Source organism: Anabrus simplex, chromosome 14 (genome assembly GCF_040414725.1).
Source record: "Anabrus simplex isolate iqAnaSimp1 chromosome 14, ASM4041472v1, whole genome shotgun sequence".
NCBI classification, from domain to species: Eukaryota; Metazoa; Arthropoda; class Insecta; order Orthoptera; family Tettigoniidae; genus Anabrus; species Anabrus simplex.
The window spans coordinates 23468603-23600175 of NC_090278.1; the positions used below are offsets into that span (position 1 = coordinate 23468603).

General features: G+C 40.5%; 1 protein-coding gene across 2 annotated transcripts; it reads right to left on the reverse strand.

Annotated features, from left to right (window-relative positions):
• Positions 1–16086: 16086 nt before the first annotated feature.
• LOC136885427 (zinc finger protein 652) lies at positions 16087–106948 on the reverse strand. 2 transcript variants are annotated; one of them, XM_067157956.2, is made up of 5 exons: positions 106653–106948; positions 103527–103617; positions 79491–79604; positions 55516–55574; positions 16087–16806 (listed from the first exon to the last, which is right to left on the reverse strand). In XM_067157956.2, the coding sequence occupies exons 2-5, from the start codon at positions 103596–103598 to the stop codon at positions 16719–16721; spliced, it is 333 nt and encodes a 110-aa protein (XP_067014057.1). In that variant the 5' UTR covers positions 103599–103617; positions 106653–106948; the 3' UTR covers positions 16087–16718. The 2 variants fall into 2 exon arrangements, with proteins under 2 accessions (XP_067014057.1, XP_067014056.2); XM_067157955.2 differs by lacking the exon at positions 16087–16806 and adding an exon at positions 34440–35469.
• Positions 106949–131573: the final 24625 nt, after the last annotated feature.

Genomic DNA, 131573 nt, shown 5'->3' on the forward strand with positions numbered 1-131573 from the left:
GCCAGGCTGCTTACTACTTTTTTTCCTAAATGAATCCCTCTCTGCCACTTAATACCTTTCAGCAGATGATCTGTGTAAACTATGAACAACAAAGGTGAAAGATTACAGCTTTGTCTAATCCCTGAAAGTATCTTGAACCAAGAACTCATTCTACCATCAATTCTCACTGCAGCCCAATTGTCAATATAAATGCCTTTTATTAATTATAATAATCTACCCTTAGTCCCGTAGTCAAGTTTTTAAAATTATTTGTAAATTTTTTAATAAGAAACTGGTGAGTTATGAATATTAGACCTTGTCTGCTTTTCAGCAGGAAGTTTCTGTGGTGGGTATTCTACTACACCATCAAAAGAACTGATTATACACTCTCTCTCTTTCCCTGTAGGATTTCAAAGTAACATACGGTGCTCAACTGAGAAGCAAGCGGTCTTTATCAACATCTGATTCATACAAACACAAAATTTCATCACTATGGTTATCACCACCAAGAAGAACCTGCTATATTTTCTGCAAGAATTTTGTGCATTTTTATTCAAACATGATGTCAGAAGGGTGACATACATTAAATTGCAATAAAGTTTGCCACAAACATCTGAAAATTGACACATGGCAGGGTCTCTACATTCATCATACCTTCAGAGCACTTTTCTTTTCTGCAGTAGTTTTGGAGACTCAATGTCCATTTTGCTAGTCTTCTACATGGTCTCATTCCAGATTTCTTCAAATTTTCTCTTAGGTATTAAATCCTTGTTGACAGCATAGCAATCATTTTATTGGCTATTAAGAAACGAAGGGTCTTTCCTTGCAGGGCAGCATTTACAGTGTCAATTTGTCCAAACAGCTTAACCAAAACTTTCAATATGAAAAAGAAATGTAATGATTGCATCTGCATTATGAAACCATTTGCTTTAGAACCTGCATCAGATTTATCATCCTTACAAACTGTATGAAAAAATCCTGTAGTTCAGTAGGCCTACAGTTGGATAAAATGGAAGGCAACACAAGGTACACAGGTACAAGGTGCACAGTATTTAAAATACAATTTACCGTTGGTTTTTATAGCTATTGTTGAGAGTGAAGGAGAATTTCCTGTTGTGTATGTTTATCAGGAACTCAAGGGAGACTTCATTAGTTAGTCGGAACATAGAAAAAATGATGAACTCTTCTCAGAAGAACTCTTAAGGTTTCACTTTACTTTTTCCTGCCTGCTGGCTCATCAGAAATGTGTGCGCGTGCGTTTTGTATTCAGGAATCATTCAAGGCGAATATTTTCGCACTGCAAGATGTGTGGTTAAGGTTATTTTTAATATGTATAACTTTTGCTTTCTCAACGATTCATTTGTTTTCTATATTCGTCCCTGTTTTTATCTCCTCGTAAGATGTGTATTGTTTAATGTAACGCCTTGTGTAATATAAATGTCTACATGCTAGCCTATTTCCCACATTTTGGCTGAAGATGACGCCAAACAGCGTCGAAACTAGTTCCAAGTGTAAATATATGTTGTAAATAAACTATAACATTTATTGTATTGAAAAGGTGGACCCTTTTAAGTTTCCTATCTTCCATTCTCAGTTCAATACGGACAAAAATGAAATTCTTAGATTTAAATTAAAAAAAAAAAAAAGGTACGTTACTGTCCATCTAGCAGGACGTTTGCAGTATCTTCAGGTGTGATGGGCAATACTCTCGCTCGAAGCTCTCGAGACACTCGTGACCGATTTCCTCTACTGCGATCTGTGCAACATCCCAGTAACTACGAGTGTAAGCATGACATCAGCAGTTATCGCGTGAAATAACATTCCCATGTGGAAGCACGTGTGCCGATAAGTGTTATCAAAAGCCTGGAAAAGTAGTGCATGTTCAACTATGAGCCCCTTAATGCCAGAATGTCAGCATCACGAGTTATTGCAGGTGGACATCTTAGCTGAATAACCCTGTTAATAACTGTAGATAGGATGTACACCTACCTGGATACATCGCAATTGTTGTCAACAGGATAGCTTCTTGTGATGCAGACTGGACCGGAAGTGATTTCTGTGATAATTCCTCTTCAGTGATACTGTATGTGTTTTTAAGTATCGGATCATCCCAGAAGTATTTCTGCAGACATATTTCACTTCTTTGGAGCAAAAAACACAGTGGGCTGTGTTATGTAGCATCTCTTCAAAACAATCCCACATTCATGACTTACAATGCGTTTTGGCCATTGACTTAGAGTTGTCCCGTACGATTAGGCACAATTACACATTGCACCATCATATACCAAAGTACCTAATTATGACGTGAACACTCTATAACATTGAAAGGAATTATTTCCTTCATCACTTTAATGTCGGTAAACACAAGCACTAGTCATGTGGATACTGAATGTGAATTATGAGTGATAATGATGTACATGATGTAGTCAAACAGTTTCTGTACTTAGCCTACACATTCGTGTACTTACCGCTGCCTTAGTGCCAGAATGTGTTTCCATTATAATTATGTTATACTGCGTCAAAATAGACCTTGGTAGAAATGAAAAAAAGGAACGCCCTAGTCACTTATTGACATGTATTTACAGAATGGAGACGGTTAGTGGTTTGCTATTCGCATACTATAAAAAATGTTTATAGGGAAATAAAGAACACTGAAGATTGTTCAGAATTACAAAGCGACCTTGAAAGTATCCAACAATGGGTTGAAGAAAATAATATGAAGGTTAATGGAGGCAAATCAACTGTTACAACTTTTACAAACAGGAGCTTTAAAACTGAATTTGAATATACTTTGGATGAGGTAGTTATCCCAAAAGATGGCAAGTGCAAATACTTAGGTGTGAGATTTGAAAGTAATTTGCACTAGAAGGGTCATGTTGATGACATTGTTGGGAAAGCAAACAGATCGTTACATGTCATAATGAGGCTACTTAAAGGATGCAACAAAGAATTAAAAGAAAAAAGTTACTTGAGTATGGTTCGTCCATTATTGGAATATGCAAACAGTGTTTGGGATCCTCACCAAGAATACCTAATAAAAGAAATAGATAGTGTGCAGAGGAAAGCAGCAAGATTTGTAACAGGGGATTTCAGGAGAAAGAGTAGTGTATCAGAAATGTTAAAGGAACTTGGGTGGGAAACTTTAAGTAAGAGAAGGGAGAAAACTAGACTTACAGGATTATATAGAGCCAATACAGGAGAAGAAGCAAGGGGAGATATCCCTGAGAGGCTTCAGTCGGAAAATAATTATATCGGCAGGACTGACCACAAATATAAAATTAGAAGGAATTTTAGCAGAAGTGATTGGGGTAAATTTTCATTCATTGGGAAGGGTGTGAAGGAGTGGAACAGTTTACCAGGGGTAGTGTTTGATCCTTTTCCAAAATCTGTACGGATATTCAAGAAGAGAATAAACAGCAACAGAGAAAATAAATGAAGTGTTAGAGGGCATTCGACCAGTGCAGGTTATTGTAAATTAAAAAAATGTGTGTGAATAAATTAATTCCATCCCCTGGTCTAAGGAGTTTGGACAGCCAAAGTAGGGGACTGCCTGTAGAGGCGAAGTACAGTGGGGACTTCGAGGGCCCTGGGACCGCTACGGTAGCTGTGAAGGCCCTTCAGGAACTCTGAAAAGTGGTGGCAAAAGGGGCTCTGGTTAAGACGCAGCAGGTCGTTATGCTACTTAGGTTCCAGAACGGATTAAAAAAAAAAGTAATTAAGTAGATAAATGCAATGTAAATATTAATCTTATACAAGTTGTACAGTATCATTTGAAGTAATTCCACATACTGTATATCAGTTGACTATATTTGTAAGTAGTACAGGAGATATTATAAGTAGAATTTTGTAAACAATATAAATTTATTAAATTTATTAAGGATGAGCTGTGTGTTTAATAGAAAACATTGTTAGCGTAAATTGTATAATATTGTATTATAGGAAAATTTTCTTCTCTTGTTAATTTAATATTTAGTGCTTGACAATAACGTATTTTAGTGTACCATTTGCCACTGAAGTAGACACCTCATTTGCAAATAAAGAGATTTTTATTTGATTTGACAACATTCTCAAGATCTCTTGAAATTTTTCGTCTCAAATCCACGATACATAGGATAGTAGTTCAGCCAGTTGCGCTGAATGGAGCCGAATGTCAACCATCTGACGACATTTGAGAAAACCAACTACCTGTCATGGAAATGCTATTTGTTTTACGTCGCACTGACACAGATAGGTCTTATGGTGACGATGGGATAGGAAAGGCCTAGGAAGTGGAAGGAAGCGGCCGTGGGCTTAATAAGTTACAGTCCCGGCATTTGCCTGGTGTGAAAATAGGAAACCACAGAAAACTATCCTCAGGGGCTTGAACCCACTATCTCCCGATTACTGGATACTGGCCGCACTTAATCAACTGCAGCTATCAAGCTCGATCCCATGGAAATGAGAATGATCCATTGGACCTATGGGCAACTCCCTTATTAACCATGTTGAAACAGCACAATTCGAGAGCAAATGGGTGTCGTTCCAACAGTGGATAAAATGAGAAAAAAATGGCTCCAATGGTATGGCTATACTCTAAGTTCAGCGCTTGGCACTGTCCTCCATTTTGATGTTGATAGTCTATGCCCCAGAGGATGACTGAAGCAGCTTGGTAAGGATAAATGGTGACTGAAAAAAATCATTGGCCTACAACCTGCCGACGCATGAAACCGGAGAAAATTGTGTTTAATGACCAAGCAAGCGGACTCTGTACCAGCGGGACAATGCTAGGAAGAAGAAACAGTGCTTGCACTAGTCTCTCAGACTGTTTATCACTATCTTCAGGTTTTAAATTAGTGAAGAGGGACACCCTATTGGGAGATTCCTTGACAAGGTAGATTAAATCTTTCACTACTCCTATTACACTCCAAAATTTCAGTATTCCTTTTAGGGTATACTGTAATACAAGATTTAGAGAATGTGTCGAGTAGTGCACAAACATAGCCTTATTTTAAGTGCTATTAATTTAGCCTGCACTTCCATTGTAGACACCAGCTATGCCAGCTTCCCCATCATAACTCTGTCCTCAACAGTCAGATGTGGGTAAGTCAAAGTGCCTTAAGATCTCAACAATGTTACGAAGTGTTCTCTGTACAGTAAATTCTCAAGAAATATTTGTTTATTTGTAAAAAGTCCAGAACAAATCTAAACAAATACTGAATTGTTTTTGCATTAACACCTCCATAGTTTCGTCCTCTATTGTAGAAGTATATTTTGCAGCTTTAATGTCTGTGACCAGTTTTCAAAGTAAGGAGTAATGCAAAATGGACAGCAATTCATTTTGTAAGGTGAGATATCCATTTATAGGAATCATGTTGCAACCATTTTTCAAATTTGTGACGATCCTTACACCTAAGTTGTAATCATCTGTGTGTTCACACACTGAAATACCTTGTATTGTAAGTAACATAATGTAGAGATTACTTTGAGGAGGCAAGTGCGATTTTCTTTAATTTGCTTGAGTTTTTCATTTGGAAGCTGAGAACTAATGTTTATGTTTTCTGTTAAAGCACTAAATTTTCCTACAGCTTCCCTGTGACAGTCCTAATTTTCATGTATTTTCAGCTTTCCAACTCCTTTTTTTTTTTTTTGACAATTGTGAAAACGTGACTCGATGAATGTTTTTTTCATTTTATGAGAAAATTTAAGATGCTGCTCCGTATACATTTGTTTACATATTTTACAGAAACTGACATCTTTAAATTTTTCATAGATTACCTATGGAATTACAAAGTCCAAGATTGGTAAAAACTACATTCCTTATACTTATTTTGCTGGCTTTCTGCTAGCTTTTGTAATGCTTTAATGCCTATTATTTACATTTTTGCTACTGCACATCGGTGTTCACCCTTCTGATCCCTTGCACGATCTTTATTTTCAACACTTTTCTTTATTAAGGGGACAGTCTGAAGATAACCAAGTATTTTTACCTAATGCATGGATTCTCATAATACTTTCTGGGAATGTCACCTAAATAAAAGTAGGGATATTATGACAATTTATTTTATATACTTGATTTTTGATTCTTTATTTTTCCTCCAGATCTACATTATATGATCCATTAATGGAGAAAAAATAACAAGTCTGACTTAAAACAGCTCACAAAAGAAAAGGAAAAGAATACCAACAGATAGGCAGACATATGACCAAAACCAGAAATAATAATAATAATAATAATAATAATAATAATAATAATAATAATAATAATAATAATAATAACAACAACAACAACAACAATAATAAAATGGCAATGCGGCAAAATAAACACTGTCGTATGGCCCAGGATCAACCCTTATTGGTGGTCTTTTGGCCATGGCAGAAGGCAGTATGATAATAAGAAACTAAAATAATAACATATTTACTGTGTAGAATACAATAATATTGGCAGACAGCATCTGTGGTTTAAACAAACTGCATATCACTTCCGGATGGGCTCGCAACTCAGCACAATCCATCCTGAATGCTGACCTCTTGCTGCTCTACTTAAGTTGCAAACCTAGCTTTTACGCTACATCCATTGTCGTGCCAGTGTGCCATTATTCCCCTTACGTTTCATTACTAGTGTCCACTGTTAAACTCCATTATTTAGCTACAACTCCAAGTATTTTGATTTACCAACCAAACATAACCATGATATCTCACTATTATTTACAAGTTCACCAAACCTACCATGGTATCACTGATTCACAATCATCTTCCACCTCAGATTATACCACCATATATCAATTACATCATACTTCTCAACCAAACTTTTTTTAATTCAAAATTTCAGGCCAATCTCCACATGAAATTAAACCATCACACTTACTATTCCATACTACTCCAACAATACATCTCTGCCTCCCTTTTCATTCGCCAACCTTATCTCCTCACAATTTCACAATCACTCTATTACTTTCCTTGCTCACAATGCACAATAATATCATGTCCCAGCCATCTCCACATATTACCTTCCTCCCTCGAGCACAGTTTTGTTCATCAACCGCATCTCATAATTTATATACCATATACCTATAATCACTCTTGCTGGTCCCATGGTGTAGGGGTAGTGTGCCTGCCTCTTACCCGGAGGCCCCAGGTTCGATTCCTGGCCAGGTCAGAGATTTTTACCTGGACCTGAGGGCTGGTTTGAGGTCCACAGCCTACGTGATTAGAATTGAGGAGCTATCTGAAGGTGAGATAGCGGCCCAGTCTAGAAAGCCAAGAATAATGGCCAAGAGGATTCGCTGTGCTGACCACACGATACCTCGTAATCTGCAAGCCTTCGGGCTGAGCAGCGGTTGCTTGGTAGGCCAAGGCCCTTCAAGGGCTGTAGTGCCATGGGGTTTGGTTTAGTTTGGTCTATAATCACTCTTGGCGGCCTTCACACAATACTATCATCTTCACCCAATTAACTTCCTTCCTCAAATACCATTATGTCCATCAACCACTTCTCATAATTTACATACCATATACTAATCATAATCACATACTCATGATACCTCACTATTATTTACAGATTCATCAAACATACCATCGTATCACCGAGTCACAGTCAACCGCCATCTCAACTTATACCACCTGGTCTTATTCTTTCACCACATATCTATTTCGTCCTCAATCTCAACCATACTTATTCTCTTTTAAAATTTCAAACCACTCTACACAATAAATTAAACCATCTCACTTACCATTCCATACTTTACCAACCATACATCACTATCTCCTTTTTCATCCACCAGCCTTAACTCATCACAATTTTTACAGCCACTCTACTACCTTATTTACTAACAATTGACTTAGTCCATAAGATCATATACCAGCCATCTCCACACATCAACTTAACCACGAAACCTCGTTATTATTTACAAACTCATCAAACATACCATAGTATCATTGAATCACAATTATCCTGAAACTACTTGTATTTATCAACCATAACATCTCAACTATAGTCACATAAGCCTCTCACCATATTAAATTATGCCACTACATTTTACCATCTCACTATATTAAATTATGCCATCACATTTTACCATTGACCTTTACCCTTATCACCTAACCATTTTTTACAATCACTCTCTTCCTTACTTGCTAACCAAATACCCACCTCATATTAATTACAGCCTTCCAATACCATTTAAATTCATGATAATGGATAAAAACCTTAGTTGGAACGATCATGTAACAGGTATATGTCAGCGAGTGTTTTATTCCTTACATTCCCTTAAAAAACTCAGAGATTTACTCCCCCAAAATGTAAGAAAACTGCTTATCCAAAGTATGGTAATGCCAATATTCGACTACTGTGACGTAGTATACAGTAACCTGAATGCCTCACTTTCCATCAAGCTCCAAAAGGCACATAACGCATGCGTTCGATTTATTTCAGATATACCAAGGTTTAGCCATATTTCTCCCGCATTTGCTAGGCTTTCATGGCTACGCTTAAGAGAGCGACGAAATTTACACACTCTTTCCCTGTTACATCGTATACTGAACCTTAACACACCTGAATACCTTGCCACACAATTCCATTACCTAGCATCACCTTCTAGTATTCCTACCAGATCATCATCCACCGCAGTACTAAGCATTCCCATTCACCGCTCAACTGGCTACAGTAGATCATTTATAGTCGCCGCCAGCCGAATTTGGAATTCCCTACCTGCTGAAATTAGGAGCGTGTCAAACCACCTCCGCTTTAAGAAACTCTGTCAAACCTGGTTAATAAATAATAATGATTTCTTATAACATAGTAGGATTAGATCATAGTTAAGTTTTAGATTAATTAAAACATTTAATTGCTACCTTAAGATATTAAACTGTAGATAATTTAGTGTATATTTAACTCTTCATGTAGGTGTATGTATGGTCGGACAGAATAGCAGGCTTCATAGCCTGAGTCCCGCCATATAAAACAAGACAATAAATAAATAAATAAATAAATAAATAAATAAATAAATAAATAAATCATTCCAGCATAGTAACTCTGATCACTCTAATGCATTTTCGATACGTTTGACACCAATTAAGCTCACTATACATTTCAAATACAATGACAGCAATTAATATACACACTTCACCACATATTAATTTAACTACTTAATCACTCTTACCTCAGTTACAAATAACACACACACTACACTATTCTCATGCACTTAAACAATTTACTTACTACTGCTGCTTGCTTTTTACTTCCTGCCACTATGCCTTCGTCCGATTTACCCTTCTTACCCCACATCTCCTTTAGGCTCAAGCTTCTCCATTTAGCCAAGACAACTATTGCTTCTTTTTCCGAGGCACCATATCTGCTTTGTCCATATAGGCTATTGTTACGATGGGCTCGCCACACCCAAAGGCATTTTATACCTACTGCCAGGTTCAAAATTAGGCCACCCCAAACATGGAGACAGACGCCTTTCGTAGCCGCTCCTCTGGAGTACAGACGCTACGGGTATGCCCCTTCCGCCATCTCCGCCGTACCGAAGTCCACCTTCTCCGCCGTAGATGCCGTTGAGGTCTTCACTCGTAACCCTGAGCTGGGACCCATACCAGATGTTACACACCGGGTCAGTATGCTCTGGGACTCACATAGGCAGGGGCGCCACTCCCTGGGTAGGGCTGCCTCCGAAGAGGGTCCCTACCTGCTACCTATTATAGAAAGAAACCTGGACTGGGACACAGTGTTGGAGGAGGAGTGGTGGAAAGACCGAAGAAAGTGGAGAGGAACCATATTTGCCCCTACCCGGCTACAGCTGGATAAAGGGAAATGATGATGATGATGATGATGATGAACTATTGCTTCTGCTTCATCCCTCAAAGCAACATTTTCACTTCGTTTATGGGCACTTGCCATTTCTTGTGCCCCCCCCCCAACATTCACTCCCTGTATCTTCCTTTCTTATCTCACACTGTCCTCCATCCTCAACTCCTTAACTATTGGCCTGGTCTCCCTCCTCATCTCATTTGCTGCTTCCCTGGCTCCTTCTACGATCGCTTCAAAGATAGTATGCGCACCCTCCCCTGCCCTGCCGATTTCTTCTTGCTGCAAGCTCTGTTCCAATGTTCCAATGGCTCACCACCAGTATCTGGCCCCTAATATACGCTCTCAACCCCTGCAGTTTTGCCCTCACTAAATGTTTCTTCAAAATTTTGAAATTCATTATCTCCTCTCTCCCCAAATCCCTCTTGATCCAAATTTTCTCACTCCATAGATTACCAGCATTCCTTATCACTATATCTGCCATCAATGAAGATAGCAGTGACACTTTTATGGGTCTGCACCCTCTCACCTTGCCCATCCTCTCCATATTGTCTATGTGGACCTCACTAAAGTTGATTTTCATTTTCTGTTCAATGGCATCCACCACTTTGTAGATAAAGTCTACTTTCATTTCTGCCTTGTCTTCCTCCACCCCATAAATAAATATGGATTTCTTCTTGCAGTCCTGATTGCAGACTGCTATTTCTTTCTTCAAATTTACCACCCGCTCTTCCATATTTTTATTCTTTCCTTTAGTGATAACAGATCTCTCTCTAGCTGTCCTCCATCTTCGCTTTAGCATCTCTCATGTATTCCTGGATCCACTGTCTCATCTTTTCATGCTCCTGTAGCAACTATTTTAGCTGCTCGAACGTGCATAACTCCTCCACTACCTCCTTTACCACCTTCCTTATAATTTCAATGTCTTCCCACACTCATGTTGCTACTACTCTGTGGCCCCGGATTTACCTCCACTCCTCCAATAACCAGCAGCACAGTAACCACCATTGCCACAAGAAGCATCTTCTCCATCACTGCCATCTCTACCTTACATTCTTTTTTATTATTCGTTCCCTTTCTCATTCTTCCCTGCCATCACCCGATAGTGACCCTGTACTGCTCGATACCGATCACCTTCCGAGTTTCCTCCACACACTCCACTTGACCCAACCGCTCCCCCACTCCACTCAGCCAGCACACACCGCACGGCACATCTGACCTCCTTTCTGGTTTAAGATAGACTGTATTTTATATACAATTAATAATTTTCAAAAAAAAAAATTGAAAATATTTTTTGAAATGTTTAATTCTATTTGTTTTGTGAAATTTACTTGAGATGTAAATGGGAATTCAGAATTAAGTAGATAAATACTTCTTTAAAAAGCACTTTGTACTGATTTTTCTGTATATAATTTATGTAAGGAGATACTGTATATTGTACTAAAGTTTGTGTAATATTTATGTTCTAATATTTTGGATATAAAGATCCCTACTACTTGAAAAATTCTGCAATTGGAAATCCCATACACATGTTTCCTAATATAGCTGTGATCCATATACCATACACATTTTTTTACAATTGGCAGAATATTATAGGAGAAAAATGGGAATGATATAGAAAATTATAATTGGTGAGAAAATGAAAGCAAAACAGATGCCACACCCATTTCTGCTGTCTTGCAGATGAAACATTATTAAAGTGATAAATTGTTTGAATTAAATGGAATAATTTCATGACAAGAAAGACACTGGCTATCAATCAAGTAACATCTGGTTGCCAGCCATTAAGGATTTATGTAGGTAGTTCCCTTCCCTGTCCCTTCACTATTGTTATTTCGTCTCGGTGTTCACCAAGTTCGTACATTCCTCATTGTCAGATGTTTCATTCCAGGCTTGTGTCAATGTCAATATGACCCTCTTAGACTGATTCTGATAGTTCGGTCAGCTTCCGCTTCAAACGCTAGTGCTGTGCCATGTCTGGGGAGCCGTCTGTTGACGAATGAACGTGCCATTTACACATCTGTTGTAACGTCTAAATTTCAAAATCTCATTGTTTAAGAAGCTTTTCTCGTGGACAGTCGAGATTTTCTTCTGATGAAGCAGAGCACAGTTCTCTGCGAAACGTAAAGAATTTCACCTTATTTTCTTGACACGGCATAAGCCCAAAAGCCTATACAGTATCGTGTCTATAAGTACGGACCGTGAAAGCATCAATGGCAACATTAAGAAAGAAGAAATTCAATGCTTTCAATTTTGATGATGATGATGATGCTTGTAGTTTAAAGGGGCCTAACATCGAGGTCATCGGCCCCTAATGGTACGAAATGAAAAGACAACAAAAAATTCAAAATCATCCACTGACCCAAAAAAAAGTCATAAAGAATGAATGGATGGACATGAACCCCCCAAAAAAACAAGCAAACAAAAAAACAGTGGATTAGACTCAAAAAATATCATAAATAATAGTATGACTGACCAAGGGACCACTTATAAAGCACAATCCTGAATTGAGGATGCTTGATGTCTAAAGGGGTCCAAAATCCAGGTCTAAGGCCCCTCAGAATTGTACATGTCGCAAATAAAGTAGAACCATGGTATCTGTCATGGTGGGGTACTAATCAAAAGTAGCAAAGACTCACGGTGTTCCACACAAGATGGTACTACTCACACAATGGCGCCACTCATAGCCAACGCAAACCAATAAGGTTCCTCACCTAGGTGTACTAACCACAGGGACTCGTACTATCTCGTGGTGTTCCTCACATAGTGGGTCCTAATCACAAGCAATGCAGACCCACGGTGTAGCTCACATGGGTACGATGCACGGGTACTGGAAACCCACAGACCAGCCACTTTACTGCTACTAATCACAAACCTATTTCATACCTAATATAGTTGTACTACTCGCAAGTAAAGGCAACCCATGGTGTTCCCCGTGTGATGGGCTAATCAAAAGTAGTTTCATGGTTCTAATTCAATCAACCCTTGGTTGCCCCTTTTAGTCGCCTCTGAAGACAGGCAGGGGATACCGTGAGTGTATTATTCGTCTGCGTCCCCCACCCACAGGGGGTAAAGAGAGAGAGAAAAGAAGAAGAAAGAAGGGATCCGTCACTTCAAAATATGAAGTAACGGACGAAGTAAGGCAAGGGCCACGAAGGGCGTGAAAATGAAAGACTCCTTAGGCCTCGAATGCTCTAATACCGTCGGGGTCAGAAAAGAACAAGAGTTGACTAAGGGAGGTCGGACAGGATAGACGAAAGTGAGGAGCCTGGCATAAGTAAGTGGAAGCAATGCCAAGACTCAGCTAAGGGCCCCGTGGTTGCCAATCCACACTCCCAGTTGAGAGCCCCTTGGGCCCCTGTTAGTCGCCTCTTACGACAGGCAGGGGATACCACGGGTGTATTCTACATGTGCGTCCCCCACCCACAGGGGGTCCAGCTTTCAATTTTAGCCACAATTATTTTTCACCAAACTGACCAACATTTATGCCTTTCAGTGTTCAGTCTGCAAGCCTCTGTGAACTTACTAACGTGGCCACAATCCTCTATTAGCAACTAGTGCTGTGGCCTCATTTAGTTTTATACCTCTTATCTTTAAATCATTAGAAACTGAGTCTAACCATTGTTGTCTTGGTCTCACTCTACTCCTCTTAGCCTCAATAACACAGTCCATTATTCTCCTAAGTAACCCATCCTCCTCCATTCGTCTCACATAACCCCAGCACCAAAGCCGGTTTATGCGTACAGCTTCATCCATCAAGTTCATTCCCAACTTAGCCTTCATCTCCTCATTCTGAGTACCCTCCTGCCATTGTTCCCACCTGTTTTGTACCAGCGATCATTCTTGCTACTTTCATGTCTGTTACTTCTAACTTGTGAGTAAGATATCCTGAGTCCACCCAGCTTTTGCTCCCGTAAAGCAAAGTTGGTCTGAAAACAGACCGATGTAAAGATAGTTTCGTCCGGGAGATGACTTCCTTCTTACAGAACACTGTTGTTCGCAACTGCGAGCTCACCGCATTAGCTTTATTACACCTTGATTCAATCTCACTTACTATATTACCATCCTGGGAGAACACACAACCTAAATACTTAAAATTTTCTACCTGTTCCAGCTTTGTATCACCAATCTGACATTCAATTCTGTTGAATTTCTTACCTACTGACATCAATTTAGTCTTCGAGAGGCTAATTTTCATATCATACTCATTGCACTTATTTTCAAGTTCCAAGATATTAGACTGCAGGCTTTCGGCACAAGTCGTCAGCATGGGCCAGACTGCTTACTACAGTTCCACCAAAAGCTTGGATTCAATTCCAAACCTCTCCGCAGGGTTCATTTGGAGCGAGGTCATTTGACGCTGTTGATTGTGATTCGTCATCAGATGGAAACATTAAGCCTTGAGCAAACCTCCTGGTGCTATTCGACAGAAGTAGGCTACCAGGTGTATGCATAAGTTTTTGCCAGTTTTTGTGCTAAAGAAAACATTCAATTTTTAAAGGAAATTAATTTTTTGTTTATTCAAAATATTGGTCATCAGTTTCTACACACTTTGCCCATCTTTCAGGTAAGTTATGAATACCATGCCAGAAAATCTGCTTGCCTTTTGCGGAAAACCATTTGTCGAGCCATTTTTGAACTTCGTCAAAATTGCTGAAGTGCTGCTCTGCGATCGCAAGCCCCATTGATGCGAAGAAGTGATGGTGAGATGGGGTCAAGTCGGGACAGTACGGTGGTAGGGTGTCCCATCCAAGTGATTACAAGGTGTCTTTCACTGGTTTTGCTGTGTGAGACGGTGCATTGTCGTGTAACAAAATCAATTTGCCATGTCTTCTGGCCCATTCCGGACGTCTTCCGATCAATGCTTGATTTAAATTCATGATTTGTTGGCGATAGCGTTGTGCATTAACGGTTTTGCTGGGCTTCAAAAGTCTTTGCACTTTTGTGGTCTACCAGAGTGCGCACTGTCTTTCACATTGAAATTACCACATTTAAATTGTCAGAACCATGTCTCACATATTCTATTCAATGGAGTGTGTTCTCTTATGTTTCTACCAGCAAATGATGACTTTCTACAGCCTAATTCTTTTGATTAAATAAGAAAAAGCAATGCATGCTGCAAATGTTCTTTTTCAGGCACGAACGTCGACATGATCACTGAACGATACAACACAGACGCTAGTGTTTGGTGGACTCAACTTGTGTGTGTTGGTAGGTGAATGTCAGAAGAACAAACTAACGTATGTGTCAAATTCATATGCTGGGTACTGTTCGGTGGCGCCATCTCCTAGCGAGACCAGAAAAGATATGCATACACCTGGTATATGCTGGCACTGGGTTTCATCCTCTCCATTTCTGCTATCATGCATCACGTCATTCACTTCATCTCATTAACTCCTCTGATGATGATGATGTCAGGAAGGGCATCCAGTTATAAAAGCTCGCTACAAAGATTCATCTCACCTCATACTCGACCCTGTAGAGAAACGGGACAGGGGTTGGACATCATAATTGTTTCTGAGAAAAGTGTACAAGGAAGGAACTTACACAGTGTACTAATTCTCTCCTTTTATTTTTAATAACTACAAGGTGTAACAAAAAGTTAAGCGTGGGTCACACGAGGCAGTAGCACCAGCAGGCAGTGGCTGGCAACCCGGTCGCACACACCCAGCACAAGCAGCGGCTTTTTAGTTCTAGTCAACATGTCATCTGCGGGTCCACATAAACGAGAAATTAGGCGGTTATTAAGGATGGCTGTGATGGAGCTTTGTTTGGAAATGCTTTGTCACCACAAGGAGAGACGATGGTGGAGTAGACCTTGGATTTAAAGAAGGGAAGAGTTAGGAGCATCTTCAAGACTTTTCCAAGAGTTAAAAGAAGAGAACCTAGAAACATACAGAAATGTTTTACGAATGTCACCTCCTAAATTCCAAGAATTGCTGGAATTAGTAGAACTGCTGACTAAAAAACAAGATACTAAAATGAGACGGGCGATTCCATGTAAAATAAAACTGGAAAAAACCTTACGGTATCGCACAACTGGAGAGAGAGTTTTAGATCTCTAGCTTTGTTGTATAGAGTGCTGCACAATTCAATCTTGGTGTTTTTACCTGTAGTTCTTGCTGCTATTTTTGAAGTTCTCCAACCATTTATGAAGGTAAGCATCATTAAGTTTTTATTCAGCCTTAAGTTATAAGTATTTTTATCAATAATGTCCTGTCGGTAATTCTTTCTTTTATTGTAATCATAGCATACACTAAGCATAGCTACTAATTATGGTTTTCACTTTTTATGGACAAACATCATTACAAGTACGGTATTAACTAACAACATATTTTATTAACTGATATTATTTATTTTGCGCTGCTTGCGTTCAAAATTAACACCTTACTTTTCATAAACTAAAAGTACATATATTCAGTACAGTAGAATTAGAATCCATACAACTAACATTAAACAATAGTAATGGAAAGAGTACTGTAAAACTATTTGTCAAAAAAGAATATGCACTACAAATAATTGTACAATCATTTAGAATGGAAAACATATTGAGAAATGAAATGCTATACATGAGAATATGAAATATGTGGAACGAAATGCAATATGTAATATACTGTGCACAGCGATTTGTATTCTTATTGGCATCTAAGCATCGTGTTGTAAAGGGCAGATGCCAACCAATGATTTGGAGAGAACATCTAAACTATGTGGAGGAGAGGGAGCTCTCACAACTGGGACGCAATATGCTTAGCAAATTTGTCATATTGGTTTTCTGTGTCATTAGTGGTTAATTCTGCTACTGATTGCAATTTATTTACTGCACTTTCAAATCTAGTCGGTTTGCATTTAACTGACAGTCTTTTAAACTCCTTTGCGTGTTGTGGTGAATCCACGTTTGTGGATGCGCGCTTTGTCGATGACGAAGATGTAGTAGACGCAGACTGTACAGGTGATTCCACTACTTGTGATGCTCCCTGTTCAGCCATGTTCTCGGTGTCACTATTTGAATATCGTTCACCTTCCCACATTGATCGCTGCGGAATATCCTGAAAACAATATTCACCTACAATAATTTCTCAATTAAATAATTGAGAAAAATATTTGTAGACCTATGGTTATGCACAGGATTATCAGAGTGCAAGTAAACATGACTTTTGTTTAAAAATATGTTTAACACTCTGGTTTGAATGCCTAACGGTAGGTCTGCAAAGAAATGCATAATAAATATTACAATTAGTTGGCTAGTTGAGCGTATAATTTTCATTATCCATTAATATTATACTTCCGTTATATTTCCGTCCATGGACTCATGATCGGAGCTCGAGGCACAATCCCTAAATTTCTTGTACAGCTATGGGATTCTCTCGGTCTCAGCCGGACACGACTCCACGACATCGCTATCGCCGCAATACGAGGTTCAGTGACCATACTCCGCAATCATCTATATAACATCTGACGAACCGTATTGCAAATCTATTCCTGAGCCTTTGGGGAATCTTCTACCTGGCACACTAGCAAAGTCAACAGTAACTTAGAAGACAAAATACTGTGTAGTCGACATACTTTGTCCTTGTGGCAGCCTCCGCATGGGGGAAGTTGTAATAATAAATTCAGGCACCTGACACAACAAGCCAGTGGAATGATATTCAAAAGGGATTCACAACTAGGTATATTTTTTATTTTCCACCTTGTCGATACACTAAATTGCTTAAGGCAACTTATTGATTAAAAGTGGTACATGTTTCGTATATTATCAACATCTTCAGCCACATAACACTGTTTAGATGAAACATTCATATATTGAGAAAGTATCAATGTTTTAGAGGAAGTGTCCTTAAAATTAACATAAGAAAATAACAAAATACTTAAGAGAAATTACATAAATTCTTTCTGCAACTGAAAGCAGTTGTCAAGGAAATACTTTTATAATAATCCATAGAGATATGTCCTAATGATTATTCTTTTCTTAAAAAGTTCATGAAAAAAAGGTCAATTTATAAATTTTAAAAATGTATACATTTATAAGTAATTGTCGAAATGAATTAATCCAGATTCCTTGAAGCTGAAGATAACAACAAGGAAGTTCTGCTCCTCCACCTCCTCGAGTGCGTGAACAAGAGAGAACGCATCATCACTACTACACCAGACTAAAGACCGTAAAAAAATGACAGGAGATACTGTTCCAGAGGAAAGCAATTTAAAAAGAATTGACAACTAGGAATTAGTAATATTTTCACCTGCAATAGTAATAGGAGTCACATTATGAAATCCCGACTTCGGTGGTATGGCCACGTAATGCGTAGAGAAGGTTCATCTGTTGTACAGACAGCACTTCACATCACACCATCTAGAAATAGGCCTTGTGATCGGCCCAAGAAACGCTGGCTTGATCACCATCAACAAGATTTGCGTTATGTTCGTCTTGTTTCAAATGATGCGCTTAATAAAACAAAGTGAAGATTGGCTTGCAAAACAGTGACCCTGCTCCATTGTGGGGCAAACGCTAAGAAGATGATGAAAGACATGCAACAAATACTCTTTTGGTAATTTTTTACTTGTACTAGTTACATTTTACAAAATGTAATTTTTTACTCGTAATTTACTTCTTGAAATGAAATTGTAACCATTACACTTCAACTTAACAGCGGCTAGTTCTGGCTGGCCTTGCAGTTCTGTATTAAGGAGGCGGAAGGGCTGGCTCCCGCCGTCGGTTGCTCTGAGAAGAGTTTTCTGTACTTTTCCATTCTCCTGCAGTGAGGCAAATGCCAGGACAGCTCTTATTGTTATATGTCATGAAATTAGTGACACAAAATGTGTTTGCATGAAATAAACTTCATGATTAAAGGGGCCCACCACGCCCTGCCCGGGTAACCCCTCCTCCCCTACAGCAGAACCAGTAGCATCATCAGTGCTCGAGAGATATTTTCTTGATGAAGATGTTGATTCCCATAGGGAACCTGAAATATTTGTTCCGAATGAGTAGATTTATAATACCAATATAGTTATAAATTTTCCAGCTAACTCATTCCCGGTTTCCAGTGTTATAATATCCAATAACGGACCAACTATATTATATATATATTTTTTTTTTTGCTAGTTGCTTTACTTATTACATGTAACTAATCTCATGATTAGACCCATATTGAAATTTGTTATAAATGCTTACAATATAGTGATTATTTTAATCCACCTATTCAATACAAATTGGTTTTGTGTCGCTAGTTCATAATACTACAACACGAATTTACAGGGACATGTTTTGCTTTATTTACAAGCATCTTCAGCCTACATAATTGTCTCAAGGTTAAGACCTGTCATAATTGGATTGTTTTTACAAATTTTTGCTTGAGTATAAATCCATGTTTAGTAATAATATGTAAAAAACACAGGAATTGTGTACACATTAAAAGTATGACAATATGAATTACAATGTTGAATTGGAGTAACCCTTAATTCTAAAATATATTGACGTCCAAAACATAGTAACTACAATGTAAAAATTTGGCTAAAATTGTTTTCACAATGCTGTGGTTGATTGAATCAACTGTAATATGGCTTTAAATTTGAGTCATAAATATAAACTGAAGGTTAAAATATAGGAGACATTTTTTCTAAAATCCATTGATTTCTGGAACACAGTAAATTCTGATATTGAGAATTTGGTTAATGATTGTGATCTCCAATGCAATTATTTAAAAACAACTATGATTTGACTCCATGTGTAATTTGAGTCGAAATGATATTCTAAAAATTAAAATCTTGGAACCGTTGGAGACCAGCTTCTAGAATTTTCGAAGCTTGCTGCAGTTTGGTGATTTGATCAGTGAAAGTATTAGAATAATTAGTTCTTGTTTATTGCGACTTGAATATCCATCGGTAGCAGATTGTATTAATGTAGTTGTAGTTAAAAGGGGGGCTTCTATCCAAATCTTGAGTAGCTGTTTATGATTCTTTCGAGGTAGTGGAATGAGTGAAGCTTCCCTTTGACTGCTGCTACAAGTGGTCTTTCTCACGTTACTGTGACTAATGTCTGTTGTGGTTCTACTATCACTATATTGTAAGCATTTATAGTTGCTTAACGTCGCACCGACACAGATAGGTCTTATGGCGACGATGGGACCGGAAAGGGCTAGGAGTGGGAAGGAAGCGGCCATGGCCTTAATTAAGGTACAGCTCCAGCATTTGCTGGTGTGAAAATGGGAAACCACGGAAAACCATTTTCAGGGCTGCCGACAGTAGGGTTCGAACCTACTATCTCCCGAATACTGGATACTGGCTGCACTTAAGCAACTGCAGCTATCAAGCTTGGTAACTATATTGGTATCAGATACTCTCTTACCTCTCCAGTACTTCCAACGAGATCGGATTTACCCTACAATATTCATCATTGCTGGGGATATTCTTAAAATTAAACAAAGGTATTCCCTCATGTGCTCCTTTCATTTGCTGAAAAGATGTATATTTTCCTGAAAGAGGTCCAGGATTAGCGATGAGAATTTTAGGAATTTTTTTTTTTTTTTTTTTTTTTTTTGCTAGGGGCTTTACGTCGCACCGACACAGATAGGTCTTATGGCGACGATGGGATAGGAAAGGCCTAGGAGTTGGAAGGAAGCGGCCGTGGCCTTAATTAAGGTACAGCCCCAGCATTTGCCTGGTGTGAAAATGGGAAACCACGGAAAACCATCTTCAGGGCTGCCGATAGTGGGATTCGAACCTACTATCTCCCGGATGCAAGCTCACAGCCACGCGCCTCTACGCGCACGGCCAACTCGCCCGGTATTTTAGGAACCAATTACTTTGTCAAGTAAATGGCAAATTATTTGAAATGCAAAGTCGCAATCAAAAAAACATTTATAGGAAAATTTATTTTTCGAAAGTTCTAAGGTAGGTAACATACTTAGTCTCAGTAATGATAGACAAAGTCTTTATGTTAAAAACAAAACAAAATGAAGTAATATCCTCCTCTGGCATCATTCCAGCCCCCTTCCTAAAAAAAGAAATCCTTATGATTGGCATTCTGTGAAGTGATTACCTGTTGAAAAAGTAATTCGTTATTGATAAGAAAGGGTAGATGTCCAAATTGTCAATCTTTTAAAATTGCAGATTAACACTGTACCTGTCTTGGGGCACCTTCTCACAGAGGAAACGGCACGTATCCGGCCAGTATTATAATAATATAGTACTCTGCCTAGTGGCAGGTCTGTGTCTTTGTATGGAGAATTTCTGACGCCAATGTTCCCTGTTTTCAGCTCTTTTCTTTTCAGTCTGCTGTATTTGCTCCCATCTTTCATGTCATCCAGATGTTGAATTATTCTTCTTCTTCCTCATCCTGCAGTTCCTCTGATCTTCCCTTCAATGACGTCGTGTATGAGCCCCTCGTGTCTCAGTATGTGTCCGATCCAGTTGGCCTTCCTCTGGAGAATTGTATTCAGAACAGTTTTCTTCTCTCCTACTCTTCTCAGTACATCTTCGTTTGTCACCCGCTCTGTCGACTCGATCTTCTCTATTCTCTTCCAACACCACATTTCAAAACTTTCTACATATTTTTTTCTCCCTCTTTCTCATGCTTCGTCGCCATAAGACCTATCTGTGTCGGTGCGATGTAAAGCAAATAGCAAAAAAATTCTGATGCTGATATCTAAAGTTATATTGTGTGCTGTTTGGAACTCATTTAGGAAAGGGCATTTATCGTGAACTTCATGGCATGGTGGCCGAAGTTTCATAAGAGGAAAGAACTGTCAGATGAATCTTGAGGAAGGGAAGTGTCTAGTAGTTTGAAAATTCATTTCCAGCCAGCATCATTCATGCAGTTAGTTTACTCTGCCAATGATCCAGGAACCGTAGACAAAACATTTAATCAGTAGCCTAACTGAAGACACCTTCTCTTTGCAGCTGCACAGTAGTGTCCAGTTTCGAAATGAACAAGTCTACGAAGAACCAATTCCTATCAACAGGAATTACATGGATGACCTAAAGTGTCTAGAAATGTACAATTCAGGGGAGCGCAAAGACTTTTTCAAAGAAATACTTGCGTGGGCAATTGTTTGTGTGACTGACAATGATTTTGACTGACTCCTCATTTAAAAGATCACTGTTGTAGAACTTACATGGGTAATGATGTGTGTTTTGCTGCAAAACTGTTTTTCTCTCATACTACACGTTATACATTCAGCCATCATTATAGAAAGGGCAAATATCCATTATATTTATCTGCCAATTTAAGTAAAGTTCCGAATCTTTACTCCATATTTTATCAAGTTACCTAGCCATAACCATGAACTCTAACGGTTAAAGCACTTAAATTTAACGTAAATGGCAAGCCTGGTTTTTAAATCAGTTTTTTAGTTCCTCCTGAAAAGTTACATTTCTTGACATGTGGCCTTTCTTAAATGACTGATTCGATTGTGAGTAAAATAATTTTCAAGTAACTATAATTTTCTTTCTGCTATTTGCTTTACGTCGCACTGACATAGATAGGTCTTATGGCGACGATGGAACAGGAAAGGCCTAGGAATGGGAAGGAAGCAGCCGTGGCCTTAATTAAGGTACAGCCCCAGCATTTGCCTGGTGTGAAAATGGGGAAACCATGGAAAACCATCTTCAGGGCTGCCGACAGTGGGATCTGAACCCACTATCTCCCGGATGCGAGCTTACAGCTGCGCGCCCCTAACCACACGGCCACCTCGCCCGGTAGTAACGATAATTCAAGACAATTACTTTTTTCTTGCTCTTTTCCCAAAAATGATTACAATAAATATAGTTTTTCTAATATAAGCCATGTGAATAATTCAATTCTTAGGGCACTTAGAAAGAATAGACTCAGAGTAACTCTGAAAATCCACATATTGTTCAAGAACAAAGCTACCCAGCTGACTTTGTATAAACAAAGAGTACAAGATCTGAAGCAACTAGGATCACCAAATACACATGACTGGAATGAAATCAAAAAGGGCACTCACATATACAGGGTTTCCAGGAAGAAAAGATGACTCTCCAACATGCAGGGTCAATGCTACGAAAACACAATCACTCACTGCATATGAACGAATAATGGGCTACGAGAAAGGGTAGAAAATTTTGTTTCGCACGTTCCTAAGTTACCCATTCAGGGAGAGAAGAAGAAACTGTGTCAATCTCATATTACTTTCTGAAATAACGTACCCTTTCAATGAAATGAAATGAGCTGTCCAGTTACAAAACCCGTTATGTCCATTTCTTCTCAAAATGAGTTCTCACCGCTATTGTATGCAGCTCATCAAAATACACATTCCAGTAATGTAATACGTGAGCAAAGTCTAACTGGAACTGGTGCAGAAGTCATTACGTCCAGCGAGAGTTATGCAGCAAAGCTCGTTATGTCCCAGATGACTAAAGATTTGCAAAACTCGTTATGTCCCAACTTAAAATGCAAAGATCAGAGAAAGACTGCTGCAAAAGTCGCTTTGTCCCACTTTCTAAAGGATTTAGTTTTAATTTGTTCTGTTTAATACATTATTGCCGCAGCAAGAACATAACTCGACAGTATCTTCCCAGTAAGTTAAGAATTAAAGCTCAAGGGCTACAATATCAAGAGTCAGATGGTGAAAGTTTATATGTAAAGTACGATTATTTTCGTAAAATTTTTGATAATGACTATAACATTGGTTTTGGGTCGCCTGCCATTGATTGTTAATCGACGTGCCTCTCCTTTTCAGAACGCATCAAATCTTGCACTAATGCAGATTTACTTTACAATGGCGAAAAATGAGAGTATCCTCCTATTCAATACATCATATATTCCGTTGTTTTGAATAGGAGGATACTCTCATTTTTCGCCATTGTAAAATGAAAAACGTCAATACGGAATGATTCTAATATCTTCTAATGCAGATTTGATGAAAAACTTAAATGATGATCTAAATGTTCATCAGAGGCAAGCAGATGCATTCTATGAGCATGTGCAGCAGAAACTTGATGGAGAAATAACTTTCTGTTTCGATTGCCAAAATAATAATACAATTCCCAAAATTCCTGACCAGGTGGGGTACTTTTTATGACAGCTATAGATTTACAACTTCATTATTTGTGAGGGGAAGAGGTTCTAAAGATCCTCAGGGGAAAAACAAAACTTTTGCCTATGTATGGCTTGAGAATTTATTCTGGAAGGGTTCAAACGAAATTGCATCTGCACTTTACCACAGATTAACATCTACCGACCTGGTAAATTACCATTCCACCAAACTGGTCGCCGATGGTTGCGGAAGTCAGAACAAAAATAAAATCATAATTGGAATGCTTGGCAAGTTCTTGGCTGAGGATGCTCCTCCTTCAATTAAAAAAGGATAACTCTGCTGTTTCCTGTGGTAGGGCACTCATTTATCCCTCCTGATAGGGTTTTTGGACGAATCAAGGCCGATGTTAAGAAACATACAACATTTCTTATGGATCAAGAGTATGTTAACATCTTTGAATCTCATGCAACTGTGATTCGGTTGGGAAACAGCTGTTCTGTGATGGACTGGAAATAGGCAGTGTCTCACACACTGAAGGAACCAGGTAATTGGCATTTCAAACTTAACCTTGTAAGAGGATCATACTTAAACAAACAAAATCAGGCAACTGTGTGATAAGAGGTGAAGTAAACTATAACAGAAATTGTAGTGAAGCAAAAAGCATATTGAAGCATGGAAAACTGTTTCTGCTACTATGCAGTGGAGGAAGGAGTTTCTCTTAAGAAAGAAAAGCTCAACAACCTGATCACATTGCTGACCAAACATTACGGGAAAGAAGGATAAGGAGTGATGACCTCACATTCTTCAAGACACTGTTTGACCAGCAGCAAACTTTAAACACTGAAATGCCAGACTATGACACTGATGTGGCAGATTTTGTTGAAGGCAATAACGGATTGTTAATGTCTGAAATGTTAAAGAACTTATAAAAAGTTTTGAATTAATAATTTTTTTTGACGTAATCATAAAATCAAAGAGCAGGGATTAGATATCAAAACAGATTATATCCTAACCTTAAAATTATTTCCATTCATGCTATTTTCATAGTGCAATACTTTCAAACATAGCTAATAAAACATGTTCAATATAAATCTGCACACTCTGTTCCATATAATGCTGCAAAAACCTTTATCTCCATAAAACTGCTGTAAAACTTATGTCCAAATGTTTTTTGCAAATAACATAGTTTTTATAAGTTATAGTTTGTGGAGATTTTGCAGTATGATGAAGATGAATGTTTACAGTTTAATTACAAAATTTCAACCTCCTATCTTTGTTGCACAACAAGTAACTGTTTTTTTGTGCTTCCTGAAAAATTTGCTTGCTTCACATAACAGGTTTTGCAACTGGACGACTCAAATGAAATGGCGTATGGCTTTTAGTGCCGGGAGTGTCTGAGGACATGTTCGGCTCACTAGGTGCAGGTCTTTTGATTTGATGCCTGTAGGCGACCTGCGTGTCGTGATGAGGATGAAAAGATGATGAAGACGACACATGCACCCGGCCCCCGTGCCAGCAGAATTAACCAATGATGGTTAAAATTCCCGACCCTGCAGGGAATCGAACTCGGGACCCCTGCGACCAAACTCCAACACGCTAACCATTCAGCCATAGAGCCAGCCACCCTTTCAATAGAAGATATGGACATGTTTGTAATATAATAGAAATAATGTTCTAGAAATGTTAATGTTCAATGTTTAAATTGAAATAGTAACACAGCAGAATCAGAAATCACTCACCCTTGCGTATACAAAAATATACCCTGGTCCATACTATTTCCGATTTAGACTCATTATATGAAGAGTACGGGGCATGATTAGTGCAGAGGCTCAGCTGCTAGTTTTCTGTCCAGACCACCAAGGTTTGAATCCCGTTCGATCCAAGGTTGGAATTTTCAAGTGCAAATTCCTGTGGTGTTGTACATATCATATAAGATACTCCTTTGTACATATCATATAAGATACTCCTCCCAAAAACCCCAGTACCCCACCCCCCCAAAAAAAAATTTCCTCAAAAATATTCTTTCTACAAGTCTTATTTTGACACATAACATCAAAATAAATGTGAAGCAATCAACGTTACTGTATAAACTACAAGAAGACTCAAAGGTAGATACAGTTTCAATAGTAAGAGGCAAAAAGTAATGGAGATCTCTAGTAGCCTCAACACTAAAAGGTACAAGACAACTGGATTGAGGAAAATATGGAAAGACCATCAGATAATCTGACGATCAGTTGATGGAGTCAGAAGATCAAGGTTCTATTGTATTAACATTATGAAGACTCTACCTGAAAAATCAATGTTGCGTACTTGTACAGAAATGGTTTCATCTCTGGTCTACTGAGGAGGAATGCCTGCAAATGTATCAGGTCTTCATTCCAAGTGATCTTCCATAAACTATATACCATACAAAGATTATCCCCTTTTGTAATGATAAAATATTCCAGTCCTGTAAAATTCCTCTCAATTTAACGATACTCTTGTAAATGATAAATCTCTCCATTACGATTGTCCTCTCAGGTGGTGGTGGTGGTGGTGGTGATTATTGTTTTAAGAGGAAGTACAACTAGGCAACCATTCTCTATATAACACTAATCAGAGGGAAAAAATGGAAGGGATCCAACACTTCGAAAAAGACAAGGGCCACGAAGGGCGTGAAAATGAAAGACTCCCTAGCCCTCGCAAACCTAATAGCGCCGGGGTCTGAAAAGAACAAGAGTTGACCAAGGGAGGTCGGATAGGATAGATGAAAGTGAGGAGCCTGGCACAAGTGGAAGCAATACCAGGACTCAGCTAAGGGCCCGTGGTCGCCAATCCACGCTCCAAAGTTCAGAGCCCCTGGGGCCCCTTTTAGTTGCCTCTTACGACAGGCAAGGGATACCGTGGGTGTTATTCTACAGCCCCACCCACAAGGGGTGATTGCCCTCTCAGACCCCGGTGATGTACTTTCCTATTGTACTATGATAATCCAAGCAAAGAAGTAGTTAGGAACATCTGTTTTTGCCATACTAAGATTGAACTTTCCCTCTTGTGTAAGCATAGCAAGCAAGAGTGTTTGTAGCTGTGTACTTACCTGAAAGACGAGTGCCTCTTGTCACTCATGAGCTAGCAAGACTAAACATCGACGTTGCTGCATTAAGTGAAACTAGATTACTGAATGAGGGAAAACTTATTGAATCTAGTTCAGGCTATAACATCTTCTGGAAAGGGAAAAATGAAGGTGAACATTGAATTCATGGTGTTGGATTTGCAGTGAAAACTGAACTGGTAAACATACTTAGGTTAAGACCTACTGCAGTTAATGAAAGACTCATGACCCTCCGCATACCACTCTCTGGAGATATATTCATCACTCTCATCTCTGCTTATACCTCTACAGCTCTGAAAGAATCAATTCTACCATCAACTGAATACAATACTTTCCAAAGCGCCCATCATGGATAAATTATTATTACTTGGTGACTTCAATGCTAGAGTGGGTAGAGATAATCGGCTAACTGTCATGGGCAATCAAGGCATAAGAAACTGCAATGCAAATGGATTACTTCTTCTTGGCCTCTGTGCTGAGCATGAACTCATCACCAACACACAATTCCGTTTACCAACCAGATACAAGACTAAATGGATGCACCCACATTCAAAATACTGGCACCGTATTGATTACATCGTAACCCGACAACGCAACAAGAAAGACGTCCTCATCATGGACACAGTAGAAACATCGATGACTGTTGGACGGATCACAGACTTCTTATCAGCCGACTCAGGACTTTGGTGCACCAGAAACTATATACTCGTTTCACAAACCCTTCAAGGAAGAAATTAAATACCTCAAAACTTCAAAATGAAACTGTTGCTAAAGAATTCCAAAATGCCATAACAGAACAGCTGACTTCCAATCCAATCAATACCAAGGATGTGGAGCCGGAATGGGCCACGCTTCAAACTATCATCAAAGATTCAGCAGAAAAAACAAATGACTACGAGAAAAGGAAGAGAAATGACTGGTTTGATGATAATAATGAAAACATTCTGAAACTAATTAGTAAAAAAAAGGGGAGCCTGCTTATACCTTACACAAGACCCTTCCTTTGTAGTGAAGAAAGCACATTTCCAAGAACTTAAGATGAAATGTCAGACTGATATAATACAGATGAAAAATGAATGGTGGCAGCAGAAAGCCAAGGAGCTCCAGACTTTGTCTGACACCAGAGACCTTCGGAATGTCTACGAAAAACTGAAGGAAATTTTTGGGCCCTCTTGCTCTTCCTTCTCAGCCATCTTGTCAACAGCAGAATACCGATTTCTGGATCGATATTTTAATCAATTCTCCTTGCCAAAGAAGCATACCAGAGCACTCTGGGGACACTTTGAGACACCAAGAACAGATTTCCAGTAGAAATGTTTCCAGAAAATGCCAACAGATGTCACAAACGTCTCTAATATGCGACCTTGCACCCCGGCGTACCAGTCCGCTTACAGAGTCCTGGCCCAGGCGCTCGAGCGCGTACCAGTCCATTTACGGATGCATTGGAGTTAAGTAAGGTTTAAGTTCTTGCCCCCACACTTTTCGCTCTGAACATGGCAGCCATGCTTCATGAGACTTCTACTATCGACCATGTAGGTGTGGAAATTAAGTTTTGGCATTATGGCGGACTGTTCAATGAAACCAGGCTCCGTTCTTGGAGATGACTCATAGTACTCAGATAATGGTGCTTCATTATGCAGATGATGACAATGCAACACCTGCCCGTACCGGGTGAGTTGGCCGTGTGGTTAGGAGCGGGCAGCTATCAGCTTGCATCCGGGAGATAGTGGGTTAGAACCCAACTGTTGGCAGCTCTGAAGAAGGTTTTTCCATGGTTTCCCATTTTCACACCAGGAAAATGCTGGGGCTATACCTTAATTAAGGCCACGGACACTTCCTTCCCACTCCGAGCCCTGTCCTATCCCATCGTCGCCATAAGACCTATCTGCGTAGATGCAACATAAACCAAATATCAAAAATAAAACTCCTGCCCATACACCTGAGGAGCTTTTGGTCTGACCCTCAACACCCATAAGACTAAAGTACTTACGCAGCTTGCACCAGGTAATACTCTCCCTGAGCTAAATATTGCCATCATACCAGGAACACCTCTTGAACAAGTAGACCAATTCATCTACCTTGGTAGTATTCTTTCTACACACTTCAACTCAGAAAAGGATGTGGAAAATAGAATACGCTCTGCCCATGCAGCGTACGGCTGCCTCTCCCGAGTTTTCTTGAATAAGGATCTCAATATATATACCAAACTCATGGTGTATCAAGCTGTAGTCATAACAACATTGTGGCAGGATTAAGATAGCAGGGGGGAAATGAGGGAAATTCCTTAATTTATTGTTTAAAAAAAAAAAATTGGCATTATGTAAGATATTACCTTGTTTGGACCTTTGAACTTGAAAAAAAAAAGTGTTCTGGAAATTTTTTTTGTGTGTAAAATGATCATGTAGCTGTGAGTTTTAATATTTTCGTTTATCTAACTTGTGTAACAGCATGTACCTACACGTGCCATTTTAGCGGCGTATTTCCTGTTGCATAAAAGACTTTTCTGGATCAGCAAGAAAGAAGAGACTTCTGATTGGTGAATATAAGATCAAATATAATTGGAGAATATGAAAGTCGAGGGTAAGTTCCGTATCCTGGTTGATTACTTTGGTGGTTGCACAATTTCTGGTTTTTCGATCTCATCTGCTCCTTCAAGGGAGCGAGGTAGTCTCTGCATCTTTGATTTTTCACCATCCTAGAGAGCGGACGCGGTCCTGCATCGGTCCCGTCATGGGATACCTGTCTCGGGGAAGCACTATTTCTTCTTTTATTTTGGACATTAACTTCATTTAAATGTAATTATTTGTTTTCTTGCGCAGGAGTTTATCCTCGAGGTTCACATTCACCACTAACTGTCAAAATGACTTAGCTTTTGACTTAGGATCATGAAACTTACATTTTGTTTCGGAGGCAATTCCTTTTTCCTTCCTTGACCTTGTAACTAACGTGTATTTTAACTTTTTCTCGGGTTGCCTCCCGTAGTTCTGCATCTAACACGAGCACCAAAAATGTATGTTCTTTACTGGAAGTGTTTTAGGTACTGATGCAAGTTTTCTGTGCCTCCGTTAAAATTTCTTTTTTTTTTCTTCATAATTTGTGAAGATTAGGATTAGCCCTCATAAAAATCATCATGTAAAATTTCTTTGGTATAGTGCGCATATCTGGAAGTGCAATTAACACTTACATTTTCTATAAAAAATATTTGGGTTTTTGTTCGTCTTTTATTATTTTGTTTTGTTTACTTTAAATAAATGAAATCTAGGGAAATTATCATCTACGATTTTTCCTTCTCAAAGGATACATTCGATTTACTTTGCAGGGTTTCCATGCGGCTTTCCACATCCATTTCGTAGCTGTCATGTTTCCCAATCTGTTGTTTACATTTTATAGTACATCGTCTCGGTTGAACCTTAAATTTATTTTACTGTGTTTTACTTTGTTCACAAATTCATAAATCTTTCATTATTATTATTATTATTATTATTTGATGTTTATTGTGTAACCAGTCATTTAACGGTTACAACATTACTATATGGATGTGAAACCTGGACACTTTATTGTTGTGACATAATAAAGAAACTGGAACGCTTCCATCAGCAGAAACTTAGATCCATCATGAACATCAAATGAGATGACTACATGAGCAGTGCAGCAGTTCTTGACAAGGCCCATATGAACAGCATAGAAGCCTTCATCAGCACTCATCGGCTTAGATGGGATGGTCACATCCAGCGTATGAATGATAGCAGACTAATGATGTAGATATTGAATCCCACAGGGAACCTGAAATATTTGTCCCGAATGAGTAAATTTATAATACCAATATAAATGATCCGTTATTGGACTTATAAATTTTCCAGCTAACTCATTCCGGATTTCAACATTAAAACAAGAATAATAGTTAACACCACCTTTCCAATACTTATCTTTCCTTATATTTAGCAAATAAACATTACAACAGGCGTTGTAAGGTGGGACATGTTTCGCTTAACAGTCGTAAGCATCATCAGCAAAAAATAAATCTTAGCCTAAAGTTAGGTCAGGGCCCTGAACCTAGTGTCCTTGACATATATGGCACGCTAAGAATCAACATTTATATTTAGAAAATGAAAATAGGCTTAAAACTAGTGTGAAAAAACATGGAATGTTACAACATGGCTAAGAGAAAAAACACAATCGAGTTGAGACAGAGGATAAGAACAGAAAGTACAATACAGAGCTGGTAGTGAAATAATTAAAATCATCAGGATATCATTGTTACCAGTCAGTCAATCAGAATGTTCAAACATAAAAACAAGAGTGAAAATATATAAGAGTGTTCATCATGGCTGAGTTAGAAAAAACACGTAATCGTGTTGCCAGAGGTTAAAAACATAAGGTACAACACAGAGCTGACAGTGTAATATCAAACTCATGGCTGCCAGTCAGTTAATAAGAATGTTCATATATAACAAAACATGATGGTTATATTCTTTTAAGTGAAGAAATAATGAAATCCCACTCTTGTATAAATACGTGAGAACGGGCGAGAGAAATCATATATTGTAGCAGACATGGAGTAGTAACACTTCAAACAGGATTGATCACGCCTGAAGCCGCTTCATTTTTGCTGGGAGTTTAAGACCAAAACAGAAAAAAATAAGATGCCAAGTGCGTGAACTGAAATCTCTTATGTTGGATGAGCGTTGACCGGAGACATTAGCCGTTCAAGGGGGTCTGTTAAATTTATGCCCGTTGCTGCGTGTGTTGTATCTGTGTGCTTTTGGTCTTGAACTCCCAGCAAAAATGAAGCGGTTTCAGGCATGATCAATCCTGTTTGAAGTGTTACTACTCCATGTCTGCTACAATATATGATTTCTCTCGCCCGTTCTCACGTATCTGTACAAGAGTGGGATTTCATTATTTCTTCACTTAAAAGAATATAACCATCACGTTTTGTTATATATGAACATTCTTATTAACTGACTGGCAGCCATGAGTTTGATTATTACACTGCCAGCTCTGTGTTGTACCTTATGTTTTTAACCTCTGGCAACATGATTACGTGTTTTTTCTAACTCAGCCATGATGAACACTCTTATATATTTTCACTCTTGTTTTTATGTTTGAACATTCTGATTGACTGACTGGTAACAATGCTATCCTAATGATTTTAATTATTTCATTACCAGCTCTGTATTGTACTTTCTGTTCTTATCCTCTGTCTCAACTCGATTGTGTTTTTTCTCTTAGCCATGTTGTAACATTCTATGTTTTTTCACACTAGTTTTAAGCCCATTTTCATTTTCTAAATATAAATGTTGATTCTTAGGGTGCCATATATGTTAAGGACACTAGGTTCAGGGCCCTGACCTAACTTTAGGCTAAGATTTATTTTTGGCTGATGATGCTTACGACTGTTAAGCGAAACATGTCCCTTCTTACAATGCCTGTTGTAATGTTTATTTGCTAAATATAGGAAAGATAAGTATTGGAAAGGTGGTGTTAACTATTATTCTTGTTTTAATGTTCATATCTGATGTCCAATACGGTCTACAATGAGATTTATTACTTGTAATATTCCTGGTTGCCAGCATTTCACCCCAGTGTGCTAAGCTGGGCTCATCAGTTGGTAAATAGCACACCCACCAAGACGCATGGCTATTGCATACCGTGGAGGCCACTGCGTAGGCTACTTGGAGCCACTGGCAGTGCTATTCGGGACAAATATTTCAGGTTCCTTATGGGAATCAATGTCTATATCATCTGATGCCCAGGCAGGCATCAATTTTTGATAATGAGACAAAGTCTCTCATAGTGCACTGGCTCCAAGTCGACTGCTGTAGAAGTTACGTGTCTTTCGGCTGTTTTCTGTTTCACTACGATAGACTGCTCTGGATGTTCGGCCTTGGAGGTCACCCGTGGCTGTCTTGGGAGTCTATAGTTATGGCTATGATTACCAGATGACAGGAGTAACCAGTTGCTCCCCTGTGCTGACGTGCTTGTGCTTCTTGATTTAGTTTTCAATCGCTTTGCTTTGTAAAAGGCCTGATGATGGAGGAAAGATATAGTGCGGATGAAGCTCTTGCCCTCATATTGGGTACTGACTTTGAAGATGACGATGATAGTGATTTGTCATCTGATTCTGGTGTTGGATCACACCTTCTACTCCAGTTACCGCTTTGTCATCTAAAAGGTTGGCCTACTTCGATGATTCGACTGAAGATGAAGATAGTGAGGATGAAAATCAGGTGCCTGAACCACCAAGCAGAAAACAAAATTGGAAACAGTAGAACTGAATCCAAAGAAATATAAGTTTGATGCAGTTAATTCCGGATTGAAAAGTTTAGTGGACAATACTAAGTTTCGATGATGATGATGATGATGCTTGTTGTTTAAAGGGGCCTAACATCAAGGTCATCAGACCCTAATGGTATGAAATGAGACAAAATGGAATGAAAAATTAAAAGTCCAAAATCCTCCACTGACCATAATTCAAAACGTGAGGACAAAGAATGAATGGATGGATATGAATTTAAAACAATCAGTCGATGCGACCCGCAATGCCTTACATTCACAGAAACTGATGTAAAACAATAGTATTACTGACCAAGGGACTGCTATTATAGCATAACACTGAATCGATGATGCTTGCAGTCTAAAAGGGGGTCCAAAATCCAAGTTATCGGCCCCTCATAACAGTACTTATCGCTAGGAAAGAAGAACCATGGTATTTATCATGTTGCGGTACTAATCAAACGTAGCAGACTCTCGTGGTATTCCACACATTATGGTACTACTCACAGGTTATGAAATACAGACCTATGGTTTTTCTCACATTGTGGCGCCATTTACAGGCAACACAAACCTATGGTGTTCAGCACATAAGAGTACTAATCACAGGGACTTGCACTATCCCGTGGTGTTCCTCATATAATGGGTACTAATCATAGGCAAGGTAGAACCATGGTAGCCATCATCCCATGGTCCTGCTCATATGGTGGTACTAATCACAGGTACTGCAAAAGCCGACCGCACGGTGTTCCTGTGTGCTAATATTCACAAACCTATTTGGTATCTAATATAGTGGTACTACACGCAAGTAAAAGAGACCCATGGTGTTCTCTGCGTGGTGGTACTAATCACAAGTAGTTTCAAGGTTCCAAGACAATCATCCCTTGGTTGCCCCTGTTAGTCGCCTCTTATGACAGGCAGGGGATACCGTGGGTGTATACTTCGTCTGCGTCCCCCACCCACAGGGGGTTGTGTGTTTGGTCCGCGAGAGGTATTTTATTTCCCTCAAGTCCGCCGGCAAGACTGTTAGGACCCCCCTATCCGCCATCTGGGACGCGCCACGTGGGAGTATCACCTCTCCCCCTGCTATGCCAGCGTAGTAGGTTTGTGGATGCAAGTTTCTTTCAGCTGTTTTTTAACACAAGTATCATAACTTTCCTGTGCGAGGAGAATGAAAAGTGCAAAAAAAAATAGTCATAAGCAGTTCACCGAATATGCATTACAAATAAAATACTTTTAAACTCTGCCTAAAATGCTGGGGCTGTACCTTAATTAAGGCCACGCCGCTTCCTTCCAACTCCTAGGCCTTTCCTATCCCATCGTCGCCATAAGACCTATCGGTGTGAAATAAAGCCTCTAGAGAAAAAAAAGAAAAAACCTCTGCCTGTCTTCTCTTCACGTCACGATCTGACTGCGAACTGGAGAGCGGAGTGAGACAAGTATCCCGCACAGCGGGCTCGGTGAACCACCCCCTGCTTGCGTCCAGAGGGTCACGCCACCATACTTGTTACGCCGGAGTGAAAGGGTTAAGATTTGCAATTCATGGATATTGTTTAACTGCACTTTAATAAGTTAAATGTTCACCACATGTATTGCAGGAACATGCTGTCTCACTGTTAACATTTGAAAGATTTTCCTTACTATTAACTGCAGTATGAGTCAACAGATGGGTCCTTAAGTGAGTATACGACGCAAAGGACTTGCTACAAATGTTACAGGCATGATGACCCTCAGTAAAATGTGTAACCATGTGTCTCTTCAAGGAGTGCATTTCAAAGAATGTCTTCCCACATGCACTACACAGAAATCTCCTATCCTTAATATGTGCGGCTTCACGCTTCTGCAGAGGCGAACACTTGGGGAATTTCTTGCTGCACTTTTTACACAAAGTACGACGATCTTCTGCGTGTACTTTTGCATGTTGATAGAGAGAACCAAACCTCTTAAATTCCCTGCAACATATTCCACATTTATGAATCGGTTGGAGTGTGGTGCAGATTGAATTTGAATTGGGATTTGCAGAATGACGGTCATCGTGCTGAATTTTGACATGCTTGTGGAGTACAGAAACATTTTCCAAAATTTCATTGCATATACCACAGCTCACGGTAGACCCTGCAGATTCCTGACCGTTATCGTCCTGATCTGTAGAATTCTTCTCTACAGCTGATTCACTTTCTACACCTCCTTCACAAATACCACTATTCCGAGCTCCTAGCTCGGACATCTGTTCCATAAAGTCTTCTTTGTGACAAATATTCCACATCACTACCCTGTGAATATTTTCGGTTTGGTCCTCTTCTCTTTGTGTTTGTTTTTTCCCAATTTCAGCATTACCAACAGGTGAGACTTGATCCCTAAAAGAAACGAGAACACTGAATCACTTATTTGGCTTAAAACATCCAATCCTTCATCAACATTATACACACTTATATAGGGGTCTTCAAATGGTGGTCCAAATCCCGATGCCTTTCTTCCTGAGCCTGCATGGTTTATATAAAGTCAATAGTAAGAAACAGAGCAAGGAAAATATTTTAGAGAGTAATGTACGACTTAAACATCTCCTAGCCTAGAACAATATTTGCTCCACAGATGGCAGTGAGTGTTTACTTGGTTTATCTATAGCCTGCAGCCTTTTCCCTGCCTCAGTTAGTAATTAGCTGCTGCTTGCTCCGAGTACAAATTAAAAATAATGTGTGGTTTATACTATCTGTGTCTGATGAGAAGTTATGGCACGAGTAACAGATACTACATTCTTACAAGGAGAGGTCAGACCCTGCATCCAACAGATTTCATAGAGCTTCAATATACCTGTTGGGGGACACTTAACAGTAACTCGTGTAGAAGGGTTGAGGTCAATATGGTTTCGTTTTTTCAAAAAAATTGAGGTCAAATGTCATGACGCAGGATCCGCTTCCAATCAAGTGGAGGTAATAGAACACTAAAAGGCGAACAAATTTTACTTAAATATGTTGGGTCCGCAACCTAATAATTGATGAATCCCCGATTCCAATGCAACACATAATTATATACTTAGAGAGTTATGACACAGTCAACCAGGAGCGGTGGCTGAGTGGACATCGTGCTTGTCTGTGAACATCGATGGCGTGAGTTCGAGTCTTGTTGCAGCTATCTTTTTTTTGTACAAGTTTATTTTAATAACTGGCTTTACATTGCACCAAGCCAGATAGTTCTTATGGCGACAATGGGGTAGGAAAGGGCTAGGAGTGGGAAGGAAGCCTCTGTGGCCTCAATTAAGGTACAGTCCCAGCATTTCCCTCGTGTAAAAATGGGAAACCACGGAAAACTATCTTCAGGGCCGCCGACAGTGGGGCTCGAACCCACTATCTCCCAATTGCAAGCTCACAGCCGTGCACCCCTAATAGCACGGCCAACTTGCTCGGTAAAATGAATTATTATTTGACGGAACGTGAAGATAAAAAGGGAGCAAAAATATTATGCAAATTGCAATACACTTTATTTTCTACCTGAAATTAATATAGGCCTAAATGTTCTTCCTAGACAATAAAACCTATGATATACATGTTGATTCCCATACGGAACCTGAAATATTTCTGCTAAATGAGTAAATTTATAATACCAATATAGATGGTCTGTTATTGGACATTATAAATTTTCCAGCTAACTCATTCCTGTTTGCCAGCGTTTTGAACCAGTGTGCTAAGTTGGACTCATCAGTTGGTAAATAGCACACCTACCAAAACGCATGGCTAGTGCATACCGTGGAGGCCACTGCACTGGAGCCACCGGCAGTACCAATGCACTATGAGAGGTTTTGTCTCATTTTCAAAAATTGTTGCCTGCCTGGCCATCAGTTGATATAGATGTTTATTCCCATAGGGAACCTGAAATATTTGTCCTGAATGTGTAAATTTATAATACCAATATAGTTGATCCGTTATTGGACATTATAAATTTTCCTTCTAACTCATTCCTGGTTTGCGGCATTTCGCCCCAGTGTGCTAAGTCTCTCATAGTGCATTGCCACTGTCGGTGGCTCCAAGTAGTCTACGCAGTGGTCCCCACGGTACGCACTAGCCATGCAAGTTTGTAGGTGGCTATTTACCAACTAATGAGCCTAACTTAGCACACTGGGGCTAAAAGCTGGCAACCAGGAATGAGTTAGGTGGAAAATTTATAATGCCCGATAACGGACCAACTATACTGGTACAATAAAACCTATCCATGTCAGTGTGACATAAAGGAACTTGTACAAATATATATTTATATACTTTGTACAAAAAGCATAGCCGCGACGATACTCAAACTCACGTCGTCGAGATTCAAACACAAGTACAGTGACCGCTCGACTACTGCTCCGTTTGACTGTAGTGTAATTCTCCAAGTATATATGTGTTGCATTGGAATCGGGGATGGGCCTGATGCACTTTTTTTTAAAGGTGATGGTGATTTTTATTTTAAGACCACGTACAACCAGGTAACCAACCATCCTCTCTGAACAAATTGAGTGGAAAATAAATTTTGAAATAAAAACAATTTCTTCAATGAAGGAATTTTAAAATGAGATAAAAAAATGAAACAAAAATTATTGTATTAAGCCCAAAAGGTTACAAATGAATCAAAAGGGAATGCAAGTTCCCTGAGTAACAGAACACTTGAAATTGATACACTCCTGATTAATCCACTCTCACGCATAAAGCGGATGATGCGATCAGCAGTACTCGCATCATCGGCTAGTGCCAGTTAGAGTGTCTCCTGCAGGCCGAGGCTCCGTCTTAGGCCGGAGAGATTGGCGCACTCTGTGGTGATGTGGGCCACGGTGAAGTCGGGACCACAAGAACACAATGGGGTGTCTTCCCTCTTTAGGAGAAGAGAGTGCGTAGATCTTCCATGACCTATCCTGAGTCTGTACAAAACTACAGCCTCTCTCCATGAAGGCCAGAGAGAGGACTGCCAGACAGTAGTTGTCTTCTTAATTGCTTTCAGCTTCTAAGATGGTGAAAAGCTCTGCAGTATATATGCTACAGACACAAGGAAACAAGAACTTTGTGTGATATTACTGGAGACGAAAGAGCATCTCACATTTTCTCTGATCTTAGAACTATTCCTGAAGACATATCTCATGGCTAGATACTGGTGAACAAAGTCCTGGAAATACTTCTGATAAAAAGAGGTATTCACACACCCTTTTTAAGACGCTGCTTAGCAGTGGCAGACTGTCTCCACAATCCCACTATGTTAGTAAATAAGGACTGCTCACCTGATAAAGGAGAAGTAATTCTCTATTATAAAAATCGTTGTACTACCATAGTGATATGTTATGCTGGAAGCTGTTTCTGTTTTAGTTTTGTCACAGTCAATTTATAACTGTCAAGTTCTTCAGTCAGTCAAAACTATTTAATGAATAAATAACATTTAGAAAATACTGTACCTGAAAAAGTAAACATATAACAAATTATAACTAAAAAAAGAAACAACTTAATTAAAATAAAAGGACAGGTTTTGTTCCTGAAAGATCTTCATCTTCTTCTTCCTAGCGTTTTCCCGCTGGTGCAGGGTCCGCTGTTCTAATCTTGGCTCGCCATTTTGCATGGTCTTGGACATCATGTGGTCCTAAGTCCAGAGTCTTCATATCAGCACTCTATGTCATGCCAGTGCTGCTTTGGACGTCTGCGTGGTCGTTGCCCATTCATTTCAAAGGAGTGGGTGAAATTGGCAACTGTTCCAAGTGCAGCAGGCAGGATATGAGCATGCCATTGGGGACGTTTTTCCTGTGCCTTCTCAGTGATGGGTGCAATGCCCATTTGCTGGCGGACGGTGTCATTTCTGACATGATACAATTCAATTAAATCGCTTTTAAATAAGTCTGCCACAGTTAAGCAGCATCTTGGAGAGGTGTGCAAGTACAACTGATGAGCCAAATTGCACATTCTGGGTGACAAAATGCACACGGCCCATACCCTAACCCAAAAGCTAGCTTCTGTTGCCGAGATTTTACAATAAAGAATTGTCACTCAAAGCTATTGACCATGGATTCAGTTAAGGATGCAAGAAGTGACAAACCACCCATATCCTAGACTGAGGAGAACATAACAAATGTGAGGGAAATTTTTAGTCGCAGCCCTGCTAAATCATCACATCAGGCAAGTCGTGAAAATGGACTCACCTGATGCATGGCATGGAAGGCATTAACACTAGAACGGCCGAACTTTCCTCATACCTATAAAGGCCACAGGCGGTCATTTTGACCGCTGCCACTTACTGACATATATCTAGCATCCAGGATCTGGGAAACATGCGAATGTTCAATTATTAATTTTAAAGCAACATAGTTAACAATTGGGATGTATTGTATACAGATCAATCCATTGTTAAGTATTAATAATTGTTCATATTCTTTCACTTCTAATAGGTAACAATGAAATATTTTGACGGACTTGCTACTCAATTCCTTTATGAAAAATGATGAAAATAAGAGTCTCAATTTGTTTACAAGCCTATTTAGGCACTTGACAAGCAATTTATGCAAGTTATATAAGGGACAATATCGGTGTTCCCTTATCAACTACGGATGTAATTTTTGGCATAAATGTACATAACTCTAAAAGATTAAAAGTCACAAAAGCACAACTTCGTGCATTAAAAAGTACGAGCGTGGAAATACCTTGAAATTCGCTAACGGTCAAAATGACCGCTCTGGCTGTTCTAGTGTTAAAGGAAGAATTACATTTCCACCCATGCAGAAGAAGCTGACACCAGAAGACTGCAACCACAGAATGGAGTATGGAGTGTGGATGCTGGGCAGGCATGAGGAATGGCCAGAACTGTTTCAAAGTATTCCCTGAAATGACGAGGCTGTATTCCATGTGGGAGGTTTTGTCAATCATCACAAGTGTCACTGGACTGGGCAGAACATGATTCCTCTATGGCAGAGCAAAGGACGCAAAATCATCTAAAAGTCACCATGTGTTGCAGAATTAAAGCTAAAAAATCCCATTGGGCCATATCTCGTGCGTGACGCCACGAACGTGGTACCGTGAGATGTCTGAAGAGTACGTATGGTGTCTGGATGGGGAAACATCAAGGACATTATTTTCATGCAGGATGGTGTATTTCCATATTTTTCGAATGCTATGCATATGTGGTTAAATGAGAAGTTTCCAGGACGTTGGGCATGGCAACACAAATCTCACAAACGGTCTGCAAGAAGTCTGGGATTCATACCCTGTGATTTTTTCCTGTTGGGATGGGCAAAGAATTAAGTCTGCCAAAAGAAACCTTGTACACTGGAATAACTGGATGCATGAATCTGGGACACTGCCACCAACGAATGTCCAACATGACTTCCTCCAGAAGACTGTGGATTCCATTCACAGCTGTTTGAGGAAATTGGTAGATGCCACAAGTGCCTACATTGAATTTTGAGCTATGCATCCATATTCCTAGGCAACAATATATATAAAATTCCTATTCCGTCTGTCATTCACAGCGATATTGAGAAAACGAGAATGTTTCAACAGCTGAAATTGGTATCAGTAATAGTTTGGTTATGTCTTCTTTACAAGAAAAATACAATGAACCCCTCAGAACCAAGACTTTTCTACTTTTAAAAAGAAAAATATGTTTTTATCACTGAAGTCATTGTAACATATTCGCCATGACGACGTAGGTACAGAGCTACATCTAACGGATTGATTTCGAACTAAGTACATCCTGACTTCTGTTGCCTTCCACAGACATATTGAAAAAACAGGAACGTTTGAGAGACCAGTTATGGGTTACAAGAACAATGCAGTAGTGACCATCATACTTGAGCTGTTCAGTGAAATGAATTAATCCATGTTTTTTTCATTCTGGGGTTTATCGATAAGCAAGAGATAGAGCTGTCCACCGTGGCTAGGCGGTTCATTGAAAATATTAGAATGTTGGCTGGCAGTGTTCGGGATAAGGTGTTATATAATTTCTAATCACTAGAATTCATGCCAAAAGCCTGAATTAAATCGCAAATTCCCCACTATACTCATATGGAGGGAGGGCGTATGATGCTGTTGATGGCGATTGGTTTTCGACAGTTGTATGTAGCTTTCTCACAAGTACATAGATCCATAGACGTCAAAAGTACAACTCCGAGCTACAACTGCACTCAATATGGTTTGTAAGAAAATACTGTAGCCTACTACAATACCTGTTTTATTTCATTCAAATGTGTATAAAACCTGGAAAGTGTAACTTTTATTCATTTCTACTTCTTCTTTTTTTTTTTTTTTTTGCTAGTTGCTTTACATCGCACCGACACAGAAATGTCTTACAGCGACGATGGGACAGAGAAGGGCTAGGAGTGGGAAGGAAGCAGCCGTGGCCTTAATTAAGGTACAAGGTGTGAAAATGGGAAACCACGGAAAACCATTTTCAGGGCTGCCGACAGTGACGTTCGAACCTACTATCTCCCGAATACTGGATACTGGCCGCACTTAAGCGACTGCAGCTATCGAGCTCGGTACTTTTACAATTAGAATTAAGGAACGTGCAACCTTTTCAATACAAAATGTGTTGTATAAGATGTTCACAACATATTATTTATTATATTATTAGAACCGGTTTCGACGCTTATTGCGTCATCATCAGCTACAAAAATCACAAATGGGCAAAGTACATATCATAAAAATTACATAAATAACTCTTGCATGGCTAAATACAAATGATGGACTGCTTTTCTCCTTAAATGCTAGAAGAAAATGAGTAAAATATGATGATGTGATGTGACATATAAAAGCGTAGTAGTTTGATGAGCGAGTATTGTGCATAAAATTGGTCTGATGCTTTGAACATAAAAGTCTGAATGTGGTAATAAAACAATGTAGTAAAACTGTTCATAAGGTATATTAATAGTCTATTTAGAAATTTCAATTGCTTTATAGTAGTAATTTTGACTGTTGCGGACAGCCTTATGTACTAGTTAATATCAAGTGTAGAATTCATATGTCCTTTTACAATGCTTAGTTACTTTCCTTCCACTCTGTACATGAGACTTGTTTATTCCATTAAATGAGTAATCTGAAGCTGAAGTACGAGGACGGTTTGAAAAGTTCTCGGAATCACCGCTAGATGTCAGTGCTAGAGCAACGAGGTTCCCGCGCAATAATCACACATCCTTTGTGAGTGAACACGTGGCGCGTCAGTGCTCTAGCTGCAGCAGTGTGGTAGTGACGACTCTTTGTTGTTGTTCCCGTGTAGTGATTTGTGACAATGGAAAAAACCAAGATTCGAGCAGTGATTAAATACTTTGTAAAGAAAGGTATGAAAGCAAAGGAAATTCATGCTGACTTTCAGAACACACTGGGGGACTCTGCTCCTTCATTTTCAACTGTTGCCAAGTGGACCAGCGAATTTAAATTTGGTCGGGAGAGCTTGGATGATGATCCGCGTAGTGGATGGCCAAAAAGTGTTATGACACCAGAATTTATCGCAAAAGTGCATAAAATGGTCATGGAGGATCGTCGACTGAAAGTGCGGGAGATTGCTGAAGCTGTAGGGATGTCTTCTGAACAGGTATATTATATTTTAACCAAAGAATTGGGTATGAAAAAATTATCCGCAAGATGGGTGCCGCGGCTCTTGACATTGGACAATAAACGCACCAGATTGGGAATATTCGAACAAAGTCTGGCCCGTTTTCAGTGCAACCAACAAGATTTTTTGCGCCGGTTTGTGACTACAGATGAAACTTGGGTCTACTACTATACCCCAGAGACAAAACACCAGTCAAAGCAGTGGAAACATGCTTATTCACTACCACCAAAGAAAGCAAAGGCAGTGCGTTCGGCCGGAAAGGTCATGGCCTCAGATTTCTGGGATGCAAAAGGCATTCTGCTGATAGATTATCTTCCTACTGGCCAAACAATTACGGGGCAATACTATGCAAACCTCCTAGATCAACTACAGGAAAAGATACGCGAAACAAGGCCTGGTTTGGCAAGGAAAAATGTCATCTTTCATCAGGACAACGCTCCGCCACACACAAGTGTTATTGCCATGGCAAAACTTCATGAACTGGGGTACAAATTGTTGCCACATCCACCTTATTCACCTGATTTGGCACCATCAGACTTTCACCTATTCCCCAAGCTGAAAATTTTCCTCGGTGGATGGAAATTTTCTACAAAGGAAGAACTGACAGCCGAATTGGAGAGGTATTTTGCAGGCCTGGAGGAATCTCACTTTCGAGATGGGATCAAGGCATTGGAACATCGCTGGACCAAATGCATTAGTCTACAGGGAGACTAAATTGAAAAATAAAAGCAGTTCCACTGAGGTAAGATACTTAATTCTAGTACATTCCGAGAACTTTTCAAACCACCTACGTATTGTGAATACTTGAGAGCTCTTCACCTCCAACTCGGAAGGTTGCTCAGTAGTTCTGTATGCTGTGATATCTTTCAAAGCAGTACCCTTTATGCAAAGGGACCTTGCAGGAATAGCAGACCTATCTTGTCTCCTTCCTCGTCTGATGGGCACTGCACATTATTGTTGGGTATTCCTTCATTCCAGATCCCACAAATGACTCTTAATTTGTGTTCTGAGAGCCTTCTTTAGGTATAATGTTGTGGTATTCTAGGTACTGGAGTTTGCTGGGCTTCATGCACCTCCTCTTCTACTTCCTGTGCTTCAAAACCTGCCCAGTAACTCGCTATTGCCATTACGAAGCTCTTGTAGTGTATATCATTCACCATAGATTCTGATACAGAGTCCAAATGCATTCATCAGAGCACAATTTAGAGTCAAATCATTGCTTTTTGCATCATTTGATAGGCCTTCTCAGTATGGTGTTCTGTTCTGTCTATGTCTTTTATGCACTTATTGTATTCCAGTATGCGAGTAGGTTTCTTTACGGTTGCTCCTGTTGACACTAAATCAATAAAACTAAACTTCCAACTGTTTTGCTTTAAGCAAATTAATTATTAGAACATGTTTCATTCCTTAGGAACACCTTCAGCTGCATTACATGGCTTAAGTGAAATTATAGAATTATCTTCTTAAAAAAAAACATCTTAAGCCTTTGCCGTTCCACATTTAAAGGCGGATGCCCGGTCATAATTAGCGTGTTTTCTGACAGAGTCCTTTAAATCCCATTAGGCACAGCAGCATAAATACCACCCTTTAAAAGTAAATAGCTAGAAGTCATACGAAAAAAGATATAAATGTAATTTATTTTGCAATTCGTTCCTAAATGATTAGTGCATATAAATGTAAACTCACCCTAATTTTGAATATCCAATTTTCGCTCCTGATGGTATTTCTAAAAGCACCCCATTCTGCACAGTGGTAGAGAGCACTGCTTACATTTGAATGTTGTTTGTTTACCTCTTCCAGAAGCTGCCCTAGTTTTAATGTGTAAACAACAAGCACACACTTTGGCACGACCAGGTATCTTCATAAGAGAATTAAATAATTTAGGGATGGACAGCCGATGGGTAAAATTATTTTCCTGCCCGTACGTTTGCGAGACGTGTTGCACCAAGTTGCGCCAGAAGTTCAGCTGTCTGTTTCCATGAGCTGTGAGAGCTGGTCAGTTACTCACATCATAAAGAATGAAACTGTTCGTAACACACACGCTGATCACAAAATGAAAAATAAATCTCCACCACTTTTTAGATGATCACCAAACCCCATACTATTCTCTTTTCTGATCACTGATGTCCACGCCACCCATGTTTTGTGTAAGTTATGACGGCACGAGGACACGCAATTTCTATTTCTTCATTGCATTTACTGGTTTTTCATTTCAGTGTACAATCATTCATAGAATCTGAATTTGTTGACAGCATAAGAACCTTTCGACACAACTCCGCGATTAGACGACATGGTGTGAACTTGAACAAGAATAATCTCTAACTAAAGACAATGTTTATAAAGTAGGTCTTCTTGGGAAATATACACAGAAAATGCTGTCAACAAGCTCCTGACAGCTTGCTGAATCAAGAGAATACAGTATGGTTTCACAAGACCCTTCAATATTTCTGTCAACACACTTCTAATGACTGTGGCTCAGATGGCAGCGCGTCGGCCTCTCACCGCTGGATACCGTGGTTCAAATCCCAGTCACTCCATGTGAGATTTGTGCTGGACAAAGCGGAGGCGGGACAGGTTTTTCTCTGGGTACTCCGGTTTTCCCTGTCATCTTTCATTCCAGCAACTCTCCATTGTCATTTCATAGCATTTATCACTCATTACTAAATCACTTTGGGAGTGGCGACCCCATCGTACTAATAGCCTATATCTGATTCATTCATTCCATCCCTGACCCGGTCAATGACTGGAAAACAGGTTGTAGGTTTTCATTTTTTAACTTCTAATGAACGTGGGTAGGACGAGCACTTTGGAGCGTTCAGCACAGCAGGCGGGTGACTATATTCAAGCCCTCTGGAGCATTAGGGATGGCAAGGAGTTAAAATAGTACCTTTGTTATGCTTAAAACAAAACTTATATAAAAAGATAAAAATAAATAAAATAGGTGGGGAGGGTTGTAGGGGGGCTGGGGGCTGAAATGGTAATGGAAGATGGACCTATATATGTTCTAACTTAATTTAAAATAATTTCTTATTCCCTTAAATAGATGTTAAAAAATTGTTAGTATATTGCACTTGTGTTCATATGTGAGGTGTCATTTTTAGTTGTTTATTTTAAAAATTGTTTTTGAAAAGAACTTTTTCGTGTTGATGTTACGTCTTAATTGAAAAAAAAAAAAGTTCTCTTCAGCTGCTCTTCTTTTTAGAAGTGAGTGTTGTCGTTTGATTTACTTTGTGAAATAGGGCCTGTTGAACTTTTGTTCATCAATCTTTTCACTGCCGAATTTTGATGACTAGCCGAACCCTCTGGGCGGGGTTTTTTTAACCCTTTGGCCTACCATTACTTGTGAAAGGAAATATTCCCTTACATACCATTTATTTTTTAGTCACTTTAACATAAATTTGACTAATCACATAAGGAAACTTGAAGACACACACTATAACTTTTTCAAGTTTTATCATGGAGAAGTTAGTTTTTGTATGGTATGGTACACCAAGAAACAGGTATCAACATGGAGGGAAACCATGCATTTGATGCATTGAAAAGAGGTTTCCTTCCGTAAACCCTGAGCGCAACACACCTTGCATCGCTTGGATGGCACTAATTTCTTCTCTGTAGGAGCAATTTTGGATGGAAAGTGTCCAGAATGTTGACTCTGAAGTCTCAATGGGGTGGTACCAGTGTGGGGATGGCCTCTGCTGGGGTATTGCGGTATATGAGCACCTTCCAAGTACTGTTCAACAACACTGATGCGGAATGCTGTGAAGTGTTTATTCTTCATTGTTGGGTTGAGAATTTCCCAAATGAGAAAGGAATTCAATAATGCCATATCAAGGAGGTAGAAGTACATCTTTTTATAGCCTTTCACATACTTCCTCATGAGTGGGAAAGACTCCAGTCGCTGATCATGAGAGTCGACCCCACCCATTCCACCATTATATTTGACCGCCAGGTTGGGTTTCAGCTTCTTCTCTCTCGTTTTGATTGGACTGTAACAAAATCTGGTTTATCGTGCTGAGCTGGCAAAAAGTCTACAGCCTTTTTGTCAATCCATTTTGCAGCTAGGATTTTGTTCACTGGAGCGAAAGTAAGTTCACCCTTCTTCAGCTGCGTTTCCTTGAACTTAGGAGGCATACGTTTCCTGTTTGCCCTAACGGTGCCAATAGCATGTGTGTTGTGTTCCAGGAGAATCTTGTACAAAGACGGTGAACTGTACCAGTTATGCATGTACAAAGTTCTCCAGACACCCAGAAGAACCTTACACATATCAATAACAATCCTCTCACTAACTGATAAATCATTGTAGGGAGATCTCCCTCATAATCCTTCCCAGTATGTATTTTGAAATTCCAGCAATAGTCGTTCTCTGAAGAACAAACTTTGTACAACTTGATACCGAATCTTGCTCTCTTGGATGGATTATATTGAACGAATGACAGTATACCTTTGAATTTCATCACTGACTCACCAATGTAAATAATTTCTCCTGGAGTATACACAAACTTGAATCTGTCCAAAAGTAAATCTTAGCTTGTCATGCTTTGATTCGAAGGAGTCCGTACTAAAATGCAAGAATTTATTTATAGAAACAAAGCGTTTGAATGACATGGTTTCACTAAATATGAGAGTTTCTATTACTCTACGTTTTGACCAGTTATCTTGCATTGTAGGCTTCTTTGTCTGTGATATAATACACAGAGCAAAGTGAGCTTTTAGTTTGTCTACAGTAACTGGAAACTAATGTTTTTGTTGGTAAGTATTACTGGTTTCAAGAGGAGCAGATAAATTAGCAAGAAATGTGGAGGCATAGGGATTGGTCTCCACTGTAACGTGATCTCAGAACTGTGGGGTTAGAAATTCATTCACTACGTCAATTTCTTTTGGATTATTCCCCAACCTCCTCCTCACTATTGAATGAATTTCAGAAACTGGTTTACACGTTACAGAAACAGGCTTATTGTCAACACGATCCCAGTTCCAAGTATCATTACTAGAGTTCTCACCCGTTCTTGTTGCATTCTGGTTTTGTGCCATAGTTTTGATTGGCACTATCACCTCAGAACTGTCAGAATCACTTTCATCACTGTCAGTTGAAGAAGAAGACGTATTTTCACTCTCCAGAGTGTCATTTCCACTTTCAACATCACTATTTTCAAGCCAGTTAGGAATAACCTCATCCATGCTGCACTTGGATGCTGCCATGATTGTTCATAAATAGCGGCAAACTGAGGTGCTTTTTATTTTCCATATTTCAGCTCAGAGTTACTATTTGCACAAAGAAAATAGCTTCAGGTATCATCTGACGTCAATTGGGTAGGCTGCAAAACAAACAGAAATAAATCTCTCTGACCAGCTAATTGCGATAATGAACTTATAAATGTTCCATGCACCAGGATGGAAGTGTCCGTCAAAGTATGTTCAACTGTTAGTGTACGTATTACCATGGGCGCCCATAGGATAGAGTCAAAGTATGCTACCACCTTGTGATCGCAGGACGGAAGGTTCCGTCGAAGTATGGCAATGGGTTAAAGGAAGAAGCAGTTTTACAGATAAATTGTTATTGTTATGGAACAAGTAATGTCCCCTTAGCCCCGCAGCCCAATACGGTGCCGGGGATGAAGTGAGGTTACATTTTACAGCATGTTTACGGCTGGATGCCCTTCTTGATGCCAACCTCAGTTGAGAAGATAATGAATATGAAGTGAATGATTGTGAATAAAACTTGGTAAGGAAATGGAAGGAATCAGCTGTGGCTTATGAACAGGAACTGTCCCGGCATTTGCGTGGGAGTGCAAAAGGGAAACTAAAAAAGAATCTTAGAACAGCTGACGGTGGGGTTCGAACCCACTCCCCTGACAAATGCAGAGCTTGGCTCCATAGCCATAGCATGTTAACATGCACGGCTACTCCGCTCAGTGATATTATTATTGAAATATAATATAAAATATTATTGAAATATAATATAAAATTGATGAATATTGAATTTTCACGACCGCATTGTAATCGAAACCGACTTTCAACCTATTAGGTCGTGTTACGTACATTTAGTACGTGTTGAAGAGATGTTAAGTACAGAACAAAAATGGCCAACCGGACACCAGTGGGATCCGAACACACAACCTCCCGATTTTGCGTCGGTTGCTATAAATGTACGTAACACGACCTAATAGGTTGAAAGTCGGTTTCCATTACAAAGCGGTCGTGAAAATTCAATATTCACTGACTTAAAACGCAATCCACAGTGTGACGGCAGTAGTGCCAGACCTGTAGCTTAGATCCTTTCCAACAGAACAAAGATGGCCTACGCCACCATAGCTCAATTGGTAGAGCAACCAACACGAAATCGGGAGGTTGTGGGTTCGGATCCCACTGGTGTCCAGTTGGCCATTTTTGTTCTGTACTTAACATCTCTCCAACATGTACTAAATGTACATAACACGACTTAACAGACTGAAAGTCGGTTTCGATGATAATATAAAACTGTTGATCCAAGAACTGGTATTATCAAAATCATTAACATTTGGAGAAAAAAGAATTTATCTGAGGAGGTGATGACAATTACGCAGGAGATTCATCATTACTACCTTGTCCCGCACTTTCTTGTAGTTCAGTATTGCCCCCTATGTATTTTCTATCTTCATTATCAAAATATAACTCTACAGAATTATTGTTTATAAGGAAACATTCAATTTCTTCGTCAAGAAGTGTTGAATGTATACTTCAAGATGCCACAAAAGCTACGCATTAACGGGAAAGATGTTCCACTCCAACGAAGCTGAAATAACATCACATCAGGATGAATAGAAATGAATAGTGTGACGACTTATGCTGGTTGATATGTTCCTACACTACGCGGCGTTGGTGTAGATAAAAGGTGATCAGCTGTCTCCGAACATATGAATCTAAATGAGATCTGATGTGACTTAATTAGGAGTTTATCGTTTAAATAAATGATTTAAAACCGTGTGTTAATTGTGATGTTTCAGTTTCAGGACTTTGTATTCTGTTTACTGACCCATGACTGTTTATGTGCGATCTGTGTTTCGTTATAGTGTTCCTTGTTTCGAAGTAAAAAATACGTAGGAAATATTTTGCATTTAGTAATGATTTAATGATATTACTTCTGAAATTGGTTCGTCAGTATCTTAATGAATATCTCAAATGTGTATGTGTCAGTAGAGCTAAGTGATCTTTCATGAATTGACCCCAAAATCAAACTCAGTTGCAATTATCAATTATAACCTTAAAAACTCATGTTCAACTGTTAGTGTACGTACTACCATGGGCGCCCATAGGATAGAGTTCGCAGGGGGGGCTAGTATGTAGTAATTTTAATATTTCGGAAGATGAATGGCGACTTGTATTCCACGGTAGAATTCCACATGGTATCCCCTACCACTTCTATCTAATACTGATTTTTAATCATTTTCTTTAAAGAAAAACACCTGGCAATATTAGATTTTTTCCTTTCCCGGAGAGCTTGGGGGGGGGGGGGGGGGGGTTGGCATTCCCACCTTGCCCCCGGCCCATGAGTGCTACGTAATAAAAACATGTTATAACTCTGCAGGCACCCACATGATTGTTACGAACCGGTATGGCATACACATTAAATTCCTTATATAACTACTTAAAAAATACATTAACATGCTTAGCTTAATGAATCTTGCCAGCACTTCACCCCATCAGTCAGTTAACTTAACTGGACACCTTTGACATTTTTCGGGTATGTTTTGCGGTCATAAGAGCTTACATTTCTTTCCTTACTTCTTTTATTCTGAAATAATATTGGCATCTTATTGTAATGGAAAATTAATTTTGGTACCAAGTCCTGAGCAATATTCAGTACAGCAACCAAGTCCATGAGAAACAGTAATTGGAGGTAAACTATCCAGGCATTCTTGAAATATTTCTCCCCATAATGCTTCTTGTACACTAAAATTTCCCACAACTTCCTCTACACGAGAAAACATAAATAATTAATTTGATGGGTAAATGCGATAGTTGGGTGAGTTACTAAATTCTGGTAGACTTGTTGGACTGAAAATGGACTGCCTTTTGCCTCCTCTGTATTAAATAAAATGGCGTATGGCTTTTAGTGCCGGGAATGTCCGAGGACAAGTTGGCTCGCCAGATGCAGGTTATTTTGATTTGACTCCTGTAGGTGACCTGCATGTTGTGATGAGGATGAAAAGACGACGCATACATCCAGCCCCCGTGCCAGCAAAATTAACCAATTCTGGTTAACTTCCTGCCGGGAATCGAACCTGGGACCCCTGTGACCAAAGGCCAGCAGGCTAACCATTTAGCCATGGAGCTGGACTCTTCTGTAATGTTTTGCAGAAAACCAATACGTGCTGTAAAATCTGTCATTTAGCTTGCATGTTTAACAATATCCCCAGAGAAGTGATGAATAACATTCATTTTTGAACTGGTGAAAGGAACTATTTGTTCATCTTCCCAACTTGATAATAGTGGCTGATCATAGGTAAGTTTGCTGTTATTTTTTTCCTTAGCTATACTTATGATTTTGGCATTCTCATTGACACAGCTTTTGCCATGGCTCTCATCTGACTGAAAAATGATGTTAAGGGTACTATCACTTAAAGGCAGACCTTGATGTGGGATAGCCCTCGATCACTTTGAGAATAGAGCAGGATCTTTAGGGTGTGAAAAAAATGCCGTTTTTCATTCGAATGTTTATCGTAACCCAACTTGCAACCCGGGACATAGCAAGTTGTAGGCAAATTCACATGCGTTAGTAAATTGTTGCATATGCCAAAGTATACGACCTACTTCTCAAATGCTTAATCTTTTTCACTTTTCAGTTCACAAAAAGTTGACACCAGATATTTTGCATGTATAAAACTGGAGAACATATAAAACTACCGGAAAAGACCACAAACTGTTAACACACTTCCACATTAAGCCAACAAAAAGCCCGCGTACTTGGACTTTTATCGGCGGCAGGGAACATGTACACCGTGTCTGTTAACATGTAATTCAGAGGGAGTCGTCACACTATTAATTTCTATTCGTTCTAATCAGATCACTTTCAAAACTCATGAAATGGAATGGTATATCTGTTGTACATAACTTCTTTGAGCATTATTTCCAAGGAATTTCAAAGCATGACACTATATCCCGTTCATATATGAGATTGGTGAAGTACACACTGCACCAAAACGTATATACACGGGTTTGGCGGACAAGACACGGCGTTAAATAACATTTGGCGTTGAATGAATTAAGGGACCCTCTGAAGCTGATTGCTTTCTTTTTGATGTTATGGAAGAGCTTACATATAATTTACAAAGTTTATTCTACCTACTCAATACTGTACAATAATTGCAATGTCTATAAATACATTACAATACGTTATCAAGGGACTAGTTGCGACCCTATATGAGTCATCATCAGCCTAATTAAGATACACTTATAGATTTGACGAAGTCCTAAGACAGAATTACATTGTGGAAATAAAATTTAAAAGAATGAACTGTGTATGTGATGCAATAATGTACATATAAAATGGTGGATTGATGAAATATTATAGATAAAATAATGTTATACTGATCAATGAAAATAAAATTTTTAGGATTTACGTCAATTACAATTAGACTGTGAGAATAGTATCTTACAATTGTTTACAATGATGATTAAAATATGCCCTTGTTAATGAATACTCTAAAATTGCACTTTAAAAATGTAATATGCTGGTTAAATGCAAAGTCCAGATGCTTCTATTAAGTTCTAAAATTCCATGTGCATCTTCAGGTAGAGAAATGAAAGTTGAACACTGGCGCAGAGGGTGTCTGTCTTGCTTGAGGTCCAATATTTCTGATACCGCTAAATGTGGATAAAACCATGCAACATTCTTATAATATAATGGATTTTTGCTGTGGTGTGAGGAAAATTCCCAATCCAAGTTAGAACCAATAGAACCTTGCATGCAATGTGAACAACTTGACTGGAAGAGTGTAACTAAGGGCTTAGACATTGCAATTATTGTACAGTATCGAGTAGGTGGAATAAACTTCGTAAATTATATGTAATCTTAATTCAATAAGGAACCAATAATGAAATTTATAACCTTGAATGGAAGAGCTTCCCCAAAGTCTAAGATATATCATCAACGTACACTGTCATTGGAGGGGTCTAGCAGCAGCTGTTGTGGCTTTCTGTCTGTTTAGTGTTAGCTGTTCTGATGTCTGCTGCACAAGTGATAGAAATCATTTGTACCTCATGTTTATCTTTCCAAGTTTGAAGAAGAATATGCTTTCTGTTTTCTTCAGTTTCTTCCCAGCATCTGAAAAGGTGCTAGAAGACCTCTGTTGGACCTGACTGTACAATACCACATATTCTTGTTTCACATCATAAGAACTTTTCTGCTCCTCAGACACTATTATAATAGTTGTCCTGATAGACATGATGACACAATGCAGGTTCGGTGGTAAAAGTGATAGGTGTCATCAAGTTTTGTGCCACTTGTGGTGTATATTTCTAGGTTGCAAATATTACATGTTTTTGCTTTGCACACCATGCAAATCAGTAATCCATGCTTGGTCAATTTACCTGGACCATATGACTGAAATCTGAAGCGACCTCTCCAGGGAATCACTGCTTTTTAAAGCCTGTCGTCACTATTTCCAATAGCATCATTGTCCCAGCAGTTCCAAATTTGCTACCAGCTGTTTCAGCTCTCAATATTCTCAAAAACTGAGGTTTCAGAGGGAGGGTTAGTACTTCCTAATTTGCCCCATTACAATAAAAACAGAAAGGAAATTTTTTCATATCATCAATAGTTATATCAAGCAATTTTAGCAATTTAGGGGATAATTCAAAGAGATTGGAAGTTTGTCTATGGTAAAGGTTTGACTGACGTACAAATAGGGTAAAAATGTCATCTCCAAATATGTGATCAATAACTTCACTAACATTGGAAGGAGTGTACGTCAGACCTGCTATACCTTCAAGTGGATCTACATTTTGAACTAGATTATCTTTTCAGAAATTGCTCACAGTATCTATGTCTATTATCTATATTTACATCTTCATCTGCTGTATACTGTATGAGTCACTGCTGCATTCCAAAACACAAGATTGTAGTCCACGATCTGATGCAGAAGGATCAAAAACACTTTCCAAATCACTCACATCACAAGAAATATCCAATTCATTTTCTCTTCGTACATCTAATATCTGGACTGCATGGATGAGAAGAGACTAACGAAAAGGATTTTCACAATACTAGACAGCAGACCTAAAGTCTCGGACAAATGGTTCAGGGAGGTAAGAAAGGATCTCAGACAGGTGGGACTAAATTCGGAAGACATCTCAAACCGAACAAAGTTTAGGTCAGTGATCGACAGATTTCAGGGATTCCATGACGAACCAAAACTTAACCGTGGGTGGACGGACGAAAGAAGACAGGCTGCCAGAGAGAGGATGCTGAAGTTCTGGGCTGTGAGGAAGGCTTCCAGAAACATGTAATTGTTATCTAACGTGGTCTCTAATGGCCGTACACGAATATATATATATATATATATCTGGACTGCATAATTCATCGCAAATATCATTATCCGTTAGCAACTGCATGTGCTGCACCATGTTGACAGCCGCACTGAAGTTCCAAGAAACAGCTCTACATTTCCAATGCTATTTCGTTAACTACATGAAGGATTAAAGAAAGAAAGATGCACAAGGATCTGAAACACCCTACATAATGCTCTTAAAACAGTCATTTTGTCTTGACAAGGCCTAATGCAGTCTATCTGAAACTTTAACACTTTCAAAATGTCTACACAGCCTAATATCCTGGAAAACAATCCAGGCTTGTTCATCTGTTATTTTATTTCCATTCAAATGCTTCTGCTTCTGTTTCTCTCTGCCATTTGGTTGAGCCTTTGATGAACAGACAGTTGAGTGAATCTTAGTATTAAACAAAACTTTCAGTATCCGAACTCACTGGGCCCCAAGACCAAACAGTCAGTGTTCTGCCTTACACTCTATATTCCAGGACACCATTTGTAACTTATAATCTTACAACCATATTGTAGCAGTGATCAAGGGAACAAGAGACATTAAATACTATGAATTTCAAAATATATATTTTTCACTAGAGCTCTACTGAGAAGCTGTGGACAAATGTTTCAACAGGAAGGAAGAGGGCCCTCAGATTAGTAGAGTTCAGGGACCATTATTCACTCCCAGATGACAAAAGTTTGAACACATCAAGGCACACTGTGCAGGCCTTATACAAAAGAGAGAGATGTCAATGGTAGCACCCCCACCATGCCTTCAGATACTTACAAATACAGGGCACATCAACCTGGGTCACTTTGTCTTGACAAGGGCTAATGCAGTGTACATGACACAGCAACACTTTCAAACTGACTATACAGTCTAATATCCCAGAAAACAATCAAGACTTGTTGATCTGTCATTTTATTTCCACGTCAACTGCTTCTATTTCCCTCTAACATTTGGTGGAACCTTTGATGAACAGAAGGTGAGTGAATCTTAGAACTGAACAAAACTTTCAGTATCCAAACTCATTGGGCTTCAAGATCAAAAAGACAATGTTTTGGTCCAGAGTTCTTGGGTTTGATTTCCAACTGGGTTGATGAAATTTAATTTTAGTCAGTTAATTCCTTTGGTTCAGGAACTGGGTGCCTGTGCTGTCCCCAATATCCCTGCTTCTCATATATCACACACAACACAATCCACCACCATACCAATATGCAGTTTCCTCCATGCACATTCGTCACAGGATCTCCTTTAAGTTATCAACTTGTAGCAAACAATGTTTTACAGTACACTCAACAACACAGGAAAGTAATGTGTTGAACACTTACTGAGACAAAGGAGTTCCGCCAGGTCCATCCTCTTCACCTTCCCTCTCGTCTTTCAAAACCTGGGGAAGATCAACAGACTTATCTACATTTTATTTATATAAGCCTATAACAAGTGTGCAATAAATACAATATGAACATGTTGGCTGGCGGGAAATAGCTTAGGCGGAGTGGCTACTGACAAGTTTCTGCTAATCCCCCAGTATCAGCAGTAGGAGTGGTGACGGATGAGCTCAGAGTGGACAACGGCAGCTTCCAGGCTCGGTCAGAGGTTTATTCTGGGTTGGAGTCAGGTAGCAACCAGCCATAAAATACACTGGCCAAATCTTGATCAAATATGATGAGAGTATGGTACTTAGAAGAAATGATGCATAGAATAGGTTGCCTTCCTGCAAAAATGAGGCTCAAAAAAGGTTGGCTTCCCATAAAAGCGACACACATACCAGCACACCATTCTGTAACAGTAGAGACTTTCATGGCGGGCATTAAATCACGTCTGTATTTTCCTTGCAGGCCGTGGTCCAGGAGCATATAAGGGTCGTGACGTTTCGCTGAAGACTGCGTTTGGCATTTTCAAGGGTTCCAACTGACTTTGATAAATGCGAAGCTCAAAGTGGGAGAGGTGTTTCAATTCCACCTCATTATATAGTGCAGAGTGCACAGCTTGCCTGTCCGACTCGTTGGCCGAATGGTCAGTGTACTGGCCTTCGGTTCAGAGGGTCCCAGGTTCGATTCCCGGCCGGGTCAGGGATTTTAACCTTCATTGGTTAATTCCAATGGCTTGGGGGCTGGGTGTTTATGCTGTCCCCAACATCCCTGCAACTCATACACCAAACATAACACTATCCTCCACCACAATAACACGCAGTTGCCTACACATGGCAGATGCCGCCCACCCTCATCGGAGAGTCTGCCTTACAAGGGCTGCACTCGGCTAGAAATAGCCACACGAAATTATTATTATAAGAGCTCGTCTATTGGTCCACCATGCTGGAGGGGCGGTCACTGATTGGCTGTTTTTCGGCCAATGATTGAAGCATTACGGAGCTCAGTCACCTCAATATGGCCGTATTTTTTTTTTTTTTTTTTTTTTTTTGCTAGTTGCTTTACGTCGCACCGACTCAGATAGGTCTTATGGCGACGATGGGACAGGATAGGGCTAGGAGTGGGAAGGAATCGGCCGTGGCCTTAATTAAGGTACAGCCCCAGCATTTGCCTGGTGTGAAAATGGGAAACCACGGAAAACCATTTTCAGGGCTGCCGATAGTGGGGTTCGAACCTACTATCTCCCGAATACTGGATACTGGCCGCAATTAAGCGACTGCAGCTATCGAGCTCGGTATATGGCCGTATGTGCTGACGGGTACAGCCATAAAGACATCCAGCAAGCACTCCATCCCAGATGTCCAACAACCCAGGAGAAAGAAGAGGAGCGGCCGGCAGCTAAAGCCTTTCTGCGTATATTGGGAAGACAACTGATAGAATAGGGAGGCTACTGGAGTCCCATGGGGTAAAAACCATATATAAGCCAACAAAGAAAATCCAGGAACTACGTAGATCTGCCCAAGACAAGCACCATTCTTCCTTTACAGCAGGTGTCTACAAGATCCCGTGCAGCAGCGGAACTACAAAATTCAGCATTGACACCCGACTTAAGGAGCACAACTGGTAAAGCCGTCTGGGACAAGCAAAAAGGCCATCAGTCGCTGAACTCTCTGCTAGCAGGCCACGACATACAATACGGCAATACCAAAGTACTATCAACCACTGTGTCGCATCACGCCCGGCTGCAAAGGGAAGCCATTGAAATCCTGAAGCACACCAACAGTTTCAACCATAAGGAGGAATCTGACTTATTTTCTTAATGAAAGTTTTATTGAGCACCTAGTCAATACAATTTTTAAATAAACTTTTTAAAAATGAAAAATACTGTAATGATTACGTGCTCAATAAAACTTTCATTAAGAAAATAAGTCATATCCATCAATACGGGCCTAATAATGAAATTCACTGCTTATACAGAAGGAATCTGAACAGGTAAACAAAGCCTGGTTTCCAGATCTGAAAACTTTCAATTTTGGAGGACACGAGATGGACACGACAGGCCAGAAAAAGCCACAGGTGATCAGTAATGCATGTTGTTGTTGTTTGAGTCATCAGTCCATGAACTGATTTGAGGCAGCTCTCCATGCCACCCTATCCTGTGCTAACCTTTTCATTTCTACGTAACTATTGCATCCTACATCTCTTCTAATCTGCTTGTCATATTCATACCTTGGTCTACCCCTACCGTTCTTACCACCTACACTTCCTTCACAAACCAACTGAACAAGTCCTGGGTGTCTTAAGATGTGTCCTATCATTCTATCTCTTCTTCTCGTCAAATTTAGCCAAATCGATCTCCTCTCACCAATTCGGTTCAGTATCTCTTCATTCGTGATTCGATCTATCCATCTCACCTTCAGCATTCTTCTGTAACACCACATTTCAAAAGCTTCTATTCTCTTTCTTTCTGAACTAGTTATCGTCCATGTTTCACTTCCATACAATGCCACGCTCCACACGAAAGTCTTCAAAAACATCTTTCTAATTCCGATATCAATGTTTGAAGTGAGCAAATTTCTTTTCTTAAGAAAGCTCTTTAATGCATAGTGACTGGAAGCTTTCTTTGGATAATTGAGGATCGTTTTTTTTCAAAACTCGATAAATGCAAACATTTTAAAAACTGAGTTATGAGTTATGCACCTTGCTCACCAACCTGCACAATTATCTTTTGCATAAGTGGATATTTGCCGTGTATAGAAGTGGTTGAAATCACTAGGTTTTTGCAAAAGTCAATATATGCTCTTGGAAAGTTAAAGCAAAACTCGATAAATGCAGTTACCTATTAATCACGTGGCATTCTCATGGATAATTGGAAGTATTATTCTGTGGAATACTGGAACGCCGGACTCCTTTATTGAAAGGATGTATTCTTGGAACTGCATGCCACATATTCCTGTGGTTAGCCCTCATCGTTGTCTCATTTCTTGAGAAGTTTTAAGAAAGTTACTGTGTGAGGAACTATTTCACTCTACAACAGTATGAATAATGAATCTGAAGATTCTGAAACTGGCGTGCCTGTTCAGGAATGTGATATTGGAAGAAAATCTAGATATAACAACGGAGTACCTGGAAAGCTTAGCTGCCACCCCCGGAGGTCCGGGTTCGATTCCCGGCTCTGCCACGAAATTTGAAAAAGTGGTACGAGGGCTGGAACGGGGTCCACTCAGCCTCGGGAGGTCAACTGAGTAGAGATGGGTTCGATTTCCACCTCAGCCATCCTGGAAGTGGTTTTCTGTGGTTTCCCACTTCTCCTCCAGGCAAATGCCGGGATGCTACCTAACTTAAGGCCACGGCCGCTTCCTTCCCTATTCCTTGCCTATCCCTTCCAATCTTCCCATCCCCCTACAAGGCCCCTGTTCACCACAGCAGGTGAGGCCGCCTGGGCGAGGTACTGGTCATACTCCCCAGTTGTATCCCCCGACCAAGAGTCTGAAGCTCCAGGACATTGCCCTTGAGGCGGTAAAGGTGGGATCCCTCGCTGAGTCCGAGGGAAAAGCCGAACCTGGAGGGTAAACAGATGATGATGATGATGACCTGGAAAGCTGGCTAAAACTAAAAACGAACCTAATATTAAATGCATTCATGGACTCAAAGACTTGCCCACAAGTACAGAAACTAAAAGGCTGAACCAAAGCAAAGTTGCTGAACTCTGCTATGAAGATATCACAAATTCCATCACCATGTGTCTTCTTTAAACAACATCGATCAAGACAAGTTTCTATTGAAGTATATGCACATTTCCACACCCAGCTCAGGGTAGTGAACATTGAAAGTGCTAGGGAGAAGAAAACTGTTTCTGTGAAGTACAGCATTAGAAAGAAAACTGGTGAAATACTTCCTGTATGTATTGCACCTTTTCAAGGAATTTCTGGGATGTCAAAGGACAGATTATTTTATCTGGCTAGTAGGTTTCATCATACAGGGAAGTTACCTAAGGAAAATCAAGGTGGTGACAGAACATGCAAGGAACACAAGGACATAACGGTTGCCATTAAGAATCACATCAAAAGGTAAAAATGCAGAGAGAGCCATCATGGCAGAGGAAAGTCTAAGAGAGGATATTTACTCTCATATCTCTCAGTCAATAAGATGTGGAAGACATTCTGTGAAGAAAGGAAAAGTTCTGGATTGAAACTGTGCTCGCTGTCAAAAAGTAAGTAAACTCGTGTCCTCATCCCGAGGTGGTGCAGCTCTTTTCGGGCACACCCCCATTGGAGGTGAGCTGCATGTACCATTTCAACCACATACCAGCCCTCCTCCCAATTTTAAGTTCCTAGCAGTACTGGGAATCGAACCCGGGCCCCCGAGGACGGCAGCTAATAACACTAACCATTACGCTACGGAGGCGGACGCTGTCAAAATACAAGTATATATTCTATAAGTGTTTCAATCTGTCATTCAAAACTCCTCGCACTGATAACTGCTCCACTTGTAAAATTAGCCGGATGAAAATAAAGACAGAAACATGCCTAGAGAAGAAGAATGAACTAAGGACAAGTTACAGATTGCATAAACTTCGTGCAAAGTGGTTTTATCAAATAATGAAAGAAGAAAACCCAGGTGTCATCAAGATATGTTTCGACATGCAACAGAATCAACCAGTTCTGAAGTTATCAGTGAGTAAGGTTTTCTATGCTTGACAAGTGTGGTTATACAATCTCTGCATTTATTCTTAGACTCTTGTAGCAGCCAAAACAAAAACAGTTTCATCCTGGACACACTTGCTGTGGAGAAAAGCACATTATTCGATAATATTCTCTGTTTCCTCCCTATTTGGCGACACAGCTACATGGCGCCAGACAGAGTGTTCGGTAGAATTGAGAAATTTACAGAAGATGGGAAAACATAGTGTTTCCTGAACAATACTATGATATCTTAGAGAAGCATGGCACCCTTAAAATTCTGAGCAGGGAATGCGAAATCAAAGATTTAAAAGAGAGTTGGAAAATGCTAAATTCCCAAGGAGGGAATTAAGATATTTTTCACCAATAGAGCATGTCAAAAATGTCAAAAACATGTCAGATGTAAGGCTTTTCTGGTGTTTTACACTATTAAGCAGTGTTTCGTTTTAGGTCTGACACTAGACTCATCACAGTGGGATGTGTCAGACCCTACCCACTGACGCTGGGGTGTATGCAGGAATTATTGCCCGCCTGAAAAGCCTTACATCTGATATGTTTTTGACATTTTGACATGCTCTATTTGTGAAAAATATCGAATTCCCTACATGGGAATTTAGAATTTTCCATTCGGAATTGCTAGGCGGGCAATAATTCTATTGTGGAGATTTATCTCCCATATGCAGTTATCAGACTGTGACTCTTATAAGGGCTTCTGATAAGTTCACCTGCATACACCCCAGCATCAGTGGGTAGGGTCTGACACATCCCACTCTGATGAGTCTAGTGTCAGACCTAAGACGAAACGCTGGTTAATAGAGCAAAATGACTGAAAAGCCTTACATCTGATATGTTTTTGACATTTTTGACACGCTCTATTGGTGAAAAATATCTATTTCCCTCCATGGGAATTTAGAATTTTCAATTCAGAATAATTCCATTGTGGAGATTTATGTCCCGTATGCAGATATCAGACCATGCCTCTTATAAGGGCTTCTGATAAGTTCACCTGCATAAAAGGACGAGCTGACTGTCGAAGGGGAAGGATGTACATGCCTCTCGCTCTGCTTTCTCTCTCCTTGCCAGGCGCTCAGTACTTCTTAAGTGCTAACCAGGCTGCTGTACTTATTAGTACGACTTCGAAAGAACTTTGTCCGAGCTGAGCACTTCTAAGTGCTCGCTTTTCACTTTCAGGAGGACCAGGATGGAGAAGCCGACCCTACTAGTGAGACTGGTTGACCACGACTACGAGGCAGCCTTCGAGAAGCTACAAGACGCGCTCTATACGGTGGATGTCCCCCGCTATGAATGCCCAGGGCTGGTGGTGTTCAACCAGTGGGGGGAGGACAACCACCAGGGGACGCTCCGCGTATACGACCACCTCAACGCGACCGCGGAGTCCATCGGGGAGCCACTCCTGCAGATCATCGGCCATATGGTCCCTGCCTGGGCGATCATCATTCGCCCTAAGGACACAGCTAGCTTCAAGGTCTACGAGGAGTGCGCGTCCCAGCAGTTCCAGGTTGCCCGGCTACCAGGACTCAGAGAACACCAGGATGACTCAGGCTACCAGGAGGCAGCCACGCAGACGGAGCCGGGACCGAGGACGACGACGGCGCTCCCGAGCGCCACGACGGCGCGACCCCTGTTGGAAAACTGTACTTTACGAAGTACACGCAGACCAACAAGGCAGCCAACCAGGATCGACGACCACCTACCAAGGCGAAGTGGTCGCAGACGCAGGCCTACCAGGAAGGGCCTGTTACCTGGGCGCAAACCAGGAAAGCGCCCGTCATGGTGGAGAGCAGCACAGCAGTGGAGAAGGATGCGCCCTGGCGTTCTGAGGCTGCTGCACAGGCCTAGCCTGCCTGCAAGTCTGTCGAGCTGCAGACCTCGATGTGTGCCCCACAGGACCGGGAACGCAGTCGAGAGCCAGCACCGACCGCCACTGCCGCTGCCAGCCAGGAGAAGGAAGAAGACAGCGACGCAGCGGAGCCACCAGCTACCCCGGAGTTACCAGGCCGGGAGGAGGGCCACCAGGACGAGGCCTCTTCTCCTGCCGAGAAGAAACCCCCGGGAAGAAAGCGACGCCGGACCAGGAAGCAGAAGGCGACGCCGGTCCATCAGGAGAGGCCACCCAGCCGCAACCCAAGACTGCTCCCAGGACAGCAGTCAACCGGGGAGCCAATCAAGAGAGGACCTCAGCGGGTAGCGGCAGTTAGGTGAGAGTAAAACGTCCCCCTCAGCAGCTCTTGCAGTGTTTCCGCTGTCTGAGATGGGGCCACCGTCAGGTCAGCTGTGGGCTCGAGGTGTGGTGCAACCGCTGTGGTGGTGATCACCACTACACGGCCTGCGCAGCACTTAGGGAGGTGCCGGTGTGCGCCAACTGCTCGGGGGGCCACCCGGCCTCCCATCGCAGTTGCCCTGTCTACCGGCCATGGCGCGGGCAGAGAGGAAGGAGGCCCGGCACCATGACCCACCCCCTTCCAGGAGGCCCCCGCCTTGGCCTCATTCTCCGGGATCGGAGACTGGGTACGAGGTACCCCAAGGAGGTCGAGCCGTGCGGCGGGCCCTAGTGGTACTCGACGCATGGCTCCGCAGCAGGCAAGGACTACGCTAGTCACAGCAGTGCCCAGACGGACTGATCCCCAGGCGATGGAATGGCGAGGAATGGGTTTATGTTTTGTGCATGTTACCTGTTCCTAACTAACACAACCTCTGGTCTTTTTCCAGCCCACATCCTTGCATGTGCTATCCAAGAGATGTCAGGTTTTACATGTAGGCTCTTTCTTCTTTCTGCCTATATGGTTTTTCCCTGACCCTTCAATACCATACTTCAACATCATATACCTAACACAATCTCGCCTGGTAACGAGTCAGACATGGAAACAGGCAGATACTTCTTGTATCACTTCCCACTCTACCCAGCTATCTCTTTTCTTCTTAGAAATTAATAGCATGTCGGAGGCCATGTACATTGAGTCAATGGTCACGGCGGGGGAGCGGGCTACGGGTCCCCCCCATAAAAAAAAATAAAAAAAATAAATTCACCTGCATACACCCGCGCGTCAGTGGGTAGGGTCTGACACATCCCACTCTGTTGAGTCTAGTATCAGACCTAAGACGAAACGCTGGTTAATAGAGCAAAATGCCTGAAAAGCCTTACATCTGATATGTTTTTGACATAAAAGAGAATTCACAGAAGGTACTACGAACTAGGTTAACATTTAAAATGTATAGTCAACGTGTTATCACATATAATAAGAGACATAAGAGAGTCTCCGTATCAATACAGGATACGTACTTTGCATACCCAGTGGATGTTGAAGTTCTGAAAATGAAATCCAGTCATGAAGTATTGCTAAAATCCTCTGTTTTACCAAAGAAAAATATGGTGAGCAAAGAAAAGAAGAAGGGTGTTCAACCTCTGCTGAAATATTTTGAAGTACTGGATGATTTTGTGTTTTTCTACTGGGTCGTGTTAGAAGACAAGTAACAGCCTTCTGTTGGCTATGTGGTTTGATGAGTTCTTAAATATTAATTGAGTAGGGCCTAGACTTTATTCGGTAAGACTCAATTTTAATTTAACCTGTGGGATATTAATGCGTTAAATCATTACAATAGGACTGATTATATAGGTTAATACCTTATTTTGTCTTATGTTACATTGCTTGATGCTAAGCAGATTATAATCTAATAATATTATGTAATCTTACAATACCAAGTAGCCTATATTATAAAATGTATGACAACGGAGCTCAAAAATCAACAAATATTCAAAAAATACTATTCAAAAAATAACAAAAATAAAAATAAGTAAATAATTCCATAAGCAAAAGTATATCATTCAGTGACAGTATTAATGTGAAGTTCAATTTTACCAGAATATATTGCATAAATTGACTTTTGAAAAACTTGATAAAATTATGTTCTAATCTTACCTCATCCACCTTAAGTTTCTACAAGTTCCACTCAGGTACCTAGCATGTCTCTATTGGAACTGATATCGACGAAAATTTGAAATCGGGAGGTTGTGGGTTCGGATCCCACTGGTGTTCGGCTGGCCATTTTTGTTCTGTACTTAACATCTCTTCAACGCGTACTACATGTACGTAACACGACCTAATACGCTGAAAGTCTGTTTCGATAAAAAAACACATTTCCTGAAAAATGATGTTTGCTGCAAATGTCTAGTTTTGAAAAAAACGCTCCTCAATTGTGGCTGTTGAAAGCCAGACCCTTATTTTTAAGTATAAATATGCCTGTTCTCTACATTTATCACATCAGGATTTACCTAAACAGCTGTAATTGTTTAGGTTAGCTATGCTATCAACTGCCCGGAGTGTGCCAGAAGTTCCATGATGGAAAGAATAAAAATAAATAATAGGAAAGTTTGCCGCATTTACGGATATCTACAGGTGTGGCGGTAATGCATTTTACTACCATTATGTTTAATTTTGTATGTTTGGTGTCTCCATTTTTTAAATTAACGCATAGCATGTTTTGTTTGGCATCTCCAAAAATCGTTGAAGTAAGTGGGGATGTAAAACTATTATTATTATTATTATTATTATTATTATTATTATTATTATTATTATTATTATTATTTGTTAGGTATGTTGGCGTGTAAAACTATCTTATGACTGGATCGTTTTTATCACATTTTAAATCTACTTCTCTTCAAAAATTACCTACATTGGCCTGAGTTACGAGATATTAAACAATCACTTTGTTAATAATCTCGTCTGCTATATTAATAGCAACAACAGTGAATATTTCTTAACTAAACTCGTTTCTTCATCCCGAGGTGGTGCAGCTCTCTTTAGGCATGCCCCTCCCAACGAAGGGGAGCTACATGTACCACTTTTACTGCAAATCAACCTTCCTGCCATTCTTAAATCTCTGGCAGTACAGTACCGGGAATTGAACTCAGGCTCCCAAGAATGGCAGCTCATCGAGCTAACCATTATGCTGGCGGACATTCTTAAATACAAAACACAGACATATGGCCTGATTGACTTCTTGCAATGAATGGGTCGGACACAAAACCATTCATCTATTTGTGCAACATCATCAGAGCTGCAGCAGGCCTACGCCACGGAGGCGGACATTACTTAACAACAAAGTACAGATGTACCGCATGACTTTGACGCCCATTTTCATTGTGCAGGTCATACAGACGAAACTATACACAATTTTGTGTGATGTCGTTGGAGCTGCAGTAAGGCTTGTACCCTGCTTCAAAGCGGAATCATTGTTCTTCTCTGACAAATTACATTGGGAAGTCTTCTGTGAGAGATTTTTAAAAAAAATATCTTTGTCTCAAAAAGTGAGGGTGGGCCTAATATACGAGTAAATGCGGTAGCTCAGTTGTTTCTTGTTTCCGGTTGCTTCTGTGATTTCCGAGGAATGTAGTTCTACATGCCGCAAGGCTAAGACCGTAACAGTTACCATACTTTATTGTTTCTTGGTGGCTGTAGTCTTGAAAGGATGCAAGAACTACTGAGCTACAGCATTAGTGTGTTCATCGCAGTGAAATGACAACATCCCAAATAGTAAAATAAGGTATTTCACTGACCACCATAACTCAGGGTGTTAAATGCTGTCTGTATAGCTGGAATCAGGTGAAAGTGTATTCTAAAGCACACTGGCTGTCTTGAAAATGGCCGGCATACTATGATTTCCAATTTCTAAGCAGTTAAACCTGAATCCATGATATATCGGGCTTCTAGCGTACGTTCAACACAAGACACCAAAGGAAAAAGGATTCATAAACAAACCGACTAAGCCAGGTCATGTACAAGAAGCTGGGTCTATCAGCGGATGTTACGTATCTTGTGGACTGAAAGAGTAAGGAATGATATAGATGTTGATTCCCATAGCACACGAGGGCAAAACGCAGGCAACCAAGAATGAGTTAGCTGGAAAATTTATAATGTCCAATAACGGACCATTATATTGGTATTATAGAGTAAGGAATACTGAGATGACGGAAAGACTAAACAAGAAGACCTAAGTATTCCTTTCCATCAAGAAGCGGAAACTTGAATATTTTGAACACATGATGCAGAATGAAGAGTACAGGATCCTACAGTTGGTGATGTAGGGAAAGACCTCGGGACAAGAGGCCTGCCCGAAGAAGAATCTCCTCGCTGAAGAACCTGAGGGATTGCTCTGAGATTAGTATGATGCTGCTCTTTCATGTGGCAGATTCTGTGACAAGATTTTACGCCACACTCATTTGTTGGACATATGTATTTGTGTGTGGGGACCTTATCTACCATTCTCGGCCATTTTTTGCATTGCCGTTAATTTATGTGCCTGAACTATGCCTATTTAAAATGCATATTTTGCCATTATTACATCTATAACTTCGATTTTCCTCATTGGCTCAATAAGCAAATCCTTGACTTGAGCATGCGCAGTCTCTCTTGAACGGAGTGCTCTGCAGTTGTTTTCTGCCTCGCCAACTAGCGAGCAAGGAGTTCTGTAGTTATCGAGCTACGAGATAGACGCCATTAGCCTTGTTCCTTAGAAGACTCTGAAGACTGGCGCAATGGAGTTGGATACTACCGGCTTAGGCGGGAGATAGACTAGGCAACGGCCTAAATACGTTTTCTATCTTATTATGTTCCTCTAGTGATAGTAGTTTGGTATTTTGGTGACTCTTTTATTTCTACTATGTGAGTGTTGACAGCGGCCTGCGTGGCAAGCAGGCAGATTACCTCTGAAACCATGTTTCTGATAATGGATAATGATAATGTTTGTGATAATGGATTACACTAATTTGGATACAAAACCACCAGCATGTAAGTAATATTTATTCAAAAAATCTTTTGGAGCAACGCCAACTTCAGTGGATTACTTGGAGGAGACATTATTTACTACCGTCGTGTTGGAATTTTCAAAAACATTAACTAGTCTGTTTACGAACCAACGTTATCATCGTTATTTAATTTTAGGCCCACTCGAGTTATCGCCAATGTTGTGGGAATTGAATCTGGACTCTATACCCGGTATTTAGAAATTTAGTAGCCAACTGAAAAATTAAATCACTATTATTAATATTTCTCATGTAAGTGATATGTAAATTTAATTACGAGGTGAATTGGAAACTCGCGGTGTTAGCATGTATGTATTATGTCATTCTAACCTTGCTATTATTGAGATTGTTGTATGTTTTTTGTTTTCTGCTCCATATACGGTATGCGTATTGTTTTGGTTGTTCGTATTATTATTAATATTTTTATTATCGGGGTGTGGTTTTCTTTCTGCCAGTTTTCCCTGATTTTGATATGCGTGCTCTGATTTGTCTGATTTTGTGTGATTTTCCAATTTTGTGTCTTGTTGCTATGTAATCCTTTTCTTGCCGATATCTTACGTGTTTGGTCTTATCTCATGTGCTCATTGTCGTGGTTCAAAGGCCACCTCGTAGTTAATTTAATAACGACCATCTTGGTCTTTTGTAAAATTATTTCTTATATAAAATGTCACATCCTAAGAATTTAAATCTTATGATACATGTAATTATAATTTTGTTATTATTATTATCATGTCGGTAACTCCTCGGTTGTAGAAATCTGAAATTTCTTTGCCCGGTTCATGAACTTTGAGGTAATTAACACTCACATACCTTATTCTTACATAGTTTTGTTTTCTTCTTGCTTTGTTACGTCACTAGCCTAAATATTTATTATCTGTTGAACACTAAATTTTTTGGCAGGCTTTGCCTATTATTATGAATTTGATTGCTTGGGTCGTTGAGTTGCTAGCTGACCTGTCCAGAGTACTCTGTGAAGGAGCTGGCACCAGACCAGGGGTCCTGCCATATTCGTAACCGTTTAGGATACTATTCCCCACGCCACATAGTACCGTGTGATTTATTCTGACTGAGCGGATTTTGTCTTGCAAAAATTATGGATTTGATTTAAAAGATAACCAGTCTTTTGTTCATTATATTTAGCTGTTTTCTTTACTTCATTCATATGATCAGTTTCTGGGTTGTCTTCGAATTTCCTCTGTAGTCTTAACTTCATTATGGTTGGTCATCAGCTGTTATCGCAGTCTCAGAATTCTCGATCGGAGCCTCTAATGTCTGATTCTGATCACTGCTGTCATTGTTACCCGTTGGATTACTGACTTGGATTGAGGCATCGTTGTTCACATGAATTTTGTACTCGTCATCTAATGTATTTCCTGCAGTAGAATAGCTTGTTCCATCACACATTTCTTCTGAAGAAATATCTTGTCGCTGTCTGGTCTTCCGTGGAGCTACTTTTCTGGTTTGAAGGTAATGGGGATAATTCGAAGACCGACTAGGCACACTCCCTGGCTTCAATATATTTTTCTTTTAGTTTTATCTTTTACCTCCATCTCTAAAATTCAGGCTACAAACACGAGAATAATTGAATGGAATCCACTGACTACCCTTGGTTGATCCTTACAACAATTCATCATTTTACAACCAGACACACACACATAAATGCTCGATGCAAACGCGCTGGACCACAACAACATGGGTACGGAGATAAGTTGGGTGTGTTAGCTGGCATCCCTAGCGGAGGTTTGTGACACTAAGAGCTCACGCTGAGAAGGATGTTAACCGCATAGCATAGAGCAGGCAGTATATGGGATTGAGACGGTGGTGGACTGTATGACTAGAGTGCATTCGTAGTTAGTCTCAGTTAACACCATGAACGTTACTGCGGAAGGTTCAAAGCGGAGACTGCCGACTTCTACATCATTTCTAAATGAATGGGAAGTATTGTATGTATGCTCAAGGGTTGGCAAAATGTTTAATTTGTCACAAAACCTCGAACCTATTGAAGAAATTCAATCTAAAACAACGGTTAACATAAAGATGAAGATCTTCTAGCACTACTAAAGCGACTAAAGGAGGAAATGATCAACCAGGAGGTAGGTTGTTATATTTGCATATTTCAGAGTTTATGATTAATTTATGCCTAATCATATTAGCCTATTAAATATGGTTCAAAACTGAATACACACTAACTATGACGATGGCATTCTGTTACGCATTCTTAACACATTGCTACTAGGTTCGTAAATATGATTATTAGAAAACTAAAACCTGAAATTTCTATATATAAGAATTATTTGAAGTAAGGATAAGCTAAGTTTACATCACTCTGTTTACTTTCAGGACAATGAAATTGTAAAGATAATCAATGAGGCAGCCATCCACCTCTCCTACATAATTTTTCTTCAATACACAAAACGATTACTAAGTTCATCAGATGGAGATTTGATCAAAGATTGTTTAAAAATGGGGGCAGAAGAATTTAGTTCAAATCTGATAAAACAATATGGAAGAATGTGAATCGACTAAGTCAAGATCTTAGTGAGGAAATAATGTGTTGTTATTGCCAGCCCACAGGTCACCACTAGTGCACTAGCAGCAGCTGCTCACGGGCTGTTTTAGCGAGCCAAGCCTGCACATGCCTGCACTAAACAAATTATTGTACATTAGAATGATTATTAATGCCATCTTAATTAATACTAAATAAAGTTACTCGAACTCAATCAAAATATGTTATAACTGAAATAAAACTGAGATAAAATTCCACCCAAGTGAGACATAAATAGTTACACAAGTGTAAAATTAATAATAATTGATCAACCTCCAATAGACAATGGCAAGGCAATTCTCATATACATAGACAGATAAGCAGCATTTAGCTTTTTACACAGTGCCAAAGTTACTTCTGACCTGGTGGAAAAATGCTTCAGTGCACTGTTGAAACTTGGAAACCACATCATAGGGTAACTGTTGTGGGTCCCAAGTCACACAGGGAAAAGAAAAAGCTGACGATCTAATAAATCTGGCCAACAAGATCAGCATCATACTCATTAGGACGGGGAGCAGTTCTTGGAATACCCAAGTGCCCTGGTAGAGAAGTTATCAGGAGCTAGTTTAGGGATGAACTCCAAAAGGTGGAAAGAAACAACAGGTATTCAACATAGGAAACTATTTATTAATGATCTTTATAAAAACACAACTTACGCACACTAGAATTCAGATACGATTCATTGCAGCAGGACATGTAGCAAAGAACTACTGAGAATGCAAACTATCCTGGCAGGAGAACGAAATAATACTCTGTCCAGCAAGCATTACAATATAATCATTGAACAGACTCATTACTATACTTTGAATGACTGACTGACTGACTGATGATGTGTGATGCAAATCTTTCTAGTTGACACCCACAAACGGACCTGTGCATCTGTCTAACATAGGGAGAATGTAAAACCTGATGCCAGCCCATAGCCTACTTCTCTTGAATAATACAAGATATCTGCTCAAGGTTTAATATCCCCATCTGACGGACAAATCACCACGAACAGCGTCATATGCACTCACTCCAAATGAAAACCGCAGAGAAGTTTCGGAATTGAACTCCGACTTTTGGCACACAATCTAGTGATTAGAAACTGTATACCAGCACCTCTCCTACCCTGCCGGCCAACATTCTGATGGTGAAAACCGTTTTGACGAACGGGACTCGAACCGGCTAACCATGGTGTCAGATCATACAGACTTGAGGCCTTCACCACCATGGTCACCAAGCGGGCTATACAGGGACAATGGACTCTAAACAGGTTTGTGCAATAAGCCTATAGGCTGCAGTGCATGAGTCCGTGTTACCCTTTAAAAAACGATATATTCAGAAACGAAGAAAGATGGTATTTTTACATAACTGTTGATGATAGCAACAAGAAATCCAATAATATGAGGAATCTGAACTAAAACTAAGTAAGTATTTATTCACTTTTAAAATCCGGGCAGGAGCATGGGTTGGCAACCACGGGACTCTTAGCTGAATCCAGATATTGCTTCCTCTTACTTGTGCCAGGCTCCTCACTTTCATCCATCCTGTCAGACCTTGCTTGGTCAGCTCTTGTTCTTTTCCAACCCCAGTGGTATTAGATGTCCAGGCCTAGGGAGTCTTCTATTTTCACGCCTTTAGTGAATCTTGACTCTCTTTTTCTGATACATTCATTTATTCAAAGTGTTGAACCCCTTATACTTTTTCCCTCTGATTAGTATTAACCCATTCCAGTCTGGGCCTTAATATCCCTAACAAACGTTCTGGACTGGACATTTTTAAGGATCTTTAAAACATTATATCTCTGTACCTGTAGTAGAAATTGGCATGATTCTTTTTTCTTTGTGGTTGTTTGAGAATCTAATTTTCAAAAGCGCTCTTTGTATCATGTCAACTATCACTTGAGATTTTAAAATTGTTTATATATTATACCATGTTTTGCGAATGGAAGAAAAGTCTGACGGATAACTAAGCAAGTACAGTTTTCTAAAATACAGTTACCTACATTTACCCTATTTCGCTAATATAAAATGTGCATTGCAATTACAAAACAACAACAATAATGAGTACGATATAAAAACAATAATTTTTCAATAATAATAATAGTAATAATTACAATAACAAAAATGGGAGCTCTTACGAAATTTTATTTTAATTGATAAATTTTGTTAAAACTTACTCAAATGTAAAATTATTGTTCCATTTACCACACAATACTTCTGAGAAAGAGAAAATACAGTCTTCTAAGCAGACAACTTTACGAATATGTAGACAATCTTACGTATTCACGCAAATATGAAAAATGCGGGAACATGCGCTAGGCCGTAAAACGATCACCAATCATAATGAAATGCAAGAAGTTGTTTCGAATTCATATGTCAATAATATGTTCATTTGCGCATAAACTTATAATATATCATAAAATATCAAAAATATCACTTTCGTCAAGCACATGTTCGCCGCGAGAAACCATGTCTTAGAGCTCACTAGTGACAACATCTACTGATGCATGCAGTTCAAAAATATCGTAAATTCTCTGACTTTGACATATAATACTGCCATCTGCTTAAATACTCTCGTAACTAATACATGAAGAAACACGATGTAACTACCAGAATGCGTGCATAGATCGTTCTCGATTTTTAGCGAATTGTCAAACCTTACCACGGGCTATGCCCGCAGCGCGTCCTGAACGTAATTTCGGCAGTGCTAGTATTGTCTTTTATTAGGGTGGTTTTTGGGCGGTGTCTGAATTTATTGATTATTCTTTCAATAAAGGATTCATTATATCCATTGAATTTTGCTATAGAGCGTTTTCCACATTTACCTTCAATAAAGAAATTTACAACGTCACTAACGTTCTTAAAAAACACAACGTTAAAATAGCCTTTCGTACTAACAATAGAAGCACAGAGATCCTACACAACTCTTCATCAATAAATAAAGTAGTCCTTTTTCTAAATCAGGTGTATATAGGTTTTCTTGCCAAGACTGCAAAAGTTCTTAGCTAGGGCAAACAGGACGCAGCTTTAAAATCAGATATGCAGAACATGTCAATGCCATAAAACACAACCGTTTTTCCGCAGTCGGCCTACATATAAAAGAATTTAAGCACAACTTTACTGATATAAATCAAGATCTTGAGGTATTAGATATTCTAAACAAAGGTTCTTTCCTAGACGTCACTGAAAACCTCTATATTCATTTAGACCAATATTTCAATCCCAACCTAAACTTAAATGATATCTCAGAGAAACCAAAGATCCTATTCGACTTTCTCATTGAATTTTTTAAAACATGAATATCCCGAAAACAGATCCGTCTTTCAGATTATGCATAATACTTTGTCACGCCACACACTTTCACCACATCACCCTCCATACTTACCCTCCTTCCACTCCTCCTCCCCTACCGCTCCTCCCCTCCTACTCCAACAATGGCCGCTCCCCAGACCTAAACTATCCAACACACTCTGTTCCTCTTCATCTCGCCATAGCTTTACCGCCTCATGTCCCGCAATAAACATCATAGAAACCTGCCCCCACCCTACACGTAACGCTGCAACAATACACCACAAATACTGGCACAGTCAACCTCCAAACTCTCAAAAACGTATTCCTTAATACCAATTTTATATTCTTGTCGAGCTGAATACCGGACCTGTGAAGATTACAAGATTATTTTGTGCATCTACAGAATGGTGTGTTAATGAAGCTATGTAATATAGAGAGAGACTTTCAAAGGTGGTTAAATGAAGAAGTTATATCATGTTCAAGATCATGCTTTCACATCTCTGCACAGTATTTAAAATACAATTTACCGTTGGTCTTTTATAGCTATTGTTGAGAGTTAAGGAGAATATCCTGTTGTGTATGTTTATCAGGAACTCAAGGGAGTCTCCATTAGTTAGTCGGAACATAGAAAAAATGATGAACTCTTCTCAGAAGAACTCTTAAGGTTTCACTTTACTTTTTCCTGCCTGCTGGCTCTTTAGAAATGTGTGCGCGTGCGTTTTGTATTCAGGAATCATTCAAGGCAAATATTTTCGCACTGCAAGTTGTGTGGTTAAGCTTATTTTTAATATGTATAACTTTTGCTTTCTCAACGATGCATTTGTTTCTACATTCGCCCCTGTTTTTATCTCCTCGTAAGATGTGTATTGTTTAATGTCAGGAATGTAAGGTTTCACTTTACTTTTTCCTGCCTGCTGGCTCTTCAGAAATGTGTGCGCGTGTGTTTTGTATTCAGGAATCATTCAAGACGAATATTTTCGCACTACAAGATGTGTGGTTAAGGTTATTTTTAATATGTATAACTTTCCCTGTTTTTAACTCCTTGTAAGATGTGTATTGTTTAATGTAATGCCTTGTGTAATATAAATGCCTACATGCTGGCCTATTTCCCACATTTTGGCTGATGATGACGCCAAACAGCGTCGAAACTAGTTCCAAGTGCAAATACATGTTATAAATAAACTATAACATTTTTGTATTGAAAAGGTGGACCCTTTTATGTTTTCCTATCTTCCATTCTCAGTTCAATACGGACAAAAATGAAATTCTTAGGTTTAAACGGCAAAGGAATGTTGCGCTTTCTTAAATAGGTATAAGCCTTTCGAGAAAGGGCCTTTAAAGTCAGTGCATTGGCAATATCCTCGGAGCTCCATCTGACTCGTTTGTTGCCTCGTAACAAGCAGCGAATTTGTCCGGGAGTGAAACACTTAGACAGAACACTTTCCACTTTCTTCCTCACGACACGTTCTGTCAGAGTTCTGGATAATTTCCTCTTGTTTGGCAACATGTGCCTTACAGATTTGGCCTTTTTAAGGGCTGCATCACACGTTTTTAAGGCAATTTCTTGAACTGCATTTTTCTTCTTTAGGACTTCTATTTCTGTTTTCAGTCTTTTAATTTCTTTGTCCTTCAGTTTCATATCAGAAAGTTCACTGATGGGCTCTGTATTTGTGACTTGGTCCAGTTTCCTTTTCTTCGGGGATATAGACTCCAAGGTTGCAATTGCTCTCTTTTGCACTTCTCTACTTTGATGCCGTTGAACACGATCACGTACAGCCTAAAACGAAAAAGAGCAACTTGTAAGAAATAAGGTAGATAATTGCCACAGTTCCAGGTTTCCTGTACTATTTCCAAGTAACGTAACACGTGTAACTCCGTGGGTATTATACTTGAACGCCGATGATGTTCTACGTGTCCTAATCCATCGACTGACCTCACGAGGCTGGTGAGATCCTGTACCAATTCCCCATGCCAGATTAAATTACTTGGCGGAATCGGGGTTCGAACCCGGAACCTCGGGGATAGTAGTCAATAACGCTGCTACTACTACACCAACGAGGTTGGCTGTTTTATTTCTAACAAATGAGGAATCATAACTACCTATGAATAAAAAGAATCATTCGAGAAGATAAAAGTTAACAAATGAATACTCTAAATCAAGGTTAATCAGTTCAACAGTACTTATGTAGAAAAATCTTTAGCATCCTTACCTCTTCGACTGCTTTGCTATTCGTGCCACATTCAACTGTACGTACTTCTCCATGCCAATTTGGTAAATGCTGTGATGGAACTGCATTTGCTTTTAGTTTCTTATTTAGTGGTAAACCGAGCAGCTCATTCTTTAAATCACGCTCGTAATCCTCCGGAAGGAAATGAGCTGAGCATATACGTGCATTGTTCACGTTGATTTCATCGGCACACTTACACCGCGATAACCATTCTCTCTGTGTCATTGCATCTTTAGGGAAACGATGATACATTATACCACTCGTCTTACGGCCATAATTGTTGCAATTTGCAACTGCACAATTACTGTTATTTTTACTCATGGATGACAGCTTCTCTCACAATGCTTCCTTTTTACTAGTTCCTCACGCACACACTCACTATTTACCTCGTTTTTCACTCACTCCTAAGTCTGCCGGGGCCTGAGTTATCCGCCACATGACATCACAGCGCGCAAAGCAGTGTGGGTAAATTCTCCGCTGAACGGGCGGGAGTGGCCTACCTTATAATAGTCTACTTACCTTGATGACATTCTTCGCTATCATTCACAGCTGATTGATACGCATCCTTCGGCACTGATGCATGAATGGGCTGCGTGCTTGTTGTCTTTATTGTGATTGAGTTATGATGTCAGCTGGGTCTCTGGTTTGTTTTAATTATGTGCACTGCATTCTAAAGTGTTACGCCGTCAAATCAACATACACCCCCGTGTCGACATGAAGTTCCATTCGTGTCGTACGAGGTGAGTAACCTGATGAGTTTGTGTATGACTACGGGATCCTCTCTGATCCTACTTCTGAATTGTTTGCGCCGTGCACGCTATTTCTGAGATGTGCGAGACCTTCGACGATGACCGTGAGAGTTTTTTATTATTTGCTAGGGGCTTTACGTCGCACCGACACAGATAGGTCTTATGGCGACGATGGGATAGGAAAGGCCTAGGAGTTGGAAGGAAGCGGCCGTGGCCTTAATTAAGGTACAGCCGCAGCATTTGCCTGGTGTGAAAATGGGAAACCACAGAAAACCATTTTCAGGGCTGCCGATAGTGGGATTCGAACCTACTATCTCCCGGATGTAAAACCGTGAGAGTCATAGTATCTGAATTGGGTTTCGACCCTTAACTGGAGTTGAGCTCATTTTGTTGTCGATACCGGCAATGTCTGGATGTTTGGGTGTGTGTTGACGAATGAGGGGAGTGAAAGGATCACGTATCGCTCAGCTCAATTTTCATTTTTGATTTTGTTTCTGCACCTTATGCTTGTTTGGGGTGCGGCATTATTTATTTTTGCTTTGTGGCTATCACGGTCGCGACTTGCCCGCGATGCCGCCATGTTTGTTTTTCTTATATTTAGGCTATGCACATGCCTTGTTTTTATCTTTGGGTTTTGATCATTGCTTCTTTGGTCCAGAGATGTTCCCCCTCTGTGCCATGACTATACCTACATTCCTTTGTATTATCTGCTCGGGTTTTTTTTTTCTTCTCCATGATGCGTGGAGCATACCGTTGTTGGGTATTGTTGTGATGATGGTAGTGTTTAAAGATGCATATGTTAAGAATGACTGTAATCTCACGGAAGGAACGATCTAATTGACCAGTTTGGATCACGTTTGTACTGCCAGAAAATGAAATGGGATTTCTTTTAAAGCGGTGAGCTCGTCGTAAATGTAATTTTATCTTGGAGTTGAAAAATGCCTTGCTCACGAAATGATGTTACCACATCAACTCAACAGGCTCTACTCATGTATGTATTCTTTGGTTATTTATATTTTTAAAGTGTTTGCTTCTTTTCTTTGCTTCTGATTTTAATTTCGTTATATCAATAAACCCTCATTAATCTTAATTTGAACTTCATTGCTAGTAGTATTAGTCCCATATTTATTTGCATTGGTAATGAGGGCCATGTCCAGTTCAAGGCTGTTTTACCTGGCCTTTCCTAGTCACGATCTACGCCTCATAATCTCCCGATGTGTGTATATATGCTGGGGTATTGTTCTTGGTAAGGGAGGGGTGTGGTGCAAGGGGTTGAATCCTTTTTATAAGGATACTTATATCTCAAAAAATGAAGATGTTACAGATGTAAAAATTGGTACATGGAGCTCCTTTAAAAGTAATTTTTTGGAAAATACACTTAAGGGGATAAAAAGAAGTAAAAATGGGGTCTATTTTTAAAATTTGTATACCTCTAAAACTTAACTTGTTACAGATGTAAAAATTGGTACTTGGAATTTCTTTTAAACGTAAAGAAACATGCATTTTTTTTGGAAAATCCACTTTGTGTTTTTCTTTTACAAGTTGTATTACGTCGCACTGACACAGATAGGTCTTATGGCGACAATGGGATAGGAAAGGCCTAGGAGTGGGAAGGAAGCAGCCGTGGGCTTAATTAAAGTACAGGCCCAGCATTTGACTGGTGTGAAAATGGGAAGCAATAGAAAACCCTCTTCAGGGCTGCCGACAGTGGGGCTTGAACCCACTATCCCCCGGATGCAGGCTCACAGCTGCGCACCCCTAACTGCATGGCCAACTCGCTTGGTAAAATTCACATAGGAGAGGGGGGGGGGGGGGACGAGGGAAAAGTAAAAGAAGTGAAAATGTGGTGAATTTTTAACATTAGTGTATCTCAAAAACTTAACATGTTACAAATGTATAAGTTGGTATTTGGAATCTCCCTTAAAAATACAAAAGCACATTTTTTTTTTTTTGAAAATCCACTATGGTGGAAGGGGAGGAGCGGTGTAAAGAAATGAAGGGGGAGTTCAATTCTTTTCATGAGGATACTTATATCTCAAAAACTGAAGATGTTACAGACATTAAAATTGATATTTGGAATCTCCTTCAAAAAAAAAAAAAGAAACATATTATTTTTTTGTTTTTGGATAATCCACTTAGGGGGAGGGGTAGTAAAAAAGCAAGAGGAAGGAGCTGAATTATTTTTATGAGGATACTTATATCTCAGAAACCGTAGATGTTACAGACATGAAAATTGGTGGTTAGAGTATCTATGAAAATAAAAAAATGAACCTTTTTTTTCTTGTTTTTGGAAAATCCACTTAAGGGGGTGCAAAGAATTGGAAAAGCGGGTGAATTTTAAAAATGAGTGTATCTACAGTATTTATCAAAACTTTAACATGTTACAGATATGAAAACTAGTATTTGGAATCTTCTTTTAAAAAAATGAACACAAATTTTTTTGTCTTCGGAAAAGCCAGGAGTGAAAAAAAAAGATGAATTCTTTTTATGAAGATGCTTATATCTAAAAAACAGAAGTTGTTACAGATAAAAGTCAAGAAACAAGTTTTTATTTTTTATTTTTAGAAATTCCGTATTGGTGAGGGGCGGGAGGATAAGGACTGATAAAGGGTTTGAAATCTATTCTTTGGGGAAAATTGTATTTTAAGAACTGAACATATTACAAATATGGATATAGGTATTTGGAATCTGTTTTAAAAATAAAGAAACATGTATTTTTTTTAAATTTTTGACTTGAGAGAGGACTGTTTCTCACACGTACAGTTCTATGTCGCATATTCCAGAGTTAGTTCAGCCAGTAGTATGGTCATCTTAGCCCCAAAACTCACCAACAAACATGGTTTACAAAGAGGTTCTGGGGTAAAAGAAACCCAATTTTTGGTGAATTTTTATACTTTAGGGATTTTCAGATAATATCTTAATACAATACGGAGGAACGATTACTTTGATCAAATTACGCAATGCACGCGAGCGAAGTTGCAGGTTACAGCTAGTCACAATTATAAAATTAAAGGAAATGTGAATTGAAAAGGTGAATCTTTCCTTAATTTTATGATTGTGACCACATGCATTGCTGAATTTCAAAACGACACTTAGGCGACAAATGAGTGAGATTGGCATTTGGCTATTATAACCCCTGTAAGGTACCAACTGATCTTAGATTCGGTTTTACCAGGTCCATTCACTAACTTCAAGCAAATGCAATGATGGGTCTATTCAAATACTGTGTTCCACGTCATTACAGACACAATTACATCAAACTCCACCAATAACAGTACGTTCAAATTTATACAGTGAATTAGACAATGATTTTTTTGTTTCATATTGGTACCAACTCAGACAGATCTTACAGCACCAATGAGATTGGAGAGGGATAGGTGTGGGAAGGAAGTGACCATGGCCTTAAATGTGGTATAGCCATTGCATGGTGTGAAAACAGGAAACCATGGAAAAGCTCCTTCAGGGCTGCCGACAGCAGGGTTTGAATCCAGCATCTCCCGATGCAAGCAAAAAGCTATATACCTTGAACCACGTAGCCAACTAGCTCTATAATTAGACACTGAAAAGGTCATGGAACTTCCAGTCATGCCATATTCTTGGGAATTAACAGGAGAAAAAGTACAGTAATACTTACGTTTCCGACACTTTCGTCGGGTTCTCTTTTGAACTCTGTGATGAAAACAGTTTCTATCGGTTGCTCAGTCTTGGTATTCTCAATATTCACTGCATCTTCTCCTCGGAGCATTTCCTATGGATGAACAAGCAGAACACACAAAAAATGCTTGCTTTCCTAGAGGATCTCAAGAGCCATCATTACACTTTTTAAAACAATATACAAAAAGTGTAGAAAGCTTGTATTTTTACATAACTATTGTCATGTTTTACATACTATAATCTCATTTTACATCCATATTGATGGCTGAACTTCTTACAAAATTGTACAAAACTATTTTAATCCTGCTAGTCAATACTATATATTTCATGTCCAATTAAGACGAAATTTCACACATAAATAGACATGTTTCGACCCGGCATTGGGTCGTCCTCAGTAAGATATGTATAAATTAAAAAACATAGGAACACACAAACTGAAATATTAGTTAATTTTTTTTTTTTTAAACATGATGAAAGTTTTAAAAACGTGAAATGTTGATCGTTAAACAGTGTTGAGCTGGAGGTCTTTCTGTTTCAAAGATTTTGTTGTCCTTTGGCATGGTTCAAATGGTATCTGTATAATGTTGGTTTAATTGTTGTGTTCCGACATGGGCTGATATACATTAGCATTAATGAAGTTGAATCGTCTGATATTTAGTCTATAAAACAGATAATACAAATCGAATTAAGGTTAAAAAAACGGTGACTAACAGGAACAACAATGGATTAAGTTATGAAGAACGAAAATTAAATTTGGCCCGCTTATATCACCCGTGTTCTCTAACTACGGAGTCCAGCTCTCGACTGACTTGCTCCCGCAGTCAAGACACAACAGATATAAAAATTCTCTAAAATGTTGAGTAGTGGACCTTTTTGTTCACGTTGTAGAATTTTTAGATCTTGATCTATTGTAGTATAATTGTGATTATAGTCTTTGTGATGGTTACCCATGGCAGAGAAATACCAGCTTCAATAATGCTTATGTATATCAGCCCATGTCGGAACACAACAATTAAGGCAACGTTATACAGATACCAATTAAACCACGCCAAAGGACAACAAAAGCACTGAAACAGAAAGACCTCCAAATGAAGACTGTTTTAACAATCAACATTTCACAGTTTTTAACTTTCATCATGTTTAAAAAAAATTTCACTAACATTTCATTTTGTGTGTTCCTATGCTTTTTAATTTATACATGTCTAACTGAGGATGACCCAATGACGGGTTGAAACATGTCTATTTATGTGTGAAGTTTCGTCTTAATTGGACGTAAAATATTATAGTATTGACTAAGAGGATTAAAACAGTTTTGTACATTTTTGTAAGAAGTTCAACCGTCAATACAGATTTAAAATGAGATTCATAGTTTGTAATGGGAATGCCATCCAGGCAAGAAAGAAAGCTAATTTGTACTATAATACGAAACTGAAATTAGCGAAAATAGATAAAGACATAACCATTTTTAAGAGATGCCTTAATAATGATGACACCTAAGTTTCTAAAATTTACTAAAAACACGCACAGTAACACTACAAGAACTAGATTCACTCAATTAGAGAGAGATAATATTTGGATACGAGAGGAGATCAATTTTTTACATAAGAAAAAGTCAATCATGAACAACAGACTTTACGAAATTACCACACTTTTAGCCTCATTAGAATGGAATTCACTACAAAAACACGTCAAAAATAAACTATAGAACACACTATCCAGTAAACAAAATACACGATAAACAGGAAGAGAAAAAATATGTTATATAAAACAAACTCTTATCTTATCATAAACAAATATTTAATCATAACACAAACCAATCCATTAATAAGAAAGTTAAAACCCTCAAAGAAAAATTAAAAGTTAATGACCTAATAGCAACTAAATCTGATAACAGGAATGCAATACTAATCATGGAGAGGAATGATTATATTAATAAAACGCATTCATTTTTTGCGGAAAATAAATTTCATGTAATCTAGAAGGATCCCTTAAATAACCTGTAAAAAGAATTAAAATTAATAGTCAATAATAGTACTTTCTTATCAATGAATTTGAAAAGAAAAACTCATTGCAATGAACCCTAGGTAACCCGTTGCAAAATCGTTACCAAAAATTCATAAGGCTAACACCCCTATACCACCAATTATCAATTTTAGGGGTAGCCCAACGTACAAATTATCTCAATTTAATCAAGATTTCCTTAGTACACATTATCACTACCAAGGGAATACAATGATAAAGAACTCCATAGAACTTTGCAAAAGAATAAAACATATAAAGGTACCAGAACACCACAAGATCCTTTCATTTGATACTCAATATGTATGCCAATATCCCCATTAAAACCACTATAAATTTGATACGGAATAATTTTAAAAAAATGCAGTAAATTAAGCATTGCTCAAATAGATGAGTTCATAGGCCTATTAAAATTCTCTTTAAATAATAATTATTTGATTTTTTTAGAATAAAATCTACCAACAGACAGGTTTACCTATGGGAGCACCGTCCGAGTATTTTGGCGAATACATACAGTATATGGACCACTTAGAACACACAAACATCATAGATCAGATCAAAACTATAAAATACTGGACACATTAGGTCGACGATGCGCTAGCCATCATATAGCAGCATTAACGAAGGAAAGGAAATTTTGGAACCACTCAACGTTTAGATCAGAATATTAAACTCACTATGGAAATAGAGAACAATAACTCGCTTAATTAGACATAACACTATCATGTCATAAGAATAATTGTGACTTCCCCTCTCGGAGAACAATCATCGAACGAGAAATGCAACCATTCAAGCTAAGGGCGCCAATCTTTAAGTTGAGGACTTAAAGATAAAAATTTATAATCAAGCTTGGACGGACTCTTATCACAGGGGTGGGGTGATAGTACACTAATCATTAAGCAGGAGAATTAGAAATCAAAAGGCTAATTAAGGCAGATTGATTAAAGTGAACTAGAAAAATACTATTTATTATATTTAATATAAATGACGACGGTTTACCGAGAACTGAATTTAAAATAGAAAATGAATTTAACAAAAAAATTGAATGACTCTACTTCGCGAAAACTTGCAATATCTTTAACTCGCTTGCTCACCATGTAGTCTTGTTCTGCTGGTCCTTGGAAAGCTTCCATCCTTGTAGCTGGAACATCACCGGTCGTCTTTGAGATCTCTTCATCTGCAGCTAAGTACCATTCCTGCCTTGCAAATTGCACCCACCACTATTTGGAAGATGACTTCAAAACTAACACTCCCTATTATGCTTTATCCCATATATTGGAGATAAGCCCTAAGTCATAGTAAGAAGAACCACCTTGGGTTATATGGAGAGGATACTCAATTAAGAATCCTTCCAACTTTACTGAAAATGTTCTCTGAAGTTTCATTTCTATCTAGATTAATACTACCTATTGACTTAGACTGGTTCATACCGGTCTCGTAGCCGAGCTGTACGTACTTCCTGATGAGAGTGGCTATACATCCCTCATTCAGAATTTCTAAGTATCGAGACGAAGAATCAAGTAGATAATCAAGTAGAATAATGTAGAATAATATCGATCAGAAACACGTAGAAGTCTCGTAGAAGATCCGTAGAAGAATATCGATCAGAATGACGCCAAGAGCTCCAACACGCCCTTTTATAACCTTCTCTGGCTCTAATTACAGGTCGCTACACGTGGTCCAATCAGATGACACGTCTCTCCCCACTCCAGATATTAGAGTTGACGGGTCTTAACCCTGATATCAACTGTTCTTCTATTAGTCCTTTCACTCAGTATCCATGGCAACATGACGCTCCTTTGAAAATATAGGCGGTAAGCAGTTTGAATAATTCTGGTCGAAATACGGTAGCTTACGTTAGGACGCGTGAACACGTGCTCGCTTTTCCCAGAACTTGATGTCTAAATTTGTCCTTCCTTCTTCCTCGGTGATGTGGCAAGATAGAGGAAATCTACTGCAAGTTAATTTTAAACGAATGTCGCAAGAATCTAAGTGAATATTAGGATATTCAGCCCTCGTTTACAAGTCGTAGTTACAAAGTAATGAAATGATAGTGAGCAAATGATTAAACATGAATTATAATACAATTACATACCAAGATAAATATCATGACGTTAAATTCCTGAATTAATTACACATAATAAAATTAACATAATTACACTGTAACGTCTGGAACGTTACATAATCACCTGGCATTTGACATTTTTTGTTTTTGTTTTTGCTATTTGCTTTACGTCGCACCGACACAGATAGGTCTTATAGCAATGATGGAACAGGAGAGGCCTAGGAATGGGAAGGAAGCGGCCGTGGCCATAATTAAGGTACAGCCCCAGCATGAATACCATGGAAAACCTTCTTCAGGGCTGCCAACAGTGGGGTTCGAACCCACTATCTCCCGGATGCAAGCTCACAACTGCACGCCCCTAACCGCACGGCCAACTTGCCCGGTCATTTAACATTTGCAAGTGACTAATCTCATGTTTTAATCCGTATTGAAATCTGTTGATATACAATAATAAAGTTTTATTATGAATCCACCTGTTCAATACATTATAATGTGGTCACATTTAAAATAATAATAATAATAATCGTATGGCCTCAGCTACCGTGTGCAGACATTTCAATTTGACGCCATTTGGCTGTCTGCTCGTCAATTTCGACGTTCCGTTTTACTCTAGGCCCCCACTAGATGGCAGACCGAGTAAACCGAAACTCTCTTGGGCGTCTATGGCTGAGATTTAATTAATTTTGTCGGGTAAACACCAAATGTGTCACCAGAGATCTTTTACATGCCGACATCGTACGACATGGAGTGTCGAATGGACTTTTTTCCGCCCTTCAAAAATCCGACTACCTCTGCCGGGTTTGAACCCGCTATCTTGGGATCCGGAGGCCGACACTCTACCGCTGATCCAATTTGATGATTGAACTTGTAACAGGATAAATGTTGGTCTTCAAGAAATTTAAATGCTTGTTGTCATATGACCTCAGCGAATGCTGTTGAAGAGATATGTTCTTATAGATGTCAATGACCGTTCGTTGAACTAATGGATTTGATAAGGATGATTGAAAGGGACGTAAATCAACGTTCGTATTGAAAGCTGCTGCTTGGTTTATCTTGTTGAATGTCCCTCCAATTGCTGTTTGTCGGTTTGGTGTTGTCCGAGGTTATGTGGTGACTGTCTGTTCTGTCGGACGATAAATTTGAATCTTTATAGACACTTATCCACAAGGGATAAATAACTTTTTTACCAGATCTCATTGCCAAGAAAATCGTCAAATTTAGCTCCTAAGATTGATTTTCACGTCTTTCTAAGATTTTGGACATGATATATATATATTTTTATTTTATTTAATATTTTAGTACTCTCTCTTCCATAATTTTAATGTATCTTCCTATTAAGCACATGTAATTAAGCCATGTATACAAAGATTTTATATTTTATGATATTCTAATAGAGTAAGTTTTAAGTTTGTCAAAAATGTTCCAATAGTTCTTAAGTCATTATTTACGTAAATAACAATTATTCGAGATTCAGATTTGGCTGATGATGCTCTATAAGGGAGCGAAACATGTCCCATATATAACTTTTTAACTAATGAAGTTATTTTAAATGTGACCACATTATAATGTATTGAACAGGTGGATTCATAATAAAACTTTATTATTGTATATCATTTAACATTTACCGGAAACCAACTTACACTACTAACACCATGAAGCAAAATTCAATACATCCTGAAGCTCATAAAAAAAGCTGCCTACAATAGCATGTTAGAAAGAGCTTTAAAAATCCCGGTCTCAAAGAAAAATTTGAAAAAAGAAATCAGGACCTTCCGCGAAATTACTTTGAACAACGGATTCAGCATAAAATATATAAATAAGCTAATCAATAAACATACTAACAAGCCCACAACTACTTTAACGAAAGAGTCAAAAACTAAAGAAAAATATGCCACATTCACATTTAGCAATAATATATACATAATCACCAACATCCTAAGAACACAGAACCTAAAAATTGCTTTCAAAACCAGCAACACTAATGAAAGATTATTATTGAACTCTCACACAGTAAATACTAGCAATAAATACACAAATTCTGGGATATATAAACTGGAATGTCAAGGATGCGGGTCAAGTTACGTCAGACAAACTGGTAGAAACTTCCTCATAAGATATACAGAACAGCGCAATGCTTTAAAATACAATCGTTTCTCTGCCATGAGTAACCATCACAAAGACTATAACGACAACTATACTACAATAGATCAAGATCTAAAAATTCTACAACGTGAACAAAAAGGTCCACTACTCAACATTTTAGAGAATTTTTACATCAGTATGGATCAATATAAGAACCCAGCCCTCAACTTAAATGAGATGAATGAAAAAAAAGTACGTAATATGGGAAACTTTTATTCAGATCGCTTGTAATAAAAAACAGGAACATAAGAACTCGCAATCATTACACTCGGTTTCAGTCAACGCACACTCCCGCAAGCCCCACCCCATTTCCCCACTCCGCTTCCTTGTAACAACACGTCTTGCGTCTCAATAGCAGGAACAAGTTAATCGAGACCTGGACGCCGTAGTCGGAGAACATGGGTGATACAAGCGGGCCACATAACGTTAAGTTAATTTTCGTTCTTCAAAACTTAATCTAATGTTGTTCCTGTTAGACACCATTTTTCAACCTTAATTCGATTTGTATTATGCATTTTATAGACTAAATATCAGATGATTCAACTTCAATAATGCTTATGTAAATCAGCCCATGTTGGAACACAACAATTAAGCCAACATAATACAGATACCAGTTAAACCATGCCAAAGACCGGGCGAGTTGGCCGTGCGGTTAGGGGCGCGCGGCTGTAGGCTTGCATCCAGGAAATAGTGGGTTCGAATCCCACTGTCAGCAGCCCTGAAGACGGTTTTCCATGGTTTCTCCGTTTTCACACCAGGAAAATGCTGGGGCTGTACCTTAATTAAGGGCACGGCCGCTTCCTTCCAACTACTAGGCCTTTCCTATCCCATCGCCGCTATAAGACCTATACTAGAACAGTAATTATTAATAAAATTGTCGTAGGACAGGTATCCTAATTATGATAAAACCTTCAATACTCGTATTTTGAAGTTTTATGATGAGCCGAAATTATGTTATTATATTTATGTTTCGTGTCCATGGACGTATAACGTGCGGACGTACGGACACACAGACTTCCAATATGGCGTCAAGGAACAGCACCATTAGGTCTCTGATGTGAAACATATATATTTTTTCTTTGTAGATTGTTTTTGTGACGAGTGATTGTTTTCTTCTTGATCTGACAGGATAAGTTGGTAGCGATAATAAAGTTGCTTTTAGAATACGTAAAAGTGTTCTCGTGTGATATTTTTATTGCGTAAAATAGAAAATCGCATATAGAGAACGACAAATTGGCGACCGTGACAGGACTTTCGAAGTTTAATGATGAAGATTGATCAAATGACCGTCGTGATTTTACGAAAGGCGCTGATATCCCGAGGGTTACCGACGGCCGGGAGCAAGTCGGAACTACAAGAGAGACTACGCCAGGATCTGATCGAAAATGAAGAAGACCCAGGTAGCTTCGATTTTGAAGTCATCTCGGAGAAGGAAGCCAACGACCGGATGCTTACGCAACTAACTACCTTGATCGGGACACAATCTGAAGAGATAAAAGGCCGAATCGATTCCTTGGTAAGAGATCTGAAAGAAGATATTACAAAAATTAATAATAAAATCAACAACGTAGAATTAGATGTAGACAAAGTAGCAAATGAAATGCATACCTTGGAAAACAAAGTCGAAGAAAAGATTGGCGAAATCGAGCGGGAATCCAACCAGTTTAAAACCGAAGTAGACCGGAAACTTACGAAGTTTGAATCTGAGGTTAAGAGAAAAATTTCAACCCTGGAAGAAAACATTTCCGTAGGCAATGGTCAACCTAACAGAGGTAAGGACCTTTCCCTTGGGATACCGGTCGATCCCAAGGTAATCAGAGATAGCCTACCAGAATTTCATGGGAGATTGGAAGAGTGTCCTAAAGTATTCCTAAAGACATCAGAATCTCTACTAGGTAGGACGAATATACCTACGGAGATATACTTACAACTTGTCAGCCAACAACTAAAAGCATCAGCAGGGACTTGGTGGCAGAATATAAAAGGGCTCAGTCTCGACTGGGAGGAATTTAAGAAGGAATTCATCCAGAAATTTGACTCAGAGTTTGTCCAAGCGTCGGTCCAAAAGAAGTTCCTTACTGAAACACAACCCAGTGGGATGAGAGCAGGAGCTTTCATAATTCAAAAACTCCAACTATTTAAACGAGTCCATGAAAAAGAAAATATTGACACGAGCGTTCCTTATATAATCGAGCTGCTACATGATAAGGTACGATCACTTATTAAAGTGGCACAGCCAAAAACTTTTGAAGAGCTCCGTCACATCGTAGCCAAACTGGACGAGGAAACCAGCTACCATCCCTCGAGAACGAAAATCTCAACAGCGGAGATACCCAAGAAATGTTACCGTTGCGGGCAGCTCGGGCATTTTAAGGGACAATGTCCGGAAAACTAGCTTGGGACCGTTCGAGCTGGGGAAAGGAGGGTTCCGGAATGAAGCAGCCCCAGATACATGACACCTGGCTGGAAGGTAAATATATTGGTCAAATTTGTAGTGATGAGCCTAGTTCACCCCACCCGGCTATTAATTTGACGATTGATGATAAGCCGGTAATCGCTATCCTTGACACTCAAGCTTCACACTCGTTTGTGAGCATGAATGTGGCTAAATTTTTAGAACCCATCCGTCCTGATAAGGTGGAAACAGTCAGAGGGGCAGTTCGTCACACACATTATCAGATTGATGGTTGTACTTTCCTTCGAGCCAAATGCTCCTCGGAAGTCATAGACATACCAGTAAAGGTTATCAAGGATTTGATACCTGACATAATCTTAGGACATGACTTCTTAACTAAATATGGGGTAGTGATAGATTACACAGCTAATGAAATATTCCTTGGTAATAGGAAAAGATGTAGACTGGCATGGGTTGAAAATAAAGCTCTCGAGTCACAAACAGTAGAACCCAAGGTATGGGCGGAACTGAAAACAGGACCGTTGAAGGTGGAGGAGAAGGAAAATCTTGAGAAATTACTGAATAAGTTCCCGGAGGTCATCACTGATAAAATCGGGTTTACTACAACGGTGAAACATAAAATAACATGCAAGGATAATACACCAGTCAAACAAAGGCCCTACCCACTGAACCCAGATAAGCGAAAATTTGTAATAAAGAAGGTCAAGGAAATGGAGAACCAAGGTTTGATTGAGCCTTCGGTATCAAGATGGGCTTCTCCGATAGTATTGCCTAAGAAAAAAAGTGGGGATTATCGACTGTGTGTAGATTTACGTCAAGTTAATAACAAGACTATGTCCGATGCTTACCCCATGCCGGATCTACGCCACCTGATAAAGCAAGTGAGTGGGGCAAAAGTCTTCAGTACCCTCGATTTAAACTCTGGCTACTGGCAAGTCGAAGTCGAAGAAGAATCTCGACCGATGACTGCTTTTTGTACCCCAAGAGGACTTTATCAATTCAGAGTCATGCCATTTGGTCTTAAGAATGCTCCAGCCACCTTTATGCGTCTGATGGACGAAGTCTTATCAGGATATACAGGGGAATTCTGTCAGGTCTATTTGGATGACATCCTCGTATATAGCAAGACATTTTCGGACCATTTGGAACACCTAGCTAGAATATTAGAAAGACTGAGGATCCACGGACTTACTTGCCAAGTCAAGAAGTGTCAATTCGCATCAAACTCGGTGGAGTACTTAGGTCATGTAGTGACGGACAGGGGATTAGAGAGACAAATTGAGAAGAATAGGGCCATTCAAGAACAAGAAAGACCTCGAACGAAACGCCAGGTACGTCAATTTTTAGGCCTCTGCGGGTGGTACAGTAGTTTTGTGCCGCACTTTGAGACGAAAGCTGCTCCGTTAACCGACCTCCTCAACAAGAACATACTATTTAAATGGACTCAGAGGGAAGAAACAGCCTTCCAGGAGATAAAAAGAGCTATTTGTGATGCTCCAAATCTAGCCTATCTGGATACAAACCGGGAGGTCTGCTTACAGACGGATGCGAGTGACGTCGGTCTTGGGGCTGTACTGTTTCACGAGAAACAAGGAGGAAGCAAGGATATAATTGAGTATGCCAGTAGGAAACTTTCTGCTTCCGAAAGAAACTATTGTACAGCCGAGAAGGAAGCATTAGCAGTGGTGTGGGCTGTCGGGAAGTTTAGAGGTTACCTAGAGGGAAGGAAGTTCAGGCTATTTACGGATAACTCTTCACTTCAGTGGTTGAACCAAGTATCTGGATCGAAGTCCAAACTCATGCGATGGGCCTTGATCCTTGCCGACTTTGACTTCGAGATTTGTCACGTTCCTGGGGCGACCAATCAAGCGGCGGATAGCCTATCAAGAAATCCTGAGGACGGGCAGGTATCAGCGACGAATTTATTAGAGAGAGAGATCCCTCTGCCAGCTAAAAGGCCTCAAACCGATCATGTGCTTCTTGCTATCCATCGAAGGAATAATGAGATCGATTTGGAATTAATAAGGAAATGGCAAACGGAGGACATGTCCTGTAACCGAATGAAATCCTGGATCAGCAAACGCAGCACTAATCGTCAAGCTGTCCCAGTCCAGTTTAAGATGTGCTATAAGAACTTCCGACTCGAAGACGGCATACTCAAATACATTTCACATCTGTCTGGATCTTCCCCGGTCATCGTCATCCCGAAGTCGCAAACCACGAGGATTTTGAATAAATATCATGATGATCCAGAAGCAGGGCATCCTGGTCAAGAGGAAACATATTCTTCGATTCGGCGACGTTTTTTCTGGATACACATGCGTCAAGAAATTAAGAACTACGTTCAAGCATGTGTTATCTGTGCTCGCACTAAGGCGAACAATCAGAAGGCGAGTACCAGCATGAGAGGACGACGACCCCATCAACCTTGGGAGGTACTCGCTATTGACCTTATGGGACCCTACCCTAGGACATCTCGGGGAAAAACGGGAATAGTCATGGTGACTGACCTATTCACCAGATGGGTGGAAGCATTCGCCATTCCCGAAGCTACATCGGGACGTATCATACACCTCTTAAGGACAGAAGTCTTCAGTCGTTATGGATATCCTCGGTGTATACTCACAGACAATGGTAGTCAATTCACTTCGAGGCAGTGGTTGCAAACTTTGTTAGAATGGGGAATCGAACACTGGACGACACCAATCTACCACCCACAAGCGAATCCAACCGAACGGAGAAATCAGGAGCTGAAGAAGATGTTCCGAATTCACCTGGTTGACAAAGAACATACCAAGTGGGACCAACAACTACATGAGTCCCTTTTGGCCATCAGACAGCGGATTAATCGCGTCACAGGGTTCTCGCCCGCAGAACTTTTTCTTGGACGTCCAATTAAGAGAACCGGCGACTGGGACTTCATACATAGACGAGAGGAGGAACCGGAGGGTCTTGATACATGGTATGTACATAACCAGCAGCGAATGCAACAGGCACATAGCCAAGCCGAAGAGCGTTCCAGGAGAGAAGCCGAGAACAACGATACACCGGAAGAAACGGAGCTCAGACCGGGAACACTAGTTCTTCGTCGAAACCACCCCCTCAGCAACAAGCATCAAAAGTTCCACGCTGGGATGGCCCCAAAATGGCTCGGACCTTTTGAGGTGGAGAAAAAGTTGGGAAATGGTGTGTATCTTCTGAAAACTATGCCGCCGACGAAGGTGCATACGTCAGAATTAAAGGTATTACCCCAACCCCTAACAGAAGGCGGAGGGACCGGCGAGTGGGAACTCTCTAAAGGACCCCAGAAGGACACGAACTCCAGAGAGGATCAACATGTGTCGGTACCGACCTTGGAGGATGAGAGAACTGAAGACATGGGGATTGGGACCTCTAGGTATAATTTAAGACCTAGAAACAGAAAGGTCCGGAATCAGTATTGAAGGTTTTAGGGGGGGATAATTGTCGTAGGACAGGTATCCTAATTATGATAAAACCTTCAATACTCGTATTTTGAAGTTTTATGATGAGCCGAAATTATGTTATTATATTTATGTTTCGTGTCCATGGACGTATAACGTGCGGACGTACGGACACACAGACTTCCAATATGGCGTCAAGGAACAGCACCATTAGGTCTCTGATGTGAAACATATATATTTTTTCTTTGTAGATTGTTTTTGTGACGAGTGATTGTTTTCTTCTTGATCTGACAGGATAAGTTGGTAGCGATAATAAAGTTGCTTTTAGAATACGTAAAAGTGTTCTCGTGTGATATTTTTATTGCGTAAAATAGAAAATCGCATATAGAGAACGACAAAATAAAAAGTGTATGATCATGGAAGAAAATTAATTGTTCTATTAAAGGAGAGGCACTATTTTGTAGATTTAAATTCGATCAGGTTGCCATATTCTAATAAAAGGATGAACTTTATATGTAGAGCTTAAATCTACCGCACTATTCTGCCATATTAAAGCCACTAGCGCGCAACCATGCCAAAGGGCAACACAAACATTGAAACAGAAAGACCTCTAGCTCAAGACTGTTTTAATGATCAACACTTCACAGTTTTTTTAACTTTCATCATGTTGTTTAAAAACTTTTTAAACTAACATTTTATTTTGTGTGTTCCTATGATTTTTAATTTATGCATGTGTTACTGAGGATGACCCTATGCTGGGTCGAAACATGTCTGCTTATGTGTGAAGTTTTGCCTTAATTGGACATAAAGTATACAGTATTGACTAGGATGATTAAAATAGTTTTGTACATTTTTGAAAGATGTTGTCATGTTTATCGTAGCCATGGAACATCCAATAAGATGCAGGATCTGAACTGCAGGAAAGCAACTTCTCATTTTTCAAAATCCCATATATATTGGCTGAAATTCAAACCTTTGGAATAAGTTGTTAATTTTTGTACAGTTGCAGCCATGGAGTTACGTGAAAGCAGAGGAGACAGAGTCAGTAACTTCTATGTTATCTTGACCTTTGGCCCTTGGGTTTGCTTCCAGGTATTTTATTCATAAATGATCATTTTTTTGGTTCAGGAACCGAGTGACTGTGTTATCCCCACTGCCTCTGTCTAACTCACACTAACATGCAATTTCTCACACATGGCAGACGTCTTGCAGGCGGGATTCAAATGGACTTTTTTTCTGTATATTGAGCTATGCCCTTTACTTTAAACCTTTGACAATTATTGTGACTGAACAAGACTTAAAATAGTTTATACCTGCCAACATAGTTGATTGAAAATCATAAAACTATTTCACAATAGCAAAATAACGGAAGGATAATACCTTATCTATACTAGTACATGTCATCAGATATCACAGCTGCAGGCGCACTCTAGGGTCTAAAAGAAGCTCTACTTCAGTATTTCACATTTACATATTACACTCACACTATTTTAACTAAGGACATAGCAAAAAAAAAACAAAAAAAAACACCAATACAAAAAGTAATACACTCCATAATGGTTCTCTTTTGACTGACAGAATTGTTTACAAAATTTTCTAATCAGCAAATGTGTACTTTTTTCCAACTCTTCAGTACCGTATATATTTCAATTCTACAACTTTACAAACTAAGTTCTTTATCACTGATAAGAATTAAGGACTATAAACAGTACATGTTTCAACTCATATTGAGATTTCATCAGCTGTGAATAAATTAAGTACCGGTACTGTAATAACAATTGTGATCACAATTTATGATGTGTGCTGCGAGAGTATATATACACTGACTGACAGAGCAAATGCAACACCAAGAAGGAGTGGTTCGAAAGGGATGAAAGTTGGGGAAAAAACAGAGACGGCATGGACGAATAATTGATGTTTATTTCAAACCGATATGCAGGTTACACAATGCGCACGGCATCGACTCAGTAGGATGTAGGACCACCGCGAGCGGCGATGCACGCAGAAACACGTCAAGGTACAGAGACAATAAGAGTGCAGATGGTGTCCTGAGGGATGGTTCTCCATTCTCTGTCAACCATTTGCCACAGTTGGTCGTCCGTACGAGGCTGGGGCAGAGTTTGCAAACGGCGTCCAATGAGATCCCACATGTGTTCGATTGGTGAGAGATCCGGAGAGTACGCTGGCCACGGAAGCATCTGTACACCTCGTAGAGCCTGTTGGGAGATGCGAGCAGTGTGTGGGCGGGCATTATCCTGCTGAAACAGAGCACTGGGCAGCCCCTGAAGGTACGGGAGTGCCACCGGCCGCAGCACATGCTGCACGTAGCGGTGGGCATTTAACGTGCCTTGACTACGTACTAGAGGTGACGTGGAATCATACGCAATAGCGCCCCAAACCATGATGCCGCGTTGTCTAGCGGTAGGGCGCTCCACAGTTACTGCCGGATTTGACCTTTCTCCACGCCGACGCCACACTCGTCTGCGGTGACTATCACTGACAGAACAGAAACGTGACTCATCGGAGAACACGACGTTCCGCCATTCCGTCATCCAAGTCGCTCTAGCCCGGCACCATGCCAGGCGTGCACGTCTATGCTGTGGAGTCAATGGTAGTCTTCTGAGCGGAGGCAGGGAGTGCAGGCCTCCTTCAACCAATCGACGGGAAATTGTTCTGGTCGATATTGGAACAGCCAGGGTGTCTTGCACATGCTGAAGAATGGCGGTTGACATGGCGTGCGGGGCTGCCACTGCTTGGCGGCGGATGGGCCGATCCTCGCGTGCTGACGTCACTCGGGCTGCGCCTGGACCCCTCGCACGTGCCACATGTCCCTGTGCCAACCATCTTCGCCACAGGCGCTGCACCGTGGACACATCCCTATGGGTATCGGCTGCGATTTGATGAAGCGACCAACCTGCCCTTCTTAGCCCGATCACCATACCCCTCGTAAAGTCGTCTGTCTGCTGGAAATGCCTCCGTTGACGGCGGCCTGGCATTCTTAGCTATACACGTGTCCTGTGGCACATGACAACACGTTCTACAATGACTGTCGGCTGAGAAATCACGGTACGAAGTGGGCCATTCGCCAACGCCGTGTCCCATTTATCGTTCGCTACGTGCGCAGCACAGCGGCGCATTTCACATCATGAGCATACCTCAGTGATGTCAGTCTACCCTGAGATTGGCATAAAGTTCTGACCACTCCTTCTTGGTGTTGCATTTGCTCTGTCAGTCAGTGTATTTGACATAGTTCAAGCAAATTCTGGATCATTTAAAAAATTGTATTAAATTATATCTTTGAAATCTGTGGGACATCCTGTACCGCAAGTGTCCATTTTCCTGGAACTGCACAAGACAAGCTTCGAGAAGTGTCCAAGGACAAGACAACAAGCATTAAATTAAAAATTTAAATTCCATTGCTTTAAATAAAATCGAAAGGTAACTCCTCTGTGGTCATTGGTCATTAATAGAGCCCGGATTTCCATGCACTATCAAATCTCAAAATATGGATGCATTCATGCACTATCACATGGCTAAACATGCACAATAAACTGGAAAATATGCACTATCAAACTTCAGTTCCTTCTGAAATATTGTACAACAACTACCGTAATTTCTCCAAACTGTCTTGATGTAAGCTCATCTGTTTATCTGTCAGCATATTCTTTTTTTTTTTTTTGCTAGGGGCTTTATGTCGCACCGACACAGATAGGTCTTATGGCGACGATGGGATAGGAAAGGCCTAGGAGTTGGAAGGAAGCGGCCGTGGCCTTAATTAAGGTACAGCCCCAGCATTTGCCTAGTGTGAAAATGGGAAATCACGGAAAACCATTTTCAGGGCTACCGATAGTGGGATTCGAACCTACTATCTCCCGGATGCAAGCTCACACCCGCGTGCCTCTACACGCACGGCCAACTCGCCCGGTCAGCATATTCTTAAACACAGAAAATGATCTTGGGACATTTCGGACAAAGTGAGGTCAAATTGTATGTCTTTTGCATTTTCACCATAAGACATCTTTTATAAGCTTGACGAATTCAAAGTCAGAGTTTGAACGGATCACTTTGTTCAACCTATCTCTAGCTGCCACAGCTACTTCTCCGTGCGATGATTGCAGACACTGAGTAACCGGTGCCAATTGCCTGCTGTGATAACAAAGAGGTGTGACAAGTGAGAGTTCCGGTAGGAAATTTCAGGATAACAACGGAAGAGGGTTCAGTGCAAAACCAAGTTGTAAGCTGCTATCTCAGGAACGTGGCGTCACAGAGGTGTGATACAAGTCTATCAACCGGGCGAGTTGGCCGTGCGCGTAGAGGCGCACGCGGCTGTGAGCTTGCATCCGGGAGATAGTAGGTTCGAATCCCACTATCGGCAGCCCTGAAGATGGTTTTCCGTGGTTTCCCATTTTCACACCAGGCAAATGCTGGGGCTGTACCTTAATTAAGGCCACGGCCGCTTCCTTCCCACTCCCAGCCCTTCCCTGTCCCATCGTCGCCATAAGACCTATCTGTGTCGGTGCGACGTAAAGCCCCTAGCAAAAAAAAAAAAAAAAAAAAAAAAAAAAAAAAAAAAAAAAAGCAAGTCTTATCAATAGACGAACAAACGAGCCGTCAGTGAGTAGTGCACAATTTAAGGTTCAATTTATAGCAATGTATAACTGGGACACCTTATTCCTAAGAATTACAGAGATCAACGTGGGGACTTCCGGCTTACGTCAATGTTCACTCAAGCAACAGAGAAGAAAATGCTTGGTTAACTGGACTTAGGACCTCTACCATATGTATCAATTTTGGTTGTAATATAGGATGCCAGGAATACATTCGCTCCGTCCCTCAGTACTAGACATACTGTATAACGTGGAAAAATGGTCCCGAATTCTGCACACCAACATTCATAAAATGAATGTAAGTATATGCACCAAAATATTAAGATAGTCATATTATGCAATATTCAACATCCAAATATTTGCCATTAAATCCAAAATCTTCAAAATAGGCATTATGCATGAATTTTCTTCTAAAAAGACCAAAACATGCAAACATGCAGGAAAAAAAAAAATATGGTTATTTTGAATCGTTAAGCCATACAAAGAATTTCTGCAACATTTGAGAAGTTCATTTAAAAACATGCATTTGCATGAAAATCTGGGCCTGTCATTAATTTTGCTGTGCTGTTTCCTGTGGCACCACCCAGCACGGGCTACCTTCAGGAAGCACGTCGCTTCATTCTCTGACTTCGGGATCATGTACAGCAGACATGTTGTCCGGGAGGCTTGTGCTCCATGGGGAGCTCTGGCTTCTCTCAGGGTAAGGAAATCTTAAATTTCCTAATGCAACTTCATTTTATTTTATTTCAAGTTTTAATTTGTCGATCTTTCTCTCAGAAATCAATTGTAATTTACGATGGTGTAAAGAGGTTTTACATCGATCTTACGTTGACACAAGGCAAGCTTTTTCGAACAGTTTTGTACCTTAAGATTAAATTTCTCTCTAAGCTTGACCTTAGTAAATTCATTTAAATTGTGTTCCTATGACCGGTATTTTTCTATAGTGAAGGTGGTTACTTCACATTTTCAACTTGTAATTGATTAAGAAACTTTTCTTTGAATATCGACCCACTCTATGCAGTGGACCCATTTGCTTTCACATCTAAACTTCAAAAGCTAATTTCCTTCAAGACTAGTACAGGAAAGATTGTTGCAAGACTGCAACTTAATTACCTACATCAGGGTTTGTATTTCTATTTTGTGTTTATGCTACCGGTAGTGTTTCTTATTTCATTTTCTTTGATGTTTTTTATAATAAATAGGTATTAACTAAATTAAAGTTTTGGCTACAAAAGTCCTTCCATCCATAACTTCGTATGATTCCTTCCGCTGTCCACATCCTGCCGTTAGTTGCTGTGTATTTAACTTCTTTTAATTTTGATTTTATGATATGGTTTTCACGATTCCAAATTTATTCTCATGTTCAAATGTTCTTTCTTTCATATTTGTTATGTTAAGCGCCCTATCGCTGCTACACAATTAATCAAAACAGTAATCTTGTAAAAAACTTCTTGAGTCCCTTGAAAGATTGATAAAATGTTTGACAAGCTGATGAAGAAGTATGCTAATAAATGGACTAGAAATGTATTATGATGTAGCATGTGAAAGAACATATTGTAAAATGTACAATACAACTCTGTTAGCCATTGTCAAAACGGATCATTATGGTTGTTACAAGTGTTATAGGTTATCGTCAAGTTGGTCATCTTGTTTATCAATCTCTGTTGTTCATGACAACCATAATGCTCCATTTTGACAATGCCTAGCACAGTTGTATTTTTTCTAAATGTTTGTTGAGTGGTTCGTGGTGTGGGTTACTGAACTCAAGCCCTAGTTCGTGAACCATGGGCAATGGCTGAGTGGCCTAGTAAGTGGTCCTGAGAGTCAGAATTCCAGTTTCTATGGAATAGGACTGGGCATCTCATACATATTCTGAATCATGGGGAGCTATCGATATTAAAGGGGCTTATGAAAGAAAGAAAGAAAGAAAGAAAGAAAGAAAGAAAGAAAGAAAGAAAGAAAGCAGAACTGGCCAAGTCACCAAAGAGAATGCATCTGCATGTGTTAGGGTAAGGGGGGATAATAAGGAAGAGATAGGACAGTTTTAAAAAGGGAAGTACACAGTGTGGGGTAGGACTGTTCATTAGGAATACCATAGCTTTTGAAAGGCAAGTGAATGATGTGGGCAGATTTAACAGCTGGAGGAATCAGAACGAGAATTGCCTCAGTGTATTCACCATGTGAGTGTGCAGATGAGGACGAATTTGACAAGTTTTATGAAGCATTGAGTGACATCATAGTCAGGGTCAACAGCAAGGATAAGATATTGTAAAAGGGCAACTTCAATGTAAGAGTTGGAAATAGAACTGAAGGACATGAGAAGGTGATCGTTATTTGTGGGGAAGATTGGAAGCTAATAGGAATGGGAAGCATTCACTGGACTTCTGCGCTAGTATGGGACTAGCAGTTACAAACACATTCTTCAAGCATAAGGCTATTCACTGCTACACACGGGAGTGTAGGGACAACAGATCCATAATAGACTATATCATAACCAACTTCAAATTCAGAAAATCTGCTGGTTTTCCAATGATTTATCGATGATACAGACCACTATTTGATCTGCGTGAACTAAGTATCTCTAGGCCTAGGAGAGAAAAAGTAAAATCTGTCTGAAGATGAATAAGGGTAGAAAATCTCCAGGACAAGAATATTAGAAAGAAGTACATGGACATCATTAGTAAAAAGTACAAAAAAAAAAAAAAAAAACAGTAAGCAGGTTCAGGATATAGATATTGAAGCAATTTCCTCAGAATTCTCAAAAAATTCAGAAATTCTCATGCAGCTAGTAAAGTTTTTCACAAAAATTATTGATATTGACAACATTTTCAGAGAATTCTTGAATGTTTCCCTTTTTTTTTTTTCCAAGCACCTGGTGGCTTACAGGGATGCTATAGTAGAAGCAGCAAGGGAATGCCTAGCAAGTACTGTGTATAAAGATGGGAAAAAACAAACAAAGCTTGTAAACGTAAAAAGAAATATCAGAAACAGCTCAAGCATGGAATGATGCAGACAGGAATTGTACGCACGTGAAAGAAACACAGCGAAACAAATAACTGTTGTATCCAAGAAGAAGTCATGGGAAGATTTTGGTAATAACCTGGAAAGACTAGCTAAGTCAACGAGAGGGAAACCTTTCTGTACAGTAATGAAGAATCTGAATCTTAGAAAGAGAAGGGAACAGGAAATGAACAGTGTTTTGGGTAAATAAGTACTGCGTATAAAGATGGGAAAAAAACAAACAAAGCTTGTAAACATAAAAAGAAATATCAGAAACAGTTCCAAGCACAGACTGATGCAGACAGGGAATTGTACGTAGGTGAAAGAAAAAGAGCGAAACAAATAAGAAGTCATGGGAAGATTTTGGTAATAACCTGGAAAGACTAGCTAAGTCAACGAGAGGGAAACCTTTCTGTACAGTAATGAAGAATCCTAGAAAGAGAGGGGAAAAGGAAATGAACAGTGTTACAGTATGGATATTTCCCTTTCTTTCTTCCAAGCACCTGATGGCTTACAGGGATGCTGTAGTAGAAGCAGCAAGGGAATGCCTAGGAAGTACTGTGTATATACATGGAAAAAAACAAACAAAGCTTGTAAACGTAAAAAGAAGTATCAGAAACAATGTGATCTACTCATAGTAGATGTCAGGGACTATTTTGAAACTATTCTCAACGAAAAAGGGAATCTTTCTTGTGATGTCGCGAATAGTCGAGCTCATGGGGAGAAGGACAATGATGATGGTGAAATTATGCTTGATGAAGTGGAAAGGATGTTAATCAAACTCCACTGCCATAAAGCAGTAGGAATTGATGAAATCAGGCCTGAAATGATGATATATACTGGGAAGGCAGAAATGAAATGGCTTCATAGAATAATAAGATTAGCATGGAATGGTAGTATGGTACATTTGATTGGACGAAAGCAGTAATTGCACGTATCTATATATAAGGGAACTGGAAGGATTGCAACAACTCAAGGTAACTAGAATATAAGGTAGACTACTCCGGCAGTTGAAGCTTCCAATGGCTGGAGCGCTCTGACGTCACGCGGTATGAACGATAGTGAGTAAGGTACACAGTCGCAGTACAGCAAGCCTGTGAGTTCTCGTGCCTGTGAAACATCTTCTCAATCTTTCATCAAATAATAGTCTGGTTTAGTTCGATTCGATAAGTAACGGCACTTCCAATAGATTTAAAAACGTGAAAATGCGTTAAATTTCGTCACATGCTGAGTAGGTAGAACATCAACTATCAAATACATGACATATTATACCCTAAGAAATAAAATATTGCCATGCAACTCAAAATAATTAATTTATTTCCTGATGAAGTAAATATTTAGATTAAATGGCATAGGAAAATATGCATCATATCGACATCTTTATGGAATTATATTAAATTATTAAAACGTACGTGTCAGGAGACTTAATTACTTGATGAACCAGCCCGAAGCTTAGCCTTCTTATTGACATATTTTCTCAGTGCTAGCTCCTTACTCTTTGCATTAAAATGCCATATCCTAATAAATGTCCTGGTCCTTACGTAGAGACAAATTATTTTGTCATGGAATACTGGAAATTTTGACTTAATAATAGAAATAAGAGTTTTCACGTTTTTGCATCTGGATACAGTCTTACCGTGAAACACACCAAATGAAATTTCAAACTGGGCTATATTTTTTAACCACTCATGACTGGGATGTGTGAGGCCCCCTTTTGAAATAACCGAGATCCAGTAACAGGTCTTTTCTCGCACGACATTTTGTCTCTTTCTTCGTATTTACTGTATATCAGATCACGGATATTGTATTATTTCACGAGCTTCGAAATATATTCAGAAATATAAGTTATTAGCACATAATAATGTTAATGTTATTGGATTTTATGTCCCACTAACTATGTTTTTGAGTACCTTCACCACCAGACTGAGACAGGATCGAACCTGCCAAGTTGGGCTAAGAAGGCCAGCGATCTACCATTTGAGTTGCTACTCAGCCCAGCTATTAGCACATAACAATAATTATAGAAAATATGATTTTCATTCAGTCATTTATATCCGACACCTTTTTATCGTACGAGCTGTAATAATGGAGATATTCAAGAGTATATTACGAAGTGTTTCAATAACCAAGCATTACTGACAAGGAAGTATTGTTATGCCATCACAGTAGCAAACTAACTGGCTATGATGGTTGTTGTCGTTATTGTCTTTATAATATGCAAAATAATAATTATTTTTTTTTGCTAGGGGCTTTACGTCGCACCGACACAGATAGGTCTTATGGCGACGATGGGATAGGAAAGGCCTAGGAGTTGGAAGGAAGCGGCCGTGGCCTTAATTAAGGTACAGCCCCAGCATTTGCCTGGTGTGAAAATGGGAAACCACGGAAAACCATTTTCAGGGCTGCCGATAGTGGGATTCGAACCTACTATCTCCCGGATGCAAGCCCACAGCCGCGCGCCGCTACACGCAAGGCCAACTCGCCCGGTAATGTTATTTGTATTACGTCTCACTAACATTTACGGTTTTCTGAGACTCGAGGTGCCGTAATTTTGTCACACGGGAGTTCTTTTACGTGCCGACAATTTATAGCGCCACACACGTTTCCATAATATGTTGACTGCATTTTAATCAGTACAGTGGTTCTACTTCAGATACTGACAACACGAACACTGTTCATGTAGTGAACCACTAAAAAATTATTATGTATACATGATCCGATACACATTAAATACGTAGAAAGAGACAAAAATGTCGGTCGGTCAGTCACTTGCTTTCTTGGCTTACGCTGCGTGAACCATCAACAATAGACCCCAAGTGTAAGCGTACGAAATGTAGAGCATAGAATCCTCTACAAAAAAGTCTGTGACGGCACATACCTATTTCCAACTGGCTGCCCTCTAAAAGCGATTTTATGCTACAGTCCGCGGTAAAAAATATAACTCCTTAAAATTAAATAAATATTTCGATATTATCCTCAAGTTCCTCATCAAAATAAATTGTTTGACCTCATCCAGTATTTTATAAGGATTACAATAACCTTGTCAGGACATTATTTGCATGAATGGTTCAGAAGTTATGACCATTCTAGACTGTAGTGGTAATACGTGTCAGCAGCACGGGCGACCGCTGTCTCATATCACATGACGTCACGCAGAAGGCGGACAGGGAGAGAAACAAGTGAGTGCGATACGGGAAGAGACCCCTATGGCAACAACTATCAAGGTATTTCATTGATCAATATGCCAGACAGCAAACTGTTCACTAGCATTTTGGGAGGGAGTGTGTGAACAGTGGTTGAGAGTAAGTTGGATAAAACTAGTGTGATTTCAGACCACAGAGGGGTTGTCAGGATCAGATTTTCACTATACACCAGTTAATGGAAATGGCTATGGAACAGACAGTTATTTTTTGTAGACTTAGAGAAGACATACGAGGGGAACCCAAAAATAACCAGACAATATTTTTTTAAAAATACAGAATTTATATTTTTGAATTACAGATGTTTGCCACCTTTGCTGTCTCTCCATTAACACTAGTACATTTGTTCCACTTGCGAATACCACCCAAACATTGGAGTTCTTTTCAAGGCGTGTTCTTTATAAGAAACACAATTTTATCACCAAGTTAGGTTCTTCTATGGGACAACCAAATACCTTTAAGTGCAAAGACATCCCTTTATCGGTTATATTTTGTGCCAATAACTACATAACTTGTGCTCTTGAAATCTGTACGATCAACAGCACAGATAGTAGCAGACTTCAATCTGAAGAAATGAAGTTCCTGAGGTCAATGCTACAGAAAACAAGAAGAGGTAACATCCAGAATGAAGAGATCCATCATAATACACAAGTCAAGCAGTCACTAAGCAAAAATATAAGAACATCAATACGCAAATGCTATGGCCATGTAAAAAGGATGGATCAAATGAGAACAGCAAGAAAATGGATAGAAAAAGAACTGGAAGGCAAAAGACCTAGAGACAGACCAAGGAAACAGTGGATCAGTTAAGTTAAGCAGGAAGTGGAAGGAAGAGGAATGGAATGGCACCAAGTTGACAAGGAAGAAATATACTTGGATAGACAATGATGGACAGCGTTCTTGTACTGCACCCGGGCGACTGGAGACGGTTAAAGGATGATGATGTTCTTTATAAGCTGCAGACAACATATCAACCCCATCTGGTGCACTTTTACCAAGCAGAAAACAAATATTTGTTGCAATCCTTTCTGCTTCCTTGCTTATGAATGGGAGCCATTATTGCTTTTGTCCAATCCGAAGGTATCTTAGTCATTAGTATTTGATTGTTATAAAAATGCCACCAGTATTGCAATTGTACTACTTACATCATCAGATGGAGACTCTGAAGGTTCCTGAGGACATAAAACTTCTTCTTTCATTTTCACCGTATCTTCCATTGCGGCTGATATTCAAAACCTGGAAGAATACAGAAAGATACAAAACATTTAAAAAATGTACAGAGTTTTCCTGGAAATATCATGCATATATGACACAAACATGTAACTAAATACTTTATTGACAGATCAAAAATCCGGATAATCCAGAAAACTGAAAAAAAATAAAAAAAATACAGTACATGTTATATAATCTGTTCCGGGGTATGTGTGGAACGCAGAGATGGTGAAAGCAGGTGCAGGCTTGAATGGGTCTAACTATAATATCAAGAATTGAATTAAAATTTTAACAAAGGTTATATTTCTTTCAATATCAAAAAAAAAAAAAAAAAAAAATTCCACTAAGTGAAATAACAATCAGGTACAATGCCAATCTTGAAACCAGATTTGGAAAAATCCAAGATTCAGAACTTTAAAACAATTTTGGGCTTCAAGCCCCTAGTTTTACAATTTCAGAGATACCGGATCCAGTTTACAAAACTTTAATTCAAAATAAGGAACAATTTAGTCAAGGGCAGAAATCCCCTAATTCAAGGGCACTTGCTCCCTAAATACAATATCTAGCCTTCCAAAGGCACTCTTTACTATTACAAAACTTTGAAAAGAGCTAACAGGCTCTCAGTTTCTTACAGCCCACTCAAGGCAATGTTACATCAAAATGTTACATTCTCTGGTCTCACAAGGCACATAGAAATAGTTTTATACAAGGGTATCTAGTACCCAACCTAAGGGCCTTTGCAAAAAAGGACCGTTCTAATTTTTCCAAGGAGGACAAGGATACCCTAGTTGAAATCGTACCGGGCGAGTTGGCCGTGGCGACCATCTGGGTAGCAGGTATAAGAACTGCTCTCCTATTGCCTGCACGGAAGCAAACACAGCTGTTGCCTACGAGATACACAAGGCCGGGAAATACAGCACACTAGACTCGTCCTCGAGATACTTCCAGCAAGTGCCCCTAGAGTTCTCTTTACTGATCTGTCTCGCCCGCTCATTGCAGTACGTTCGAATATGAAAAACAATAAAAATTCATTAAAACTAGTAATTTCAGAAGGCAGCAAACAGATATGAGATCAAAGATAGACTAAGAGCAATTATTTGACTTATTTTTTACAAAGTATTTCTTACAATATGCTTAAACGAAATAAGTGATTCACGAAAGAATGTGTAATGCAATTGAGCGAAGATACAATGGTCAACGATTTATACGAACATCTAATCACTACATAATATAATATTTTAAGTCATTCATTCCATTTTACATTTTAAGGAATTTTAATTATCAATTTGTTTTAATAGACATAATATAATCTTATTGATTATTTTTAAATTGTTAAAATTCATATTTTATCAATGTATATTAGACATTCTTTCGTTATATATACTAGGATCAGGGCCCTGACCCACCATGGTTTATGTTATCTATAGCTGATGATGCTCACTATGATTGAGCGAAACATGTCCTACTTGTAATTAAATGGTTTTATCCTAAATATAAAGGACATTGAGTATTGGAAAGGTGGTTTTATTAACATAATAATTTCTTATTCTGAAATCCAATACCGTTGTAAAATGAGGTTTATAACTTGTAAAGTATGAAAGTGACCGAGGTATGAGCGATGCTAGCAATACCATTTCTTATGCAACCTGTCCCTGTTATGAATGGTGTGAAAATATTGCTCATGGGGTCAGTTGGTGCATGCATTTCAGTGGGCTTGGCAGACATACGTAATAGCAACTCCTGGCTTGGTGAGGAAAGCAACAGGAAACTGTCTCACTCCTCGTTTCCCTAGTATGCCTCTTCAGTGACAACTAGGCTATCTATGACAGCTGTTGGCAGACCTGTGGAGGATCAAGCCAGCCTTTGGGCTGAATACCCAACAAACAAACAAACAAACAAACATGCCTAAAGAGGTCCAAAATCCAGGTCACCGGCCTCTCATAACAGTACTAATAACTGGTAAAGCAGAACCATGGTGTTCCTCCTATAGTGATACTAATCACAAGTAACACGAACTCATGGTGTTTCTTGCATGGTGGTACTAATCACAGGTAATGTAGACCCATGGTATGTCACCGCTCATAGGTAACACAAATCCGTGGTGTTTCGCACATAAGGGTACTACCCACATGCAATGCAGACCCATGGTGTTCCTCACATACAGTAGTGGGGGGTGCCAGTATTCCTGTGCTGTTACTCACAAAGTGGAATTAACCACAGGGCACGTATACTTATGGTGTCGCTCACATAGTGGTACTAATCACAGGCAATGTAGACCCATGGTGTATCACACATTATGGTAACAACCACAGGCAACATAAACCCATGGCATTCCTCACATAATGGTACTACTCTCAGGCAACGCAAACCCATGGTTTAACTCACACAGTGGTACAAATCATGGGCGCCAGCCAAACCTGTGGTGTTTCTCACATAGAGGTACAGTACTAATCACAGGAAACACAGACTCATGGTGTTTCTCATAAAGAGGTACTACTCATAGGTAACGCAGGCTTATTATGAACACAGTGGAACCGACCGGTGAAATACACACGATGACACTTATCACAACCAACGCGCAGACCTGTAGCGTTCCTCGCATATTGACACTGCTCCTAAGTAACATAGACCCATGGTTTTCCTTGCAAGGTGGTACTAGTCGCAAGTAACGTCAACCCATGATGTTCCGCACGTAATGGTACTAATCACAAGTAGTCTCATGGTTCGAATGTCATCATCCCTTGGTCGACCATTTTAGTCACCCCTTACGATAGGAAGGGGATACCAAGGGAGTATTTTTCATCTGCGTCCACCACCCACCTCTCCTACCCCCGGCCTACCACGATGCCAGACCATTTAGACTTGATGTCTTAACGATCATGGTCAACATGCGGGCAGTTAAGTGGTAGAAAAAGAAATTACGACTGTACAGTTGGTGTAAGCAAAAGTAACTTTAAAAGTATTTTTTAATATACATCTGTACAAACTGTAATTAGTCTCAAATCTCTCTATTACAACATGGGAGTGCCCAAGACAATTCAGGATATATGCCCACGTACCTTTCAGACCTTTTACAGTATTAACATTGTTACTCATTTTTTGATCTTGCCGTTTTTAAATTAATAAAGTGTTTCGTTCTACAAGAACATCCGTAGATTCTATCACATCTCTTTTAACCTTCATGACATATATTCAGTGTTGTTTACGTTTACATTAACGACGTTGAGCTGCGAGAATGAAATAACAGGGAACGAATGAACTGGAATGGAACAGTGACAAACTGCTCCAGGAACTTCTTCGCTACTCGTCTTCTTCTTCCTCCACTTCTTGGTGAAAGTTATTCTACGGGCCGATTGTATAAACATTCTTCTTCTTCTTCTTCTTGCTTAGTTGTTGGACATCGTCGTAAGACGCTACGTCCAGTCACTGGTTTGCGGGTTAATTAATGTCTGGGAGAGGTGCCAACATTAGAAGAAAATAGTACACTACGAAAGAGGAGGGTTAGCTATGTAATGAAGCTAAATGCAGCAGGTAATGATGAAACTTAGGAAAATACCAATGATATATAGGCTAAACTATCAGGGCATAACACAAAAACACTGGGGCACAGGGTTCTAATTCTTCACGTCTGTGTGGTCTGTCACGACGTCTTACTACTAACAAACAAGACCGGACCACAAATAAGGGTTAATATGTGCACATCCGTACCTCGAGGAAAGGAAAAGGTTACAAATGGATGTTACCTGTAACTAAAAAATTGATGATTAAGTCTACAACGTGAAAAGTCGGTTAGAACACTAAACACGAAACGTTTAACGGCAGTTGGTAACCCACATGAAAAAGCTTTCCTATGAATGCGCGACGGTGATGTTCGTATGTCTGACAGTGAAAAAAGATGGGAGTTACAGTACTGACTGCTCGGCCACATGGACATAAGGTACTTTCAAGAAGAGTAAGGCGATAGAGATGTGTAGGCGTACAGGCATGATTTAGGCGGAGTCGGATGAGTGTAGAATGCTCCTACAATTCTATTGCATTAGCCGTATGTTTTACTTGGAAGGAGTGGAGTGTCCCAATAAAAGAAGAATCTCATCCTGTAATGACTTTAACAGATGCTTCACTTGGACATTTTGTCCCATGTTTTCTATTAACTCTTCAAATTTCTTAGAGACGTTGCGACATTTGTCGGTAGAAGTAACATTTGAATTACAGTGTAAAGCCGTGACAGAGGGAGATGCTGATAGTTGTGCGTGGGAATCCGAAGGTTGCCCTTGGGGACTTGACTTCCGTGATGTAGATGCAGGCTCGTTAGGAGTAGCAGGTATCAAACGCACTACTGGAGTGCCAGAATGTTCTGGAACCGTCTTCGGATTACTTATCAAATTCAGATATGATGCCCTGTCATAACCTGGTTTAACGGGTGGGCGGGGGAGGGTTACTAACCACCATAGTAAATTTACGCTTTCGAGGGAGAGTTTCTTCCGATTGGGAAGGTCTATTGGGTAAAGGAGGGAAATGTTGTGGCATCAGAAGGGGGTTGGATATGGACTGTAATGGGGCAAAGTAGTTTTTCACTTCTAAATATGATTTGTTTTCAACACTCATAATGCGTTTGATTTCTTTCTGTTGTTTGTGGATTTCACAACATTCAGCCCCCGCAGGATGATTTTCTGCACAATTAGCGCATTTAACTAGGTGGTGAGTGCAATCTTCGGTAGAGTGATTAAGGGAACATTTTCCACATCTCGGCTCCCTGGAACGACAATTAGTAGCGGTATGTCCATACCGCTGACATCGTTTGCATAATAAAGGAGAGAATATAAAGGCCTGAACCTCTAAAATGACCTTAAAATGGACACACTTTTCGGAAGTTGTTGACTTTCAAATACAACCTTTACAGTACCTGTAGGGATATATTCAGTTTTTCCCTCTTTGGATGATCGTCTATTTAGACGTTGTACTTTCACTACAGGATATGGCGATTCTAAATAGGTGAGAATGTCGGATTCGGAAATAGTAGTGTCTACTCCCCGTACTACCCCTACTCGATGAATATTCGAGGACGGAATAAAAGCTGTCAATTTATTTTCCTTAAGAATGGGATGAAAAAGAAAGGCGTTTGCAGCCTTACTAGACATGAAAGTAATTTGGATCCTATTTCTTCCCTTCCTATGGATGGCCTTGATTTCACCAATTTGCCTCTCAAAGAAAAGCCGACCCAGAGTCATAGGGTGAATATGTCCAAATTTATTTTGAGATTCGGTCGATTCTACATATACTATGTAGGGGCCAAGATGAGTGTTAGAATATGTAGATACAGGAACGTGCTGGCGCTGATCCATGTCACGTATTGTATCTTGAGAACGGTCTCGTTGGGTATCAGTATTACTAGAGTCCATGGGTAAGTTCTCCCGCATGGCATCATTGCCAATATCAGGTGGTCTTCCTAAAGGGCCACCGCCACTATCTATAGACATAGTACTCCGAAAGGTGAGGACACAATACTAGCCCCGAAACAAACACAAGAGAAAAAGTACTAGGATACAAACACAAACATAAAACACTCTACTTATCTACAGACGTGAAAAAGCCGCTGCACCAGTGACCGGAGAAAGACGTGTGCACTGCACAACAGCCGAACACCGAATGATTGTATAAACATCATTGACTGGAGATCAGTTTTAATCTGACAAAGTTCAGAAAATGATCTATGATCAGACCGGTGTCGTGTTGTATAACACTGATCAAAGATCTTCTTCTTCTTTTGTGTTGTTGGGCGCTGCACACACGTAATTTACCCAGTCACCAAATGTACACTCGCTTGAACACTGTAGTCTCTATTTTTTTATTATTATATGAATGTTACATGTATGCGTATAGAACGATTGGTCATTATTATCAGAAGAATGTATGTTGAAATTACGAAGAACTAGATACATCACATTGAGTAATTTAATTGTGTGAGAGTATTCAAAGACAAATGTTACATTGATTTAAGTAGTCCGTGATGGCCAGCACAATTTCCGGTGTGAGATTAGATACTAGGCAAGAGACACATGTGGGAAAGGCAACCTGTTGTTCTAATAATCGTTGAAAGAGAATGTTTCGTTGTGAGTTAAATGTTTTACATTGTAGAATAATGTGATTAGCATCCCCGATAACGTTACCACAATTACATAGCGGTGAGTCATTTAACTTAAATCGAAATTTATAGGCTGGTGTGAGTGCATAGTTAAAACGAAGGCGAATGATAGTGGTAACATGCCGACGTGTGTATTTCCCTTTAGCAAACCATGGCCGTAAACAGATAGAAGGTTGCACATTAAAATAAAATCCACCCTTTAAAGCCGCAGATCCTTTCCACTCGTCCTGCCATTCCTGACAAAGTGCATGTTTTATGAGAGGTTGAATATCGGTAGCGGGAATAGCGATGTTACAGTTGAACCCATTTCCTAAAGCAGCGTCTTTGGCAAGTAAATCAGCTTTAAGATTGCCATTAATATTAGAATGGCCTGGAATCCAGACCAACGTTATATCCTGATGGTTTTGGTCTAGGTTAAATAATAGTTTTTTAATATTGAGGACATACCACGAACTTGGACTTTGAGTTGATCGTATGCATTTTAGAACACTCTGTGAATCAGAAAATATGATGGCTTTTGGTATAGCATGAAGTTTGACATATAATAGGGCCTGCCGAATGGCGAATGCTTCAGCAGTGAAGATAGAAGCATGTTTTGGTAGTGTGAATTTACCGGAGGTTTTAGATGAAGGTATATAGTAGGCTGCTCCGACACCTTGGTCATTTCGAGGACCATCCGTGTAAATACTTAATGTATCCTGATGAGGAGATAGGCATACTGGGAATGGAAAAGAAATAATATGAGAAGACTGTATGCTTTGTTTGGTATTGAATCCGAATTGGGATATAATAAGTTGTGGTTTATACAATGCTACAGAGTATGGGAAGGAATAATGAGGTAGAGAGGGACATTTAATGACTTGATTGTTATAATCTCTAATGTTTTCAAAGGCTGTTAAGAGATCAGGCGGTTTTTAGTATTAGGGTATTTTTGAAAATATTCCAAGAGAAGTTGTAATTTAGGAAATAACAAATAGGAGGTAAGCGAGATTTTTTTTAGTAAGAACTTGTTTGCTAGAAACTTTCTCCGTAAGAATAACGGCATTTCTTCAGTTTCAACCAGCAACGCATTAGTGGGGGTTGATTTCAATGCACCAATGCATAGTCGTATCGCTTTGTATTGAATAACGTCTAATTTATGGACAAGGGTGGCAGATGCCATGTTAAAAAAGAAGCATCCGTAATCTAACCATGATCGTATGGTATTCTTATAGATTGTCAACGCCATGACTGGGTCCGCTCCCAGTTCCTCCTTACGATAGCTTTGAGAATATTTGAAAAGTTATTTGTTTTATAGTGTAGGGATTCAAAATGATATTTCCAGGTTAAATTATTATCTAAATATATACCTAAATATTTATAGGTTGTACGAATCGGAATGATTAAAGTACTACTTTGTATTGGTGATTGATCATAACTTCGTTTATTGGTGAATACCATGGCAGCACACTTGTTCTGCGAAACTTCGAATCCATGGTCACTGAACCAATTATTTGCGTTGTTTAGTACTTGCGAGATGGTTTGTCTGGCTTCCAATACTGTACTTTTAGTAACGTATATTAGGACATCATCCGCGTACGTAATTATGCGAGCATCACGAGTAATGAGTGTTTCTAGATCCTTGAGGTATAATGCAAATAATATACCACTTAGTACGTCACCTTGCGGTAAGCCCTTGGAACTATAACGAATGTTAGAAGGCTGCCATGATGATTTAACATGTAGGCATCGATAGTATAAAAGTTGCCCTATGATAGTGATAAAATTGGGAGGAAATTACATATCCGTTACTTTTTGGAGTAATACATGAATATTAACATTATCATATGCCTATTTGATGTCTATGAAAATGGCAAGAGTATCTTGTTTTCGAAATCTAGCTAAAGTAAGATCCGTGAAGAAAATGTTTATAGCGTCAAAAGTACTTCTTCCCTTGATAAAAGCAAATTGGTATTTTGGCAATAAATTATAATAATCCAAGCACCATAGTAGGCGACTGAGCAGTATACGTAGAAAAACCTTTCGAATACAGGATCCCAAGGTTATGCCTCGGTACCGTGGATATACACTGACTGACAGAGCAAATGCAACACCAAGGAGGAGTGGTTCGAAAGGGATGAAAGTTGGGGAAAAACAGAGTCGGCACGGAAGAATAATTGATGTTTATTTCAAACCGATATGCAGGTTACACAATGCGCACGGCATCGACTCAGTAGGATGTAGGACCACCGCGAGCGGCGATCCACGCAGAAACACGTCGAGGTACAGAGTCAATAAGAGTGCGGATGGTGTCCTGAGGGATGGTTCTCCATTCTCTGTCAACCATTTGCCACAGTTGGTCGTCCGTACGAGGCTGGGGCAGAGTTTGCAAACGGCGACCAATGAGATCCCACACGTGTTCGATTGGTGAGAGATCCGGAGAGTACGCTGGCCACGGAAGCATCTGTACACCTCGTAGAGCCTGTTGGGAGATGCGAGCAGTGTGTGGGCGGGCATTATCCTGCTGAAACAGAGCATTGGGCAGCCCCTGAAGGTACGGGAGTGCCACTGGCCGCAGCACATGCTGCACGTAGCGGTGGGCATTTAACGTGCCTTGAATACGCACTAGAGGTGACGTGGAATCATACGCAATAGCGCCCCAAACCATGATGCCGCGTTGTCTAGCGGTAGGGCGCTCCACAGTTACTGCCGGATTTGACCTTTCTCCACGCCGACGCCACACTCGTCTGCGGTGACTATCACTGACAGAACAGAAGCGTGACTCATCGGAGAACACGACGTTCCGCCATTCCGTCATCCAAGTCGCTCTAGCCCGGCACCATGCCAGGCGTGCACGTCTATGCTGTGGAGTCAATGGTAGTCTTCTGAGCGGACGCCGGGAGTGCAGGCCTCCTTCAACCAATCGACGGGAAATTGTTCTGGTCGATATTGGAACAGCCAGGGTGTCTTGCACATGCTGAAGAATGGCGGTTGACGTGGCGTGCGGGGCTGTCACCGCTTGGCGGCGGATGCGCCGATCCTCGCGTGCTGACGTCACTCGGGCTGCGCCTGGACCCCTCGCACGTGCCACATGTCCCTGCGCCAACCATCTTCGCAACAGGCGCTGCACCGTGGACACATCCCTATGGGTATCGGCTGCGATTTGACGAAGCGACCAACCTGCCCTTCTCAGCCCGATCACCATACCCCTCGTAAAGTCGTCTGTCTGCTGGAAATGCCTCCGTTGACGGCGGCCAGGCATACTTAGCTATACACTTGTCCTGTGGCACACGACAACACGTTCTACAATGACTGTCGGCTGAGAAATCACGGTACGAAGTGGGCCATTCGCCAAAGCCGTGTCCCATTTATCGTTCGCTACGTGCGCTGCACAGCGGCGCATTTCACATCATGAGCATACCTCAGTGACGTCAGTCTACCCTGCAATTGGCATAAAGTTCTGACCACTCCTTCTTGGTGTTGCATTTGCTCTGTCAGTCAGTGTACATGTCCTTCAGTTGGTGGTTTTTCTAATGGCACAAGGAGAAATTGATTCCAATCCTGTGGAGTTGTGGCGGACGTTAAAACCGAATTGAAATACGTGATTAAAATTTTTTGAACTCTGAGTGGAAGATGTTGTATCATTTTGTAAGTAATGTAATCCGGACCCGGGGAAGTGGAAGTCTTACCTTCAACAGCGGTGAGGAATTCTATTAGGTCAATGGGTTGCATAAGTGTGTCAAATTGAACATTATGTACGGACGAAGACAGCGGAAATTGGGGTATCACGAAATCTGGAGTTAGTTCATTATAAAATGTGTAGATTATCAGGATGAATGGTAACAGTATTGTGTCGTCGTTGAATGCAACCTAGGGAGCGAATAGCAGACCAAATAATTTGTGGCTTAGTATTTCTATGAATAGTAGAGATGAATGTTTTCCAGGATTCCTTTCGTTTATGATTAAAGGTGCGTTTCATAAGTGCAGTATACTTCTGGTAAAGGATATAGTGATAATATGTGAAGTTAGTTCGAAGTTGTCGAAAAAGAATTTTGCGGCGTTTGACCATTGCATCACATTTTTTATCCCACCATCTTATTACAATTTGTTCAGGCTTGGACGTGAATGTTTTGGGGTGAATAGGATGATACATATTGAGATATTCGGTAATTGCAGTAAGAAATGATGAATATTGCATGATAGGGGAAGAACTGAGTTTGAGCTTGGCATGTAAATGGCTATGAAACATATGAAAATCAAAATCATGGAGTGACCTGTCGAGCCGGTGTTGGTTATTTGTAGAAGAATCGAAATTTATAGAGCCGATATTCCCACTAAGTGAAATAAATATGGGGAAATGGTCACTGAGATGGGTATCTTTAATTGTTTGCCAAAAACTACGGTGACCCAATGAGATACTACAAATAGAAAGATTGACAGCGCTTTTAGCTTGCCCCGGTGCTGTGAGTCGTGTAGGAGATCCATCATTTAAAATTAGTAGGTCTAGGGTCTGCGTTACATTAAGAATTTTCCTACCCTTAGCAGAAATGTGTTGAGATCCCCATGCGGTGTGATGGGCATTCATATCGCCGGCAATTATAAAATGAGGATAAGGAGTAAATTGAGAGAAAAAATTATACCACTGTGTAGCTGTACCCTGTATACGAGGGGGACAATAAAGATTCACAATGACCAGTTCATTAATTTTCACTGCTACAAAAAAGGTGCCTGTTATATGATGGCTAGCCTCCAACCGTTGATATGTTATTCCAGTAGCAATAAGCGTTAGTACGCCGCCATATCCACCACCATCCATTCCTTCCGCTTTATAACCCGCAAATCGAAAAGTATACATGGGTTTCAACCAGGATTCTTGAATTAGTATTATATGGGGATGATATTCATTAATAAGTTTAACTAACTCATGTCTCTTACCTAGTATGCTTTTACAATTCCATTGGAGAATCGAAATTGCCATATTCAATGAGACTATTGACTTTGTCATTTATACTCTTAACCAAGTGACTCCATTGTGGGTTACCCCCTAATAATTCCATGAGTATTAAAAACTCAGCACGTAGTGCCGATTGTAGTTTACTTGGGTTAAAGGATAATGAATTATCCTTCTGGAAACTACTTCCTGGTTCATTATTAGAGGATGACACTGTAGACCGAATCCCTGAACCACTCGGCGCGTGGGTAGTATTAGTTATGTGAGATGAACGATGTTCTGTTCTGGGGGGTCCAAGTATTTGAAGGTAACCGTCCCTATCATAACCAGGGGGAGGTGTGACCCGAGGTTCACGATAGATAACTTCAGTAAATTTTCTTTTTTTTAGTCAGCTCGACTGTTTGGTTTGATTCGGAAGAGTGTAATGGGGGAAATTGCTACGTTACTGAAAGTGGGTTATATGCCTTTGGCTGTACTTGATTTTGTACCTCTTCGAAAGATATATTTTGAATGCACATATTTTTTTAATAGTAACTTGTTTGTTATGAACTTCGCATAAATGCGATCCCACTGAATGATTAAGATTGCAATGTAGACATTTTAACATTGTTTGCTGACATTCTCGTGTTGAATGGGATAGAGAACATCTCCCACAACGAGAATTGCTGGCCCTACAATTTTTAGCAATGTGTCCATATCGCTGACAATTTTGACATATAATAGGATTATAAATGAATACTTCAACCTCTAAGAGCACATTAAAAATAGATACATGATCCGGTAGGTTTTGAGATCGGAAGGTTACTTTCACGGAACCAGTAGGCACGTAATCTATTTTATCACCAACACTAATCCTTCTGTTCATTCGCTGCACTTGTTTAATGGGTTCGGGAGAGTCAATGAATTGCAGTATGTCTTCGTTGGATAAATTTTTATCCAAACCACGAATAATTCAGATACAATAAATACTGGATGATGGAATGTAAGCTTTTAGATTCTTTTCTGGTAAGATTGGATGGTGCAAAAAACTACTGGCGTGTTGACCAGACTTAAATGCAATTTGAATCCGGCGAGCACCTTTGCGACTAACAGTTTTTATGCGCTGATTTTATTGTCATAAAAAAGTCGACCTAAGGCCATAGGATGCAAATTGCCTGTATTATTATTACCCACAGGTTCAACATTAATCAAATAAGGACCCCTATGAGTACATGGATACAATTCTGTAGGTGATGAGCTATTGTCGCTTTTTGAGAGATTTTTGTCAGCCGGAGGCCTTTCATCGTGAGAGTTCACTGCTACCTGTTCATTCTTTGCGGGAATTTCTTCTTCGTGGTCGACCTCCAAACCCATGTCCAAATTCGGGGGACGATTGGTGCCACCGCCTCCAACTGCTTTCTCCATTTAACACAGTCACTCCCTACGAACTATACTACACTAAAGCACACGTCAGCTGAGAAACGATGTTCACTGCACCGCAGGTACTGACGAACTACGCTGATCAAAGATCAACTAATCGAAGTTCAATTTTGATCCCAGTTGAAAAGTGAGCGCTTGGCAACAGCGCAGAAACATTTGAGTATCACGAGTCGCGTTGAGCAGTGTGAATCTCTTTTCCATCGTATTCCGTGTGCCGAACGAAAGAAAGGAAGAAAGATGACTGAAATGAAGAAGAAAAAGGGCCGTTCTAATTTTTCCAAGGAGGACAAGGATACCCTAGTTGAAATCGTACCGGGAGAGCTGGCCGTGGCGACCATCTGGGTAGCAGGTATAAGAACTGCTCTCCTATTGCCTGCACGGACAAGGATCATGTAAGAGAAATGCGCACGGAAGCAAACACAGCCGTTGCCTACGAGATACACAAGGCCGGGAAATACAGCATACTAGACTCGTCCTCGAGATACTTCCGGCAACTGCCCCTAGAGTTCTCTTTACTGATCTGTCTCGCCCGCTCATTGCAGTACGTTCGAATATGAAAAACTATAAAAATTCATTAAAACTAGTAATTTCAGAAGGCAACAAACAGATATGAGATCAAAGATAGACCAAGAGCAATTGTTTGACTTATTTTCTGCAACGTATTTCTTAAAATATGCTTAAACGAAGTAAGTAATTCACGAAAGAAGCAGAGAAATTTGATAGCGAGTTTGTCACTTCTTAACGATTACTTTAATTGTGCCTCAGAGTATCCGATAAGCGGATCGAGATTGCGGTCATAAATAACTTCGGGTTTAATCGTCTTTTCACCAATTATCAGCGATCCAATCTTTTCCTCCGCACATCTGATATTTTGACATTCGTATTGAAGCTGCTGTTTGGTGAGCAATGTTATGCCCATTATGCAAGTATTTAGCGTCGTTTCACCATATTTCTCTTTTTTCTTCCCGTAAAATTAAATTTGTGTTCGCCTCTGTGATGTAGTGGTTAGTGTGATTAGCTGCCATCCCCGGAGGTCCGGGTTCGATTCCCGGCCCTGCCACGAAATTTGAAAAGTGGTATGAGGGCTGGAACGGGGTCCACTCAGCCTCGGGAGGTCAACTGAGTAGAGGTGGGTTCCATTCCCACCTCAGCCATCCTCGAAGTGGTTTTCCGTGGTTTCCCACTTCTCCTCCAGGCAAATGCCAGGATAGAACCCAACTTAAGACCACGGCCGCCTTCTTCCTTCTTCCCTGTCTGGGCGAGGTACTGGTCATCCTCACCAGCTGTATCCCCCGACCGAAAGTCTGGTGCTCCAGGACACTGCCCTTGAGGCGCAGGAGGTGGGATCCCTCGCTGAGTCCGAGGAAAAAACCGACCCTGAGGGTAAACGGATGAAGAAGGAAGAAGAAGAAAATTGAATTCGTTCTAACAGGAATAAAGCTCCTAAATGGCCAATTTTAGCATGCTTTAAGTTTGGTTTGCTTTTCGGTCAAGTTCAGATACCGTAAAACTTTTTTTTTCTTATTTCAATGCCCGTATCATACTTCTCAATTTACAGATGATTTTCTGTAATCTGGTATTTAATTTTCCCATTTGTGTATTTTTTTAGATTTAACAGAGATACTCGTAGACTTTCCTTGATATAGAAACGAGACTTTTACTACTTTTTTCGTTTGTGGCTGACGTATGAAGATATGGCATGTTCATCGTTATCTGAATCGGAACTTTTACTAAATTCTGATGTCAATACATCATTTTTGGGAGCTGGACGCTTCCTGCGTTTGACATTTTCCTGTTTGTGAACAGGATACACAATGAAAACAGAAGGAAGTTTAATTGATATGCTTACACTGAAATATGTTTTATGAGAAGAATTGATAGGTACCTAAAGAGATCCTACTATATCACCTTGCGTAGAAATAGTTTGCTTCCATTTCTCCCTTAAACCGCACTCGGAAGGGAAACTATGGAACGTCTATTTTCATGCTTTTTTAGTGTCATCCGAAATACAGAGAGGTACACGACACTGCACCTTCTTCTCAACCTCACAGACACTCACCGACAGAAACAATATTTACAACAAATTGCACAAAATCAACACAGCATCACAATTACTCCGCACATCACAATGTTAAAGTCCGCCAAGAACAGAAGGGAAACCTGACATCTAGCGGCCAAACCGTCGGGCCGCTTTTTCAGCGACAAATTAGTAGCTATGTCCCGGCTTTGTATATCTCGTAGGCAACGACACAGCTAAGCGGGAAGGTCTACTGCAATGTTACTCTTGGCACGGCATTGTGACTCGATAAGGTGAGAGACGGGCTTCTCTGTGTAGCAGGTATAAGAATTGGTTTCCTATTGGCTGCAAGGTAGCAATCACAGCTGTGCGGGAAGGTCTACTGCAATGTTATTCTTGTGCACGGCATTGTGACTCGATAAGGTGACAGACGGGCTTCTTTGTAGCAGGTATTTGGTTTCCTATTGGCTGCACGGTAGCAAGCAATCACAGCTATGCGGGAAGGTCGACTGAAATGTTACTCTTTTGCACGGCATTGTGATTCGATAAGGTGACAGACGGGCTTCTGTGTAGCAGGTATAAGAATTGCTCTCCTATTGGCTGCACGGTAACAATCACAGCTAAGCCAGAAGATCGACTGCAATTGATGGGCCGGTAGCAGTCCCAGGTTCTCTTCTTTTTCCTTTCGGGGGGGGGGGGAGGCGAAGCCCGCTACCCCCGCGTGACCATCGACTCAATCTACATGCTATTAATTTCTAAGAAGAAGAAAGAGATAGCAGGGAGGAGTGGGAAGTGATACAAGGAGTATCTGCCGGTTTCCGAGTCAGACTCGCTACCACGGCAAGAGTTTGTGTTAGGTAAGGTGGTGTTGATGCATGGTATTGAAGGGTTAGGGAAAAAAACCACATAGGCAGAAAAGAGAAATAGCCTACATGTAAAACCTGACATCTTGTGATAGCACATGCAAGGATGTGGGCTGGAAAAGTCCAGAGGTAGTGTTAGTTAGGAACAGGTAACATGCACAAGTCATAAACCCATTCCTCGCCATTCCGTCTGCCAAGGGATCAGTCCGTCTGGGCACTGCTGTGACTAGCGCGGGCCTTGCCGGCTACGGAACCATCGTCGAGTGCCACTAGGGCCCGCCACACGGCACCACCTCCTTGGGGTCCCTCCTACTCAGTCTCCGATCCCGGAGAATGAGGCCAATCCCGCCGCGGCGGGGGCCTCCTGGAAGGGGGTGGGTCATGGCGCCGGGCCTCCTTCCTCTCTGCCCGCGCAATGGCCCGGTAGACAGGGCAACTGCTATGCGAGTACGGGTGGCCCTCCGCGCAGTTGGCGCACGCCGGCGCCTCCTTAAGTGTTGCGCAGGCCGTATAGTGGTGATCACCACCACAGCGGTTGCACCTCACTTGAAGCCCACAGCTGACCTGACGGTAGCCCCACCTCAGACAGCGGAAACACTGCAAGAGCTGCTGAGGGGGACGTTTCACTCTCACCCGACTGCCGCTACCCGCTGAGGTCCTCTCCTGATTGGCCCCTCGGTAGACTGCTGTCCTGGGAGCAGTCCTGGGTTGCGGCGGGGCGGCCCTCTCCTGACGGGCCTGGTTGCCGCCACCCGCTGAGGTCCTCCCCTGATTGGCTCCTCGGTAGACTGTTGTCCTGAGAGCAGTCCTGGATTGCAGCTGGGCGGCCCTCTCCTGATGAGCCGGCGTCGCCTTCCGCTTCCTGGTCCAGCGTCGTCTTCTTCTGCTTCTTCTTCTCGGGGGTTGCTTCTCGGCAAGGGAAGATGCCTCGTCCTGGTGGCCCTCCTCCCGGCTTGGTGACCCCGGGGTAGCTGGTGGCTCCGCTGCGTCGCCGTCTTCTTCCTTCTCCTGGCTGGCGGCGGCGGCGTCGGTCGGTGCTAGCACTCGAATGCGTTCCCTGTCCTGTGGGGCGCACATCGAGGTCTGCAGCTCGACAGACATGCAGGCAGGCTGGGCCTGGGCAGCAGCCTCAGAACGCCAGGGGGCGTCCTTCTCCACTGCTGTGCTGCTCTCCACCATCACGGGCGCTTTCCTGGTTTGCGCCCGGGTAACAGGCCCTTCCTGGTAGGCCTGCGTCCACTTCATCCTGGTAGGTGGTCGACGATCCTGGTTGGCGGCCTTCTTGGTATGCGTGTACTTCGTAAAGTACAGCTTTCCAACTGGGGTCGCGCCGTTGCGGCGCTCGGGAGCGCCGCCGTCGTCCTCGCTCCCCGGCTCCATCTGTATGGCTGCCTCCTGGTAGCCTGAGACGTCCAGGTGCTCCCTGAGTCCTGGTAGCCGGGCAACCTGGAACTGCTGGGACGCGCGCTCCTCGTAGACCTTGAAGTTAGCTGCGTACTTAGGGCGAACGATGATCGCCCAGGCAGGGACCATATGGCCGATGATCTGCAGGAGTGGCTCCTCGATGGACTCCGCGGTCGCGTTGAGGTGGTCGTATACGCGGCGCGTCCCCTGGTGGTTGTCCTCCCCCCACCGGTTGAACACCACCAGCCCTGGGCGTTCATAGTGGGGGCTTCCATCGTATAGAGCGCGTCTTGTAGCTTCTCGAAGGCTCCCTCGTAGTCGTGGTCGACCAGTTTCACTGGTAGGGTCGGCTTCTCCATCCTGGTCCTCCTGAAAAATAAACTCCTGAAAGAGAAAGGCGAGCACTTAGAAGTGCTCAGCTCAGACAAAAGCACTTTCGAAGTCGTACTAATTAAGTACAGCAGCCTGGTTAGCACTTAAGAAGTACTGAGCGCCTGGCAAGGAGAAGGAAAGCAGAGCGAGAGGCACGTACGTCCTTCCGCTAAGATAGTCAGCTCGTCCATGTCCCAGGTTCCCTTTTTTTAACGGGGGGGCCCCCGTAGGCCGCTCCCCCGGCGTGGCAATCGTCACAATCTACATTGCCTCCGACATGCTATTAGTTTCTAAGTAGAAAAGAGATAGCAGGGAGAGTGGGAAGTGATACAAGGAGTATCTGCCAGTTTCCGAGTTAGACTCGCTACCACGGCAAGAGTTTGTATTGGTTAGGTGGTGTTGATGTATGGTATTGAAGGGTCAGGGAAAAACCACATAGGCAGAAAGAAAAAAGAGCCTACATGTAAAACCTGACATCTTTTGATAGCACATGCAAGGATGTGGGCTGGAAAAAGACCAGAGGTTGTGTTAGTTAGGAATATGTGTCATGCAATCATAACCATTTCCTTGCCATTTTCTGTTGTTATGGGGATCAGTCCTTCTTGTCACTGCCGGGTCGGCTCGGGTCTGCTAGCGTCTGGGCTCTGGGCCACAGGTTCGTCTCAATGTCCAGCAGCCAGCAGTCCCTGGTGCCAAGTCTTCTTTTGGAGAGGGGGAATTAGAGCCAAGCCTTACATGATGCAAGATGCTATCTTCTTCCGCCTGTCGATGTCCCTCTATGCGGTGTTGTTGGAACACACTTGTCACTGCAGATCTACAACTAAGGTTATTAATAACTTATGTATATACAGTTTCTCATTGGAGTGCCGGCTGTTTGCCTGCTGTCATGTCCAGTGTTCTACCTAAATAGGAGTGAAATAACACATTAATCAGATAAATATTAATGCCGTTTGCGGGCGCGGGCTGGTATTCCGCTCCCATATCCCTGTCTGGGGGCGGAGGTGGACTGATACGTCTTTGGCAGCCTGGCTGTGTTGAGGTCTTTTTCTTAAGTTGTACTTCTTATCAATCTTTCCTCGCCTGTTTCCTGGGTATAAAGACACCTGGAACATATTTACATAGATACATGTTGTCTGCAGTGTGTGAGTTTATGTGGTATATAGGCGTCAGCTTGGGGGAGGGGGTTGGCTATCGGCACCTCGCCCACCCAACCCTGTGGGTGAACAGAATGTGCTTCGGTGTGGGATACTTTGTGTAAAGATCGACGTCGTAGCGTCCGATCCCACTTACTAGCGGGTTGATCTTATTACCCCATAACTTTCTGTACATTTTTAGTGTCTGTTTGCGTATGTGGTGCCTTATTGAGCTGAATTTCGCAATATCGCGTAGTTGGCGTATTGGTGTGTCGTACGGGAGTCTAGCCGCTGCTCGTATGCATTTATTTTGTATTAGTTCCAGCTTATCCAGGTTCGTCATTGCAGTGAACCCCCACGCTGGGACTGCGTACATAATTATTGGTCTAATTAGGGCCTTATACATGTTTATGGCTACTTTCGTGTTTATACTGGACTTTTTGTTCAGTATAGGATATAGCTGGCTAAGTCGTATGTGTGCTTTTCTTTGGATATCTTTGATGTGGTGTAGCATGGTGAGCTTTCTGTTGAGGACTACTCCTAGGTATATGGCTTTGTCATGCCATGCGATATCATGGTTGAAAAGCTTCAATGGTTTCATGTTGACTGGTCTGTGAGTGTATCTGTTCTTTCTTGTGAACAGCACAGCTTGGCACTTGTCAACACTGACCTTGATGCGCCATTTCGTTAGCCATGGCTCGAGAGTTCTTAGCGTTACTTGAAGCCACTTCCGAGTGCACGATGGTCGTGGATGTTGTACTGTGATAGCAGTGTCATCGGCGTAGAGGTGTGTGGTAGTGAGTTCTGTAGTAGGCATGTCGTTTGTATACAGGACGAAGAGGATTTGGCCGATAATGGAACCTTGGGCTACTCCCGCTCTTATCCTTCGCGTACTAGACAGTGTGTTGTGTACGTCTACTTTAAACTCTCGACCCTCCGGATATTTAATAAGTCTTATATAGCCTGGGTGGAATTCGTGGTCTATTAGTTTCGCTAGTAGGCCTTCGTGCCAGACTTTGTCAAATGCTTTCTGGATATCGAGGAAAACCGATCCTGTGTCCCTTCGTTTATTGAGACCTATGGTGGCTTGTTCTATGAATCGCGTGAGCAGTTGTGGGGCAGAATGTCCGTTCCTAAAATCAAACTGCTCGTTGCGAATTATTCCTTTTTCCTTGATATGCCCTATTAACCTTTTCAGTAGTATTTTCTCGAATACTTTACTGAGGGCGTCCAGAAGGCTGATGGGCCTATAGTTGTTAGGGTCTGACTTGTCTTTGCTTGGTTTTCCAAATACGAGGATCCTAGCCCTATTCCATTGTTCAGGGTAGTATTGGAGTCTGAATATTGTATTGAAAATGCTTGTAAGTAGTGTTAGGGCTTTGTGAGTTAATTTCTTAATTATAACATTCTGGATCTAGTCTGGGCCAGGCGCCTTCTTGGGGTTAAGGTGACCTATAATCCACTTAATTTCATGTATATTTGTCCCCTTAACCTCCGTCTTAGGTGCGTTTTCAAGGAATTCTGCTACCTTTGCCTCAGTTTGCCTGATGAAGGCTGGGTCAGATGGTATTTCGTTCGGAGTGAAAGCCGCCTCTATCGAGTCCGCTATGATTTCCGCTTCATCACGGTTCACGCATACCGGACCATTAGGTCCCTTAATGGTAGGGATGCTGTGTGTTTCTCGCGTGAAGTGTCTCGCTAGATTCCATACTGGCCTGGTGTTTGTGTCGAAACGTTTGAGGTGGTTGTTCCACTTTTCCGACCTGCATTCCAGTAATATAGTTTGTATTTCCGTGTTTAGTTCGTTTTTCATCTCGCGATCTTAGTCTCTGTGATGTCGAGCCCAGTTACGTCTGTGGCTGTTGCGCCTGCGTATTAGCTTCTATATGTGAGCTGGAATCTCGAAAAGAGGGGATTCTTTGTGTTTGCTTAGCGGTATGCTCGCAGTTGTGGCTGCTTGAATTGCTTCTACTAGGGTTTTGACTACTTCGTCGACCTGGGCTGTGCTGTCTAATAGCATGCCTTCGCTTCCCTGTAGGAGTGTGTCTAGCTTGTGTTCGAATTTGCCCCAGTTGGCTGCTTTATAGTTGAGCCGGCGCTTGGGGTTTTTCTCATATTCCTCTGGGTTCGCATCTAGTGTAAATATCACTGGTTGGTACCTCGACCCAAGGTCGTTCACTACCGTTATGCTATGCCTTTGAGGAATATATCGCAGTAGGGCTATGTCTAGTATATCTTCGACCTGATCGTTTGGCGCTAGGAACCTGGGTTCGCTGGGGGCTGTTACCACATAGTCCTGGATTAGCATGTGGTTATACAGCCTTTTGCCTGCTGGGTTTGGATTCAGGCACCCTCAGCTGGCGTGTTTCGAGTTTAAGTCCCCTCCTAGCATTGTGTTTCGATTTAGCCTTACTACTGCTTCTATGTCCTGAGTGTTTAGGCTTTACGGTCTGGAGTATGCCGCTATGACATTTATGAGTGTTCCTTGCACTGGTAGGTCTATTCCGCATGCCTTCAGCTTGACCAGCTCTGGCATGTCTACCTCCATGTACTTGATGTCCTTCCTTACCAGGACTGCCACTCCTCCAACTCTGTTAGCCTTATCACTTATGTGTATTTTGTAGCCTCTTTCGGTGAACTTCCTACCCGGTGGGAGGAACGTTTCTGTTAGGAGTGCTACATGTATGGTGTTCGCTGTTAGGAAGGCTTCGAGTTCATATTTTCTTGACCTGACGCCCTGGCAGTTCCATATTAGAACTCGAAGCCCTTGTGTGTTGGTGATATTATTATTGTTATTATTATTATTATCTTCGTTGGGTTGCTCAGCCATCTCGGGTCAGGAGGTCGGAGACCGCATTAGCCATGTCCCTTAGCCAGGGGAATGGGAGCATGTTGGCCATCAAAACCCCCGTGGTTATGACTCCCGTGAGGTTCAGGTGCGGGAAGAAGGTTTTCAGGATTTCTTCTATCCTTTCCCTGAACGCCTTTACTGCCATGTTCCCCACTGACTGCTGTGCCTGTTCCTGTGTTGGTGTGGCGTCGGGTGCGGGCGTAGAGGGTGGTGCTGCGGATGCTTGTTTGCTATCGGCAGGTGTCTTGCGGGGGTTGGAGCTTGCCGGGGGCTGGCCCTGTGGCTGCCCGGGAGGAGTTTGCGTGGACTTAATCTGCCTTGGTTTCTTCGCATGGGGCTTGCCTTCTTATTATGGTTGGGGATCTTGCTCTTGTTCTTGACGGTGGTGGGGGCTGGTTGGGCTGAGGGCCCGGGGTGGTGTTCAGCCTCCGTCCGAGTAGGTTTAAATTTTAAGAGACTTCGGCCTGATGGGTTCTGGCTGCCTCAAGGGCCTTGTTTTTGGCCCGTTGTACTTGAAGGGCCTGCGGGACCTGAGGGGTCCTTTTTGCCTGAGGGGCCTGGGTTATTTTTGCGTGAAGCGCTTGCATTGAAGGGCCTGCTTGGGCTTTTGGGTTGCCACGCTTGTCACCCTTCGGCCCTTTGCCTTGATAGGAGGCGGCGCATCTGCGGCATCTGGGCTCTGATCGGCACGCCGCCCCTGGATGGCCATGCCTCTGGCACACTCCACATTGGGGGCCAGTGGCTGGGGGGCGGTATGGTTCGACCGACACCAGCATGTTTGCCTGCATCCGCATTTTCCGCAGGTTGTCTGCTCCTGGGGTGTCTGCCACGGCAACTAGGAATAGATTGCCCTTGGCTGGCCTATTCCGTTCTCATCCGCACCACGGAGAATACGGGGATATCGTGTACTTTCGATGCAAGCTGGATTTCGTTCGCATTACTTCCGTTAATGGGGGTCCTCACTACGAAACGCTTCATTGTGCGTTGGGCAATACTTTCACAAAATTAATATTCAGCCCTTTTAGCACTCCGATAGCACCCTCGTAGCTCTCAAAGCTAGTCATGTATAGCCGGATCGCTTCGTGTGCGTCAACTCTCGGCCTAGATAAGTAGTATTTTGTCTGATCATGTGGTAGCTTTTGAGGAGGCCCTCTTCAAGTGCTTTAGTGTCTTTGTTGTATACCGTGAGGGGTGGGGGTAGACCCGTAGACGAATTAGTGACTGAACTGGATTATTTATCACTTTGAAATAACTTCAAAATTTTATCACTGTCTCTGCAGTTGAAGTTTTGAAATTAAAGGCACTCATATCACCTGAATTATTATTTCAGCAGGAACTGGTGAAATGTAGTACAGCAAACAGCATTGATAAGCTCCATTGATGTCGTGATGTATCATCTCCCTCAAAATACCACGTTCAGTCCCTCGTACCACGTACTATCTCCCACGTCGTACCATGCACCATTTCCCGCGTCATACCATGTCGTATCTCGTTGAGGTTGATATGATAATGGCAACACTCGGTCAAGATTTCTGGGTCATGTGTTAAATTGTATTGAAACTAGAAATAACTTATAAGAGTGTTGAACGAGCACAATTCTACTTATTTGGAAGTCAGTAAAATAGGACTAAGTATTACAGTTCATGTCACAATCTAACATCTGAAGTTGAAATTAGAAGCATAGTTCTAAGTAAAGATACTTGTATGGCAAAGATTTTACTTTGAAATGAAAGCACAGTTTGAAGTTTCAAAGCACAGTCCACTGCTGGAAATTCTTTCTTTATAACACAGTTCAAAACATAGTTCATTCTATTTACACTGTTCACTGATCAAAGTACAACTCATTATATTTACAAGAAAAATAATGCTACAGCCTCTCTGGGTTCTCGGTATTGGATTGAAAATGGATTTAAAGAGTGAAGTGAAAGTTCCGTTCTCTAACCACACACGAACATATGTTTGGATGTTCCTAGTTGTTCACTGCACCAATATTAAGCAAATAATATTTGTTAATTTCCTTCAGCTGAATTGATATTTCCTTAATGTAAAATAACCTTAAGATTCACTGTATCGTTTTGTATTACTGTTCACAAATAAGATAACATCCGATAAATATAATCACTGAAAATGTTAATCTCAAGACTTTTTCTAAGTCGTGAGTATCATTGATACGAATTTTATAAGTCTTGAGTTGTACTGGTCGAATGTTAAAGTCACATTATCACATGCGGTAAATGTTATAAGTCCCGAGTGATCACTGTCGAAAGTTAAAGTTCACATTATACGGGCTGAAAATTTTATAAGTTCCAAGTTAATCTCTCGACACACGCTGGATATTTTCAAAGTATCGACGCACTGCTGAAAAATGTTATAAGTCCGGCGAATAGTACAACATTACGAACGGCTAAGTTTCAGGTTCGTGACCCGCAGAGTGTCAGCACGACACACCGTCGCGGTTGAGTTACGATGCATAACTGATTCTACCTCCCTGAACGCTCTCTTTTATATGCGCAGTCGAGGTCACTGCTGTTCGCTCACAGAAAAATGTGTTTTTTTCCACTACAATATCTCCGTAACTTGTGGGTCTATTGGCTTGAAATATTAATACGGTGACATCCAAGTATTGGGCTTTACGGTGATATGCTTCATTTTTTATATCTCACGGGTTTCCGAGATATAAAAAGGTTTCTGGAATGTTCCAGACGATAGCGAGTGAGCTACACGTGGTGATTACGTCACAGCCGATGACGTACCCTCTCACTCGCTCTGAGCTTCCACAGCGTCTTGTTAGCTTGCACGCTGCAATCAGCTGTTCCGTGACGTCCAGTTGCAAATACTTGGCGACATAATGAACTATGTTCCACGAAAAGAAATACGCCCTTTGGCATTCCTGGTGCAATACCCAACAGCCATGTTTTCATGAATGGGAAGACTTGGGTTCATTGTTATCTTCCTGAACTTGCGTATTAGGTTGTTTTGTCCGCGTATTCTTGGAGGTGTTATGTGGGTCAAGACTGGCAACCAGCAGTATGTAAAGATTGTTGGTAACAAGGATAATGTCCATATAGAGGAGGTGACTAATGCTAAAGAAGTATTCAAATTTACATATGATAACAATGACGTTTACAATAAGATACGAAAGTTGAAAACTAGAAAAGCGGCTGGAATTGATAAAATTTCTGGGGATATACTAAAGACTATGGGTTGGCATATAGTACCAGATCTGAAGTACTGTACTTATCTGATTATTGTTTGCATGAAGGAGCTATACCAAATGAATGGAGAGATGCTATAATAAGTAGCCCCTGTGTATAAAAAAAAGGGTGATAGACATAAAGCTGAAAATTACAAGCCAGTAAGTTTGACATGTGTTGCATGTAAGCTTTGGGAAGGCATTCTTTCTTATTATATTAGACATGTTTGCGAAACTAATAACTGGTTCGATAGAAGGCAGTTCGGATTTAGGAAAGGTTATTCCACTGAAGCTCAACTTGTAGGGTTCCAGCAAGATATAGCAGATACCTTGGATTCGGGAGATCAAATGGACTGTATCGCGATTGACCTGTCTAAAGCATTTGATAGGGTGGATCATGGGAGGCTACTGGCAGAAATGAGTGCAATTGGACTAGACAAAAGAGTGACTGAATGGGCTGCTGTATTTCTAGAATATAGATCTTGTCTATAGCTTGTCTGACTTATATCCCTCTGCAAGGGACATTGTATTCTGAAGCTCGTCTTGATGGTCCAGCAGTTCCAAATAATATCCGACCATATAACTTTCACTAAAGTCAACTAAAGCTCCATTTAGTTCATGACTTGTTGACAACATTAGCGGTAATACCTCACAGCACAGCCACTCCTGTTTCATAATGATGCATAAATACAACAGACATTGGTCCCTCACTTTACAAGAGTGTTAGTTTGCTTACGGGTCTAATGTTCCCTGAGATATTTTGAACTTCGAGTACTGTAGACCACACAAGTTTAATAGTATATAAAATGAAAAAGATCTATTTTAGTTTCAGACGCATATGTTATTAAGACTGAGTAAGTGATCATTTTAGATCGTTATTTATCAATACTTTTAAATAAATTCAGTGTCTGTCTATATTTTTAGATGTTATGTATTGCTAGTTTTAAGACACCACAGTGTTTCAACACTAATAGTCTATTATCACACTGTAGGAATAGATAGGCTCCACAACTAATTGTTTTAAGATTGAGTTAGGCTGATGATGCCCATTAAACAAAGGGCGAAAATTGTACCCTAGAACTCTCTAGTACTATGTAAAAGTCTGACCACATAAATTGTGGAATGTATAGATTAGGTGGTTCAATAAATATTCCTGTAATATTCTTGATATAAGGTCACTTACAATACGGAACAATTATGAGAATGTTCCAAGGTGTCAGCGGAGAGATGGTGTGGAATGACATTAGTAGATGAATAAGTTTGAGTGGTGTCTTTAAAAGTAGGAAATATCACAAGATCACAATATGAAGATAAAGTTGGAATTCAAGAGGACAAATTGGGGCAAATATTCGTTTATAGGAAGGGAAGTTAGGGATTGAAATAACTTACTACGGGAGATGTTCAATAAACTTCCAATTTCTTTGAAATCATTTAAGAAAAGGCTAGGAAAACAACAGATAGGGAATCTCCCACCTGGGCAACTGCCCTAAATGCAGATCAGTACTGATTGACTGATTTTTATTGATTGATTTTTATTGATTGATACTTACAGAAAACAGGATAATATGCATAAAATACCCAATATAGCAAACCTGTATCACTCGCTAGTATTACAAAGTTGAGCAATGCATTCCCACTCACTCTTGTGCATGCTCTCTGACACTCAGTGGCTCGTTCACAGTCAGTCATTCACTGACTCAGTTATCTCCAAACATTTCCACTCTCACACAGATACCAGTCATTCCTGTCTCTCTCTCATTCACACAACCTGCCACTCCTGCACGCGACCATACTCACACTCCTCAGCCCCACTTCCTCTCACACATTTCTACTACAACATATTAACAATAGTAAACAGAAGATTCGCAGTCACAATTTAATAATTCTCTATCAATCAGTTGTGCACTGGCACTCATACTCACACAAACACAACACTCTCATTACCAAGGCACTACATTCCAACGCTGCCGCCTAGATGTACTAGCAGTGACTCGTTATGTGTTCCACGTAGATGTCTCTAGAACAGAGGTATTCAAACTTTTCGGTGGACGTACCCCCCAAATCTAATTGTTTTACCTTCGTACGTCCGAAGTATGAGTATATTGCGATTATACCAGAAATTATGGTTGCTGGATGCCAAGTAATATTAACTATCATCATCATCAACAACAACAACAACAACAAATTCCGCAGCTTATCCCGCTTCCTCGGTGTCCCTGCATGCACTGAGGCATGAAAGGCATGAAAGAGTTGTGGCCGGGGATTTAAGGTCGCATGCTCTTCCTGACACAACGGGAGTTTCAACTTAAAAATCCATCCCAGCAAGAGCAGGAATCAATTTTGCTATTTGCTTTACGTCGCATCGACACAGATAGGTCTTATGGTGACGATGGGATAGGAGAGGCCTAGGAATTGGAAGGAAGCGGCCATGGCCTTAATTAAGGTACAGACCCAGCATTTGCTTGGTTTGAAAATGGGAAAACACGGAAAACCATTTTCAGGCCTGCCGACAGTGGGGTTCGAACCGACCATCTCCCGATTACTGGATACTGGCCGCACTTAAGCGACTGCAGCTGTCGAGCTCGGTAGCAGGAACCAGGATGCAGCTACGCTGCTACACTACCCTGTTCCCCAATAATAATAATAAAGTACTGTATATAATCGTCGCTGGGCAAAGGGAACCTCGTAACTCTTTCGGAGTAAAGTTTACAGAACAAGTCCAAAACTGAGCGGTCAGCAGTGGCCAGAGAACTGTTCCTGGCATTTTCAATGCTTAACGATAGACCAATTATTCGATCATTTTTGGAGTCTGCTGTTCCCTTGTCAAGGAAGCGGCAAGCCTTCTTAAGACAGATGGAGGAACGCGGTTTTCTCGTGAATGGTATTACGATGTTTTCATTGCCTAGCAACAATATATATGTACACGAGTATAATTATTAATGCAACAATTACTAATGTACTATATACAGTTACTGAAAAGAACTGAAGTGAATGAGTGGATTTTGAAACAAAAAATAAAACAAAGTGCAATGCAGCATGAGTAAGCATTTGTACATACCTAGTCAACGGGAGGTACAAACTGACACACATTTTAGAATGAGTGGTTAGGAAAGGGGACTCTGTTAATGGTAGACAAAAACACTAAATCAAAACATGAGCTTTTTACATGAATAGGCTCAACTCTTTTGTTAACCACTCACTGAAAAAAGCTTTCCCGCACTGTTGGCAGACCTCAAGATGCTTTTCTGTGGGTTCCCATTTGCACACCAGGAGATGCATCTTATTTACTAAAGCCATGGCCGCTTCCTTCCCACTCCTAGCCCTTTCCTATCCCATTGTCGCCATATAACCTATCCCTCTCAGTGCTACATACACTAATTTGAAAGAATTAAAAAGTCAGAAGCTACGACAAAGTTGCGTACCCCTTGAGACGACCCTGCGTAACCCTAGTGGTACGTGTGGAACACTTTGAATACTACTATTCTAGACATCGTATCGTGACCGAGATACAGAGGTTGGACATCATCTTAGAGTATGTCTTGCTGTGTAGGTTCTTGGTGTTGGCGCCGTCACAGCTGCTGAGCGAGCCCAAAATGAAGGCGCCCTGAATCACGGTGTAGCCGGCGTCAAACAGAATCTTCGCAGTTGGCTCATAC

Bases quoted from the DNA above. Each gene is read 5' to 3' on its own strand.
- LOC136885427 (XM_067157955.2), bottom strand. From the start codon at position 103,598: ATGGAAGATACGGTGAAAATGAAAGAAGAAGTTTTATGTCCTCAGGAA. The intron at 55,575-79,490 runs GTAAGTATTACT...GATCTTCCCCAG, and splicing joins CCGACGAAAGTGTCGGAAAC to GTTTTGAAAGACGAGAGGGA. The intron at 35,470-55,515 runs GTAAGTGTTCAA...CGTTTCTTTTAG, and splicing joins GGCGGAACTCCTTTGTCTCA to GGATCAAGTCTCACCTGTTG.